General features: G+C 50.2%; 7 protein-coding genes and 1 pseudogene across 17 annotated transcripts; 3 read left to right on the forward strand and 5 right to left on the reverse strand.

Moving 5' to 3' along the window:
- Positions 1-8,031: 8,031 nt before the first annotated feature.
- On the forward strand, positions 8,032-10,548 carry HIGD1B (HIG1 hypoxia inducible domain family member 1B). Of its 2 annotated transcripts, none has more exons than XM_069543637.1 (4): positions 8,032-8,130; positions 8,888-9,038; positions 9,658-9,792; positions 10,412-10,548. In XM_069543637.1, exons 2-4 carry the CDS (start codon positions 8,939-8,941, stop codon positions 10,474-10,476), a joined length of 300 nt encoding a protein of 99 aa, XP_069399738.1. In that variant the 5' UTR covers positions 8,032-8,130; positions 8,888-8,938; the 3' UTR covers positions 10,477-10,548. The 2 variants fall into 2 exon arrangements, with proteins under 2 accessions (XP_069399738.1, XP_069399739.1); XM_069543638.1 differs by lacking the exon at positions 8,032-8,130 and adding an exon at positions 8,633-8,798.
- A 375-nt stretch (positions 10,549-10,923) lies between these two features.
- Positions 10,924-51,814, reverse strand: EFTUD2 (elongation factor Tu GTP binding domain containing 2). Its single transcript, XM_069543629.1, has 28 exons — positions 51,522-51,814; positions 48,475-48,583; positions 40,052-40,217; positions 39,308-39,386; positions 37,851-37,926; positions 37,299-37,364; positions 36,477-36,512; positions 33,690-33,780; positions 32,574-32,656; positions 30,402-30,568; positions 28,545-28,669; positions 24,353-24,416; positions 23,880-23,970; positions 20,950-21,085; positions 19,663-19,790; positions 18,711-18,904; positions 17,474-17,585; positions 16,515-16,655; positions 15,913-16,014; positions 14,876-14,958; positions 14,145-14,231; positions 13,797-13,923; positions 13,504-13,591; positions 12,765-12,883; positions 12,575-12,669; positions 11,976-12,129; positions 11,719-11,826; positions 10,924-11,389 (listed from the first exon to the last, which is right to left on the reverse strand). The coding sequence occupies exons 2-28, from the start codon at positions 48,577-48,579 to the stop codon at positions 11,294-11,296; spliced, it is 2,919 nt and encodes a 972-aa protein (XP_069399730.1). The 5' UTR covers positions 48,580-48,583; positions 51,522-51,814; the 3' UTR covers positions 10,924-11,293.
- On the reverse strand, positions 22,073-23,828 carry LOC138415263 (GPN-loop GTPase 3 pseudogene; annotated as a pseudogene).
- Positions 51,694-56,417, forward strand: DNAAF19 (dynein axonemal assembly factor 19). 6 transcript variants are annotated; one of them, XM_069543632.1, is made up of 4 exons: positions 51,694-51,970; positions 53,914-54,042; positions 54,456-54,588; positions 55,255-56,417. In XM_069543632.1, exons 2-4 carry the CDS (start codon positions 53,933-53,935, stop codon positions 55,684-55,686), a joined length of 675 nt encoding a protein of 224 aa, XP_069399733.1. In that variant the 5' UTR covers positions 51,694-51,970; positions 53,914-53,932; the 3' UTR covers positions 55,687-56,417. The 6 variants fall into 6 exon arrangements, with proteins under 6 accessions (XP_069399733.1, XP_069399732.1, XP_069399731.1 ...); XM_069543631.1 differs by having other exon boundaries at positions 51,849-51,970; positions 53,914-54,065; XM_069543630.1 differs by having other exon boundaries at positions 51,869-52,941; positions 53,914-54,065.
- Positions 56,418-56,980: 563 nt separating this feature from the next.
- FAM187A (family with sequence similarity 187 member A) lies at positions 56,981-58,246 on the forward strand. The gene has a single exon (XM_069544102.2). The coding sequence runs from the start codon at positions 56,981-56,983 to the stop codon at positions 58,244-58,246; it is 1,266 nt and encodes a 421-aa protein (XP_069400203.2).
- Positions 58,247-58,974: 728 nt separating this feature from the next.
- GFAP (glial fibrillary acidic protein) lies at positions 58,975-68,454 on the reverse strand. 2 transcript variants are annotated; one of them, XM_069543639.1, is made up of 9 exons: positions 67,919-68,454; positions 66,898-66,958; positions 66,604-66,699; positions 65,651-65,812; positions 64,172-64,297; positions 63,791-64,011; positions 62,967-63,010; positions 61,169-61,254; positions 58,975-60,557 (listed from the first exon to the last, which is right to left on the reverse strand). In XM_069543639.1, the coding sequence occupies exons 1-9, from the start codon at positions 68,365-68,367 to the stop codon at positions 60,516-60,518; spliced, it is 1,287 nt and encodes a 428-aa protein (XP_069399740.1). In that variant the 5' UTR covers positions 68,368-68,454; the 3' UTR covers positions 58,975-60,515. The 2 variants fall into 2 exon arrangements, with proteins under 2 accessions (XP_069399740.1, XP_069399741.1); XM_069543640.1 differs by lacking the exons at positions 58,975-60,557; positions 61,169-61,254 and adding an exon at positions 62,397-62,611 and having other exon boundaries at positions 67,919-68,419.
- A 7,042-nt stretch (positions 68,455-75,496) lies between these two features.
- Positions 75,497-97,623, reverse strand: KIF18B (kinesin family member 18B). Of its 3 annotated transcripts, none has more exons than XM_069543641.1 (16): positions 97,441-97,620; positions 87,570-87,896; positions 86,874-87,031; positions 86,430-86,534; positions 86,110-86,220; positions 85,832-86,029; positions 85,221-85,397; positions 84,534-84,608; positions 84,296-84,396; positions 83,480-83,666; positions 82,995-83,110; positions 79,563-79,768; positions 78,803-79,328; positions 77,800-77,889; positions 77,167-77,270; positions 75,497-75,902 (listed from the first exon to the last, which is right to left on the reverse strand). In XM_069543641.1, exons 2-16 carry the CDS (start codon positions 87,886-87,888, stop codon positions 75,793-75,795), a joined length of 2,583 nt encoding a protein of 860 aa, XP_069399742.1. In that variant the 5' UTR covers positions 87,889-87,896; positions 97,441-97,620; the 3' UTR covers positions 75,497-75,792. The 3 variants fall into 3 exon arrangements, 2 of the variants coding, with proteins under 2 accessions (XP_069399742.1, XP_069399743.1); XR_011247167.1 differs by lacking the exon at positions 75,497-75,902 and adding an exon at positions 76,117-76,931 and having other exon boundaries at positions 77,800-78,075; XM_069543642.1 differs by lacking the exon at positions 75,497-75,902 and adding an exon at positions 76,117-76,931 and having other exon boundaries at positions 97,441-97,623.
- Positions 97,624-101,369: 3,746 nt separating this feature from the next.
- C1QL1 (complement C1q like 1) lies at positions 101,370-112,261 on the reverse strand. Of its 2 annotated transcripts, XM_069543644.1 has the most exons (4): positions 111,339-112,236; positions 105,349-105,488; positions 102,546-102,700; positions 101,370-101,823 (listed from the first exon to the last, which is right to left on the reverse strand). In XM_069543644.1, the coding sequence occupies exons 1-3, from the start codon at positions 111,933-111,935 to the stop codon at positions 102,589-102,591; spliced, it is 849 nt and encodes a 282-aa protein (XP_069399745.1). In that variant the 5' UTR covers positions 111,936-112,236; the 3' UTR covers positions 101,370-101,823; positions 102,546-102,588. The 2 variants fall into 2 exon arrangements, with proteins under 2 accessions (XP_069399745.1, XP_069399746.1); XM_069543645.1 differs by lacking the exons at positions 101,370-101,823; positions 102,546-102,700 and having other exon boundaries at positions 104,853-105,488; positions 111,339-112,261.
- Positions 112,262-138,313: the final 26,052 nt, after the last annotated feature.

A 138,313-nucleotide genomic window follows, 5' to 3' on the forward strand; every position in this document is an offset into this window, starting at 1 on the left:
TGCAACTAAGACCCGGTACAACTAACTAAATAAATAAAAATATTTAAAAATTAAAATGACAAGTGTGAAGACCCTGTAAATATGTGAAAATAGGAATAAAGTACAGATAACACAGGAGACAACATCGTTGTAAAACTGACTACAATATTAAAACTCCCAACAATTGCTAGTACAAGTATAAATTGGTGCAAATCACTTTGGAAAACTATTTGGCAATGAATGTCTACTAAAGCTGAACCTAGGAATGCACTATGAATCTGTAGTTCTACTGAAATTCCACAGAAATATGTACAAAATACTTGTTCTAGAATATTCATGGCAGCATTGTTTGTAACAGCCAAGAAACTGGAAACTACCCAAAATGTCCATCAACCACAGCAAGGATAGACAAAATGTTACATTCACACACTACACAACAATGAGAATGAACAATCTTTACAGGCAGCTTTAAGATAGATTAATTTCCTCAGACTTTCCATTTATACGAAGTTCAAAAACAGGCAAAACTAATTTGTACTGTTAGAAGTAAGGATAGTGGTTATCCTAGGGAAAGGATAGTTACCAGAAGGGAGGGGGCTGATCTTGTTCTCTTCTTGGTCTGAATGCCAAATACAAGATACACAGGTGTGTTTAGTTGCCACATTTGAGCTGTTCTCTTTCAATAGGGGTCGTTTACTTTTCTATGATATGTTAAGACCAATTAATAACCTTTTAAAACATATGGTTATGTAAGTATATATATATATAAACAAATATGTATTATATATTATACATGTAAATTTTATATATATATATATATATATACTCAAATGTTTATTAGGTATTATTTTCCTATAAATTCATGGATGGATATGCCCGGGAAGCCTCTCCATCTTTTAGCATTACCCATTCTTCATGGAGATTGAGAACCAAACACTTCCTATATTTGTTATCTTACTCTCAAGCATGCAGCTTGTCTTTATCTAGGTAGAGCAACCAGTTTTTTGGTTGGTTGGTTTTGGTTTTTTCCACGCTGCTTTTAAGATCTCAGTTCCCCCACTAGGGATTGAACCTGCATCCTCTGCAGTGAAAGCTCAGAATTCTAACCACTGGACCGCCAGGGAATTCCCTAGAACAACCTTTTAAAGATGGAAATGAAACCCAAGGAAGCTGTTTTAACTGCAGACTGTTTAAAAAATAGAAATGTAGTCAGACTGTCTCCTGGTCAGAACTCCTTCCTCTCCTCTTTTCACCTTGCCAGCTAGAGACATCCTTTAATCCAGTTATAGCTGAGCTGAGGCCAGAAACCTAAGCTAGTGGTCCAGGTATTGACCAGGGTCTGAGCAAATCAGGGCAACTGCTAGCATATGAGCTCTCTGGAGGCAGGGAAGTTATATCACAGCTCCTAGAGCCCAGCCCAACACATAGTAGGTGCTTGGCAATTGTATACAGAGTGAATGCGTAAAGGAAGGCTCGCCACTGTGGGCTAATATAAAAAGGCTACCAGAGGGAAGGAAACATAAAAAGGATACCAGCAGGAAGAGGGGGGAAAAAAACCCTCACGTTTCAAACGGAGAAATGATGGGGAAATGGGTCTGGTTTCCAGCCTCTGGCAGGGAGCAAGGAGCTGGGTGCTGTGAGAACCACATCACTTTTTATTCACAGGGGGCTCAGGCAGGAAAGGATCAAAACCCAGTTTGAGAACTTGAGAGTCACCCTGGGGCTCTGTGGTTTGGAAACTGTAGGGTCAACTTGAAGGCTGCAGTGTGTCATTATTTCCATTACACATTTTCCAGGGTCTCCACTTGGCTGGTAGGTTCAGAGCCCATTCTTCTGTCCTAGGGGATGGGACCAGAGGCCTAGAGAGGTAGGATTTGGGAAAGCTCCCTGTTGGCAATAGGAAGCCCTGCCTGCCACAGATGGGCTGAATAAGAAGCTGTTGATTCCTTCTGCTATTGGGAGGGGGCATGTTACTATCACAACCCCCTCCCTGCTATAATCCCCAGCAGTCTCAGTTAACCTGTAGTTGTTCTGTTGCTAAATCCTGTCCAAGAGATACATTATACTACTCCTTCCTGCCACAGGGGTTTTGTTTAAACCAAAATTTTTTTTGTCAAAGAATTTTTTGAATGGGTAATACAAGTAGTATAAAAGAAACAGTAAGATGACTCCTTAGCAGTGCTTCCCAGAACCCAGCTAGCAGTTTTTTGAGTATTAATGCTGGATTTCAAGTTAAGGTCAATTTACTTGCAAATGAAGGATGCATGAAATATGCTCAGGAGTTGGGGGTGGGGAGAAGGATATGGGAGATGAAGAGACCTTCTCTGGTACCACCCAGACAGGGATGTTTGGACACGCCCAGAACCCAGTGTGCTGGGTCATGAGCTACCCTGCCTTGGTGAGAGTCCTTGAATGTCTGGAGGCCCTGGGTTCAGAGGTCTGTCCTGCCCAGCTGTTTACATTCATTTATGTGTATCCCCTTTCTTTCTTTCTTTCTTTTTTTTTTTTTTTGGTCACTTGGTATGTGGGATCTTAATTCCCAGACCTGGTATCCAACCTGAGTGCCTTGCATTGGAAGCAGAGTCTTAACCACTAGACTACCAGGAAAGCCCCTCATTTACACATATTTCTAAGATGGCATGAGTGCTTAGCGCTCATGTGCTCAGCTGTGTCCAACTCTTTGCTACCCTGTGGACTGTAGCCCCTGAGGCTCCTCTGGTCATGGGAATTTCCAGACAAGAGTACTGGAGTGGTCAGCCATTTTCCTACGCCAGAGTATCTTCCAAACCCAGGGATTGAACCTGCATCTCCTGTGTTTCCTGTATTAGCTCGCAGATTCTTTACCACTGTGCCTCCTGATTTTTGCCTAAGATGGTGTGAGAATGTGATGAAATGTAAGGGAAACCATTGTCATATGTTAAATTTTCATTGTAAGGTGGTCTATAGTGATTATCATTGTTGGTTGGATAGCGGAGCCATTTACCTGTGGTATGATATGGTTGTTACTTAACCTCTCTCAGCCTTGATTTCCTCATCTGTAAAGTGGGGATAATGATATCTACCAGTTGGGGCTGTTGTGAAGATTAAATATGTGAAGTACCTAAATCTTGTAGGCTCTCAAGACTTTAGTCCCCTCTCACAGTGTGCTTTGGGGAATTTGGGTATTCAAAAGGACCCAACACAGAACTTTAGCAAAACATTTCAAGTCCTCTGGTGCATCCCTTTGTTAGTACTGGGGTCTGTACTGGTGTCTTCCACAGCTCAAAATTCTTTCTTCATGAGACATGATTCTATTCTATCACTACACTCTCATTCAGCCTTCCAATCACCATTATCCACACCCTCTTAGAATCTTTAAAATTATGTGAGCAGTCTCTCCAGAATGATTATTGTTGTTCAGAGTCATGTCCAACTCTTTGTGACCCCATAACTGCAGCACACCAGGTTTCCCTGTCCTTCACTATCTCCCAGAGTTTGCTCAAACTCATGTCCATTGAGTCAGTGATGCCATCCAACCATCTCATCCTCTGTTGCCCCCTTCTCCTCTTGCCCTCAATCTTCCCCAGCATCAGGGTCTTTTCCAGTAAATCAGCTCTTCATATCAGGTGGCCAAAGTATTCGGGCTACAGCTTTGGCATGAGTCCTTCCAATAAATATTCAGGGTTGATTTCCTTTAGGATAGACTGGTTTGATCTCCTTGCAGTCCAAGGGACTCTCAAGTCTTCTCCAGCACAATTTGAAAGCATCAGTTCTTCAGCGCTCAGCTGTCCTTATGGGCCAGCTCTCACATCCACATCCGTACACGACTACTGGAAAAACCGTTAACTTTGACTATATGGACCTTTGTTAGCAAGGTGATGTCTCTGCTTTTTAATATGCTGTTGAATTTTGTCATAGCTTTTCTTCCAAGGAGATTCTTCTTCCAGAATGATTCAGTTCAGTTCAGTTCAGTTCAGTCGCTCAGTCATGTCTGACTCTTTGTGACCCCATGAATCACAGCACGCCAGGCCTCCCTATCCATCACCAACTCCCAGAGTTCACTCAGACTCACGTCCATCGAGTCCGTGATGCCATCCAGCCATCTCATCTTCTGTCGTCCCCTTGTCCTCCTGCCCCCAATCCCTCCCAGCATCAAAGTCTTTTCCAATGAGTCAACTCTTCCCATGAGGTGGCCAAAGTACTGGAGTTTCAGCTTTAGCATCATTCCTTCCAAAGAAATCCCAGGGTTGATCTCCTTTAGGATGGACTGGTTGGATCTCCTTGCAGTCCAAGGGACTCTCAAGAGTCTTCTCCAACACCACAGTTCAAACGCATCAATTCTTCGGCGCTCAGCCTTCTTCACAGTCCCAACTCTCACATCCATACATAACAACAGGAAAAACCATAGCCTTGACTAGACGGACCTAGTAAAGTAATGTCTCTGCTTTTGAATATGCTATCTAGGTTGGTCATAATGATTAGTGGGTACAAAAGGCACTTTCTTGGCCCAAGCCTGTAGCTCTTGGGGCTGTCCTTGAACAAATGCTACAAGGTCCTTGGAACCAGTGCCTGTTTTTAGAAAGAGAGGGGATGTCCCCACCCTCCCTACCCCAGGTACCTTCTAGAGGCTGCCTCAGCCTAGCCATCTCATCTAGAAATTTCTACTGCCCTGGCCTGTTCCTGCTACCTTCTCTTTACTCCTCAAGCCCACCGAAACTACTCTGTGGCCCAGTGTTTTCTCCCCTGTAACTACCCTAGCCCTCCAGCCTGGGTCTTTCTCATTCTTACCCCAACTCAGGGCATTCTCTGTTCCTCGTCCAGTTCAGTCATCATCACCCCCTCACTCACAGCACTCCTTAGCTCAAGGCAAAAGCTGCACGTCCCTCTCTGCCCCGCTCTTGTCACTGAGCTCCCTTGGGCTATATATAGCACAGCTGTGTCTTTAGATTGTGTACAGCCTCAAGTCCAAGTCCCCCTCCCCCACCCGTTCCCTTCCCCCAACACAATCAGGAGAACAAACCTGAAGCTTTCAGTTAGGGCAGGGAAGCCCCTCCAACAGGGACAGGGTTTGCAGAGGGATGCAAGTATGCTGAATTCAGGACCACCCAGAACATGGCAAGCTTTCCATCTGTTGTCAGTGACTTTCCGTTTCTCCCCCAGCCTGTTACCCATCCCCCCACCTTGCTCATTCTGGAAAAAAAGGAGTAGGCAGCACGGACGGGAATTCTAATCATATTATTTAACCCTTGCGTGCGTGCTCAGTCATTCAGTGGTGTCCGATCTCTGTCCATGTGATAGGATCTTCTGGACCCAGGGGTTGAACCCAGTGGCAGGCAAGTTCTTTACCACTGAGCAAACTGGAAAACCCTATTTAACCCTTACATCGATCCTATGGGTAGATGTTACCTCCATTTTGCAGATGATGACATAGACTCAAAAGAGGTTGAGTGGTATAAGACCAGATATTTAGAGAGCAGTCGGTTAAGGAGGTGACCCCACGTCTGACTCTGGCCTGCACTCTTGGCTCATTAAGTCTGTCTGGGTCATTCAATTAGACCCCTCTAAATTAGAATCTATATTAGTGTGACCTGATCTGGAAGAAAGAGGTTTATTAAGCGAATTACTAATGTAGAAGGGTTAAATCAAAGTAATTATTAAAGACTTGGCATATTAACAAAAATGGTATCATAATTTTATCTTATCTGTTTACTAAAACAGGACTCTACAGAAATCTGTTCTTTGAAGTTTTGGTTACTGTGTGTTCTCAGAGGTTTTTGAAATAAAAACCAATTTTATTTCTTCTATTTCAAAACTTCCCATCCAACTTTTAGGTGTTCTCCAGCTTTGATTTTAGAAATGGTTAGAAGTCTAGCGCTTTTTTCTGTCACTTACTGTGACCTTGAGCAAGATGTTTAACTCAAGCCTTAATTTTTCATCTTTTTTTAATTAATTATTAATTTATATATTGACCTCGAGGTTTGTGGGATCTTAGTTGAGAGTCCTTTGGACAGCAAGGAGATCATCTCAACAGGGAGAAGCTGAAATTCGCTCTCCTTAGCTTGGCCCCTGTTCTCTTAAAGTACTCGGAGTTGATCCCGATTCTTGCCCTGTCTCAGCCAGACATTTCCACTCTCCCGCTTCTGGCCTAGACCATTGATCTCTGGAGAATTCAAGCCACCGTTGGGACCAGGAGAGGCAGCACAGGAGTGTGTGTGAATGCCTGGGAGGAGAGTTCCCAGGGACGCTGGGGATATGCGGAGGCCCCAGGGGAGCAACTGTGACCCTGGGTCTCTCCCTGGAGCAGTGAAGGCTGGGGCGAGAAGAGAGACATCAGCTGCTGGACACACATCCAGGGCTGAAAAGTCGTTTTAGGACAGAGTAATCTGGGGGAGAAACAGGGCCTGGGATGGCGTGGGAGTCTCTACAGTGCACCCGGTCCTTCTCCATTTCTCAGCAAGAAGGTTCTTTGGAGAGAGCCAGACCCAGGTTCAAATCATGACATTCACTAGCTGTGTGTGTGCATGCTCAGTCGCTGTCATACCCAACTGTGATCCCATGTAGCCCGCCAGGTTCCTCTGTCCATGGGATTATCCTGGCAAGAATACTGGAGTGGGTAGCCATTTCCTCCTCCGAGGGACCTTCCCGACCCAGGATACAACCCTCATCTCCTGTGGCTTCTGCATGGGCGGGTGGACCCTTCACACCTGAGGTACTTGGGAAGCCCTCACTACGTGTGTACCCTTGGATAACTCATTTAACCTTTCAGAAGCTCAGTTCCTGGTCCAGGGACAAGCTGCTACTTACTGCGTAGAATGGTGGAAAGTTCTGAAATATGAATACTTGAAACAAAAGAGGTGCTAATGATGGCCATGGGCCTCTCCATAACCTAAGCATCAGCCTGCAGGCAGCAGTAGAAAGGGTTCTGGAGATGTGAGGGAAGTCACATTTGTTTCAAATTCCTGAACAAATCTCCTTAGTCCAGAAAACATTCTTGGAGGGGTCAAGACCAACACCAGACAGGCTGTCTCCCACAATTATGGCATTTACATCCCACATTGTTCTTAAGGGTATTTTAAAAAACATTAATTTTTGGCTGTGCTGGGTCTTCACGGCTGCATGGGCTTTTCTCTGGTTGTGGCTCGTGGGCTGCTCATCGCAGTGTCTTTCTTGTTGCAGAGTACAGGCCCTGCAGTACTCAGACTTCAGCAGTTGCAGCACATGCACTCAGCAGTTGCAGCACATGCGCTCAGCAGTTGCAGCACATGTGCTCAGCAGTTATGGTTCCCAGGTTCTAGAGCACAGGCTCAGTAGTTGCGGCATGTGGGATCTTACGTGACCAGGGATTGAACCCTGTCTCCTGCATTAGCAGGTGGATTCTATACCACTGAGCCACCAGGGAAGCCCCAAGATAACTAGCTCTGCCGGCTTAGTTGGGCCATGCAGGACCCTCAATCTTTGTTGTAGCATTCGGAATTTAGTTACCTGACCAGTGGTTGAACCCTGGCCCCCCGCATTGGGAGTGTGGAGTTTTAGCCACCGGACCACTAGGGAAGTCTCCCTCTTAAGAGTATTTGAGGCCATATAATTTGGGGGAAAACTCAGGATCTCTGCCCATTTTTGCCTGTATAGTCCTGTCCCAGTTCTCCAAATCAAGTCCACCTCTGATCCAGCCATGAACCTCCACAGGATTAAGACTGAATTGAGATAGGGGATCCCCGCCATCTGATCTTTTATTACTTTACAGCGCTTGGAGTTTCACAAGGTGGCGCTAATGGTAAAGAATGCAGGAAATCTAAGAGTCGAGGGTTTGATCCCTGGGGTTGGGAAGATCTCCTGGAGGAGGAAACAGCACCCCACTCCAGTATTCATGCCTGGAAAATTCATGGACAGAGGAGCCTGGCAGGCTACAGTCGCAAAAAGTCAGACACAACTGAGCATCTGAGCACAGCGCTTGGAGCTCCAGCCTGGAACTCAGCAGATGGGGGGTTAAGACTGATGTCCTGACCTATCTCCTCCCCTCTCCATTCCTGACTTCAAAGTCTCCTTAAAACCGGACACTGTGTCCCTGACCCCATAGTGGCAGCTCCATCATCAGCTCTTGGCCAATTCAAAACAGCAGACGCTGAGCCTTAGCCAGACTGCTTGCACTCCACTTTCTAGCCATCTCCTAGGGTAAGCACCAGCATGCTGAGGACCTGTGGGGCCGGTAGTCCTTGCTTCTCCAGGAGGAGAGGCAACTAGGGATAAGAAGTTGCCTCAAGCAGGGACTTTTGTCTTGGGGTTAGACTTAGAAGGAGCCCAGCAGGCAGAATCCCCAGTCTGGGGCTCCATCTAGTTTGTGATAAGAGCAGACATTTATAGGGGTTTACAAGTAGAGCAGTAAGGGTCCCCAGGACAGGGAGGCAGGGGGTTGGCAACTGAAAAGAACCTGGCAAAAGATGGACCTGGAGACAAGTCCACGTCTAATTATTTCAATCTCTGGCTCTGGTGGTTTGGTCACCATTGCTGTAACACTGGGATGGCTCTGGCTGCCCAGGGCCAGGTCTTCCTCTGCACCTCCCTTGGGAATAACCATCACAGACTCGAGGCCCATGGGGGACCCAAGGTTAAAGGCCTGTTCCTCCCACCCTCATCTGAGGATTTTTCCAGCTGCCTTTTTTGGCCCAAGGATCACACCCATAGGGACGCAGATGGTAGAGGGGGAGGCAGAGAAAACAGTGAAATTGGAATGAGCTGGGGAAAGAGGCAGATGTTGAGAGGAAGAGATGGGAGAAATGGCACTAGTAGTCCAGCCATCTGAGGCAGGACAGCCGGAACAAGTAGCGGCTATGTTGGGCATGGTAAGAGAGGTCTCAGCAGGCAACTTCCTCCTTCCCAGCCCAGACTGAGGAGAACTGGAGTTCTTACTGTTGCGGGTGCCTCCTTCTAGGACTGGGCTGAAGCCTAGGAGCCCCAGCTGCTAACATCTGGGTGCAGAATCATGTCTGCTAACAGAGGCTGGTGGGCACCACCCGAGGGTGAGGACAGCGTGTCTGAGAAGCTCCTGAGGAAGACGAGGGAGTCTCCACTGGTGCCTATAGGTGAGTGGGAAAGGAAGGAATGCGGGGCGAGGAGGGGGCCTTCTCTTGGAACACACTTGTCTGCTAGTCCTTTCAAAGAATGAAGCCCTGAACTCGAGTGGTCCTGCCCACTGACTAATCAACAGCTAGAAGGGAATGAACCAAGAGCAAAGGCGGCACATCTGACAATAGGCAAGGCAGTCTGGGCGGGTGGGGGTGGCAGCCAGCCAAGCGCGTGGGATGCCGACACGTGCCAGGACCGGCAGGGGCAGTCTGGGGCCCCCTTGCCCCGAGGCCCTGGGAGGGGAAGAGAACAGCTATGGGGGCTGGCAGTGGTTGATGAAGAGCTCAGGGAGGTGGGAGAGTCATGCTGATGGGCTGCTTGTACAGGGAGGTGGGGGGGCAGTTATTGCAAGGAGGCGGTCACTTTGAAAAACTCACTGAGAACAGTTCAATGTTCTAATGACAGCCCCTACTCCACCAACCACTCCCCAGTTCCCTCAGGTGCCCCCCGCCCCAAAGCAGCAGCAGGAAGGCAGCTGGTTATCCAGACACCCAGTCGGCCTAGTGAGTGTCTCTCTTCAGGAGAGCGGTGTGCTTGGTGACTGCGGCCCAAGCGTCACATTCTCTGCCTCTGCAGGCTTAGGAGGCTGCCTGCTGGTGGCAGCATACCGGATCTACCGGCTGAAGGCTCGGGGTCCCACCAAGATGTCCATACACCTGATTCACACCCGAGTGGCAGCACAGGCCTGTGCTGTGGGCGCAATCATGCTGGGTGAGTAGCTGGTGGGGTTGGGGGAGAATGCGGGCAAAACTGACGGGGCAAAATCTGGCTGTGAGCCCTGACAGTTATAGGACATGAGTTCAGCCCCTGTTCCTACACCAGGCTCCACAGCAAGGCCTTGGTGAAACCCGCGTAAGGAGACATTTTCTGGGGTCCCTGATTATTCTCCCGTGTTCAGGGGAAGGTACATAGTCTGTTTCATGAGTCTGTCCTGAGGTGAGAGAACACGCAGCAGTTTCTCTTCCTCTCTGGATCAGAAGGCAGACTGCTACTTCCTCGCCGTGTGACAGTGGCAAGTCCCTTTCTCTCAGACTCTGTTTCCCCATGTGCAACATGGCAAGAACCACCGGGGTCCGCCTCCCTCCCTCCCTGCTGAGAGGTTTCTCAGACAACATACGTGCAAGGGTTCTGTCAACTGTCACATGGCTTGTCTCTCCAGGCTGTGCAGCCAAGTGTCTGTAGCAGCTGTTGAGACCTGGGGTGGACAGATGAGCAAGGAGGTGGACTCTCGAGGGAACGGCTAGTGTCAGTGCCCCCAGACACCCGGGAGAGCCAGGCGATGGGTGGAGGGGGCGATGTCACGGGGCGCTTTCCCTTCTCCCTCACACAGGCGCTGTGTACACGATGTACCGAGACTACATCAAGAAAACCGCGCAGGATACCAGGGAGAAGTAGGAGTCCTACCGGCCCAGGGCGGTCGGACCTCGTCAATCCTGGGTGTGCACCTAATAAAGGAGTTCGAGGCAACTCACCAGTCTCTCCTTCACACAGTGGACAGCAGGGCGAGGGAAGGCTCTGGGGACCAGAGGACCTCCAGGGCAAGGAGAATCTTCGGGGGCAGAGGAGACCTCTGATCCCAGAGACCCAACCACTCCCCAGCCCTCTCAGGTGCCGCCCACAGGAGTGGGAGCAGGGGCAGTAAAGAGGCCTCAGTGCTCATGGGAACACTGAGTGGAGAGGCAAGCGCTCCTCTCTGGGGACCAGGCAGGAAGAAGGCTGCAGTTGGGAGCAGACAGGGAGGCCTCGTGGGAGATGACAGAGACCTAGGACCCAAGTGCCAGGACGAGCCTGAAGGGAAGAGGGTGGAGCAGTGGGGATGAAAGGAATGGACCAAGGCAGAGGTCAGAATGTTCTGTTCACTTATATAACATGTCTAAGGTCAAATTTCGACTAAGAAAAAAAAAAAAATTTCACGTAAATCCTGAAGACAGGGCCCCTTGGGCTTCAACACTTCCAGACGCTTCTCCTTCCCGGACCCTGAGCTCTTCTCTCTTCTCTGGGAATGGAGCCAGGCTGAGGCCATAGGAGGAACCAGGAGGCCCAATGCTCCTCCCTCTGGGCTGGAGGCTTGGGGGCTCCGGGCTTGTTGAGGATGGCCGCAGCAGCCCCAGACATGCTCTGACCACGTGGAGTCTGAGGCCCACCAGGGCCCAGCTTCAAGTCCAGGGTGTGGCCCAGCGCAGGGAGTGGGAGCTGCCATGAGGCCTGGCGCTCACATCGGGTAGTTGAGCACCACATCCTGCTTGGCGAGCTCCAGCAACATAGGATCATCGAAGAACTTGCTGATGCTCACGTCCTCGCTCAGGCCCTGCAGAGTGTGAGGGCAGATGCAAAAATGAGTCTTGCATGACTGCGCTGTACTTGAGTGAAGGGGCGGGGGGCATGTGCCGGCTGAGCTATTTCGGGAGTCCTGCCATTAGGGTATCGTAACAGAGCAGGAGAAGGCTCTCCCTTCCCAGGCATGTGGCCCCAGGCCTGGATGCCTGAAGCCTGGGAAGACCACGTCTCCCCACGCTGTGCAGTAAAATGCTCTTAGTCTTTGGGAGGAGGGTCCAAAGGCAAGAAACAAAGAGCAATCCAGCTCCTGACAAGACCACCTGGGAGTGGAGGGACAGCCGTGGGCCTGAGGACATGTACCTTCCTACGACGGGTTTTGATCATGAACTCTCGGGCCAGGTGGGGAGCTGGCTGTGGCTCCAAGGGGCGGATGACAATGCTCTTGTCCAGAGGGTCACCAGGTACAATCTGAAAGGCAAAGCGGTTTCAGAGCTGCTAGGCCGAGAAGCAAGATGCTTCTCTAGGATGCTGGCGATCCCCCTGGAGGTGGGCAGGTCAGAGGGGACGGCCTTGCAGAGGTGGGAGACCGCAGTGGCCAGCCTGCACCATCTTCTTACCTGCCAGTGGTGGAAGACAGACAAGGAAAAGGCCTGGCCCTGTGTGTGAGTTCGCAGATCAGTCTCAAAGCCAAAAGAGTCGATGGCTGGGATGAAAGCTTTGATGGTGTAGAGAGGAGAGCCTGGGATGGGTGCGTCCTGAGTCACGTGTCCCCTGAGACAGAAAAATAAAGGCTGAATTCCTACCCCTGCGGAGGCCAAAAGCAGAGAAGCAATGTACCCCCAACTGCTGACCAGCAGAGAAAAGAATAACCGCAAGTGCCCCACAGAGGGCGGAAACGGCTGGGGCTCTTCCCACTGCTCCCCATGGAAGTCAAAGGGGCAGCGACCTGTGGGCAAGAGTGGAAGATTGATAGGACAAGGCCCTGCAGACCCCCCCACCACTGACTGACATCCCCCAGGAGCTCTCTGAGGAGGGGTCCGAGGAGAAACCTCAAACTATGACATGTAGTGAGGCTGGGGATGCCTCATCCCTTTCCTGCTTCCTTCTGTAAACCTAGGCCTCAGGAGTGGAGGTTGTCGGGAGGCCAGCCCCTCTGAATTCCTTCTCACTGGAACTCAGGCTTGCCGCCCCCTTCCTCAGGTGCCTGGTGGCTTACCTGCGCCTGGCCAGGACCGTGTAGACAGCAGAGACACAATCCGCAGGGGCCTGGACCTCGACGAAGTAGTAGGGCTCCATCAGACGAGGGGTGGCCTGCAGCAAAGCGGGATGACAGGGCTCCTCAGCTTGGGCAGAGCTGGGGGACAGCAGTCTTGAGGGGCCCCGTCAGAATAGCCCCCCTCGCTCACCATGAGGAAGGCTGAGTAGACGACTCTCCGGGCTGTGGGGATGATCTGGCCCCCGCCCCGGTGCAGGGGCTCCTGGGCAACCACTGCATCTAGGATCTTAAACTTGACATTCCGAATCACTGAAAAGGAAAAGGGGGAGCGGCCTTGGGAGTGGGTCTGGTGCTAGTCAAGGGTGCAGGGATCGAGCAGCAAGGAGCCTCTTGCAGCACTGAAGCTGTCTTGTATCCACGAGGGATGTGGTACAGAATCAGCCTACAAGTGTGTATTCTAACAGCGTATATGGAGGTCAGAGGGTAGGCAGATGTTTGCAGTGTTGGTCTCAGGACACACTCAGACCACATAAAGTAGCTCGAGAAGTTTGTGTTTCTTTTCCAGATATTTGATTATTTTTGGATGTAGAGTAAATTTTAGGAATTGCACATTTGTCCCCACTGAATTCAGTCCTGCTCTATAAACCACTTCAGTCCCATCCTCCTGATGATATCCGTCCTCAAACACATTCCAGGAATGAAAGGCAAATGTCCACCTAGACATGACTTCTATTTCTAGGATGTACCAAGCCGTACCACCAGGACAGGGAAGGAGACGAGAGGAAGCTGGCTCAGAACACCGGACAGCCGTGTGGGCCCCAAGTTGTGTCTCCTGCCAGGTCCCAAAGATGAGCCCACCCGGACTACACACCCAGACGCAAGGACCCCAGAGGACAGGGCAGAGAAGGCAGAGGTGCTGGTCGACTTACACTCATCACAGAGAGGCCCTTCCCTGGTTCCCCACTGGAAACCTTGAACGATGCTGTCCTTCACTGAGCCGAGAAGAGCCTTGTCCACCTGCACAGAATGGGAGGGCCCCTTAGCAGTGACCCTGGCCACAGCCAGAGTTTAGAGGGAGGAGAAGTTCGGCACACTAGTAAAAGGATCCTCTTCTTCACCGGAAGACACACAGTACTTCCGGGAAAAGAAGAACACTTTGGAGTTTCTTCCACTCAAGAGCTAATAAGCAAGGGCCGCATGGTCCCCACCAGTCTTGTAGTACCTCCGAGGGCAGGGTATCATCCACCAGGATGTTGGGGCCAGTGGCATCCGGGCCGAAAGCCCAGATGGAACGGGCAGCCAGCAGATCCCAGTCGTACTTGGTCTGAAAGAACTCTCCCAGCTTCTTCCTGGGGAGGGGGAGGGAAATGATGGTGTCAGACAGTCTGGGACTGCCAGTTCCCCGGCCACGGATCCTGCCTTTCTGGCCAACAATGCCCTCAGCTACCCATACTCTGACCGGGACAACTGCGAAAGGGAGAGGCAAAAGCACTTCCCAGAGAGGGGGCGTGTCATGTCAGAGGCTCATCAGGTGAGCTGTCTGGCTCGGGAATCGGAACCACGCTCTCACCTGTTCCATGTGATCTGGACCACCTCGTTCTCTATGTCCTCTGCGAGGCCCTTCTCCAGAGGCTCGGCGATCATCGTGATCTTGTTCCTGGTCAGCAAGGAAACAGGTAATGAGGCGGGTCAGCAGGACTAGCAGGAGGGTGGTTCCCAAGAAGAGGATGACAGAAGGAGGAGCGAAGGCAGTGACATTAAGGAAAGCCACGGGGGCAGAGGAGAGCAGAAACGGCTTGTCTTCTTTCATCTGAATCCATCACTTAAAAAAGAGTAAGGCTTGGGGAGAAATGCTCTTTTTTAAAACTTTAAGCAGTATTAGTATATCAACCAGTCAAACAGCAGAGTTGCTGCTAGGGGAGATTTTAAGATAGTTACATTACACAGAGAGGAGAGGTGGCCATTAAGACACTCACCCTGGGAGTAACTAAGGCAAAGAATTCCACAGCATTGTGAACAAAGGCAAAGGGGATGTGAGGGCTGGGATAAAACTCGGGTACTCGAAGTAACCTCATCTCGAGACTCAGGGTCTCTATATTCACAGTGCTTGCGGCTAGGGTGGGCTTGGGGGGAGTCCCAGGATCACTCGGACCCCCAGGGTTCTTCTACTTTTATTTTTGGCCGTGCTGCGTGGCATCTAGGATCCTAGTTCCCCGACTAGGGATCGAACCTGCACGCCCTGCCATGGAAGTGCGTAGTCCTAACCACAAGACCGCCAGGGAAGTACCCCCCACAACTTACTTCTTATTGGGAGTTTCAGCAAAACACTTGAGGGACGACGTTTCCACCACCGTCTCACAGAACGTGACAACAGGGTCCGCCACCTGAGGCATAACATACACTGTCAGGCGAGGTGTCACTTTCTTGGAAGGACAACCGTCTGCCAAAGGGGACTGCAAGGTTCCCCTGATACTATCTCCGTGAGAACCCGTCCTGATCAGAATTAGTGACAAGCACCGTAGCAGGCTCAGGCTAAAAGTCTGTACCTTTGAGGAGAAGCCTGGAAAATTGAGTGTAGTGCACAATTTATGTTCCTGAGCCAAGAGCGAGTGGAGGATCAAATAAGGGCCTTAGTTAAGAGTTCCTCAAAGTATCTTTCAACAGCCGTATAGCTGTCCCACCACCATTCACTGACACCTGTGGGTCTGTCAGCACTGGCTTGAGAGACTGACTGGTGAGCGCCTATTCCATCTTCAGCGACCCTTGGCAGCATGGCTCCTCCTGGAAGCTCCCACACGGCCCCCTATCAGGACACCTGGTGTCTTTCAGAGCGCCAGTCTTGGCTAAGAGGGGGCACTTGAGGGCACTCACTCCCACCCCCCACAGCCTTGTAGACAATGTGTCCACTGGGAGACCAAAGCTGTGAGACAGGCAGTTTAATTCAGAGGCTATATTAAGGTTTCACAGGGAATCCAGAAGAGCCAGTCCCTGCTCCCTCCTTGAAACCATACATGCTGAGCCCTGATCAGCATAGATGGGTTAGTCGTGCAACTATTTTCTTAATGAAAGACCAAGAATAGCTCAGGCTTGGGAGCCTTGGCTTTGAACGCAGACATTGAGAATAACATCCCCCGAAGAGGGCAAACCAGATCTCAAATCCTTTCCATGCCGGGAGCAAGAGTTCTTGCTTTTCCCATGCAGATCACCTCCTGTACTGCACCCTTCTCCCCTTGGACCTTCCCAGGCAATCAAGGGTTTGGTTGCTTGAACAATCAACCTGGAGCTGTGAGCCAAGCTCCTGGCCAAGCAGGCGCTCAAGACAGCAGCAGCTGCTTCACCTTGATGTCGATCTCCGAGTACATCTTCCGCAAATCGTGCATGACGCAGTCCAGGTAGAGCTCCCCAGTGCCCAGGATCACATGCTCGCCAGACTCTTCCACCTGAAAACATGACAGCCCTGGGGGTCACAGGCTGGACTCTCCTATGCCAGCCACAGCAGACAGAGACAGCATCGAGGCTAGAAGCTGGGAGGAGGTGCCGAGCCCACTATCGGAAAAGCCACTACTGTGTTGGTTCCATTCCCTTTGGGAAGGGTTAGTGGGGAGCAGTGACCTACGAGTCAGTCCTCAAGACACCCGGACCACCGAGCACAGCGCTACTGGGTGTGATGTCATGGACTGAATTCTCATCGTAGCCATTTAGGAGAAAAACATCATGTCCATGGATATAAGCTAACCCTTTAGCCCTGGCCAACTCCTCTGAAAGGTATGTTGGCAGGCTCAGAATGACTCACTCTTCCCTGTACATCTTCTGGAAAATCAATTCAAAGTGTGCTTTCTAGGTATCAGAGTTGCCTGATGAATGCAAAGCAGCGGTGGCACCAGCAGACCCTTCTGCCGGGGCTCATGGGGCGCGGCAGCGGCTGTGGCCTTGGGCCTACCTTGGTGGTGAGGGACGGGTAGCTCTTGTTGACCTTGCGCAGGCCGTCCAGCATCTTGGGCAGCTCAGAGGGATTGACTGGCTCCACGGCAATCTTGATAACAGACGTGGTGTTGAACTTCAAGGGCCGGAAGATCTGAGCCTGAGACCCAAAATACAGCAGAGCTGTGAGGACACCTAGCCTGAGCAGGTGCAAACTGTGCAGAGATCAGGGAGAAGCTGAGGGACTGCTCGGGGGAGGACTATCCCCGCACTGGGAGCCAGGGTGCTGCTTGGAGGCAACCTGCAGGGCCACGTCTTCCCATGTATGCTGGCAGAACAAAAAGAAGACTTAGAATAAAAAGAGCCCCCCAGCACTTCCCTGGTGGTCCAGCGGTTAATGCAGGGGACATGAGATCGACCCCTGGTCAGGGAACTAAGATCACACATGTCACAGGGCAACTAAGTCCATGCGCCACAACAAAGGATCCTGCATGACACAAGAATCCTGCATGCTGCAACTACGATCTGATGCAGCCAAATAAATAAATATTTTAAAAAAGAGAAGTGAAGTGAAGTCGTTCAGTCGTGTCCGACTCTTTGCGACCCCATGGACAGTAGCCTTACCAGGCTCCGCCGTCCATGGGATTTTCCAGGCAAGAATACTGGAGCCGGCTGCCATTTCCTTCTCCAGGGGATCTTCCCAACCCAGGGATCAAACCCAGGTCCCCTGCATTGTAGACAGCCGCTTTACCATCTGAGCCACCAGGGAAGCCCCTCCTAATTCCTAGGAGCTCAGTCCAAGGAGAATCCAGGGGCATTGGATCTAGAAGGTGGAGCCCATGCTGAGGCCCAGCAGCAGGAGCAGCAGTGACTCCACTTCACGCTCCCCTGAGTTCTGCTGCTTGTCACTCACACGTGCTGGGGCTCCCTGTGATCCTGCAGCTTAAGCCAACCCAGCTGCCTTTTCAGAAACTCTACCTCCTCGTTGCCTCGGGGTTCGGTTATGGTTGCCGTCTTCACAATTGGTTGATCGACACCTTCAATCAGGACCCAGTTGCCAGCAGGAACACGGTTCACTTCGATGTGGTACCTGGAACAGCGTCCAGTAAGCAGCAATGAAACTTGGGAGCAGGGTGTTCATTCCAGAAAACCTAACTGAGCACCAGCTCTTGCCAGAAACTGAGCCAGGAGCAGGGTCAGCCAAAAAAAAAAAAAAAAAAGCTAGATACATTCTACCAGGGGAGGGATGCAATTAAACAATCATATGGCCACACGTGTGTGTGGTTACAAACTGAAGGTGCCATGAAAAAACAAACAAAAGGTACTTCATGAGCATAACACAGGCAAATCTAATTCAAGCTGGATGTGTGCAGCAAGCAAACCACTGCCTCAGGGGTGGACTGTGAGGAGATGCACAAAGCACCACAGAGCATACTGCAGCTCTCCTGTTGTTCAGTTGTGAAGTCGTGTCTGACTCTCTGAGACTCCACGAACTGCAGCACTGCAGTCCTTCACACCTCCTGGAGTTTGCTCAAACTCACGTCCATTGAGTCAGTGATGCCACCCAACCATCTCATCCTCTGTCACTCCCTAACTCTTTTCTAATTCTTCTAACTCTTTAATCTTCTAGAGGATGGGGTCCATCTGGAGGGGGTGGGGGAAGGGGCTGTTGGCAAGACGCAGCAGCTAGGAACAGGCGAGGCTCAGTTCCGCTTTCTAGCTAAAATGCCAAGCTGATGAACTGACGAGCAGCCCCCAGGTCCAAGCGAAGTTTAATTCTGCAGACTGGGATGCTCCAAGGGATTCAGCAAAGTTGTCTCTCTTGGTCAAAGAATAGCCAGTAGAGGCTGGGAAATAATGTCTTTTGGGGAAGAGACATGCAGGTTATGATTTAAGGAACACAGAAGAGGAAGAGAGGCTTGAGATGAGTAAACACAGAAATCCTGCTACAGGAGTTCATTCAAAGCATCCCAAAGGCAAAGGCAGGTTTCCTGGCATCAACCCCAACAGTAGCTGCCCTGTGACCCCAGCAACCTCGGACAGTAAGCGCTAGAAGTCAACACATCTGCTGAGGGAGGGTCATCTTACCCCTATCACAGGCAGCCAGCAGCTTCTGTGTGTCCAAGGAGGACCACCCCTCCACCCCTTCCAGCTTGCCAGGGCAGTCCCAGTGCAGAGGCCCAGGCATACGTCTAGGGGCTCTGGATGGCAGTACCTGGCCACAGAGATCCAAAGGCGGCCCACGGTGCATATCTGGGAGTCTTCCTCATCCTCCAGGGTGTAGTTCTCCCCTAGTACCTTCACAGGCTGCCCAGCATGGATGGTGCCACTTAGCACTCGGCCAAAGGCATGAAACTGAACTCCATCATCTGTGCTGTACATCTTGGTCGTGTGGCACATCAGGGGACCCTGGAGGTGGGGACAGAGTGTCCCTCAACTACACGCACTCTGGATAAGTTCCACCGTCTCCCCCTCCCTTGTCAGCAATGACCTGAGCTCCATGAGGAAGCAGCCCAAACTGAGAAGATAACGTGGTGATCTGAAAAAATTACAACCAAGGCCTACCCCCGGCTGAGTTAAGACATGTCACAGGCATAGCAAAAAAAAATCTCTTCCTTTTTCCTGCGGGGGATGAGGGCACTGGGGAAGAGAAGCAGGTTTAGGATGGCAAACTAACACTGTCAACTTGCAAGACTACAACATTAACTGGTCCCGAATTTCTTCAAAGAAGAAACTCATAATTCTCAACTGGCTGTAATGTTTACGCCAAGAAACTAGAGAATGTCTGAGGAATGACTGGGAAAGATTGTTTTAAAAGCCAGGACCAGTGAGATTAGTTACCATTTGTTGAATCTTTCTTATCTGTCATGCACCAAGCTAAACACAATCACAACCCTTTCTTAAATCTTACTTACTTCTCATAACTTCCACATACAACTTATTATCACTTTATACACCAAAACTCTCAGACTCAGAAAACCTGAACAACGTTCCCAAGATCTCATCACCAGGAGTGGTAACACTGGGCTCTGAATTCAGGTCAGTCTGACTATGCCCAGGGGGAGGGCCATGCAGGGATGGAGAAGGGATTACTCCTGCAACTGAAAACACAGAGTTCCCACAAAGCAGGGATGGGAATCAGAGAACAGGGGGGCCATGTTCCTTACGTCGGGGTCACAGTCACTCATGGCCTCGCCGAGGTCAGAGTCCACACCGCCGGTATAGGTGTGCTCGATTTTAGGCTTGGCGCCCACCTTTGGAGAAGGGATATGCTGCACACACATGTCCACAAAGCCTGCGGAGGGAGAAGAGATGGCCATTAGTATGAACTCTCACAAGGAAAGGGAGTGGGGAGTTCTCATCCACTCACGATGGTCAGAAAACTAACAGTGAGAGACTGATTTTCAGCTCTAAAAGACACGGTTCTACGATTCTGGGCAGACATGATACCCTGTTTCTTGGGTGCATGCTGCTAAAGGATCTGGAGTCACATGGATGCCAGGGAAGAGCAAGAAGCAGGTCTAAGTGGCTCCTTGGAACTGAACTGACAAAAACTTGGAAATATCTGTATCAGTCCATGACCTTCAGTGAATAGGCACTTACTGAGCTCTTCCACGAATAAGTACCTCATCTCTTCTTTATAGATCTACTTAGAACAATCTCCGAACTGACTCTTCCCTCCGGGAAACACTGCATATGTTTCTGTTCAAATAGCTATTTTCTTTTTCTAACAGCCAATAAGCCATACAAGACAGAACCTCCATTAGCACCTTGGGGTGCTGGCATGTCTGCTTTTAGTTGGGATCTCCTTTGTCGGATGGATGGCCAGCCCAGAATGAACCATTAAAATTATGCACTTCGGGGGATTCAGATACCTAATTCCCAACAGACATAGAACCAAGTGATTGCTAAGAGAGCCCTGTGCCATCACCGTTTTTGCCTCCATGATTTTACAGATGAGAAATCAGTCCCAGAAGGACTGAGTGGCTGACCCGGGATGACCCCCTGGGACTGAGCCAGAGGAAGATCGAGACTCAGGTCATCTCCCAGCCAGTCTAGGCCTTGTTCTACCACAGCACCTGCCTCCTGCATAACTAAAATACCAGAAAGAGGAGCTCAGGGGAAAGAGAGATCTGAGTCTATAACTCGTCTCCCAAGTCCTAGTTGGGGGCTTTCCCTACCATTTCATGACACCTACGAGTCTACTTTCCCAACTGCCCTCTGGCAAAAATACCACAACTTCAGAATCTGCTTCTCCATTCCCTTTTACTTGCATGCTCCTCCTGGAAGGGAAATTTAATTGCTTTTGTTTTCCCAAGATAGAACTCCTGGTACCATCCACTAAGTAAAGCAGCTCAGAAAAAAAACCCAGGTGACTGGTACCCTGATTGAGGGTTAAAGAAGCGTTTCCATGATACACATGGAGGAGATGGTGATGATGACGAGCTTCTTACCTGTGAACTCGCCAAAGAATTTTTTGCAAACCAGCCTGAGCAGGGGGCGGATGTTCAGCTTCAGCTCCTCCTTGGTCAGGTGGATGCCAAGCTCATCCAGGGTCCTCGGGAGGCTGGTGTCCACATCACCCACCACCTGTGATGGCAGCAAGACACCACATCAGCTTGGGTGATCCAGAGGACAAGGGAGGACGAAAGGGCAATAGGAAGGGTCACTGAACTGCGTTCTCTTCCACATGGAGAGCTCTGGGCAAGGATACCAATTTGGTTTCAGGGAAATGCCCACACCTGCTCTCTCAGACAGACCGGTGTCAGTGCTGCCCTCTGGTGTCTGAAAAGCAGCATCTTATCTCACTCAGGGAATCCATACCCTTCCTTCCCTATTTAGAGACTTAGATTTAGAGGATCACTGCAATGGAAGGAACCAAAAAAGGTCACCTAGCAGTCTATCGGCTGTCAGGATGGGGCCAAGCTAAATCATCCCCAGCTGACTCGAGGTCTCTGTGTAGAGAGGCGCTATAATTTTCTTTTATTAATCCATTCTGGTCTGACACAAGATACAAAGTATTTTCCAGCACTAATAAATTTAATCGTGTTATTCTGTCTTGTTGCTATGTTTTCACTATTTTGTCAGTTGGAATGGCCCCACACATTTTGTTTATGTGTGTGTGTTCATCGTGCACAGTGCTTACTAAACACCTGCATAAACACATAACACAGATATAAAGTGTAATTGTCTTGGGAGAAAAGGTTTGCATGGAAAATTTCTCTCCAACATTATTGCCCTTTTAGTTCTGCCTTTCAGAGAGCACAAATTCATACAAATGCAACATTATACCCTTTTCTTTGGAGCATTGCATGCATTTAGCTGCATCCTTACCACCACCTCATGCCTGCTTTTCAATCTGACAAACATCACATACATACATGCCCAAAATCATCATTAAAATCAAGCTCATAAAATCATTCATCTAATGGCTATAAAATACTTCATTTATGGGATGTACCATAATTCTTTCATCAGATTCTGACCGATGAAAACTTATTGCCAGCTTTTTTGCCCCTTTTCCTGATGTTATAATGCTATAACATATATATACATCTTAATACATATATATTTTTTTAAGTGCTATTTTTCTTTTATTTATATATATCTTAAGACATAGTTACTTTTTTCATTTTTTAATTACACAAATAATACATTTTCAGTGTAGGAAAACTAGAAGCTACTAATAAACAATGGTCTTATCTCTATCCTTCCAGATTTTATTTCTCTGGACACATAATATATATTTTGTTACAATAATTCCTGTCCCTCAAAAAAAACTTCAAAAATAACAAAGATCAACAGTGAAATTAAAAGTAGACTGGTCTTAACTGTACCCCAGGTCCTAATTTATATTATATATACAAATCTATGTACATTCAACTTCAACTTTTAAAATCTAAATTGATGCTGTTAAAATAATACCAAACGATGCCACTTTAACCAGAAGCACTTTCAGAATACCTAAGAACTTGATTCAGGCATGTTGATGATTGTTGATAAAGAGTCAAGTATTATTTTTTTCATTAAATAAGTAGCTTTCTCTAGCATTCCATCTTCCTAAAAGAAGGTTCTGGCAGTTCAGCCACAAGCTCCTCACACATATAGTTACTTTTTAAATAAACTCTTCATTCATTCTGGTGTTCTTGAAAATATTCGTCAAACATAGAAGAAGACTCATCTTCATGTTCCTTTGGTTCTTTAAATTCCAAGTCTTTTCCATACTGGATGGCAAAATCAATATGCTGTAATACAATGTTCACGCTTTCTTCATCTGACTGATCATAAGGCAAAAATCGAACCATGCTGTAGTCATCAATCAGTCCACATATAGCATTAGTCAATTTTTTGAATTTTTTGCTCCTTAAGTCACCTGTAGAGTCATCTAATAAAGAATACATGTCTGGATCTAGAAACTTCTCAATTTCCTTTTTGGCTTTCTTACTCAGCAGATCCATTTTCGTCATGATGTTAACTTGAGGAATTTCTAGAGAAATCATAGCACTCAGGGCTGCCAAAATGCCAGAAATAAACTTGAATGACTCCACCATGAACTGAGAATCAACAAGAAAAACTCCACAGACTCGAAACTCCCACTGTTCCAGCTGCTGGACCAGCTGTTTCATCACAGGCAGGTGAGTGTACAACTCAACCTGACCTGGACAATCAAAAAGGATGTAGTCATCTTCTACATGGCCAAGACAGTTCTCTAGACAGTCAAAATTATTGGCAAAGTACTCCATGCAAAATACCAATCCTCCATTGGGACCAAACTGCAGAGTATTGTCCTCCATCACGTCATCCACCTCAATCAGTTCTCGGATGTCAGCCATCACGGAATAGCTGAAATGCTCTGCTGCAGGATCTAGGTTCACAACTTGGACAGACCGATTGAGGGCTTCGCAGTGCTGCACCATGGTGGCACAGTAAGTGCTCTTCCCGCTGCCGGCGGGGCCCATAACCAGTTGAGCGTACCGAGGCATGGTAGCTCCCCCGGTTCCTGACGCCTCCAGTCCCCTTAATACATATATATTTTTATGTATGTATAAAAATAAGAACTGGAGGAGTTTGAGAAACAATTATATCTGTAAGGCAAAGCCCTGTAACTGAAACTATTATTTCTCAAGTGTCACATTCTTTGGAATAGTCAAAATTTTTGTACATTTCTCTAGGCTGTGCCTTTTCTATCTTCCTCCTTTACTCTGATTTCAACAGCACTTAAAAGGACTGGAGTGTTCAAGATCCAGAAGATTGACTAACCATCCTCACACTGAGTAATACAAAACTAAGCAGGCTCAGGGCCAGGGAGAAGTCCAAGTTCACCAGCTTTTTCCACCTTGTGCTTAGAAGGGCAGATCTGAGCCAGGGGACCTGACATACTCACCTGGGCAAGGATCTTATAGAGGGGCTCCAAGATAAACTCCACAAAACTCCTCTGGGAGCTGCTGGTTGGGGCCTTTTTGGTGAACTTCCGCCTAAAGAGATCAAGAGTTACAGGAGATCCAGGAGGGAGAAGGCAGTGTCACCAACCCCAAGGGTGCACTTCCTAAGTTCTGCACCTGAGCAAAGCCAAGCTGAAAGGAAAGAATGTGTGAGGTCATCAAACTTCCAAATAGGGACACCTGAGAGGGCATGGGTCACGACCCTCTTGCACATCTGGTCTGAGCTGTGGGGACCTCAAGGGAAATGCCTCAAACCCTGTTGGAGCACACGAAGCCGGCTCACTTAGAGGAGGCAAGATGGTAGCTCAGGTTTAATCAAGAAGCAGGTTCTCACGGCCAGAACTCGTTCTCTGTTTTCACTTACTGGGAGGATGGATCATGCCTCCAGAGAGTCCACTTCCCACGCTCTACTTACGTCTTAGGGTTGAAGTAGATGTCACCCCAGAGTCTTTTAGCAAACTCCTGGTAGTTAATGTCACCTGTAAGAAAAGCCATACGATGATGATCTACCTAGCAAAGTACTGTTTGAATTCTGTTGAATGTGCCACCAGTGGTTTCCAGCTGAGGAATTCTAGCACCTTCCTCTCCAAGGTCCAGACATTCACTTCTGTCCAGGCAGGGAGGTAAAGATACTGAAGCACAAGGGACACGACTGGCCCGCAGCTGCCAAGGTGATGCTGGAGCCAAATGAGCACCCAGGTAGCTCCATCTCCAGGCAGCTTATGACTGAGCTACGGACAAAGGTACAGTTTATATTCTTTCCTTTAATGGAACAGGCTCAACTGCCTAAATTCTATCCTCTGTTTGCACCTAAACCTGTCCCTTCTGCAGTGATGCTTAAAATTCCTTCATTCCTTCCTGATCCATGGAAGGTCCATTCCATGGGAGTGTGGGCGGAGCAGCAGCACCACGCCAAAGCTCCAACTAGCCCTCTACACTCTAGAACCTGGCACTCTGGAGAGAAGACACCAAGGCCCACCCTTGTGTCATTTTTTCAGTTTGACTTAATTTTTAGTTTGACTGCAACTGCTAATCCTCACCAGACTGAAGCAAGCCATTGTGGCTTTTATGTTTTTTTTAAAGGAAATTTTATTGGACTTGTTTATCCCACAAGACCTCAAAAAATTAACAGGAAATATACGGTTTATCCCTCTATATCCCTACCTAACTGAATCTTTAGGTGTGTTTAGTTGCTCAGTCATGACCGACTCTGCAACCCCATGCACTATAGCCCTGCCAGGCTCCTCATGGGAATTCTCCAAGCAAGAATACCGGAGTGGGTTGATGACCGACTCTGCAACCCCATGCACTATAGCCCTGCCAGGCTCCTCATGGGAATTCTCCAGGCAAGAATACCGGAGTGGGTTGCCATGCCCTCCTCCAGGGGATCTTCCCAACCCGGGGATGGACGCAGGTCTCCTGCATTGCAGGCAGATTCTTTACCGTCTGAGCCAGCAGGGACGCCCAGGAAAAGAAGCAAGAGCAAGAATAAGAATGCTATTATGGCTTTTAAAATTCAAGATCTTCTAAGTCCAGAGCTCGTGCACCGTATTTTCCTTTCTTTCCCATGTTATTAGTTACTGAAACTCTCTCTCTCCCATGAACCACTGTGTCTTTTACACGCCTCCTACTCCTGCACTTAACACACACTACACTATAATCACTAGACTGAGCTGTGTAGGCAAAGAACCAGGCCCAGTGTGTGACAGAAGTTAAATAAACACTGACACAAAGAATGTGCAAATATCTCTCTAATCGACCCCCACTCCCCACCCTCAATCTCATAGTCAACATCAAGCCAATATTCCCAACCCTCTATCTGATACTGGTGAAAATGTGTAAAGAAATGTCCCTTTCCTCTCTGGCCAAAGATAGGCCAGCCCTGCACACACCAATCCACCCCAATCTTTGAAGAAGTGAAGTGAAGTGAGCTCGTTCAGTTGTGTCCGACTCTTTGCGACCCCATGGACTGTAGCCCACCAGGCTCTTCCATCCATGGGATTCTCCAGGCAAGGATACTAAAGTGGGTTGCCATTTCCTTCTCCAGGGGAACTTCCCAACCCAGGGATCGAACCCAGGTCTCCGGCATTGCAGGCAGGCGCTTTACCCTCTGAGCCACTGAGGAAGCCCCACCCCAATCTTTACTAGCTCCTAATTCCCTACAGGATAAAGTCTAAACTCCTTAACCCCGCATTCCAAACTCCCTCCATGTGCTCCCAACCCAAGCTGCCAGGCCTGCTTGAATGCCTCTCCTTGATGAATCCACTGTTCCCGAACAGCTGCTCCTGCATCCTCGCCTCCTCTTCCAGCCCAGGGAGTCCGGAAGCCCTGGCTCCTTAACTCTCTACCGTCCAATCCCCCTCTCCTTTAGCCTTCTCAGACCCCTGGGCCTTTGGAGCTGAATTCCCCCAGCCCCATCCGCCCACAGCAGCCACCAGCATTCTGCCCACACCACCTTCCTGTCGTTCATCACTGTGGAGCTCTGTCTACCCACTGGAGGAAGTTCCCCGAGGTCAGAGATGGTTCACCACGCCTTGTAATCCTGGCGGGAGGACGTGGTCTCAATTCTGGCAGGATGGTGTGATAGAAAAAGCACAAGGTGGATTCTAGCTCCGAGCCCACCAGTAAGTTCTGTGTCCCTGGGCATAGCTTTCCCACGTGGGAAATGATGGGGCAGGGCTCGATGACCTGGCTCCTTCCAGGGCTGACATTCCACAAGTCCATACATGGCGTCTCAGAATGATCTTGGGGCCCAGAGCTGGTGTCTGCATAAACACTGGGTTCAAAGGATGAGTAATAAATCTCGCCTGAGGCTCAGGGCCATTTTCAGTCAGAAACTGAAACATCAATGTAATATAATTACATAAACAGTCTTGGATTTTGCTTCATATGCTGATTCAAATAACATTCAGAAACATAAACTGGAACCCCGTTCAGATGATCTTCATTTATTGTCCATCTAACCATTTTTTTAGGAAGAACCATCTGGAGACAACCAAAATATATGCCTAATGATGAGAAAGTATACATCCATACAGTGGACCAATGGGCAGTTATAGAAAATCTTTTTTCTGGACGTGCCGTGCAGCATGTGGGATCTTGGTTCCCCAACCAGAGATCAAACCCCCATCCCCTGCACTGGGAGCGTGGAGTATTAACCACTAGACTTCCGAGAAGTCCCAAAATAGTATTTACAGATAAGCTTTAACAGACAAATTCTTATGATCTAATATTATGTAAATATTTATCTTATGTAATTATATATGAAATAAGATCTCACTGCTGTAAAACACTGAACAGAGAAAGAAGGAACTGTATCTAAATACTGGCAGTAGTTATGGTAATGAGGTTATGGGTGAATTTTGTTTCCTTGACTAGGTTTTACTTTATTCTTCACTTTTCCAAATAAGGATGCAGTAAATATATACATGTTTAAAAAAAAGACCAAGTTTCAATTGGCCCATTACTTTCACCAGAGCAAACAATTCTATACTGAAAGTGAGGCAGGACCACTGACTGCTGCAAACAAACACTGGCGCCCCAGGAGGAGGCACAGAGGTGGAGCATGTGGGACTGTCTTGAGACTTGGGAAGTTGGTCCCAGGGCTCAGGTGCTACGGCTCCAGGGACCTACATATAAAATCATTCTGCTGCGTGTCCCAGTGGGCTGCGAATCCAACCTGAGTTCTCAAGTAGGCCTATGAAACATCTACGTGCCTGGTGGTGCTGGTGGCTCAGTCGCTAAGTCACGTCTGACTCCTGCAACCCCAAAGACTGCAGCCCACCTGGCTTCTTTGTCCATGGGATTTCCCAGGCAAGAATACCGGAGTGGGTTGCCATTTCCATCTCCAGGGGAATCTTCCCGACCTAGGGACTGAACTCGAGTCTCCTGCATTGCTGGCATATTCTTTACTCAGTCACCAAGGAAGCCCCTTATGTGTCTGGATACCATTGGAAAGACAGCTTGAAGCACCACTGGTGAGAGAGATTCCATCTTTGAGGAAAAGGCCTGCAAGGCTTTGGGAGCATGGATAATTCCTTCTTGACAAAACCTGTCTCACTTGAGATTCTTGTTCCTGGTATGAGCCCCCTCTTCACCCATTTCTTCCCAGGCACCTTCATCCTTCTACTGTTTGGAGACCACTGAGCCTGATTAGGGAGAAGGCAATGGCAACCCACTCCAGTACTCCTGCCGGGAAAATCCCATGGACAGAGAAGCCTAAAAGGCTGCAGTCCACGGGGTCACTGAGGGTCGGACACGACTGACTGACTTCACTTTCACTTTTCACTTTCATGCATTGGAGAAGGAAATGACACCCTACTTCATTGTTCTTGCCTGGAGAATCCCAGGGACGGGGGAGCCTGGTGGGCTGCCATCTATGGGGTCACACAGAGTCGGACACGACTGAAGTGATTTAGCAGCAGCAGCAGAGCCTGATTAGAAGAGTCTCGGGGCCAAAAAGAGCCCCAAATGTGACTTGGTAACAGTTGATACAGTGCCCTCTCTGGCAGAGACTCTGGCGTGCAGCCCATTTCTGAACTGTTCAGCAGGAAACGCACACAGGACTCTGGGGAAGCTGGTGAGACAGACTGACAGCCAGAGCTTACCGAAGGTGTCAGCATAGATCTTGGCAAAGGAGCCCAGCGTGAAGCAGATGCTGTACTGGGAGCTGGAGAAGCAGACGTTGCCCAGGAGCGGGGAAAGGATCAGATTCTCGTCCGTGGAGTACATGCTGGAAGAGAGATGACCCTGAGTGTGTGGCTGGGTTGGGCTGCATGTGGGCCCGAGGCGAAGGGTGAAGGGCAGCACTCGGTATCATAGCCTTTCTCCAGCGGCTGCACGCAGAAAGGGTTTGCATAACACACACAGCTTCGCCAACAGCCAGCTCCAAGAAAGTGACATGATGGAGCTGTTCCCTAACTCCCAGTAACAAGATGATTTTCCAGAGCTGGAAACACACTGCATGATCCTGGAGAAGTTAACTGCACCAGACAAAGAGAAACTTGGAGGACAAACACCTCAGAACACAGGAAATGAAACTACTTTGATAAAACAGGAGTACATTCGAGAAATCTCAATTTCACAAACAGAAATACCAGTATAAGTAAATGAATGAATGAATGAAAAAAAAGCAACTTTGCTCCCCATTCTCATATGGTCTTGTCTGGCTTTGCTTTACAAACTCACGTTAAAACATTTAGTCTTAAAAGTCATACAGAAGCCACAGTACCCCCAAGTTCACTAGCATTTATAAGAAAACCAGAGCACATAGGAATCAACCCAAGCCTTCCTGACACACTGCTTTATGGAATTTCTTAATCTAGAAATACAAGTACAGGCTTCTAAAGAGCACTCCCCTACCACACTCCCAAGTTATGCTCCCCAGAGGCAAGTGTTTTCAACTTCTTTAAAAGCTGCTTCTAGAGCATTTACCTCCATATTTCTAAACAATATATTTATGGTGATATTTCTTGTCTGGCGCTTGAGATGTGACTTCTTGACTTCCTAACTTCCTATTCTAGTAGATCACGATTCAGCCCTACACGACCCCTGCCCTGTCTTCAGAGAAGTAGATCATTTCATCTTTTGGATTCTGGCTGTAACACTGGGCTCCGGTCATTCTTAGCCTCTCCAGTGTCAGGGAGAAGATACCCCTGTTGAGAACCAGCACTGCAAACTGGGGGTGTTCCTAAAGGTGAACTTGTCCCGGGCCACGAGGGGTCTGTCCTGGATCCTCGGGCGGAGAGGAGTTTTCTCAGCTGGACAGGCTCCTCCCAAGCCCTGCAGGCGGCCTCAAGAAGTTATCCGTACATCTTTCCACTATAGGTTAAACTGTCCTTAAGAAATATTTAACCTATTCTTCAAAGCCACCATGATTCCAAGGTCTCCCAACCATCATTCATACTTATTAACCTAAACCCCAAATCCATCTTGTTGAAAAGCAGCTCCGTAAGAAACAAAAGCCAAGAGTTCCTTCTCTTACTGAGTCTGTGCTAATAAGATAACAGCAGCTGACATTATTCACCCATAAGCTATTATCACTGAGCACTGTGCTAAGTATGTTATATCGGCTATCTACTTAATTTCTTGTAACATCTCATTAGGCAAATACTATTATTCTTTTTTTATGGAAGCAGAAACTGAGGCTCTAAGAGGTTAAGGAACCTTTCCAACTTTACATGGTTGGCTGGTGAAGATGAGACTGACTCTAGAGCTCAGGGAAGTGACTGCAGTAATAAACTGAGGATCTGCAGCCAGTTGCCTATCTGGTTAAGGAGCAGAGTTAATGAGGCCAAGGCTAGGGAGTCAGTCCCTGTAGAGTCACAGAATGTTCCTCCAGCTGTGTCCAACAAGCTCATCAATGCATGCCAAGAGCTCAGAGTTGCCCCCAGAGGTGTTCAAGGTTAAGATTTATAAAAACCAGAGTGCCGGGGACAGGAGGTTTACTTCGGGGGCTCCTCTACCTTATTAACCCGTTGACCTCATCGACAATGTGACGCAGCTTATAGTAAGCATCCGTGGGTGGCAGCTTCAGCTCCAGGATCAGCCGGTCAATCTTGTTGATGCACACGGTGACTGCCAGCCTCTCCTGCACCGCGTGCTTGATCAGCCGCTCTGTGTTCAGCATCACCTGAGACACAGAAGCTGGGGATGAGTGCAAAGAGGGCAGAACAGGCCCGCACAGAGTCAAAGAAAGTTCTAGTTTAAAATATGAAAAAAATAAAAATAAAAATAAAATATGAAGGATGTGGAAGAGAGGAAACAGATTATGAGGGGGAAGCAGAGGGTATCTTATTCAACAGCAGAGTCGGAAATTTTAAGAGGTGACCTGGTAGGGTTGAGAAATGAATAAATCCACTGATGATTTTGGGGAGCCAAGTTTCTCAGTGCCAGAGAAGGAACCGAGAAAGGCTTAGGAAGCTGTGGTGCGGAAACAGAATTGTGGGTATCAGGGAAATTCCCTGACGGTTCAGTGGTTGGGACTCGGTGCTTTCACTTAGTGGGCCCAGGTTCAATCACTGGTCCGGGAATTAAGAACTAAGATCCTACAAGCCTCGAGGTTCAAACAAAACAAACAAAAAAGAATTGTGGGTATTAAGATACATTGATTTTTTCTTTTACTACATTAATGTTTTTTATTTATTTATTTTTTTTTTTGGTTTATAAAAATAACTTTATTTCAGGGTGTCAAGTTTAAATAACTGTGTATTATGATGGTCAGCTACATATAAGATACATATTCTTTCAAGTTTAAAGTACCTCTCCTAAAAATTAGGCCAATGGTTGATTCCTTATTTTAGTTCAACTGGAATAAAACCTAACAGGAGTATTTTCCGGTAAAATACAAAAACTATTAGTCGCTCAGTCATGTCCAACTCTTTGTGACCCCATGAACTGCAGACCTCCAGGCTCCTCTCTGTTCATGGGATTCTCTAGGCAAGAATACTGGAGTGGGTTGCCATTCCCTTCTCCAGGGTAATGTTTTTTAATATGTATGTATAGAAACAGTTATGTATGGGTGTATATTATCTGTGTTCAGTGAGAAATTTTAGAAGTAATGTACCCCAGTAGCCATGAACATACTCTGGAAGACAACTGACAAAATCAACGGCCTATATTCTCCAAAAATGCCAATGTCATAAAAGACCAAGAAAGCTAAAAGAACCATTCCTATTGGGATTTCCCTGGTGGTCCAGTGGCTAAGACTCTGAGCTCCCAGTGCAGGGACCCGGGTTCAATTCCTGGTCAGGGAACTAGATCCCACATGCCACAGTGAAGATTGAAGATCCTGTGTGCCATAACCCAGAAGAAGCCAAATAAATAAATAAATAATAAAATAAAATTTAAAAAAAAAAAAAAAAAAGAACCGTTCCTATTAAAGACACATGAAAATTAAATGTTATGCATCATCCTGGATTAGGAAAAAAAATTCTATAAAGGACATTTATTGGGACTGACTAAGGTCTACAGGAAAATTTCTGTACAACAATTGTATCAATGTTAAGTTCCCTGATTTTGTTAAGCCTATTATGGTTACATAAGTGATGTCCTTGTTCTTAGGAAATATATTCTGAAATATTTCCTTTTCATATGGTACGAAGGGGAAACACATACACATGTGAGTGCGTACGTACATGTACAGAGAGAGAATTACAAATGAGGGCGAGTTGCTCTGTGTCACTGCAACTTTTCAGCAAGTTTGAAATTATTCCAAAACAAAGTCAATTTTAAAAAAGGGCAACTCTAGCTCCCTCTGCTGGCTATCTCACTGATGACAACGTGAATGAGGTTAAGTCAAATGACCACATCTTTCTATTTAGAAATATAAAAGACACCCTAGATCTTTTAACTTCAAACTCTTTAGCTTAGACAAACTCTTAACATTTCAAACTCTCCTCCCTCTCTTATTTACCTTTGCATTTCTGTGACCATTTTGTGCCTCACTGGGTAGGGAGTGAGGGTCTCATGAGAACTAATTTTGACTTTCATTTGCTGCCTTCATTTTTACAGCAAACGTGAACCTTAATCCCACAGACTCTCACGTTCTCTAGCTCCCAGCTCACTCAGAGCTCTGGGCATCATGCGGGGCAAACGTAACAGGGAGGAGGGGTCTAAGAGAACAGAGGCGGACTCACGCCCTCAGCAGCATCAATGAAAAGGACCACTCCATCTGAGATGCGCAAGCCCGCTGTGACCTCATCAGAAAAATTCACGTGTCCTGGAAAACAAATACCAAGTATGTCACAATTTGTGTGGTGGCAGGATGAGGCACAAATAACTTGTACATGGTTGGCGGCGGGGTGGGGTTTCAAAGCACACAAACCCACGAATATTCTCTTTCCCTTCTCCCCACAGCTCCCTGCAGGGTATAAAATTCCACATGAGAGTCACTAAAAGCTTGGATTAAGTTTTTATCCAGGAGACCCTCAAACACAAAAGAAGCGTTTCACCAAGGAGGGCATAAGGCATTCATACTCAGACTATACCAGTCTCAGCAGTGAGTAGAGTTCTGTGAGACAGAAGACAACTTGGAGGCAGGAAAAAGGGCAAAGGAGGGCCTGCAGCACAGCAGCGGGCTGCTGGGTGCAGGCTGGGAGTCAGAGGCTGAGGGGTATGAGGGCAACGGGCATCTGATGGGGCAAAGAAGGCCAATCTGTCAAAACCCAAATTTTCCTATTTAAAAAAGGAAAAGCCTTGGACTTCCCTGGTGGTCCAGTGGTTAAGACTCTACCTTCTAATGCAGGGAGTGTGGGTTCAATCCCTGGTAGGGGAACTAAGGTCCTACATGCTGTGGACAAAAATTAAAAAACAAAAACCAAACAGGAAAACCCTGAGCTGGGCCTTTCCAAAGAGAAAGTCAACCACAGGGCAACGTATGGTAACCTGCAAGTCGCCCAGCCATTGGTGTGTGCTCCCCCAGTCTCTTTCAAAAGATTGAAAGACTGAGACGGCCTGAGCCCAGGACCATGTGTGACTCAGCTTTGCTGCCCCAATGAATACAGGACTATAAGATTCCCCCAAATTTAAATCTTGTAAAGCAGAGTCAACAGAGGAACAAAACAGAAGGTCTAGAGCAGAGTGCTTGCTAATTAACTCATTAGATGCAAAAGAGACAGTTAAAAAAAGAAGATTATCTCAACAAAGGCGAGGAAATGTGAAAACAAAGATGCAACGCTCTGTTCTGGAAAGTGTGGGACCATGAGAAACAAGCTGGGCAAGGTTCTGAAGGTAAAAGGTCAGGGATATCCTACCTGGAGTGTCCATGATGTTGAAGAGGTAGGATTTCCCCTTGGTATCTGGCAAGACCACTGTCACAGGAGTGCTTTTGATGCCAACACCCCTCTGAAAGGCACAGAGAAAGAGGGCAAGAGTGATCAAGGCCTCTTCCTATGCCAGAGGGCTTCATGATGCTCCTGGGTCTTTCCAGTTGCTAGTAAATTATCCTGATGTCTTTCCTTGCAATGGGTGTGATGACCTTAAAGATGAACTATCTGGGTGTTACACAGCTTTGGGGGAGGGGCAGCGGGCGGGGAGGAGTTGGTTCAAATACAAAAAGCTAAAAATAAATGAACAAGCTAGCAAAGCAGTAAATAAGTGTTAGTCTGCCGGGAGCCAGCCTGAGGAATCCCACCCGTGACAAGGTCATGTGGCAGAGACCTCATGTGCAAGGTCGAGTCAGATCTCAGGTTTTCCCCCTGGTATTTCCTGAGCATGTACCCCCAAAAATAAGAATATGCCTGCCTTATTGTACTATACTTTTCCACTCTCCTGACACACCCTGGGAAAAGTCACCTCAAGGCTTTTAGTCTTCTGCATTTGAAAGGGTGTTTCAATTCAAAAACCCCTCTGATGGCTTTTTAGCCTGCCTGCAGGACTCGTACATCTGCACATGAGATTGTTTGAGGCCTCCTAACTGCGGGAGGCACAGGAAGCTTAAAACATCCTAGGAATATAGGGGCTTCCGAGGAGTCAAAATCATTAGGACTGATGAAAGGTTTCATTTATTGAGCCAATACTTGCTGCCAAATTTTTATATCTTTTATTTTTAGATATAGTTGGTATATAGAAAAACAGGTAGTAGACCTGGTATTAGCAACATTAGGTCTTTGAGTTAAGTACTTTCTTTGTTATAACCCACTGCACCTTTGTTCTACAGGAACATAACTTTATTTAGTACTTTGAGGGTGATGCAAAGTAAAGAAAAAACACTTCTAGGGAAAAGGAGTTTTCTGGTTGATAGACAATTATCCAGGAAGAGAGCCATAAAAATGTTAACAAGCCTCTTGGCCAGAAGATAATGTAAACCACCTGAGACCTTTTGTATAGGGGGGGGGTGTATGCAAAAAGAAAGCCTTGTCTCAATGAGGGTCAGGACTGCTGCCCCTGCATAACTCTGTATATTCCATTATGTACAACTTGGGGTATATAAGCTGATTTTGAAAAATAGTTTTTGGAGTCTTGCACTGATGCTGGGCATGTCATTCTTTTCTCCCTTTTTCGGCTGAATTTCCATCTGGGGCGTGGAGGCTCACCATGTTTACTTACTTGTCCCGGCTTCTAAGATCCATGAGAGAGAGAGCCCAAGGCGGGGCACTCTCTGATATCCAAACAGACGCCGGTGGCCTAACATAGACAGTGCAAGTTCCTTGTCTGGAACTTGATTGGCTTTCCAAGTAAACCAAGTTATTCAGCCTCTTTTCTCCACCTAAATTCCCTACTATACTATTTCTTCCTAATCTAACCTTATATCTCTAAATAAATAAGTTTTTCTCGCCTATCCGTCTCCCCTTCGAATTTCCCTGGATCCACCGGGGCTGGACCCCGGCATTAGTCGCTCAGTTGTTTCTGACTGCCACTCCATAGACTATAGCCCGCCAGGCTCCTCTGTCCATGGGATTCTCCAGGCCAAGAATACTGGAGTGAGCAGCCATTCCCTTCTCCAGGGGATCTTCTGACCCAGGGTCTTCTGCATTGTAGGCAGATTCTTTATTGTCTGAGCCACCAGGGAAGTCCAGCAAAACAGTATTAAACTTTAGGAGAGAATCTAGAGGCCTAAAATCTTACCCTCCTCATACAGTGTAAACAAAAATAATTAAGCACCATATAAGTGAAAAGAAACAATCTGGGGTATTTTAGGTTTTTAAATATATACATATATGAGAAAAGGAAATAGTAACCCACTCCAGTATTCTTGCCTGGAAAATCCCATGGACAGAAGGGGCTGGTGGGCTACAGTCCGTAGGGTCGCAAAGAGTTGGACACAACTGAGTGACTAAACCAAACCATCTATGTATATAATATATATATAATAAAAGCTGTAACAGAAAGTACTAAAACAACTTCAGTCACACAAATATATAAATATATTCATATACATAAAAACAACAGCTAATATCTGTTGAGTGTTTAACATATGCCAGGACTGTTTAAAGCTCCTTTGGCTAATCATACTTATACTCACTGTGCTTTCCATGTGGTCATTTAACAGAGATAGAAATAAGAGACAGGGAAACAAAAGGGGTTGGAGTGGATGGACAAAGACCCAGGTGCAAAGAAAGCCCAACCAGGTGGAATGGCAAAGACCAAGATGTATATTCACTCCTTTAATCAGAAAAAAAAGCACAAAGACAGACGAACTCATTCACCAAGAGAAGCTACTCCCAGAGATCAACATATGGACGGAGTCATCTTACAGCAGATTTTTAAGGATGATGTCATTTGAAACATCCTGTTTAGCTTCTGTAAAACTTATAGCATAAATGTTCTCAACACCTCCTGGCACTTGCCCTATTAAGCTAAATTATATTCAGCCAAGCATACGAAGCTCCCCCTTGTACCAGACAGTTTGCCTACCCAGCTCTCTTTCAAGTTACTGACCTTGGGATGACTAGAAGAAGCAGGGAGATAAAGAGGTGAGGGTTGGGAGTGAGAGAGGGGGCAGTGGTATGGACCAAACTGTTATCATAAAGGCTCCTCTACACTCGCTACAGAACTACTACTGCTGTGAACAACAATCAGATTTCCAAAGGCACACTTACCTCTTGTTCTGTGAAGAGGATGTCAGTGTAGCACAGCTAAAAATAAAAATAATAAAGAACTGTGGTTACCATCTGAATTCAGACTCCTCTCCCACACAAACCATCAATCACTTTCCCTCACCACCTCCCTGGCTCCAGAGTCTCTCCCTCAGGAGAAGAGATGGAAGACAACAGGGTGTCCCTACAGACATTTTAGACAATGAGACTGGCGCCCTGCCAGATAGAAAATGCTCCTTCCTGGATGTGTGTTTTCTTGGGGAGTGGGGAAAGTCACTAAAGACCAGGTATGGCTGGAGAGCTAAATTATATCAAATGCACTGAATTCTTCGCAGTGGTACATGGAGACATAGCTGGCCTTCGTGGACCCTGCACGTCAAAACAGTCAATCTGGTGGAGACTGAACATTTATTGCACTGAGACTTGCAGCCACACTTGGCCTTATTCACAGGCATTTGAATTTATCATGAAAGCAACAAGGTCCAATTGTATTATATTTATAGAGTAGGCTATTAATACTATGACAGGAAAGAATAGGCCACAAAAGTCAGGATATATCAGAACAGAGGAGCGATCCCAAGTGAAGAACAGATCACCCCAAAATACTGCAGGTTAACATTCTCTCTGTTCCTGAGAAAGCTGAAATCATTTTAAAGGCTATTCATAGAAATTACAATTATAAAGCAGCACATTATAAGGCACACAATCCTAAGGCATCATTATTTATAATGAGTGGCAAGGTGGAAGGAAGGGGAAGGAGAGAGACACCCACCCCTGTATATTCTGAATGGTTCATCCTAAACCCTGAACAGGATTTCTACTTACATCTTGGTCATAGCGCTTTCTGATTTCCGGGTGAGTCTGCTCTATTAAACAATCTACAAAACATGTCTGAAAGAGAAGAGAAAGTTATGCTCTACCACCCACCAGGGAAAATCTATTCTACCCTTCCCCCAGTACACCGTATAGTTTAGGAATAAAGAGAGGAAGAGGAGAGCAGGGAGGATTATGGCACAGCAAAGGATCAACAATAAAGCCACAGGATTATTTTCAAATGAAAGATGAAATCTTTCTTAGACAAGCTTCCCCCAGGAAATAAAAACTTATAAAATCAAAATCAAAGTAAGGCTCAACTTCCCCTCTTCTGTCCAGATGTAGACACGAGGCTCAGGCATGCCAGTGGCTTAGCTTTCCATCTGCTGCTCAGAAAAAGCTGGAATTTCACAGCTCAGTTTCACAATAGGCATGGAGGCCCCCAGAGTCAGGAAGGAGGTCCAGCCTTCAGGCCTCAGACCCCAACATGTGACTCCGAGGGCTAAAAAAAAATGAGCAGAAATGAACAGCAACCCTGTTCCAAGTAGTCAAAAGCTCACTTGCCTTGCCATGGTGCAGATGGCCACAGAGAGTCACATTTCTGATGAGCTCCGAGTTATCCATCAGATCTGCCAAGAAACTGTAAGGACAAAGGGAAAGAGAAAAGGGAGCTTTGGCAAGTTCTCAAATGGGCGAGTGGCACAGAGGTATGTTAGGTATTTTTGGCCAGGGATAACTGTCAGACCAACTGGAGAAAAAACTGAAAGCTGTCAGTCTAGGTCTGCTAGCAGGTAGCTCACACGCAGCAACAAAGACCCAGCACAGCCAGAAATAAAATAAATGGAAACAAAAGAAGTATGAACAATGGCAGGTGAACTGACTGTTTCAGAAGGGACCTCACTCCTTCGGACAAGATGTCAACATGTTTTGTTTTTTTGAAAAAAAGAAAAAAAAGCTTCATTATCTAATAATGGTTCACAAGTGTCTCAATACGAGGACCTTATAAGTGCCATTTTATCAATGAAAATCTTCTCAAACAGTTTGCAGTATGAATAGTCTAAATTACTCTACACACATATACCTGCTTGTGCCTCCTTTTCAAAATAAAGAGTTGTTATGTTTCCAAAACACTTAGCAACCTTACCAAGTCAAAATAGGCTCTGGTGGCCCTAACAATGATAATTACAATACCCAGTCTGTCTCAGAGGTAGGCTTCCAATACCAATCTAAAGGTTTGGAAGAAGAGAAAACAGCTGAGATCTGTAGGAGAGCCACGAAGAAAGTTAAGATGGAGCCTAAATATCTCAGCAACCATATAAGATGACGGAAAATTTTGGCACTGTAGGAAGCGATTTTTGCTTTCACAATAATTCACTGGTGCAGCATCATGGACGGACCTGGAGATTATTATTAGTAAGCCAGACAGAGAAAGACAGAGAAAGACAAATATCATATGATATCACTTGTATGTAGAATTAAAAAAAAAAAAAAGAACTTATCTACAAAACAGAAATAGGCTCACAGACATAGAACACAAACTTATGGTTACCAAACAGGAAGAGGGTGATAAATTAGAGGAGCCTGGGATTAACATACAAACACTAGTATATACAAGGACTTACTGTACAGCGCAGGGAACTATACTCAGTATTTTGTAATAACATATACAAGGGAAAAGGATCTGAATCACTGAGCTGTACACTGAAGCTAACACAACACTGTACCTCAATTTTTAAACAATAAACTAATTAATAAATAAGAAACAGTTCATGGATATGCCCTTTTACCTACCAAATAGAGCTGGAAGCTGTCAGATTGGATCTGGCAGCAGATAGCCAGCCACAGAGCTAAACCTGGTCACAGAGGGAAGTCAGTAAAGTGACTCAGGCACAAATGGGTGCCACTGCTCTCACCACCGCTTGCCCCCAACTCACTGGCTACTTCAACTAAACTACCTCCAACCTCCGTGAGGAATCGAACCCACAACATTCGCGCACAGGCCGCAGGACCTTGTAACTTACTCCATTTCGTACACCGTGACAGGTAACGTCTGCTCCATCAGAGTGAATTTCTTGGTTTTCACTGGCTTAATAATGGGTTCTAGGAGGAAGAAAAAAAAAAGGTGTGATGTACAGGTAGGCATAAAGCATAAAAATAAAAGGCCCTATTCCATGAGACTCAGCTTTTGGAATGGATGATACAGGACACCGATTTGTATTATTCTTGAGGACCACTCACGTTGTGAAAGTTCTGAGAATGCTGTTTAGCACGAACAGTGAAGGATCCTGAACTGTGGACTGAGGTGTTTGGACTTTATTTTGCAGGAGGAGGGGAGAGGGGCTGGATACAGGACAAGATGAGGTGAATGCAGCTCAGAACTCCCCCTTAATTTATAAAATACAACCAGTTTCCAGAAGATCAGTGGAAATTATTAAGGAAGTAGAATATAATCATTAAGAGGACTGGTTAAAGGAACTGGCATTATTTGGATGGGAAAAGAAAAACAGAACAGACTGGAGGGGGAACTCAAAGACAGTCTTCAGGAAGCTAAACAGATATTAGGTAAAGAAGCAACTCATATTTGTTTAGTAACAAGCTGTTTTATTGAATATCAAAGCAGGGTTAACTCAATCTCAATCCAGGAATAGCACCTGAAAGAAAAATGAGTCCGTTCATTCACTGAACTTTTTCAGGCTGCTTCTGGCTATCAAATGAGGTTTTCCAATTCTGACTTCACCTCTCACGACGCGGTGCCTCTCACTGACCTGTGAGAGGCTGGGTGTCCTCCTCCTGAACGATGGTCTCCACCTCGGGGCCGTACACCTCCTCGGCGGTGGGGTAGTACTTCTTGTCCTCGTGCAGCACCACCTCCATCCCAGGGTGGTCTTCGTCGTGATCGCCCACATCGTCGTCGTCCTCGTCCTCGTCGACCTGAACGCAAAAGCGGAAAGGAGTTTGGAAGAGGAATGCCCTCTTCCTACTCAGGGACTGACTACAATACCTGAGTTAAAAGCAATAAAGTCACACGCCTGGCAGCTTCCTGAGTTCCGCACTGAGGAGTCAGCAAGGCAGGGTCGACTCGTGTGTGATCTCCACAACGAGAAGACTGTAAGCCATGGGCATAGACCACTCTCCTGATTCAAATGAACCCTTTCTCGGGACATGTGCGGAGGGGCCAGCTGTGGACTCTGGGCAGATGCAGCCGCAGGACTTGAAAGTAAAGCATTCTTAACCCTCCTGAAGACAGGAGATTAGTGGCAGATAGTCTGTGCGGAGAGTTATTAGATGCCTTGATCGGAGTGAAAAACTTTCCTCCACTGGGACCTCAGAGGTTTGACAGCCACTGTGCCACCAAGTAATGAAAACAAAACCCCAGGGCAATAAATTCCACAGGCACCAAAGGGACACAAAAAGGTGGCTCAGTGCCTAGGAAGTCACACAAAGAAAAACAATCTGGACCCCACCAAGGACACTACCTTGAGTGCTCATGTCTTCTTAGGCTTCTCTCACTTTCCTTGTTTTTGATGGCCTCCAGTTTTGGGTAAGGCATTTTATAGAAAGTTTCTCAATGAATTTGACTGAGTCTCTCTCATAAGTAGGATTTGGGATCTTAAAACCTTAAGGGATTTTGAAAGGATGACCACAGAGGACAGCGCCACTTTCACCCCACATCAAGGATATATATATTCTCAGCATGACTTACTACTGTTGATGTTAACCTTGATCACTGAGCCAAGGTCTTATTTGCAGGTTTTTGCACTGTAAAGTTACTCTCTTTCCCCACTATTATACTCTTTGGAATGAAGTCACTGTGTACAGCCTACACTTAAGAAGAGTAGAATTATGTTTTTGTTTTTTAAATTTTTGTTGGTGTACAGTTGCATGCAGGTTTGTGCTGGTTTCTGCTGTGCAGCAAGGTCAATCAGTTATACCCAGGCACAAATCCACACTTTCTTAGATTCTATCCCCATCTGAGTCACTGCAGAGTATTGGGTGAAGTTCCTTGGGCTATACATTGGGTTCTTATTGGTTGTCTATTTTATATAGAGTAGTGTAGAGTTGTGGTATTCTTAGGGGTAGAATGTTTACATCAGTTAATTGAAATCCTATGGAAAGAAATTGGTCTCTTCATTTATTAATTTCTACCATTTGAGCTCATGAATATTCGTTTTATGCTTTGGGAAAGAATCCAGTAATACCTAAATTTTGCTCAAACTGTAGCATCTTCGGTCACTGTGAGCTCTTAATTGGCTCCTGTGTCCTTCAATATGCCTCCATTGTTGTGTGGTTGCTGTTTTTAAACATGTCTCACTTTACAGCACCAGAGGATGCTCCAGGTTCATCTCATATTTCTCCTGTCCAGAGTTAGCCATTTATGTAAGGAGTCACAGTCCCTTCACTGGAGAATGGTATTACAGAACCAAGACCTGGGCACTAGACATGCGCTAGATTGTTCTTGTTTAGTTCCTAAGCCTGACTCTTTGTGATGCCATGGATTGAAGCCCGCCAGGCCCCTCCTTCCATGGGATTCTCCAGGCAAGAATACTGGAGAGGGTTGCCATTTCCTTCTCCAGGGGATCTTCCCGACCCAGGGATCGAACTCGAGTCTCCTGCATTGGCAGGCAGATTCTTTACTACTGAGCCACCAGGGAATTGCTTAGAGGCCCTGTCAGCTGATCAAACAAAGAAATAAATCTATGTATCCTAACCAAGAAAAAAGAAAAACGAACCCTTTCTTAAGGGCCACTGGTTACAAGTGGATGCAGATGGAAGGCACTTTTCTGGACCCTGCCCTACGTCTCACACATCAAGAATCCCACAGGACAGGAGCTCTGTGGGAACTAGTCAACTCTGTGTGCTCAGCTCACAGCTTGGCATACAGCCAACTCTATCAAATGAAGGAAGGCTTCCTACATATTCCTGCCCCTGCTGAATACTTCCAATAATAATAGCACTTACTCACAAGACAGCCCAGTTTCCTGTCGGAAGACAGGATGGTGAGAGTTCAGTAAATAAGGAGAGAACAGTATGAGCTGAGATCACACAGCAGGTGATCATGTCGGATCCTCCGGATCATTCTAAGTGATCTGACTTTATGGCAGTGCTTCTCAACAAAGGCAATTTTGCCTTCCGGGAAACATTTGGCAACATCTGAAGGCATTTCTAGTTGTCATGACTGGGTGTGTTGGGGGGGGACCTAGTGGGCATGAGCCAGGGATACTGATCAATATCCTATAAAATATAGGACAGCTCTTGCAATGAAGAATTACCTGGCCCCAGATGTCAATGGTAGCAAGGCTGAGAAGTCCGGATCTAGAAGTTCTGAGCAGAGGAGTGATACAGTCAGGCTTTTGTTTTAGAAGAATCACTCTGGTTTTCATACCGAGAATATACGGGAAGGAGGGAGATTCAATAGAAGGCTACTGCAGTGAAGTAGGAGAGAGGTGGCACTTATGGTGACTTACAACAGAGGAGCAGCTGGAAAAGCGGTCAGAAGAGGCTGGATTCTGCATATATTTTTAAAGATAGAGTCAAAAATATTTTCTAGTGAATTCAAAGTGGAGTGAAAAAAAGGAGGCAAGGTTTTTGATCCGGGGAATGTACTGTCTTCAATGAGATGAGGAAGACAGTGAGAGTAACTGGAGACAGGGGGTGGGGAAGTTTTGTGTTTAGGTCTCAGATATGCTAAGTTTGAGATGCTATATTAGATACCAAATAGAGATGCCAAAGAGGAAGCTGGACATACCACCTGAGCTTCAAGAGCAAAGTCTAGGTTGGAGATAACATTTGAGAGTCCTCAGTTAATAGAAGGTATCTGACACACTGGATAAGATGAGCAGGGGAGTGAGAGCAGAGAACAGGTGTCCGTAATGGAGCTCTGGGACCTGTTGACAGTTAGGAGGTCAGGGAGATGAGGAGGACCAGCCAGAAGAGAGAAGGAAAGTCCAGAGGTTCCCTGGAAGTCCAGGAAAGAGTGTTTTAAAGAGGGAGTAATCGCTGGGTCAGGTGTTGCGGGCAGGGTAGGTAGGGTGAGGATGGGGTCTGACACAGAGGTCACTGATGACCTTGATGATAGCCCTCTGTGGAATGGGAGAGGCAAAGAACAGAAGTAGGTTTGAGAAAAAAAGGGAAAAAAGGATTTAGAGACAGCAAGTAACAACTCTTTGGAGATGAGCCAAACTGGGAAACAGGGAAATGGGAGGTAATGGAAGGGAGCTCTGGGGTCAAGAAAGGATTACAATGAAATAACAAACCTTTTGGTTCCTGCAAACTCCACTCCTTTCTAGAACAGCCTTCCTTCTTCCCTGTCTCCATTATTAAAATCCTATGCATCTCTTCACTGTTGTGCTGTGGTTAGTCGCTTAGTTGTGTCCAACTCTTTGTGACCCCATGGACTGTAGCCCACCAGGCTCCTCTGTTCATGGGGATTCTCCAGGCAAGAATATTGGATTGGGTTGTCATGCCCTCCTCCAGGGGATCTTCCCAACCCAGGGATTGAACCCAGGTCTCCCACACTGCACGCGATTCTTTACCATCTGAACCACCAGGGAAGCTCAATACTGGAGTGCGTAGCCTATCCCTTCTTCAGGGGATCTTCCCAGCCCAGGAATTGAACTGGGGTCTCCTGCATTGCAGGTGGATTCTTTACCAGCTGAGCTACCAGGGAAGCTCTTCACTGTTACACACCTCCATAAAAAGTGTTTTTTAAAAAAATCTATGCACCTATGTGGACTAGGAGGCTATAGGATTCTCACCCTGCTAGAAAGAGTATGGACGAGTACAGCCACGCTAAAGAGTAACCTGACACTATAAACACATTAAGTATATATACAATCCTATCATCAGCAACTCTGCTTCAGGGAATATAACCCCCAGAAATGTTCACATGGAGCATAACTGGATATACCTGAGAATATTCACTGCAGTATTATCTGTGATGAGGAAAGGCTTCTGGCAGGTATCCTGGGTGATATACACAAGGGAGAATGGAGCAGCAATCAGATGCCACAAACTAGACAGACACACAGCAACAGGGATGGATCCTAAAAATACATCACCCACCACAAGATTGAGTGGCAAAAGCAAGAAACAGAATGATGTAGACAACACGATACCATTTACCTTCATTAAAAATACATGTGCAGAGGGACTTCCCTGGTGGTCCAGTGGCAAAGACTCTGTACTCATAGTACAAGAGGCCTGGGTTCGAGCCCTGGTCAGGGAACTAGATTCCAGATGCCACAAGGTCAAAGATCTCTTGTGCTACAACTAAGAGCGTAGCCAAAGAAACAAAGATTGAAACAAAAGTTCAGGCGCACCATGCCACTATACACACTTTGTAACTTCTACAGATTAAAAAAAAGCATGTGTACACTAGAATTTCTGTGGTGACAGGTATAAGAATGAAATAGAAAGGAATTCGTGAGTTCATTAAACAAGGAGAGAGCCTTGCCCAAGCCATAATACTGAGGAGCTTCAACTAGAGTATGATTCCCTCAACCCTCTGGACTGAGGTGAAAACATTCAAACATTGCTTAATCATCCCCCCCACCCCCTGCTTTTATTTTTAGTTTATGTTGTTGTTAACGGCTTTAGTGAGATATAAGTCACATGCCACACAATTTGCCTACAGTTCAATGGTTTTCAGTATACTCACAGCTGGGTAACCAACAGCACAATCAAATTTAGATTATTTGTATCACCTCCCACCTAAAACCCTTGTACCCTTTAGTCATTACCCACCTAGTTCCTGCCCCCAGCCTGGGCAATCACTAATCATTTTACTCTCTCACTCCCCACAGATGCCCTCATTCTTCAGGCCCACTTTGAATGTGACTTCCTCAGGTATTTTTCGTGGTCAATCTAGCCAGGAATGACCCTTCCTTATATATTATTACTAAAAATGTGAGTTTTTTAAAAAATTATTTTTATGTGGCTGTACCACGTCTTAGTTGCAGCATGCAGGAGGGATCTTTGATTTTCTTTGCAGCGTGAGGGATCTTGGACATCAAGGAGATCGAACCAGTCAATCCAAAAGGAAATCAACCCTGAATATTCACGGGAAGGACTGATGCTAAAGCTCTAATACTTTGGCCACCCGATGGGAAGAGACACCTCACTGGAAAAGACTTTGGTGCTGGGAGAGATTGAAGGCAGGAGGAGAAGAAGGGGATGACAAAGGAGATGGTTGGATGGCATCACCAACTCGATGGACATGAGTTTGAGCAAGCTCTGGGAGATGGTGAAGGACAGGGAAGTCTGGCATGCTGCAGTCCACAGCAAAGAGTCTCAAAGAGTCGGACACCACCCAGCAACTGAACAACCACATGCAAAATCTTTAGTTGGGGCATGTGAAATCTTAGTTGTGACATATGGGATGTAGTTTCCTGACCAGGAATTGAACCAGGGTCCCCTGAACTGGAAGCACAGAGTCTTGGCCACTGGACCTCCAGAGATGTCCCTACAGATAAAAGCTGCTGCTGCTGCTGCTGCTAAGTCGGCTTCAATCGTGTCCGACTCTGTGTGACCCCATAGACGGCAGCCCACCAGGCTCCCCCGTCCCTGGGATTCTCCAGGCAAGAACACTGGAGTGGGCTGCCATTTCCTTCTCCAATGCGTGAAAGTGAAAAGTGAACGTGAAGTCGCTCAGTCATGTCCGACTCTTAGCGACCCCATGGACTGCAGCCAAGCTACTAGGACTGAAACGGTGCTTGTCCCTCCCTGTATCCTATTATAAACCTTGCTTGTACTTCATCTCTCCTGGCTAGGAGCTTGTGCCTGGAGGGCATGGATAGTGCCTTGGCTCCCTTTTGCATCAGGATTTCCTGCAAACAGTAAGTGCTCAACAAATACTGAATGACTTCATGGACTTCATTTAGTTCAGTATTCAAAGATTCAAGTTCAAGAATCTTTGACCTTAGATTCTGTTACCCAGTATATTGTCTGGAATGTATACCAGAATACACACCCACCCACACACACACCCACCCACCCACCCACCTGGATATATATATATATATATACTAGGTGGCTCAGTGGTAAAGAATCCGCTGTGTTAGGGACGATCCCCTGGAGACATAAGAGATACAGGTTCGGTCCCTGTGTTAGGGAAGATCCCCTGGAGGGCAACCCACTCCAGTATTCTTACCTGGAGAATCCCATGGACAGAGGAGCCTGGCCGGCTGTAGTCCACAGGGTCATACAGAGTTGGACATGACTTAGCAACTAAGCATGCATCCAGTATACTGGCTTATGTCATGTGCAAATCTTATACACCTCTCTTCTCTATCTTCACCTAAGTCATTGATAAAAAGATTAAAAAGGACAGGACCAAGCATGGATGCCCAGGTTATGTCACAGGAGCTCTGGTGGTGATCCAGTAACTAACACTCTCTGGGTCCCACTGGCTGGAACCTCTCCAAATTGTATTATAACTCAGCCCATTGTCTTTCCATAAGGACATCATGAATTACAGTGGGGAAAGGGAGTAAAATGAAGTGAGGACCAAGGAAGCCTTCCTATTTGGTTTGAACTGGATTCGTGAGTTACTTGTATAATGAAAAATAATCTCTTTAAAATATTTTTTAAAAGAAAATCGGTTTATTAAAAAAAAAAAATGCCTTGCCCAAACCAGGATACACATAATATCCACAATATACCTATGACTTATAGCTAGTAATGGGATCAAGAGAAGTTTATTATTATAAAAACTCATCCTGGCTTCCTAAGTGTTCGACAGTCATCTGTTCTGAAATTCCTTCCATAATTTTTACCATGGGTGCACAGCACTCACTGGTCCGCAGTTTCTGAAGGCAGTACCTTACCTTCCTCTTTGAAAAGGAGGAGTTGCCTGATTCACTTTTTAGCACCATGGCAATGCCTCATTTTCTTACGCTTACTAGCCTAACTGTGCAGTGTCTCCCCCACCATCCCACCCAGGATACAAGTCATCTGGGGCCTGGAGACTCGAACTCATCTAAAGGTGCAAGCTACTCCCTTTTCATCTACATGGTTTCAATTTTCTTTTTCCAGTGTTTATTCTATTTTTTCTGGTTTGAAGGACAGTTTCTCTGATGAAGAAGACAAATGGCAGTCAAGACTTTTCTCCTGCTCTTCTGCCGTCCCATTAATAGCAAGCCTCCACTGAGCAGCAGTGGGCTCATCAGTGTGCTTCTTACTCACTTTGTTCTAAACAGTGTTACAACATAAAGGCCGCCTTTGGTGTCTTCTGCAAGCATCAAACCATTCTGAACCTCACCCTCTGTAACTCTCCTGAAGAGGAGGCACAGGAATCTGCGTCTTCCCCTTCTACTGCTTTTATGTATTTAAATTTTTTTTTTAATGTGAATTTCTTTTTTTTTAAATTGAAGCATAGTTGATTTACAATGCTGTGTTAGTTTCAGGTGTATAGCAAAGTGATTCAGTTTTATATATATAAGTGAAAGTGAAAGTGAAGTCGCTCAGTCGTGTCCAACTCTTTGCGACCCGTGGACTGTAGCCCACCAAGCTCCTCCATCCATGGGATTCTCCAGGCAAGAATACTGGAGCAGTATGTATTTTTAATTTTATTTATGCTTCGTTGCTGCTAGCGGACTTTCTCTAGTTGTGGCAACTGGGGGCTACTTTTCATTGTGGTGCACAGACTTCTATTTCAGGCAGGCTTCACTAGTTGCAGCTCAAGGGCCCTTGAGCTGTGGCTCAGTAGTTGTGGCGCATGGATTTAGTTGCTCCACAGCATGTGGAATCTTCCTGGATCACCGATCAAACACATGTCCCCTGCATTGGCAGGTGATTCTTAACTATTGGACCACCAGGGAAGTCCCTATGCATTTTTAAAACCTGAGTTTATGAGGGAGCTCCCAGGACAGCAGCCCTCGAAAGAGCTGACTTTTTCTAAGTTAGAACTATTCATGATAGCCAAAAGGCACTTCAAGCAGACGGAAGAAGAGCTACTACCTGAAGAACTAGAACTCAGAATCTAAAACCACCCTACCAACGAAATTACCTTATATGCTTCTTTGGAACTTCAAGCTTTCTTAGAGGCAGTGTAAGAACCAAATTAAATCACAATAATTATAAAAAGGACAATGTTAGAGATAAATACACGTTACTACGGGAGCACAGGAGATTCACTATCTCGTTGCTTTTTAAAAAACAGAGATGAGAAAAAGTAATATATCTGTTTTACCTCATCAAGATCTTTGGTCTCTCTGCCCAGTTCATCATCATCTTCATCAGAATCAAGCTCTGGTCCGATATAATTCCCAAACTCATCATACAAGTCAGTATCCATGGTGCTAAAATTCAACAAGAGAAAAGTTAGATGCTGGTGAGGAAACCGAGGCCTCCACCCTAGCCTATGGTTGACCATATCCCTTCACACACTCTCCTCTCCAGTTACATCAACCCACCAACTGCTCCTCTAAAGCCCTGTACTTTTCCCTCCTCTCTGTCCTAATCCTGTGTCTGTTTACATACACTGCGCCCACTTCCTCCCCTCCCCTCCACCAGGGCTTGAACCCATGCCCCCTGCAGTAGAAGCATGGAGTCCTACCACTGGACTGCCAGGGAAATCCCAGCCCACTTGTTTTTTTTTTTTTTTTAATACTAAAAGAATTTTAATTTTAAAATAATTAAATACAGGAAGTTGCAAAAACAGTGCACATCACTTTTTCCTAAGTTATTTGAGAATAAGTTGCTGACACAATGTCTCATCACCTCCTCAGACTTTAGTGCAGAAGTTGGTAAACTATAGCCTGTGGCCATGTTCTCATAACGGCCTGGAAGGTATGATTTTTAAAATATTTTTAAACAGTTGGAAAAAAAAGTCAAAGGAAGAGTGTTTCATGATACATGACAATTAGTTCTATGAAATTCAAATTTCAGTGTCTATGAAAACAGCTTTACTAGAACACAGCCATGCCCCTTTCTTTATACCGTCTGTGACTGCTTTCAGCCTGTAACAGCTGAGTAGCTGCCTCTGAGACTATATGGCCACAGAGCCTAAAATACTTACTATCTGGCCCTTAATAGACAAAGTTTGCCAACCCCTGTTCTTAGCGCACATGATTCCTACAAACAAGGACATTCTTCTGCATAACCACAACACAACCATCAAAATCAGAAAATACTGACACATCACTACACCTAATCCACAGGCCCCCATACAAGTTTCAGAAATTGTTCCACTAATGTCCTGCACAGCAGAGGATTCCATGTTTGCACCTGGCTATCATGTCTTCAGTCTCTTTCAATCTGGAACAATCCTTGGCCTTTCCTTGATTTCTGTGACTTGACACTTTTGAAGATTACAGGCTAGTGAGTTTGTAGAATGTTCCTGAATTTAAGTTTGTCTGATGTTTCCTCATGATTAGAGTCAAGTTATGCTTTTTTTTTTTGGTAAGACTATCACAGTAGTGAGGCTGTGCTCTTTTCGGTGCAACTCCTAACAAGTGGCATATGATTTTAATTTCTCCCATCAGTGGTGATGTTAACGTAACCACTTGATTGTGGTGGTGTCTACCAGGCTTTTCCACTGTATAAAGTTACTTGTTTTCTCTCCACAGTTCATAAATATTTCGTGGGCTGTCTCCACTTCAAGTATTGAAATTCTGTTCAAAATAACTGTTCAAAGACCATTTCCTTCAAGTCTTCCTTGAGCCTCAATTTCTCACTCACCTATGATGCCACAGCCTTTTGTGTCTTTATCAGCATTTACTTCTGTCATCAACGGTAGTTAACTGCATTAACTACCCTCAACAACAACTCTACAGCTTACAAGTAATAGACAACAGACCAGAGCATGGGTTACTGGTCAGGGCTCTGGAACTGGCAGACCTAGATTTGAATCCAAACTTTGTCACTTAATAACTATGTCACTTTCAGTAAGCCCTTCACCTCTCCAAGCCTGTTTCTTCAATTGGAAAATAAAGTGATTAATTTTCACCACATAAAGCATTATGAGAATTTAAAAAAATAGGCTGTGTAAAGAATTCATCACGATTCCAGGATCAATCAATGTTAACTGGCATTATTTTTTAGCCATTCTTTTGTCTGTTTTATTTGTATTTTTTAGTTAAAAAACTTTTTTGGCCATTCTTGAATACAGGAACCCTGTGCTCCTTGTGCCCATGTGCCAATGCCCAAGACACCACTTCACATGAGTAGGCACTAGATAAATGTTAACTGACCAGAAGGTTCAATTTTGAGATACTGGTATTTCTTCCACAACGGTAATCCCTCCACCTCCTTCAGTGCCCCTTGTGGAGTGCTGATTGTGGATAAAATAGAGAATTAAGAGCTCCACTACTAATAAGTAAATGTGAATTATCACAGAAACTTTCATATGCATACTTTTTATTTCCAAAGAGCTATCATCTCTGTGCACATTTCATTCTCCCAAGACACCCATGAAATGACTGCAGAAATTTCTATACAAGGCTGTTCATGAAATAATCCAAGTCATTTCTGCTTCAGGGCCACTGCACTTACTCTTCTCTTCCAAAATGCTCTTCCCTTGGGCATATATACCTTGTTCCTTCATCTCACTCAGGTCTCTACTAAAACAGCACCTTCTTTGAGAAACCTTCCCTTGTCACTCTAAAAAACTCCCCCCATACACACACACATTCTCCAACCCCTATTTTCAATGGTTTATTATTTTTATTAACATTTATCATTAGCTGACAAGTATCTTCGTGTATTTACCGTCACCTCTCCAACTACAGTTTAAGCAAGGACTGTTTTTGTTTTCACTTAAAAGGGTGCCTGCCACAAAACAGAACCACTTACTGAATGACGAAATGTATGGCCCCAACAAGGCACAGAGAAGACAGCTGACCTGCCCACAGTTGCACAAAACTAGTGAATTTCGGTACCAAACTTCACTGCAGCTTCCCGCTACAATGCAGGCTCTCAAAGGAACATAGAGTAACGACGGAGGGAGCTTGATAGAGAAGTGAAGGCAGCACAGTTGGAAGAGAGAGTAAGATAGGGGAATAGACACTGCAAGAACGACCCCTGCCCAGGGAAAGGGTTTTATAGACGGACGACACGCAGGGAACCCAGGAATCGGTTGGGGGGTGGGGGGGCTTTCATTCTCTATCCTACTCCACGCCTCAATTTACCCATCTGTAAAGTGAAAGTGGCATATAACATATAGCATCTCTTCCAGATCTGACTAATTTCCCATTCCACCAGAGCAAGCCTCCCCTGACGCTGACCAGCGCCACTCACCTCCCGCTGCTCAGCCAAAAACTCCCAGTCGGCCGCTGGAGATCGTGCTTCCGCCCCACGCCGCCTCACCGCCTGCGCCCGCCGTTCGGAAGGACCCCACAGGCGCCGCGGTTGCGTTTCTTCCCGGGAGGGCAGCCCTCTGCCTGTGGACCAGCTCGGAGGAATCCCGGCTGCGGACACCGGAACCTGAGAAGAGGAACTGTGGGTCCCCAAACCACGGCGTGGGCTGCTCCAGAGAAAGCGAGGCCTGAGGAGGCGTGAATCTGATCAGGCGCCTCGGGGCCACCCTGACTGGGGGCCTTCGGGGCGATCACGTGGGAGGCTGGTGTAGCAGTTGCTGGGCAACCACAGCTGCTGGGCGTGGTCTACGCTGAGCTGACTTCGTCCGGCAGTGTCTGGGCATCCCCAAAGAAAGAAAGGAAACCGAGGCCCCGGCTGCTGGGGTGAAGGTCAGGGGGCAGGAGGATTAGGTGTTCTAGATTTTCAGTGACTGGGAAAGGCTTAGAACTAGGCAGGAGTCAGGACACCTGAGTTCAGTTCCTGGCCAGCCCACCCTACTTCTTGGTCTTTCGCTTACCCATGTTAGGGTGGAGGGTTGGTTTTAGGCCTCCTGCTTCCGTGTTGGGGCTTGCCTGGTGGCTCAGGCGGTAAAGAATCTGCCTGCAGTGCTGGAGACCTGGGCCAGGAAGATGCCCTGGAGGAGGAAATGGCAACCCACTCCAGTATTTTTGCCTGGGAGATCCCAGGGACTGAGGAGCTTGGTGGGGATGACTTCGCCACGTGATCTTTAGCTAATAGCTCGGAGCAGTAGTAGTAAGGTTCAGAAAGGTCTCACAGCAGTAAATGCGGATCCAAGATTAAAACTCGTATCGGTGATCTCTATAGAACGAATCAGTCAGCCTCAGACACGCGGAAGTTGCAGAAGTACAGAGACAGAACTAAAGAGGTTGCCCAAGTACCTAGAGATTTATGCTCCAGTCTTGGGCTGGACAGAGGGGTTTGAGAACGGGGATCATTAAGCCCCTTCCTCTGTCGCGTCTACTTGATTTCCTGCTCAGTCATTGCATCTGGTTTCGGGTGGAAAGTATCTTTTCTCCTTATAAGACATTTAAGTATGGGTGCTTCCCTGGTGGCTCAGATCGTAAAGAATCTGCCTGCAGTGTGGGAGACCCGGGTTGGATCCCTGGATCGGGAATATAAACACTGGAGAAGGGAATGGCAACCCACTCCAGTATTCTTGCCTGGAGAATTTCATGGACAGAGCCGCCTTCAGTTCAGTTCAGTGCAGTCGCTCAGTCGTGTCCGACTCTTCGCGACCCCACGAACCGCAGCACGTCAGGCCTCCCTGTCCATCACCAACTCCCGGAGTCCACCCAAACCCATGTCCATCGAGTCGATGATGCCATCCAAGAGCCGCCTGGTGGGCTACAATCCATGAGGTCGCAGCTGTGACAGGACAGAACGACTAATGCTTAATTTAGCAATGGGTGAATTTGTATCCCTGGGCTCAAGAATAGCTTACAGTAGTTCTGATTTTGTGTGAGGGCCTCTATCGCAACTTGTATATAGTGAGTCCTGTGGAAATGTGAAGGAACTAAATTCTGAAATCGAAATGCTTCCTCAGCCAAAGCACCAATCTAAAATATTTTTAGAGACAGAATAAAAAAGAATGAAAAATTGCTATTTGAAACAACATGGATGGACCTAGAGGGTATTATAGAGTATTACCAGGTATTTAAGACAGAGAAAATTAAATACTGCATGATTTCACTTATATGCGAAATCTAAAAAACAAAACAAGGAAAACAAAGATTCACAGATACTGAGAACACACTGGTGGTTGCTACAGGGGAAGGTGTGAAAGGGGAAGTGGATGAAATAGATTAAGAGGCACAAACTTCCAGCCATAAAATATATTGTTATGAGACTGTAACATACAGAATAGGGAATAAGTCAATAATATTGCAATAACTCTTAAATTATGACAGATGGTAACTAAACATTGTGTTGATCATCTGGTAATGTATATAAATGTTGAATTACTGTGTTGTACACCTGAAACTAATATAACATTTAATGTCGATTAAATTCCAATTAAAAAATATTTTCAGAGGCAGAGAACAAAATTAAGATAAGGCACTAAATTGAAAGTCAAGACTGTTTTCGGCGACAACAGATCTTAAGCAAGACCTCACTGTGTGACTCAGCTCCCCTCTGTAAAACAGAGAACTAGATTTCTGTAATACCCCCCAAGATAAGTGACTAGATGTCCAGAGTGCTTTGGGGTCATTTTGTCGGCTGGCAAAGAATCCAGATGCAAACGCCCACTACCTCTCCTCCCCATCCCTGATGTTCGTCTTCTGTTTGACATTCATTCCCTTTGCCTTCCTAGGCAGCGGCCATGAAAAGGAATGATGTCATCAACTTCAAGGCTTTGGAGAATGAGCTGCAGGCTGCACTCATTGCTGATGAGAAGTACAAACGGGAGAATGCTGCCAAGTTACGGGCAGTGGAACAGAAGGTAGCTTCCTATGAGGAATTCAGGTCAGCTTAATGCCGTTTTCTCAGGCTCTCCTGTTCTGGTTTACTATAGTGGATAAGAGCATGCACCTGGCCTCAGACCATTCTGGGCTCAGTCTTAGCCCTACCTTCTGCTACCTGTGTGATCTTATGCAAATCATTTTCCCTATCTGAGCCACTATTCCTCATCTGTAACAGAGAGTAACTATTGTCATGATTAAACATTATTGCACATAAGATTCTGAGCACGATACCTAACACATGGAAAGTGCTCAAAAATTATCAGTTACTTTTGCTGTTATTTTTCTCATATGGGCTTGCCAACAGGTCCAGCCTATTTCATGCAGAGTCCAGCCACCTCATACTTACAGGCAGCATAAGGTCCATCCCCTAATCTCTGGCCTTTGCCCATAGGGGTATCGTCCTTGCATCACATCTGAAGCCGCTGGAACAGAAGGACAAGATGGGAGGAAAGAGGCCTGTGCTCTGGAATTGTCACACTAGTCAGGGAAGGCCCTCCCAGGATGAAACCACTGAACTCTCCCCGGTAGGTAAGGCCCAGCAGGAATTTCTGCCCTCAGCCTCCCGTCTTATCTTCTTACAACACATACATTTTCCTTGTGTCTCATGTAAAGCCAACAGAAGCAACCTTCTGCCTCCAATTCCAGCAAGAAAAGCAACCTGTGGGTGATGAGGCCCAAACCTGCCAGATCAAGTCAGAAAGGTGTACTTGGCAGGCCCCTGTCCATCAGCCCTTGGCTTGCATTCCCAGATCAGATTTGGGGTGCCCTGCCTTGGGTTATATGGTAGAGAGTCTGATCCTCAGGCAGGGTTGGGAAGGAGATACAGCCTGTCAGATCCTGGACACTTGAGTTCTTTTTTCTCCTCCTGAAGTTTCCAAATACCTCCCACCCCCACCCTGCTCAGAGTGTAGTCTGACTTACACTTGTAAAACAGGGCTATGTCCATACTCATCAGTAGGAAAGTCTTGGTACAGCTAAGAATCTCACATCGTGGCCTGCATTTTTTCCTCTTGGGACCCTCCCTCCCCATCCCATCCCCTGTTCCTTCATCTGAAAATGAGGCCCACAGGGACTGCGACCTTGCCAATGCTCAGAGACCAATACCAGAGCTGAAAACCCATGGGTTCCCCTTGCTGTCACAGCGCAGCTGGAAGAGCTCTGGACTCTCTTTCCTTTCCTTTGTGGTCCAGGAGAAAACGCTCTTCCAGCCTGAGACCTCAGCCGAGTTCTACCGTGACTGGCGGCGACACTTGCGCAGCGGGCCAGAGCGCTACGAGGCACTGCTGCAGCTCGGGGGCCCGAAGCTGAGCCGCCTCTTCCAGATGGACGTGGGGTTTGGACTTCTAGGAGAGATGCTGGTGGCACTGGCCGATCATGTGAGGCCTGCTGACCGCTGGGCAGTGCTGGGGATCCTGCACAGCCTGGCCAGCACTGGGCGCTTCACCCTGAACCTGAGCCTGATGAGCCATGCAGAGAGAGAGAGCTGCAGAGCCTTGTTTCAGAAGTTGCAGGCCATGGGCACCCCCAGTCCGGAGGGGCAGGGTCTGGGGGAGCAGCTGGGTGGGCTTCAGGAGGAGGAAGGTCTGCTGCAAGAGCTGCTGATGCTATACCACCTGGACTGATGGGACCATTTACCTTCAGAGGCCCCCAGTGGTCATCAGAGGCATTTTTTGATTTTTGGGGGGACTCTGCAGGACTCTAATCAGAAACCCACACCTGATTCCCATTTGGATTTAGAATTTTCACAACCAAAGCAGGAACTGAATTTTCACTTTTCCCCCAGCCCCTTGGGGGCTTCATATTCTGAACTTTGTAGATCTACAGGATGGTCAAGGACCAAGCTGAAAGACTTTTGCTTCCCACCCTTAGAGTCTGCCAGTCTGCTAGCCCATGGCCCTGAGATATGGGTGAGCACCCAACGAAACACTGGTACCACCCATTGCAGCCTCTGCTCAAAACAAGGAAAAAACAAAATTGTTAATCCTCCATGGTTAACAAATACTGATCTCCATAGGTCTTTTTTTAAAGTTGATTTTTATTGGAGTATAGTTGCCTTAAATGTTGTTAGTTTCTTCAGTATAGTAAAGTGAATCATTTATACGTATATCTATCTATTTATCTATCTATCTATATATCTTCTTTTTTGATGTCCTTCCCATTTAGGTGACCACAGAGCATTGAGTAGAGTTCCCTGTGGTACACAGTAGGTTTGCATTAGTTATCTATTTTATACATAGAAGTGTACATACGGTCAATCCCAATCTCCTAGTTCATCCTCCATAGCCCTTAAACAAGAGTATTCATCACCAGAAACCAATGAATGGACATTTAGTCAATAAATGATCAAATGCTACCTCATTTGAAGTGGACTATTTTTCTCCAGGGGCTGAGTTCCCATGAAGGTTGGGCCTGAGAAAGCCCCAAGCCTTCAGCTCAGGCCTGGCCAGCCTCCCAGGTATCTTCAGATGGCCAGATGTGCAGGTGGGAGGGTTTCCTTCAACCCTCAGATTATCCAAAGGAAAGATGTTTGCACCAGGCCCGCAGGCAGGGCAGAGCCTGAAGCAGAAGGGCAGAGATTTTCCCGAACTTGTACCTGGGCCCTTGTTTCTCCTCCTGGCTTCCCCTGACCCACTGTTCTAGAATGCTAGAGTTCTAGAAAGGGGAGAGGGAGCCAGATTCTAGAATGGTTTTCTCCTCAAGAGCACATCTGGAACATGAGAAGGGCATCTTGTATGTTAACTAGGAATCAATTGCCTTGCCTATGGCAGCTTCCTCTGCAGACTGTTGCTTCTTTTCCTGGCTGCTTAAACCTTTCCTCATGTAGATGCCTCCTCCTAGCAGTGATTTCTAGAAGCCCCATAGGCCTTTAGTGCCTCGGGTTTGCCCTGCCCCCTCTGACCCTTCCCTTGCACAGGCATGAACCTGGCCCACACCACTGTGCTCCTGTGGGCGTGGGGGAGCCTCCAGGCCTTTGAAATAGTGGAGAAAGAGAACATCTTTCAGAGGACCCCCTGCCCAGCTTTCCTGATGTTTGACAACGCGGCCTACCTGGCCGACATGAGCTTCGAGCTCCCCTGCCCCTGCAAGCCGGAGGAGGTGTCCGCTGTCGTCTGGTACTATCAGAAGCACCTGGGCAGCAGCCACACCAAAGTGCTGACGGACTTCGATGGGCGGGTGCTGACGGAGGCAGCCCAGGTGCGCGTGGGCAGCGACATGCTGGTCCGCTTCAGCATCCGCATGTTCAGCCTCTTGGTCTTCCGGGCGCAGCCGGAGGATTCCGGCTTGTATTTCTGCGGCACCCGCAAGGGGGACTACTTTTACGCCTACGACGTGGACATCCAGAGCAGTGAGGGGATGGTGGCTACCTTCAAGGACCAGGGCCAGGAGCCCTTGGAAGACGAGTACCACGGGAGCCTCCGCGTCTTCACCACCTTCTGGGAGTGGACCCCCTGCGACCGCTGCGGGGTGCGCGGGGAGCAGTGGCGTATCGGTCTGTGCTACCTGCAGAGCCCGGACCTCTCTCCCCGCTACCACAAGATACTGCCCAACGTGGTGTCTTGTGGTTCGAGGGCTGTGCCCAGGCAGCTCCGGGCCAAGGCCAGCGACCACAACCCCGAGCTGCTGGTTCGGAGCTGCCTGATGCCCTGCGAGAAGAAGAAGAAGGTCCAGGAGGGCGTGATGGCCATCTTCAACTATGTGTCCAAAGTGGGCAGTCGGCCCTGGTTGCCCCAGGTGCCCATTCAGTTCCACCAGCAGAGACTGGGCCATGGACTCATCATCTCCTGCCCCGGAGCCCGGCCAGAGCACGCCGTGGCCTGGGACAAGGACCACCAGTACCTCTACCGCACGCAGTACCTGAAGGGCGTCAACGGATCCATGAGGGTGTTCATCGACCACGGCAACCATCTCCACATCCGCTTCACCCAGCTGGAAGACCGGGGCATCTACTATTGCTGGAGGCAGGGCGAGCGCATTGCTGGGTTCCGACTGGGCGTGACATCTCCAGGTCGCTACCCGGTCTCCTTCTCCGACCCCGAGACTCGGGCCGCCCTGGGGCTCATTCTGATAGGCTACATGCTTATCACGGTCATCTTCATCAGCATTCACCTTTGTCGTTGCTGCTGTTACTTATTCCGTTTTTGTCCCAACTTCTCCCCTAGGCTCTCTCTCCCCCAGCTCTGAAGACCAACTGTGCTCAAATGTGTTTGTTAAATGGTACCAGATGCCTCCGGTTGGGGGTGGGGCATGCGAACCTGCCCCCTCATTTTCGTGAGCAAGTCTAGAACCTCATCTGGGAAGCAGGGAAGCCTGAGCAGGTGGGAGATGGGGAACTGAGTCCAGGATGGAAGTAGTCGGAGTACACGTCTTCTGACTTAATGCTCAGAGAAGGAAGAAGTGAACCTAATATTTATCATCTATCTGGTGTTGACTGTGTTTGATGTGCTTTATTTTCTTGCCTTCATGGATTGCCAAGTGGGTGCTGTTTGAACTGAAGGTAGCAGAGAGAGGAAGAAAAGAGTTGGGGTACCTAGTATGTATATCCTCTTTGCCTTCTTTCCCAGCCTCATCCCGGAACCAGCAGGTAGAAATGGTGAGTTTGAGAATAAAGGTAGAGACCAGGACAGGAGAAATGGGTGAGGAAAGTGGAGACTGAATTCAGGGCTTTCCTGAGAGATGGCACCCAGCCTGGGGCCGGAGGTGAGGAGCCAGAAGCAAAGGCAGTGGGTGTGTGGGGCACCAGGGCTGGAGAGCAGAGCAGGGTTGGAGGCAGGATTTGTCATGTGGCCACTTCTGGGGATGCTGGGGGCCCCAAGACGATCAGTGATAAGAAGCAAGTTGTGTCTTGCCTGAGGCTACTTACTGTCCTCTGCCCCAGCCTCAGCCTCCGCTGAACAGATCAGAGTCCACTCTGGGGAAGGCCACAGCAGTCGTCTTTATTTGTTGCATTTATGTCAGTGACTAAAGCTCGTGGCAATGCCCTGAAGGTTAGCAGCAGTGGGTGGCACGAGGGAGTAGGGGAAGGGTATGCAGTCAAGTCCCTCTGACTTGGAGGGAGATGGGGACCCTGGGGTGGGCTTCGGAGCCCCACTTGTGGGCACTGATCATCTCATGCCCATCAGTCTCCCTGTGAACAGCAGAACAGGTGCTCAGGGTGAAAGTGTCTGCCCCAAGCTTTCCTGCCTCCAGGCTGCAGGAACACAAACCAGTGTCTTCACTCTGCATGGGCCTCGGGTTCCAAATCATAAAATAAACTGCTACCTAAAACATGGGGGGGGGGTATGTTTTGTATTTGACTAAGAGGGGACTATAGGGGCCTTGGTTTAGGGAAGAGCAGTGATCACTGTGGGGAGAGGAGGTTGGGTGGCAACAGAGCCTTCGCCTAGCAGTGTTTCCTGGGGTCAGGTGGCAGTTGCAGGGGCTCACAGGCCTGGGTGGACAAGGTTTACACAGCAAGGAAATGTCCTTGAGAGCTGGGACAAAGCAGGCCCCACTCCCATGAACAGCAGCCTCTTCCTTTCCTGTGTCAGCATCTTCAAGAGGATGAGTCACTTTCCTGATTCCCACAACCCAAAGGCCAAGTGTAACTGCTTACCCACGACCCCCACTCTGATGTCTAGCATCATCCCAAGCACTGCCCCCACCATCTCTACCTGCCCACTCCAGCCTGTATCAGAGTCCTCCTGGGCTTGACCTCTCTGTACCCACAGCAATGGGCAACGCCCCCTTCTACTCCCTCCCAGCACCCCTTTCCTCTGCACTTACACTATACTTCCCCCAAGCATGGAGAATCAAGCTCCCACGGGCCCACGGCATGCCCACGTGGCAGCTCAGTGGGGCTGAGACACTCGACACATTGCTCAGGAGGCCCCTCTGCAATCTGAGCAGGCCAGGAATTCTGTCTGCTGACTCTCCCAGTTGGCAGGATAGCCCCACCCACCCTCAGACTGGTCAGAGTCAGTCTAGAAGAATAAGCCTCTGGCCAAGGCCACCTTGCCTTGGGGGCTTCCTCTGCTTGTCTCAGACTCTCAGTTTTCCTCCAGCAGCCCAAAGGCCCCATTCCCAGATACCCCCAGACACCTCCGGCTCTGGCAACAGTTGCCATGACAACAGAGGTTCGCGATACAGAGGGCAGGGTGATTTATGAGGTCTCCCCGCTTTCTCTCCTCCCTCCCAATTCTAACCCAAGCTGCTGGCCGTGCCCCTCCAGGCTGCCCTTTGGGGTGAGTGCCCTGTTAGTGTTGCTGGGTGTGGGGTGGGTGCTGTCTGACAGGCTTAATGCTGATGGAGCCTAGGGTGGCAAGCTGGCTTAGAGATGGAGCAGGAAGAGGAGCAACTGGATTGGGTGGGAACTCAATTCTGGGGAAATTAACTAGCAGAGAAGAGACAGCTACCCCGACTCCTGCTGCAGACGCCTCAAACGGTGGGGCAGTGACCGCCAGATGGGTCCTGCTCACATCACATCCTTGTGCTCCTGCTTGGACTCCTTAATGACCTGAAGGGGACAGAGAAGGTGCCATAGTTAGGAGCTCACACAGACTCCAGGTCCACCATGGCTAGGCAATGTGACCTGGGACAAGTTCCCAGCCTTTCAACTTTTCTATGATAGTAACCGGAATGCCGCCACACAGCAGAGGGGGAAACAAGCTAATCCTGTCAAACATCTGGCAAACATCTGCCTGGCACATGCTGAGCTGCTGTTGTAAGATTAGCTAATTCTGCTGGTACAGTGGGGAGGGGATATGCCCAATCTCCTCTTCCCATTCTTCTGCCAGGTCCCTTTCACCAAGCTGAAAGTTGAACGTTGGGAGTGAAAGTTACTAAATTTAATTTTCATTCTGTCTCCCCCAGGCCTGCTGTGGGGGCACCTGAGTCTGAGGGTGAGAAAGGGAGAAAGAAAGCCAGAGTCAGGACCCTGACCTGTGGCCTAAGCATCTAGGCTCCCCTTAGTGTAGGGACTGGGGAATGGAATTATATCTGGGCTCCTTCCCCTCTTCCAGAGCCTCCCAGAGGAACTCTTGGGAGTTATGGAGAACCTTCTATATGCCAGTCCAGGCTTTCTCCCAGAGCCTGCTGGGGCCAGAATCTTGGGCCTGCCCTCCTCACCTCTCCATCCCGCATCTCCACGGTCTTCACCACAATGTTCCTCTTGAGGTGGCCTTCTGACACGGACTTGGTGTCCAGGCTGGTTTCTGCAGACATGAGGAGAAGAGGCCTCCATAGGCTCTCAGGGCCCTAGACATCCTCTCCCACCCTTGGTTTCCCCCTGAGACCCCTAATCGTGAGTACAAAAGCCTATCCAACCAGAGAAGTCCTAGGCTCTCCCAGAGGGGCTGGCAACCTCCTAAGTCCCCACAGTGCCAAGCAAGCCCTCACTTCCCTGCTTGCTGTCCTGGCCTGGCTGCATTTCAGCCCCTCTGCAGTTCCTCACTTGGCCCCTGGCTCCCTGACAACCCAGTATCACACCAAGGAAAGAGCATGTGGTTACTGAAGTCAGGCAGGCCAGAGCTCGAGTCCCAGCTCAGCCACATGACTGTGGGTAAGTTAATTTACCTCTTCCAACCTCAGTGTCCTCATCTGCAAAATGGGGATACTGCTGCCTACTTCTCTAGGTCGAAGTAGTGAGTTAACTGAAACAACGTGTGTAAAACAATGGGCACGTATTCATGTTCCGTACACATGGGTCCCTCTCCCGTCCCTCTTCCCTTTTCCTGCCTCTCTCTGCCACTTCTCTAGGACCCTTTTCTGTCTGGCATGTGGCAGTATTGCCTCTACCTGTTCTGCTGGTTAACTCTTCTGATACTGAACTAAGCCCTCGGACATGCATAGCTAGTGTTCCTAAATTTCTAGTCCAGAAGAATTATTTTTTCCCTCAGCTGAGAATTATTTGAGGGCCACATACAAGAAGTAATTTATTCCCCCCTGCAGAGAGAAAAATGTAACATGTCACACTCACTAATGTTTAATATTAAGAGCAGGGGACATAAAACTTTATTCACTCCAAGAGCAGCAGTCTAGAGGGAAATAATCCTCTGGGCTGAATCAGCCCTGAGCTGAACAACCGAGCCTCGGGGACAGAGGAATCAGGCCAAGAGCCTGGCTGCCAGGCACCGTGAGACTCTAGGGGCCCTCCTGGTGATGGGGAAGAGGTGAGGCAGAAGCTGGTGTTTGCTCAGAGGCCCAGAGCATCTGAGCTGAGTACCCGAGGACTTAGCACCTTGAACACTGGCCAACTCTACTACTTTAATGTACATTTACCCTGTGCCAGGTCCTGGACTGGGCACTGAGATTGCTGGGGAAATGACACAGGGTTGGCCCTTTAGGGAAACCTGGGAGGAGGGAGCTCAAGAAGATGGGGAAAGTGGGCTTGGTGAGCTTGCTCCCTATTAAGGTGAGAAAAGCACCATGTCTAAAAGGCAGGCAGCTAACCGAGAGCCGGCGGGGCTCCATCTACAACCTGGTGAGCCTGAATTGGTATAACTTGTATTGTGAGGCTTTTGAGATGTCTTGTGACCTTGTGACTTTCCCCTTCTTTGGTGCTTTTGCCCCCTGTAGTGACAAGCAGTTAAAAAAAACACACACAAACATCAAACACTCAGCTGGACAGGGATCTGCAGACAGGTGAGAGGTTAAGACCCTCACTCAGTTCTGCAGTGGAATGGGGAGTAGGCATGGGAGGAGGGACAAAGGGCAGAGCAGGACAGGAGTGGCTGCAAGCCCCACCTGGAATGCTCTGGAATGGTGTGTTCTGGCTGGAAGTTCTGCCGTGAATATTGAAGGTCCCCACAGAGAGCACTGGGCCCCTCTGCCCTGGTCCTCGGCCTCAGACCAGAAGAGCAACCCACAGGCCTGGGGAAGGGGGCGGGAATCCAACACTCTGCCCACAAAACCCTGTTCTACTGACCTCGGATCTGCAGGTTGGAGAAGGTCTGAACAGGAATGGTGATGCTGAAAGACAGCAGAAGGAGAGGGGTGACCAGCCTGCCAGAGGACACTCCCAGGCCAGATCCTGGTCCAAGGTCACCATAATAGCTTCGAGGCCCTCTTCCTTGCCAGGAAAGGCAGACCTCCATCTCTTAGCTTCTCCAGCAGCCAACACACTCCCCGCGCTGTAAGAGCTCTGGGGGAACACCTCCACTCAAAAGAGAGTGAGTGCTCTGAGGATGACAGAGGGGAGGGGAGAGCAGTGAAGAGAGTTCCCAGGAGGCAGAGGAGATTGGTCAGCAGAAAAGAAGTCCAGTCTTTGTTGGGAGGGTGGGGAGTGAGCCTTTTAGTTTGGAAGATAACCCAAGTCCTTACCCTAGGATCTGATCAACATGGGCTGAATTGAATCCATCCATTCATTCATCAGGCATTTATGAATACCAACTGTGTGTTAGGTGAGCACTGTGCTGGGCGCTGGGATAGGAGGGGGCTGGTCACGAGGCTGAATAAGACAGTCCCTGATGGGGCTTCCCAGATGGCGCAGTGGTAAAGAACACACCTGCCAAAGCAGGAGACACAAAGAGACGTGGGTTCTATCCCTGGGTCGGGAAGACCCGCTGGAGAAGGAAATGGCAACTCACTCCAGTATTCTTGCCTGGGAAATCCCATGGACATAGGAGCCTGACGGGCTACCATCTATGGGAGTCGCAAAGAGTTGGACATGTCCGAGCACACATGTATTCGTGAAGGGAGCAAGGCGACTCTGGGGCGGGGCAGTAGGGCAGGCGGCCGGTCTGGGCTCACCGGTTCTCCTCGCCCTCCAGCAGCTTCCTGTAGGTGGCGATCTCGATGTCCAGGGCCAGTTTGACGTTGAGCAGATCCTGGTATTCCTGCAGGTGGCGCGCCATCTCGTCCTTGAGGCTCTGCCCCTCTTCCTCCAGCCGGGCCAGCGCCTCCTGGTAACTCGCCGCCTCCCGCGCGTGGCGCTCCTCTTGCTCGCGCATCTGCCGCTCCAGGGACTCGTTCTGTGGATGGAGCCGGACCGTTCCCCGAGGCCCCGCCCCAAGAAACTTTTCAGAGCTCCGCCCCGAGCCGGTCCTTCAGCGTCTGCTAGGGCTGTAGGTCCCAGATTCCCGGCTCGCTCACCCGTACCCCTCCTCCGCCTGCGGCCCCGCCCGTGCTCACCGTGCCGCGCAAGGACTCCAGGTCGCAGGTCAAGGCCTGCAGCTGCCGTCGGTAGTCGTTGGCCTCATGCTTGGCCTGGCGGAGCAGCTCCGCGTTACGGGCGGCGGCGTCGTTCAGGTCCGCGAACTAGATGAGGAGAGGGCTTTATGCTGGAAGGCGGTCTGGGGCCGCATATCGCGGGAGCTTAGTGGGCTCGGGGGGTTGGTACGCGGTCTGGAGGATCAGGGAGATGGGCCGGACGGTACGGCTGTTTTCCAGCCCACCCCACGCCATTGGCACTGGGTGGGATTATTCACAGTCACCCGTGGCCCATGGACACAGACACAGACGACACTGCTACTTCTCTAGCATCTAGCTCAGTGCCTGATGAGGGAACGCGTGAATGAGCAGAGGGTGTCACAGAGCCCAGACTCTCCAGTAGCTCCATCCTCGGGACTGAATCCTGTCCTCCTCGGTCACACACAGGGAGCTCTGGTGAGCAGAGACCAGGTTCTAATAACCCTCTCTCCTTCAGCCTGCTCTGAATCCCTCATGGTTCCATCACGCCTTAACCTGCTCAGAACCATCCCTGACTTCTGCCACTTACACTCCTCAGCTCCATGCCCTGGGCCAGGATCTCCGGGGCCCCACTTTTCTGTGCTTTATGGCCTCTGCTCAGGCTGTGTCCTGCATGCCCTTCCTGAATGCCCTTTCTCTCTTCTCTGTACGTTCGTAGGCTGCCAGTCCCGCCTGGCCCCACTGCCCTTCCATGAAATCTGTCCTGCTTCCGCGTTGCGTGTAAACCCTGCCCTGCTGTGTTCTTCACAGACATCAGGCTGAGTGACATCACATCTCCCTGGTCAGACGTGTCTCTGTATGCGGGGCAGAGCCTGGCATGCAGCAGATACTCAATAACCCAGGATGCAGATAGCAGAAGCATCAAGAATGTGGGCTTGGGACTTCCCTGGCAGTCCAGTGGTGAAGGCTCCACCCTTCCAATGCGCGAGGCGTGGGTTTGATCCCTGGTCAAGGAACTAACATCCCACATGCTTAGAGGCATGACCAAGAAAGCCCCCCAGATAAACAGTTAAAAAAAAAAGATAAGAATACAGGCTCTTAAGTGAGACAGCTAGGGTTAGAAATCCAGCTCTATTGCTTAGGAGCTGTGTGAGTTTGGCCAAATTGGTTAACCTCTCTGGACTTCAGTTCTGTCATCTATCAAAGGACAGTACCTACTTCATGGTAAGATAATCCTTGCAAAGCCCAGGGCCTAAAACACAAGAGTGTTGGCTAGTAGTCAATCGCAACAGATACTAATAAGTACTTATTGGAAGTAATAGTGCCTGTATGACCCTGGGCAAGTCACCTCACTTCTTTGGTGAAGGTCAGTCACTCAGAGAGGATCCTCTCTCAGCTTCCTCCACCCTCCTTCCCTGATTCTTTTGTATGGAGCCAGGAGGGCTGCCTGGAGAAGGCAGGCTGCCCCAAAGTCAGGGCTACCTTGGACCGGTACCACTCCTCCGCCTCTTGCATGTTGCTGGACGCCACTGCCTCATACTGTGTGCGGATCTCTCTCAGAGCCGCTGTGAGATCAGGCTTGGCCACATCCATCTCCACGTGGACCTGCTGCTGGGCCAGCTGCTCCTGTAGCTCCCGCACCTCCTGGCCAGGGTGAGAGAAGGGTTGCCAGGCCTCAGGGACCAGCTGCAACTGGGGCTTCCCCCTAGCATCATGCCCTCTTCCTTGGACACGGATGTTGGCTAGGGGAGATGGGATGCTCCTAGTTGGAGGAAATGGCGTTGTCCAGGATAAGGGAAGAAGCAGGTTAGTTTGGGGGCCCCGGGATGTCCTCCTCCCAGGCCTGGAAGTCAGGAGCACTGGAAGCATGTCTGTGTTCTCATGAAAGAACGTCTGAGTCCTGGGGTGTGGGTGTCCCTATGGGTTCCTGGGTTCCCTGAGTCCATGGATTCTGAATCTATTATCTGAAGTCAGAGCTCAGCGGGGTCTTTTTTTTTTTTTTTTTTTTAAATGTATGGCTGTCATTTCAATGGAAACAGATGGCAGAGGGAGTGAAGTCATAGAGACCAACTATGTGACCTTAGCACATTCTTTAGCCTTTCTGGGCTTCAGGGTTCTCCTCTGTGAAAAGGAGATAACACTGGAACCATCCCTATCTCACAGGGCTATAGTGAAAAAGAATGAGGCAACAGGGCCCACTTTAAGTGGAGGGTGTGTCTGGGTGCATTCTACTAGGGGCTGGAGGTGCTCTCTTATCTGTCTCCAGCTCTGCCTCCCTCAGTCTTTCTCTGCCTCTCTTTCTCTGTCTCTCTCTCATTTTCTTTCTCTGTCAGTGTGTCCCTTTCTCTCTCTGAATATCTGTCTCTGTCTCCCCATCTCTTTCCCTCAGTTCCAGTCTCTGTGTTGGCCTTTTTTCCCCTCCTTCCCGATCTTACCTCCTCATGGATCTTCCTCAAGAACCGGATTTCCTCCTCCAGAGACTCAATCTTCCTCTCCAGATCCAGACGGGCCAGGGTGGCTTCATCTGCTTCCTGGAGCAGGGCGGGGCAAAGGGCCACTCTGACCCCAGACTCATCCTCTCTGCTCCCTAGTCTAATCTGATCTCTCCTTTTGCGGCTGGTGGGGGGCAGGGAGAGCACGTTGCTCTGGAGGGTTGGGCTTAGGGACTGTGTTTGGGTGGGCTGCCATCAACATTTTCCCCCTCCCTGATCCTTCCCCACCACCCTGACCTGTCGATAGGCAGCCAGGTTGTTCTCAGCCTCCAGCCTCTGGTTGGTTTCATCCTGGAGCCTGAGGTAGGGAGATACACTCCTGGGTCTGGGCTCTTCTGACGATTATGGGGACCCCTCCCCTGATCCCTCTGCCAGAGAGATACTCCCCCACCCTCAGGAGCAGTGGAGCAGAAGGAGGAGTGAGGGGCAGGATTCTAGACAGAGCTTTGGCCAGAAGGGTGAGCAGACAAGAGCCTGCGCTTTAAGTCATTACCAAGGTGCCTTATCAGGGTTGCTGCACCTGCTCCTGCTCACACAGGCGCTTCCACCAACCTATACTCACTCCTGCCATACACACACACACACACACACACACACACACACCCCACACACGTCTTCTCGCACTTGAAGTCACACACGCATACTCTGCCAGTTGGCAAGGACCATGCTCCTGGCATTTCCTCTGACCTTCGGAAATGGGTTTATTAAGATCTCCACTTTACAGCTGTGCTAGCTGAAGCACCTTGACTAGGGTCGTAAGCTGGGGACAGGCAGAGTCACCTGTGTTCTGAAGCCAGGCTTACCTGCTGTCTCCCTGTGGCCTGTACCCCAGCCCAGTCCTCCTGGTGCACCCCCATATTCCCATCCAGTACCTCCACTAGACAGAGCTAAGAATAAGTGTATTCTCTGTGCACGGTCGCAAGGCCCCGCAGTGAATAAAACAGAGAGCCTGCCCGCTAGGGTCCCCAACTGTCCGCTTTCCTCAGCAGGAAGGTGCTGACGGTACAGCAGTTCCCTGGAAGAAGGATTTGGGGAATCAGATCCCCGGAAATCAGATTCTGGGCCTCGTCCCAGGCCCTCCATCATCTGGAAACAAGTATCGCCAGGCCCTCCATCATCTGGAAACAAGGATCGCCCTCCCTCCTAAAGGCGGGAAATGGGAACAGGAAGGCAGAGCCCCGCCTGAGACCTGCAGGCGCCCCTTCCCGGGACTCAGTCCTCCCGGTTCAGGAGGCCCCTCTGCGGCTCCCCTCCTCACTTCTGCCTCAGGGTGCCCAGGTCCTGTGCCAGGTTGTCCCTCTCCACCTCGAGCCGGGCGCTGTTGGCGGTGAGTTGATCGAGCCGTAGGCGCAGCTCGCGCAGCTCTGCCTGGTAGACGTCGGCCAGCTTGGTGGGCTCCTTGGCCCGCAGCTGGTTGAGCTCGGCAGCCAGCGCCTTGTTCTGCTGCTCCAGGAAGCGCACCTTCTCAATGTAGCTGGCGAAGCGGTCGTTGAGCTCCATCATCTCTGCCCTCTCGCTGGCCCGGGTCTCCTTGAAGCCGGAGTTGAGTGCCCCGGCCAGGGAGAAGTCCACCCGGACCGGGAGTGGAGGCGGCATTCGAGCCAGGGACAGGCGGGTGCCGGGACCCAGGCGGCGGCCCCCCACCACCATCTCCGAGGAGGAGACATAGGAGCGGCGAGCCGCTGAGGTGACCCGTCTCCTCTCCATCCTGGCCTCGCTCTGCCCGCTCCTGAGATGTGCAGGCTTTAAGGAGGAGGGGACCAGCCTGGCACGGCCCAGGCTGCCCCTGGCAACGCCCCCTGGCATAGCCTGAGGGGGTGGTGCTGGGCCACAGCCCAGCCACGGGGAGAGCGCCTCTCACCCCACCGAGGCCACTGTGCCCCGAGGCAGGGCCACCAGAGCATGCCAGCCTCTGTCTGGCTCCAGACAGAGCTGCTAGTGGGCAGTTCCTGGGGCCGATGCTGTGTCTGAAACTCTGACCACTGAGCAAGCAGACTCTCTGGGATGGTGGGTCAGGGAAGGGCTGGACCAGATGACCCCTGACCCGTCTTCTAACTCTTAGATCCCATGACCCAGGCCCTCCAGCATTCTCCTTCCAGTGCCTGATAGATGTTGGGAACTTGAATAAACCTGTTCCCTACTCTCAAGAAACAGCCTGTGTTAGATTTCCTGACAGCCTCAGTCCCAGCATATTCCTGCCATCCTCCCCTCTGAGTGCAGGCGTCTGCATTCCTGCTGTCTCCCCATCCTCTGGAGTTTTGGGGCTGTGGGCTGGAATTAGAACCAACCCTTTGTCTGGAGGGTCAATCGAGGCCTCTATCTAGCAGTGGGGGGATAATGGAAGGAATGTGGGGCTCCTGATAGGGCCAGAGGGGGCAGGTGCTGCACTCCCAGGCGCCCGCCCCCCCACTCCTGGGGCCACCCTGAAGCTCCAGGCTCAGCCTCACTGGGTTCACCCCAGCTTCCCTGCAACCCCTCCCAGAGCCCAGGCCTTGACAGCACCACAAAGCACTTATGAATGAGCTGGCTGTCCCAACTCCATCTTTGTCCCTGTAACATCCCATTTCCCTGGCCCCCTCTCACCTCACTCTCACAGTGGAGATTTATCTCCTTCAAGTTCCCACACAAGTTCCCAGGCCGAAAGGCTGGGAAAGGTTTCTGGGGATAAGTGGGTTTGGGTACTGAGGAGCCAGTGGTTCTGAACTGGGAACCCGGGTCCAGTGCCCTGTGGGCCCTTGAGATTTCAGATCCATCCACCCCGTCTATCTGGCTGCCTGGTGGTCCACCCAGGCCCTCAGCCATCTGTGTCCCTGGACTTCTGGGAAGCAGACAGCCTTCCTCTCCTGCACCACCCCCTCTTGCTGCCCACTGCCCATGCCTGGGCCTCCGATCCCTTTTCCCGGGCACTTGCTGAATGAAGCCTTGTTCTCCACCACTGGTGAGGGCGTCGCTCAGCGAGGGCAGCCCCTCAGGGGGGCTGTGCTGTTTTCATCCCAAGATGCCAGCCCGTTGGGCGGGGCACAGCCCAAGCCCCTTGCTCAAAGAGCTTCTCGGAAAGCATTTGAGGGGAGCTGGGGTGCTGCGGGGAGCGGGCTCTGTGCCCACCCTGACCATTGTGTCTGTGCCAAGGTGAGTCATTCAGTGGGCACCAGGAAAGGCCCTGGGGGGTGGCCCAGCAGTGCCAGGGCTCCAGCACTGCAGACAAGGCCTGACTGCTAGTCCCCTCCCCTGCTCTCAGAGCCAGCTCAGCCCCTGAGCCCCTGTCCCAGCAATACCCCTTCCTCCACACCAGGGGAGGTGCTCTTCATTTGGGCATGTTTTACAGGCTGCTTGACGAGATTTCCCTGTTAGTCTCAGGCAAAGAGAGGAGATGAGCACCACTCCCAATTTTTTTTGGAGGGGTGCTATGCCTCGTAGCATCTGCCATCTCAGTTCCCCAACCAGGGATCGAACCAGCATTCCCTGCCTTGGAAGCGCAGTCTTAACCACTGGACCACCAGGGACTTCCTAATTGTTTAGCAGAGTCTGCTGCTGGGCCTGAGCAGTATCACGGGGAGGGGAATCATGAGAAGGGGGCACCCAGTGACTTGAGCCTATTGTGGTTTGGGGAGCTGAGGAAGGATGGGGGTGGGGAGTGACCTTAGAGGAAGAACAAGGCTGGGGACAAGCCCTTGTCCCAACTCCTCTCTGTGGCTTGGAGTGGCTGCTCTTCCAGCTTGCCAGGCAAGTCACAGTGTATCCTTCTCTCTTTGTCCAAGTGAAATCTAGTTGAAATGAGTACAGAGCAGTCCTGGAGGGACAAGCTGTAATAGAGCAGAAAGGGCTTGTCAGGAACGCTCAGTAAACTGTTTTTGTGAAACACAGGCTTGTTTCAGCAGCAGCAGGTGAGGTCCCCTCTTCACCCGCTTCAGCCACCTCACTGGGCCCCTGTCACCCGCCTGCATCCTCTCCCTCTATCTTCAACCCCTATCTCTCCTTCAAACACATCCCTACACTCAGCCCTTATCTATGTGATGTTCACACACAGAAGCAAAGAGGTGGTGGACAGATTTGGCCATGGTCGTTTGTCAAAACTTCATTACTTTTTATATACATGCATTGTAGAAAAATCAGAAAATACAGATAAGCAGAATAAAAAAATTAGCTATCATTTTGCCACCTGGAGATATAAACAGATTTTTTTTCTACATGTATAAATTCATTTTTAAAACGTAGGCTCATGCTGTACAAATTATTTTGTAATTTGCTTTTTTTTCCCTCGACAATATGTTGTGAACATCTTTTCATATCCATAAATATTTATCTCCATCATCATTTTAACAGTTGCATGGTTTTCCACCATGTGCATGAATGTGTGTGACTGCTAAGTCGCTTCAGCCGTGTCCGACTCTTTGTGACCCTATAGACTATATAGCCCGCCAGGCTCCTCAGTCCATGGGATTCTCCAGGCAAGTATACTGGAGTGGGTAGCCATTCCCTTCTCCAGGGGATCTCCCCAAGCCAGGGATCAAACCCAGGTCTGTCTCCTGAATTGCAGGCAGATTCTTTACTATCTGAGCCACCAGGGAAGCCCGTGCATGGTTGTAACCAGGCCCTATTGTTGCACAGTTCTGTCCTCTCTCTCTCTTTGTTCTAGATTACACTGTGATGCACATTTGCTCCAGGTAGACATAGCTCCCAGCCTCTACCTCTACTCGCCTCCTCCCTGTCTGGCTGAAGCCCCATTCTCCATGGCACCTCCTCTCCTGCTTCCCTAATCTTTGGAAGACTCGTTATCCAAAGCCTCAGGCCAGTCCCTGGATGGCCTTCTGGACTGGACAGCAGAACGCTGCTGGCTCTGGGAAGAGGATGCCTGGACACCCATCCCCACAGCTTTCAGCCAAATCAGGTCTTATTTCAAGCTGAGCTGGGGACAATTCAAGCTGCGTTGGGAACAAGATGACCTTTCACTTGCTATGCCCATCCTCTACATCAGAATCTTCCAGGATGACCTCCTGTCTATAGCCCAAGTACCTTCCGGGACAGATCGACCCTCCACCCACACAAAAGGTGCCCAGCATGTTCCAAATTTGCCAGCCTCCAATTCAAGGGGCCCTTTTGTCCCTCGACTCTGCCCACTGACTCCCTGCTGCTCTCCCAGTGCCTGACACAGCATGGGGGTTGGCAAGCATGAGTGGGATGAAGGGAACGTGGGGTCTCTGGCCAACCCCTTGCCAGAGTCCATGCACTCCGGGACACATCCTTGAGGAAGGGAACTGAGTGACCACTAGATGGCAGTGATGAGCTGCCCAGATCTGAGCGGCCTGGTGGCCATAGCCCTTTGGAGGCAGGAAGAAAGCTGGTCTCAGGCTTTCTAAAACCCCAAAGTGCATCAGGCTTTCTAAAACCTCTAAAAGAGGGGTCACTAGAATTGCCTCTGACTGCTGTGGCAGTGCCCTCTAGGGGAGAGAGCAAGGCCATTCAATAGCTGTATGATTGTGGATGACTCAGGAACCTTCTTTGAGTCTCCATTTCCACATCTGTATGATGAGGTCTAGACAAACTTATTCCAAGGTAGTTGTAAGAATAGCTATCAGTGAAAGCCAGACACAGCAGGTGCTTGACAAATCCTAGCTTCTGTTTAATAACACCTACCAGGGGCTTCCTGGGTGGCGCTAGCGCTAGTGGTAAAGAACTCACCTGCCAATGCAGGAGGTGCCCGAGACACGAGTTCAATCCCTGGGTTGGGAAGATCCCTTGGAGGAGGAAATGGCAACCCATTCTATAGTCTTGCCTGGAAAATTCCATGGACAGAGGAGCCCAGAAGGCTACAGTCCATAGGGTTGCAAAGAGTCAGACACGACTGAGTGACTTGGCACACGAGCACCAAGTGCTTTACCTGTTTCCGTGTTAGCACATCTCATGGGGTGGGCCTGGACGGCTGGGAGCTGGGTCTTCCAGGGGAGCTGCCATGTCCTGTCGACCCCATTGGGGTTGGGGCAGGGACAGCATGTGGGCAGGGGCACCCCACAAAGGGCATTGTGGAAGGAGGTGGCAGCCAGTGAAGAGAAGGTGGGAGTCAGCACTCTTCACTCCAGACCACTAGTTGTTTATAGCTTTGGGTCTCCCAGGGAACATGTGAGAGTTAGGTCCCACTGTCCTAGTGGAGACTGAATAGAGGCTGTTTCCCACCCTGCTTTCTCATCTCCCTGACTCCCACAATGGGCTCTATCCTTCCTTCTTTGCCCTTTCCCAGACCTTGTGGACTTGAGAACCACAGTTCCATTGGCTTGAGAACCTCTTGGTGTGTCAACATCTCCCATGGGGATGGATCTCTTCTATACTTGAACCTGAGGCTTCCCAAGGACAAGGCCCCCAGTAGATGGGGTCTTCCCAGTGCTATGTCTATGTCGTCATCAGACTGGGATGCATCTAAGGGTAGAGTCGGTCTCCCACTTCAGACTCAGGCAACCACAGACAGAAGCCGCCTCTTTCCTTGGGTGGGAGCCATCTGATCAGAGGATCCATGGTTCACTGTCAGCTGGGAGCTTCTGAGGACAGGCGACATCCTTCTGTTGGAGGACAGCTGCCTTGGGCCAGGGATGGTTCCTTCTCCCATCCTGAGCCTGTGCCCAGCCTCACCCTGCAGGTTAGAAGCATCCAACTCCTGTGGCTGCAGAAGGGTTCTCAGCCGAACACCTAGTCTCCTTCCCCTTCTCTTCTCCGGTCCCTCAGCCTTTCGGAGGCATCAGCTCATTCACCTTCACAGACCCAGGGGGCAGGCTGCTGCTTTGGGGTCAATAAGTTTGGGCCCTTCTCTGCCCCCATCTCCCCACCCAGCCAGGGCCTGCTCCAGCCTGCCCCCCGCCTCCCAGGCTCTAACTCTGAGACCAGCTCTTTAATTGCTTTCTTTGATCTGCTCTGCGCCATGCTCCCTTCCATCTTCCTGGCTGACTGCGTCCCTTTGAGAGAGTAAGAGGCGGAGACCAGATGTGTCCCTGGAGGGAGGAGAGGGCTGGCGGGCAGCGTGTTATTTCCAATCCAGTGGTCTTCCAAATGGACAGGATGAGCTAGGAGGGCAGCACTGCAGGCAAGCTGGGGAGAGCCCCGGGATGAGCTGGAAGACACAGCCAAGGTCTCCAGGTTCCTGGGCATGACTGGTTCCTTCCTCCCCCCTCCCCACAACAAACTCCATCCCAAGGCCTCCTGGTTCCTAGTCACCAAAAAAATATGGAGAAGGGGAAGACAGCCAGGACCTAGATTCTATCTGGGAACCAGGATCCCCCAAACTTAGCCTAAGAGCCAAAGGAACAGTCTGGAGGAGTCTGAAGACTGATGAGGAGGGGTCTGGGAGGCAGGATGCCTGAGTTTAGCAGCTGCCAAGGAGGATCCCCATGCAGTGATGAAGTTCCCTGTGGGTGCCAAGCCAATGGCTGGGTGTGGGAAGGACCCAGTGGAAAAAGCCCAGTCCCTTCCTCCCGACAGGTCCCGACACTGATGGAGGTTTGAGTTGACGCACAGGTGACAAGGACTCCATCCTGACTCATGTCGTTCTGTCTGCAGCTCCTGGCACTGAGCCTGGGTCTCTGAACTGGGGCCGGAATTGGTGCCCCTGGGTGGGACCCAGACCTGAGCTGCGGGGCCTGGGGTGGGTGTGAAGATCAGGGGAAGAGAGAACTTCTGAACTCCCTGAAGTAGAGCGAGCCACCCCTCCCTGCCAAGGCTGGCAGGCTGAAGCGGGAGGGGGCCTTAGGGCAGCGGATGGGGGAGCCATCGATTGCCGCCTCTCATGGATGACCCTACGCGAGAACAATCCGATCTCGGTGTCATCGCTGCCCACGGAGGTCAGCTGGGAGCTGGCTGTCAGCTTGCTGTCCCCCCACCCCCTAGCCTCTGCCAGCTCCCTGAACCAGCCAGGCTGCCTCCTTGTGAGCTGGACACCTCAGCCTGACCCCCTGATTGAGACCAGGAGCCCACATGCTTAACTCCATCGGCAGAGTCTTTGTACATTTAATGGGTCACCCTAGAGCACATTTTGCACCATGGAGCCATGGGTGTTTGCCTAGCAAATGGTTGGCTGCAGAACAACCTTGTCAAGAGTGACCTCTTCCCCTTGTGAGCGGCCCCCAGCCCAAGTGACTTCAGCCTCCTACAACGGAGCCTGTTGTGCGAAGCTTGCCCTCCTGGCCCTGGTTACCAGCTGCTTTGCTCTGTGCCTGCCCGCCTCTGCACTTGCAGGGGTGATGGTGATGATCAAATGAGATAATGTATGTGAGGGCCCCAGGAAATGTGGAAGTTATTCAATGTCGATCCAACCAGCAGGAAGCGAGGCCTCCTGAGGTCAAGGCGTCACACCAGGCCGCTGGGGGCTCCAGATGTGAGGCGGTGACTGCTTCTGTGGGACATGGCACACAGAGGGAAAAAACTCATTAAGACTAATTGGAGAGGAGGAACTCCCAGCTCGCGGAAAGAAATGATGTCTGCTCACTTCTAAAGGGAAGCAGCTCGGTGTCATGCATAGATCCAACTAGACTCTGGTATGAGTCCTGAAGCTGCCACTTGCCATCTAACTCCGGGCACGTTTTGTTAACCTTTCTGTCCATTTCCTCATTATACTGCGTAAGGTCATGAAGTTGTGAGCTGCCTACAGCCAGAAGGAATGCAAGGTACCCCTTTGCATGCTCCGCTCCTCCAAAAAGGCATGGAAACAGCGAGGAGGGGTGCCCCAGGTAAAAGGGGAGCAGGCACCCCCAGAGCAGTTTGAAATTAGCAGCATTATTTACACACTACTCACAAAGTGCTAAATGCCTTTAACATGTTTGTTTTCAGAAGCAATTTAAACACAAGATTCCTGTAATTTTGTTTACGCTGTTCATTCATAGTCAGGCACGTCTTCTTGGGGAGACAGAGGTAAACTTGGGTTGAACTGTCACAATCCGAGTGAGTGGAGAGGAGAGCCGCGAATGACATGGGGAGTGGACTTTAGGAGCTAGAGGGAGGACTGTGGTGGGTTCAAGCAGGTGGGGGCTCAGCCTGGAGCCTTACTAAGACCTGGGGACCACTGAAATGCTCTCCCTGATGGTGGAACTCCACGCAACCCACACCCAGGCTTAGGAGGATAGACTGAGCCTTCAAGTACGATCACACCTTCACTCACTCAGAGAGACCTTTAGTAGCAGGTGGTGCTGAAGAATAAGGGGCAGGTCCCACCCAGAAGGGTGCAAAAGGAGGCACAGCGGGGATGTTTTTATACCCAGATGTGTCTAAAAAAAAAAAAAAAGATTGTTTCAGGACTTCTCTGGCAGTTCAGTGGTTAAGACTCTGCATTGCCACTGTAGTGGGGCAAGGGTTCGATCCCTGATTGGGGAACTAACATCCCACATCTCCCTAGGACGCAAAGGCAAAAAAATAAAGTTTCTTGAGGCCTTAGAGTCAGAAGAGGTTGCTGTTCTATGTAGGTATACAGAGAAAAACACACACCAAAGATGGAGATGGTTTATTGATCATTATAATAAAAAAATATATATCCACCTATATATATGTGGGTGTATATATGCAGAAATAAAGGATCAGAGGATATAAACCCAAGTATTAATAGCTCTTACATCAAAGTGGTAGCATTAAGGTTTACACTTCTTCTTACACTGAGTGTGTATCCTGTTTACAATAGGGTAAAAATGATTAACTCTTTTCATTTGGAAATCAAGGCACCATTATCAGCATGATCGTTAGGACTGCTGCAGGGGGCTGGGCTCTTGCTTCAGGCTGGGGGGATGGGGCTGAAGAGGCCTTTCTCTAAAAGCCAGGAAGAAGAGCCAAGCTGGGACTCTACCCCATCTGCTCCTCTTCCCATGCTCACCCCTCCTCCACTGCACAGAGCCCTGTGTTAGATGGGGGGTGGGGGGTGGGGGAAGGAGGGTAGGAAACAAAGCCCCCCATAGCTAGCTTCCGAATGATGGCAGCACCCTTTCAAATAGCAACACGTTAACACTCACAAATGAATATGTACACACTGAGAAGCTGAGTGTAACAAGAAGATTAATAAAGAGGGTGAGTAGCAGAATGAACAGCTGGGGGAGGACTGTTAATAAAGGAAGACGGTGTTGGCCTTAATTGCTCTGAGTCAGGAAGGCAGGTCAGGGCTCCTGATGCAGGCGGCTCCAGGGACCAAGAGGGGCCAGGCGGTCAGGACACCTTGATGGAGCAGCTCCCAGCTGACACTGCCCCCTTAACCCCCATCAGTTCCTCCTGGCTTTTCTGGTTTCCAGGGTAGTGGGGACTGGAGGGGGTCTCTGCAGGCCAGTTGGATGAGGGGAGGTCGGGAGGAAGGAGAAAATGAGGTTACCTCCCACCATTCCCTTCCCCCACCCCAAAACCCATGTCTCCCCTCCTACTAGGGTCACTGAGGTGCTTGGAAGGAGCCTAGGCCCTCCTCTCACCCAGGTCTCAGCCCACCCTGTCCCCTCCTACTTCTTGTCTCCATCTGCCACTGTGGCCCAGATCATCCTGCTCCCAAATGCCAGTCACCTGGGATTGCCAGGGGCCCAGCTGGCTTCTTCAGGGTGGTGCTGGGAAGGCGGGCGATGCGGCTGCGGCCCCGGGCAACTCCCAGTGAGCGGAAGACGGAGGAACTGCAGTAGGGGGAAGGAAGGAAGCAAGGAAGGAGGGTGGGAAGGTCACAGCCAAGTCTGTGGACTATGGGGGTGGGGTGGGGGTGGGGGTGGGGGATGGGTGGTGGTGGTGAGAGCTAGACACCGAGCCTTGGGAGCAGGGGAAGACTGAGCATCAAAAGGAAGGGGAGCTGAGTGGGGTTTGGAAGGGAAGTAGCAGTGAGGGGTGGGGTAGTCCACTGCCTGGGTTATCCAACGAACATGTCTCCCTCGTGAAGAGGGGGCCCGCAGCCTTTACCAAAGGGGGGAGACACCCACCTCTAGTATAATCCCGTAATAGCAGGAACTTGGGACCCTCAGTCAGACAATCAGATGCTGGCCCTGCTCACAAGACTCCCACACTACTGGCTCCAAGGGGTCCACTCACACACACACGCACACGCACACGCGCGTGCACGCGTGCACGCAGGGCCTGTAGTTTGCCTGGGCATCCGCTGCCCTGGTAAAAGCTCTTTCTCTGCCCCCACCCCACACATCCCCCCAACCTCACCTCACAGCACGCCTCTTCTTGCGGGCTGAGGTCCCAGGGAAGGAAGATGCTGGCTTGGGGCCCTTCATGGTGAACAAGGGCATGGGGCCGCTGGGGAGGGAGGGAGACGAAGGGATCAGAAGGGAATCAGAAACGGGTGCCAGCCACTCCCCTCTCCGGCGCCTGGGCTGGCGGGGCTGGGAGGGTGGACAGGATGACCTCTGAGGTTTCCTTCTCCTAGGAGGCGGATTCCTCTCCCTGCCTCACTCGGCCTCGGCTGACAGCTGAGTGACAGCCCTGTTCCGGGAGAACATCCAGGTGTCAGTTTGTGGCGTGCCCAGGGAACTGGAGTTCAGACAGTTTCACCCTTCCACCTGCCTGGCTCTGAGCTTGTTACCGAGAGGAGGGTTCAGGCTGTAGGAGGGATGGGGGGTAGTGGGCAGCCTGCCACCCTTGGCCTCCTGAGTCCAGGTTAGTCTGCAGCCTGTTTGTGGTCCTGAGCTGGCCGCTGCTCCCCTGCCCTGCCATGCAGGCAGAGGGCAAGGAGGGAGAGCAGCTTTCCACCGGAAAACGCCAAATAAAGTTTTCTCAGGATTCCCCTCCCTTCCCAGTTCCAGACGCTGGGCTGGATCTGGGGTGGACGTGGTGGAAACAGGTATTTCTCAGAGGAACACACAACTCAGGCCAGGCCTGAGTGATGCAGAAAAACAGAGTGGGGTGGGCACCCAGGGTTAGTTCCTACTCCCTGCTGGCAGGGGGCTTCTGTGAGCTACTGTGGGCATGTCACAAACCAGCACAGAGCTGGTGGCTCTGAAGTATAGACAGACAAGGCAGGACCCCCAAGAGAAGCCACGCCTCGACAGATACTCATCCTCTGCTCCCCTGGGCCAGGATGCTGGTCAGACCGAAGGGAGAGAGTCGTAGAGTCAACTCAAAGAGCGGACTGCCTCCTCTTCCCTTTGACAGCACCTCTGGCCCTCGCTGACCCCTAATCCCCTGTTGGGAGGCTGGAAGGGAAACTCACCTGGGGATGAAGGGCTGATCCAGCCTGTTCAGCTCCTGGGACACACTGTCCCAGCCAACGCATTCGTGGAGGCCCAGCTTTGCAAGAGGCTCCTCGGAGAGGTCAAAGGTGGCGTTGAGGTCCCGAGAGGGCAGGGGCAGAGGAGTGGAGCAGTTCTGCAGAGCGGAAGGGCCCAGGGGCACCCGGCTTTTGATGACGGTAGCTGGGCAGAAGCGAGGGGATGGGCAGGGAGAGGGGGCCCTCTTCCCCGTGGGGGTGCTGGGCCCACATGGAAGCCGAGCCTCAGGCAGGGTCCCCCTCCTCAGGCAGGGTAGGAGGGACTGGCGCTGGCGCTTGGTCCCCAGTTTTGGGGCTGGGGGGCTGTCTGGCTCTGAGGGGCTCGGTCTCCTCCTCTTCTTCTCTGTGGCCTCCCGAGATGCCTGGGGTGGAGTGCAGTCTGGCCCACGGGGGACCCCCAGAGTGTGTGCGAGGGCACTCAGTTGCCTTGCCATGGTCCGAGTCACAGGGCCCGAGTATCCTGCAGACTCTGGGCAGAGAGGAGGAGGGTGCGGAGAGGGATCAGGGGTTGAAGGGAGAAGAGTTTCTAGAATCTGGGGAGACACGAGACAGGCAGGAGCGCCTGACTCCTCAGGTCTGCGTGACTCCTGGGCCTCTCTGTGCAGATGCCCATGGTCCCAGGGGTCTAGCCTCCCACCAAATCATGCATCTGAGACTGTGGCCACCCCTTGGCAGAAGGAAGCAGAGCAGGGCTGAGACTCACTTGACTCTGAACGCAGCTCTTGAGCCAGAGGTGCCTTCCTGGCTGGGCCAGGCTCCCCAGAAGCCTCCCCTCCAGGCTCAGCGTTTTCCTCTTGCAACAGCTGCTGTAGCGTCTCAAATTCTGCGATCATGTCAGGGGTCAGGAGGTTGGCTGCTTGGAGCAGGGAATACTGGCGCTGGGCCAGGCGCAGCACCCTCAGGGCCAACCTGGAAGAGAGGCAAAGGGGTCCCCACCCCGCCTCAGCTCTCTCGGCTGTGAGCAGCACACACGCACTGGACCCCTTCTGCCTTGACGGGACCGCCTGGCCAGCCTCATCACCCTCCCAGTTGTGCTGAAGACCAAGGCTGGCGGAGATGACTGTGGGTAAGGGTGGGAGGCTTCACCCACTAAAAATGTCCCCTGACAAAGACGGTACTCGGGAAGTGGGGAAAGGGGAGTGAATGGCCTCGGAACTTCTGAGTTTCCTCTCAGCTCTGCCACCTACGGGTGCTGTAAGTCCATTTCCCAGAGGCCGTGAGAGGTTGCAGGGAAGAGGCCAGCTCAAGCCAGACCAACAGCTCAAATTCCAGCTCCAACACTTCCTAGCTGTGTGACCCTGGATCACCTCGCACCCTCAGTGTCCACATCCCTAAAATGAGGATATCACAGGCAGCTACCTCATAGGATTGCTGGGAAGATGAAATGGGTTATTTTTAAAATTTCTGGCCATGCCTGGCGCCTTGCAGGATCCTAATTCCCTGATCAGGGATTGAACCCCGGACCCTCAGCAGTGAAAATTTAGAGTCCTAACCACCAGACTCCAGCAAAGTCTCCAGATGGGTTATTTTAGATAGAAACTGTTTAATGAGTACTTGGTACATAGTCAGCACTGTAAGGTTAGCTAATTATTGTATTCTATAATAACAATAATCATGCGGTCTACCTCATTAGGGTAAGAGGAGATTAAATAAGACAGGCCATGTTGATCTTGGTTCTGAGGAGACCCTCAAAAATGCATTCAGCCTGCACTTTCTATTTAACAATTGGGATCCTGAAAGAGTGTGTGTATTAACATGTACTTCGCATGCACTGAGGGGCTATTTAAAGGAAATTACGAGGATAATGTGATTATTGATGTTATAAATTTAGATTCTAATAAAGCAAATTTTCTTTCTGTGAGGCACACCTATGATAAAAGAATAAACACAATTATCTCGGTGGGGATGATTCATGGCCAATCATGTATCCTTGGGTAGCACTTCCTGCCTGGGCATCTCTGAGCCCCCTCCTCTGCCCTCAGTGTGTGCACAGGGAGCCCAAACTCATTTTATAAAGCAGCCTCCAGGCCCCTGTGAAAGAAGGCAGGATATAAATTAAAAAGGACACTGCAGAAACTCATTCCATATCTGCCTGAGCCACAAATTATATGAAAATAAGACAACTGGGAAAAGTGGGGATCTAGGGACAAACGGTCTGACTTGGCTGTCAGATGACCCAGGTCTGACTCCGTCCCTCTTGTCCTGTAGCCCTGGCAAACGGGGAGCTGGTCTATACCACGAGTTTTCAATTTAGGTTTCAAGAAACCCATCAGAGGACATTTTTAATGGAACAGCTCTGCTTTATCTGTTCTACATATGAGACCTCAGGATAAGATTTCATTTGAAGACAGGGCTTTGCTGCTAAAAAAAAATTCTGAAAAACCACTGAACTGGAAAATCTAAAATCTACTCAGTGTCCCGGTGGTCTAAGATTCTAAATTCTAAAGTCAAAGTGAAATTACTTTCGATTATCTGGTTGTTAGGGTGTTCCCAAGAATCAGGGGCTGCGGATCTAGAATGTTCCACAACCCCTGATACTTTGGGTCTTCCATCACTTTTATTAGTATCTGTTATTAGCTCTGCTTCCCAAGTGGCTCAGTGGCAAAGAACCTGCCTCCCAATGTAGGAGACGCAGGTTTGATCCTTGGGTCGGGAAGATCTCCTGGAGAAGGAAATGGTAATCCATGCCAGTATTCCTGCCTGGGAAATCCCATGGACAGAAGAGCCTGGTGGGCTATAGTCCATGGGGAAGCAAAAGAGTCAGACAGGACTTAGCAACTAAACAACAACAACATTTTTAGCTCTGGACCGTGATGCCCAAATCGTAGCCAAGGTTGAAGCCACTTGTCAGAAACCACAAAATCAGAGGCAAAGCAGAAATGAGAACCCTGGTGTCCCCTGTCTTCACAACAGAGGACTCCAGGCCAAGAGACCCTGAGTCATCAGTGGCAGCCCGTGGTTGTTCCCTGCGGGCCCAGGGGACATCCCGCCAGTACATTCCTGCCACTCCTGGGCCCTGGGGAGTCGGCAGCAGGAGACAGATAATAAGCCACTGATTATTCAGGCTGCAGCATTTTTGCTGAGTCGGGAACAGATACTCCTCAACAAGAAATAAAATTAAACAGGCCCTTCTGTCCAGAAGCTTTAAATACACTGCCTAGCGTGAGGCGTGCTGTGGAGGGAGGTGTCGGGTTGGCAGCAGCAAAGCTAAGTGGCAAAGGATTTATGTTCTGGGGGCCAAGGAAGAAAATACTAGCAGCACCTCTCTATTAAGCACGGAAAGAATGGTCCAAAAGCCATTTCTCTCTGGGTTTGTATTTACTTCTGAGGAGAAATAGCCTCAGTCAATCTGTCAATGAGACAGACGACGAACACCTGACTCAGGAAGGCTGTCCCATCCTCAGCAGCTGCCCAACTTCTCTTGGCTGAGCACGGGCAGCTTGGCCCTTAAACTGGAAAGCATAGCTCCAGCCCCAGGCAGCCCTGCCCTACCTTGGCATTCGCCAGCTGTCTGGATGGAATTTGGTGTTTTGCTTCCCTCTTGTCAAACTGCCAGCTACACAGAGTAATAAAGAGAGGCTGCTACGTAAACAGAGTAGGCGATAATATCAAATTGTTGACAGCAGGTATGGGACAATTGGATGACAAAAGACTCGCCTCTTGGACTTCCCTGGTGTGGTGGTTAAGAATCTGTCTGCCAATACAGGGGACACGGGGTTTGATCCCTGATCTGGGAAGATCCCACATGCCTTGGAGAAACTAAGCCCATGTACCACAAGTACTGAGCCCGCTCTCTAGAGCCTACGAGCTGCAACAAGAGAAGCCTCTGCAATGAAGAATATTCACTGCTCGCCTCAACTGGAGAAAGCCCACGTGCAGCAATGAAGACCCAGCGCAGCCAAAAAAATAAAGACCTGCCTCTTTAACTAAAACACAAGCAGAGCTTCTGTGATATGCTTGGCACCACTTCTCCTTCCAGGGAGAATTCCATGGTCAGAGGAGCCTGGCAGGCTACAGTCTGTGGGGTTGCAAAGAGTCAGAAACGACTGAGCGACTTTCACTTTTCTCCTTGCAGGGGGCCTAGAACCCATCACCGCCCGCTTTGGAGTCTGGAGAGGAGCAAGAAGATACCTACTGTTTAGAACGGTCCCTGTCCAGGTTTGGTGGTGGGAGGGGGTCCACGACTGGCTTGGGCTGCATGGTCAGGTCAGGGGACCTGGGCGAAGGGTGTCTGAGGTTCTGTTCCGGCACCTGGGTTGGAATTTGGAGAGGAAGAGTGTCACAGGTAGAGAGCCCAGGGTGGCCTCCCTTGCTTTACCTGCACAGCTCCTGAAACCCACCCATCCTCCAAGAGCGGGAATGACAGCTCCAGGAATGACTTGGTCCTAGTAGGGTCCTTCTCTCTCCCAGTTCAGGTCCTCCCTCCCTCCTCCCCTTCTGGTAATACACAGGCTCCCTGCTTTCAGACATACCGGATCTGACTAGTTCTTCCTGCAAAGAATCTGAAAGTCTTCCAATGACTGAGATATAAGCCATCCAAGCAGAGAAGCCAGGACTGAAGGGACCCATGAGTTGGGGGAGGGGATTTTCTTCCAATATTCCACCAGCTCCAAGCCCTACCTCCTTGGCCGGGCCTTCATCCTTGTCTTCTGGGGGCTGCTCCCTATTTGAGGAGTTCCCGTCCATGACTTTCTCCCCTGGGGCCTCTGACCCCAGGCTCTCCTCTTGAAGGACTGCTGACCCTGGCTGGAGCTCTGGGGTGCGGGGCTGGCTGGGGAGGTGGGATGGTGAGGGGCAGCTGGGGAGGCTAAGGAGGAAAGGAGAGGTTTGCAAGGTGTGAAGCAGGGGCAAGTGGGAAAAGCAGGGCGGGGCAGGACCTCTGTGGCTTCAGGTGGTACAGAGTCTGTAAGGGGTTGGATGCTCAGGTAACAGGTGGGTAGTAGCTGAGGGTGAAGAAGGAGTCAAGGATTTTCTGGTTTAACGTGCGGGCACATTAAATCACTTCAGGCGTGTCCAACTCTTTGTGACCCCATGGACTGTAGCCCGCCAGGTTCCTCTGTCCATGGGATTCTCCAGGCAGGAATACTGGAGTGGGTTGCCATGCCCTCCTCCAGGAGATCTTCCCAACCCAGGGATCGAACCCGCTTCTCTTACATGTCCTGCATTGGCAGGCAGGTTCTTTACCAGTAGTGCCACCTGGGAAGCCCGGAAAACAATGACACCCACCCCTTGAACGCACATTCTTGTGAACAGCAGATGCTGCTTATATGGACTGGGGTGTGATTTACTCCTCCAGCACAGAACATTCTAGGTGACAATCAGAGTGCTGAGCACTGAATGGGAATCCCTGACCCCAGGTGCCAGAACAGAATTGAGGAGTCCTAGCCCTCCACAGGCTGGGGAAAGGACAGGGCAGGATAGGGTGACAGAACTCACGGCTGGTGCGGAGCGCCTGGCTCGGGGGACCGTGGAGGGCCGTGCGGTGGGGCCTGGGCTCCTGCCTCGTACACCCGGAGCTTCTCCCTCAGGGCGGCCACCTGGAACAACGGCCCATCCCCTCAGAGCACTGGCTGAGCGCAGGGTGGTGGCAGAGCACCCTGGCGGCACCCCGGTGCTCCTGGCCTGCCCTCCGAGTGCCCTGCCCCCCGGTCAAGCTCCCCAGGCAGCTCCTCACCTCAGCCTGGAGCTGCTGGCAGACGGTGGCATACTGGCTGATGTGACAGTCCAGGCTGATCACGTTGCTCTTCAGCTGAGGTGGGGACACAGGGGAGAGCTCTGTTTGTTTATTCAAAGCAGCTTTTGGCAACTACTTCCAACAGCCAGACACTGCTAGGCACCTCACTCACACCCCGGCTGCTCACCCTCAGGACTGAGGAAACGGGGAGGCCAGGGGCTCACCTAACACAGCAGGAGGAGAGCTTGCATTTGACCCCGAGACCCAGGGCTCCCTGACCCATATGCTCTCCCCAGCCCAGGGGCTTTGCAGCAGTGGATCCGGGAGCCCCGGGGCTCCCTGCGGGAGGCAGGGGAAACCAGGCAACTCCGCTTCTATCTGCATCATATGTTGTTTTACCAAAAATAAGGGCCTGCTGCTAAAAACAAATCTGACAAAGATCACTGGCTGACACTCGGCCATTCCGTTCTGTTGCCTTCCTCTTGAGATAATTCAGCCTCAACCATCCCAGTGCTGTGGTATTTGAAGGACGAAGATCGGGTCAGCTCTCCTCTGGGCCTTGCGGGAATGCTCGCTCCAGGTACTGGAGGAAGCCGGTGGGTCCTGTCCCCTCCTCCTCCCAGTCTGGGGGCTCCCCCGACACCCCTACACCCCCACCCCAGGCTGGCCGTCCCGGCTGCCACGCACCGAGAGTTTGATCTCCTTGGCCCGGTCGGCATACTTCAGGGTGTTGTAGGTGTCCTCGTAGGTCAGGCTGGAGGGGCTGATGGCAGCAATCATCACCGTTCGGCAGTTGCCCCCGATGGAGTCCTTGAGGAGGCGGGTCAGCTTGCTGTCCCGGTATGGCACGTGAGACTTTCGGCCCTGGGGATGGGAGGCGGGCGTGGAGTGAGTGTCTAGACTAGACAGACCCAGGCCGAGACTCGACAGCTTTGGGGTTTTGGGGGGTATTTTAATTTATTTATTTGGCTACCCTGGGTCTTGGTTGTGGCACGTGGGATTTAGTTTCATGACCAGGGATGGAACCCAGGTCCCCTGCACTGGGAGCATGGAGTCTTAGCCACTAAACTTCCAGAGAAGTCCCTGTTTTCACTTTTGTTTTGTTTTCTGACTAAGCTACTGGGCTTGCAAGATCTTAGTTCTCCAACTAGGGATTGAACCCGGGCCACTACAGTGAAAGCACTGAGTTCTAACCACTGGACCACCAGGGAATCTTGGCCCAGGGCTGGAGGTAGGGACCCTCGTCCTTGGCATTGGGTTGTTGCCCTGGGGAGGAGCCTGGCTCCGTGCAGCTTTACCTTTGCGTCCGCCAGGGCATTGAGGACATTGATGAGGGCCAGCAGCGAGCGGTTGATGTTGGCTCCCTCCCGTAGCCGCTCCCCCTTGGCGTGGGTGCTGGATGCCCGCTCCGAGCCCGCCAGGTCGATGAGGCTCATCTTGGCCACGCGAAGGGCCTGGGTCAGACCTGGGATCCGGTCCTGCTGCTTCACGAATATCTGGGGGCAGAAGGCCAGGGTGAGGGGATGCTGGCCACCAGGAGTCCAAACTCAGATCCTGGCCGGTGGTCCCTGCTCACCTGGAAGATGGCATGGGAGCGGGAGGATGTAGCGTTGGCATCAGTGGGGTGCTGTGTGCGGTTACGGTTCCCCCGGGTCAGCATGCCCAACAGCTGCTCAGCCGAGGTTGGCTGCAGAGGAGACACGAAGGGCGGGGGCTGTGGTCTCTCCAACCAGGACTTTTCCCCAGCAGAAGGGCAGCTCTTCAGAACCAATGTCACCCCACTATCACCTATCACCACTGCCCTCCCAACAGGATCCAGGACATCCCCAAACTTCCTGGTGAGGGGATCCCAGAGGACCAGTGGGGCTGCCTGTCCCACCTAAGCCCAAGTCTTACCTGGTGGAAGGAAAGTCCTTGTACCACCACCCCTTTGTCGGGGTCCTCACGGATGGCAAGGGGCCCCTTGGGCTCCAGGAGGTCGTGGATCTGCTCATTGTATACCTGAGGAGAAAGGAAGCCAGGGAGGGGCCTGGTAGAGAGGCTGGTCAGGAAGTCTCTCCCCTAGGGGGGTGGGGGAGGGCAGAGTTCCTGGGCCAGAGAAAATGACAAGACAGGCTTGGTGAATGACCCTGGCGAGATGACGTAATGTGTGACGTAATGTGACGACTAGGGTCAGTTCACACGCAGTCTCTCTTCGAGCTGTGTCCGCCCTCTGGGCCCCCCGTCCTCCCACTTCCTACTACCCTCTGCCCCTCCTGCCTGCTCCACCCCACTCCCTCTTCAGGGGGTTGTGAGAATGAGGGATGAGGCTGCCCCGTCCTGGGGCGCCAACAGCCGTACCTCCAGGTAGCTGATGAGCACCTCGAATCTCTTCTCCTCCCGGCAGGCCTCAAGTCTTCTGTACAGCTCCATGGTGGTCAGGTACATGATGCCAGGGTCCCCCTCTCTTCCCAGCATGGTGTGTGTCTTCCCGGCCCCGGTGGCCCCATAGGCAAACACTAGAGAGGACAGAGTAGGGAGGAGGGTGGTGAGAGGGCTCCCCCAGTGCATTTTCATCCGGTCAGCCCCTCTTCTCCTCCAAACCCCTTTGCTTCCTTCCACGTGCATGGTTGCACTCCCCCACCCACCCGCAGCCCCCACGTTCCCAGCTGTTGAGTTCTCCATGTCCATTCCTGGTCCCCCGTAGGCCTGTGGATGTGAGGGCAGAGGGGTCTCCACCACGGGTGGAAGCTTATCCCTTCCTCAGGGCACCTTCTGCAGCCTGGGTAGCTTCCTCTATGGAAGGCCCACAATTCTTTCCCTCACTTCATGTAGCTCAATTGGTAAGCACACCCTTGCAGGTGTGATTTTGTGACGTGTCTTCTCCCTGCCCTAGACTGTAAGCATCCAGAGGGCAGGAACCCTGTCTGTCTGACCTATTGTATCCCAGGGCCCAGCAGAGTGGCCCCCACATCAGAGAAGACTGAGGGGCCCACAGAGAAGGCAGGGCCAGAGCCTTCCTCATCTGGTGCCCAGCGGAGGGGCAGGCCGGCTCACCTGAGCAGTTGTAGCCCTGGAGGAAGCTGTCCAGGATGCTGTGGGTGGTGTGCTGGAACACATCTTGTTGGGTGGCTGTCTCACCGAAGACCCGGTCAAAGACAAACGTCAGGTCTTTGCCCTTCTTCCTGGGGCCATCTTGGGCACTGCCCCATTTCAGGCCAAGAAAGCCCCCATCGGGCTCTTCAGGGTCGAACACCAGCACACGCTCGTCTACCACCTGAACCACAGGCCGCCGCTGACTCTCCAGCTCCTTCGGAGTCGGGGGCCGCAGACGCACCACGACCCGCAACATGCTGTCCTCCACCGCCATCACCATGGCAACACCTGGGCACAGAGGCAATGGCAATGAGGCCCAATCTGACTCAGGCCTGACCGGGTATCCCTCAGTCTAGTATTCAGGGACCTTCTCCCACCTCCTCTATAGCTCATCTCCGTTTTATACCTCGAGAGAATAAAAATATTGATGCCAGCACCAATCACTAACAAATAACTTTCTTCTTCCCTGGTAGCTCAGCTGCTACAGAATCTGCCTGCAATGCAGAAGACCCCAGTTCGATTTCTGGGTAGGGAAGATCCCCTGGAGAAGGGATAGGCTACCCACTCCAGTATTCCTGGGCTTCCTTGGTGGCTCAGATGGTAAAGAATCTGTTTGCAAAGTGGGAGACGTGGGTTCAATCCCTGGGTTGGGAAGATCCCCTGGAGGAGGGTATAGTAACTCCAGTATTCTTGCCTGGAGAATCTCCATGGACAGAGGAGTCTGGCAGGCTGCAGTCTATGGGGTCACAAAGAGTCAGACACAACTGAGCTACTAAGAACAGCATAGCACAAATCTTTTTCTCTTGAAATAACACCTTTGCCATATCCAAGTGACTGTATAGGTGGGCTTTCTATTATGTTCCACTAATCTGTCTATTCCTATGCCAACACAATAGTTCTTTTTAAAAGGAACACCATTCCTTAAAAAAATTTTTTTAATTCATTTATTTGACCACAGTGGGTCTTGGTTGTGACATGCAGGATACGGTTTCCCTGACTGGGGGTCGAACCCAACCACCCACAATAGGAACATGGAGTCCCAACCACTGACCACCAGGGAAGTCCCCACAGTTGCTTCTTATCCAGCAAGGCCAGACCTAACCCTACCCCCAGATTACTGTTTCATGATTTTCTTGGCTATTTTCAATCATTTTTTTTTTCTATTTGACTTTAAGAATATCTTTATCAATTCCATCTCCATCTCAGAACCAGTTCCCCCTCAAAAAACCTAGCTGGGATTACAATTGGAATCAATATTAAATTTACATATTTATTTTATATTAGATGTTTTCATATGAGAACAAGGCTATTACCTGTTGATTTGTTCAGGTATTTTTTGTAGATTCAGATATTTTCTTTTTCTTTTTTTAATATCATTGTTCTTTTAATATAATTCCCAAGTACTTTATGAACTTAATTGCTATTATGAATGGAATACCTTCCCCAATCTCTATCTCCAAGCGGTAAACACTAGTAGGGAAAAACATGATTGATTTTTACATATTTGCCTTTTACCTACAATCCTCAAACTCTCTTATTAATTCCAACTGTTTTTTTATTAGAGCTGACTGAGTTTTCTGAGTACACAATTATATATCAGAAAATAAATTTTTTACCCTTTCTTCTCCACGATTATACTAAATATTTCATTTATCGTCTATTGCATTCCCTTGAGTTAAATGCTAATGGTGAAAATAGGCACCCCTGTCTTGTTTTTGATCTTAAAGGATCTTGATCTTTACTGCTTCACTATAGAGATATTAGTTTTTGACTTTTAGACAGATAGGTCATTATCATATTAGTAATTTCATCTGTTCTTATTTTTACTCAGAGTTGTTACCAGGAATATCTAGAACTTTATCTGATGCTCTTTCAGCATCTCCTGATATGATTATATGCTTTTTTTCCTCCTTTATTTTGTTGGCGTGGTAAATTACTTGATATTATTCTTGGCATCAAATCAATCATGTATTCTTTTTTTTTAATATCTATTTTTATTTAGTTATTTGGCTGCTCCTGGTCTTAGTTGCAGCATGCAGGATCTTCCATCTTCATTTTGGCAATGTGGGATTTTAGTTGCGGCATGCAAACCATTTAGTGGCACGCGGGATCTGGTTCCCTGACCAGCGACTGAACCTGAGCCACCTGCATTGGGAACACAGAGTCTTAGCCCCTGAACCACCAGGGAGGTACCCCAACTATGCATTCTTGAAGAAATATCCTACTCCGGCCATACTTGAAATTTCCAATTTTCAAATGGTCAAATATGTCAACCTCTTCGTTATTTTTATGTCATATTTAAGAAGACAGTCCTTCCCCAAAGTAATAAACACTTTAAAAAAATATTCCTAGTACTTTTCCTTTCTTACATTTAGGTCTTTATCCAGATGGAATTTATTTTTGTGTGTGTGAATGGTATGAGAATATTTCTAAATATCTTTTCTTTCCAAATGGCAAGCAATTATCTCAAGATCATTTATTAAACAGTGCATTCACTCTCCACTAATTTAAATGCCACATTTAACATAACTAAATTCTCATGTAAACATTAATTTGTTTCTGGATTCCCCATTCTGTTCTCCTTTTCCAGTAACTCACTGTTGTAATTATTGTGGTTCTATACCACCTTACTGTTCTTTTCCTTGGTCATTCTTGGGCAGCTTATCTTTATATGATTTTAGAGTCAGCTTATGACGTTCTACGAAAAACCCTGCTCAGATTTTAATTGGAATTATTTTGAATTTATAGATTAATATGAGAATTAGCATCTTTACAATATGAAGTCTTCCCATATAGGAATATTGTATCTCTTTTCATCATTCACAACTTTATAATCTTTAGTAAAATTTTATTATTTTCCTCACATAAATTTTGTAAATTTATCGATAGATTTACAAATAGTTACTGTACAGTCTTTGCTATATTGGAAATAGGCTCTTTTAAAAATTACATTTTCTAATTCGCTTTGCCAGAACGTAGGAAAGCTACTGATTTCTGTATGCGGATCTCGTATATGCGGATCTTGTATCTGGCCACCTTGTTGAACTCCCTTATGAGTTCTATTAGATTGTCATTGATTCTCTTAGGTTTTCAATTAAATGATGATAAGTTTGCAAATAATGACAGCTACTTTCTATTTTTAGCTCTTCTATATTTAGTTCCCCCCTCCCCTCCACTACCCATTAGGAATGGGTGCTAAATTTTATCCAATGCTTTTTTGGCACTTGCTAAGATGATCACACGGTGTTTCTCCTTTAGTCTGTTCCTGTAGAGGGTGACATGGATAGATTTCCTAATGTTGTCCCGGTAGTCATTTCAAAAGCTTATTTATGTATTCCCTCTTGAATTCCCCTCAGACCTTTCTGTGTGCTTTTTTCATTTCTCCTTCAAGCCAGCCTACCAAGGGTAGAGACGGAATTTCTGGAATGCAGGAATCACAGATATTCCTGGAAAAGTTCAGCTCAAGTCCAGGAATATATTAACAGGGATAAGAAAAGGCGGTGGGGGTGGGGGGGAGCTGTTCAAGGTTGGGGGGATAGGGATAGATGAATGCTTTCCTAGGAAAGACTAGGTTCTGCCAATGGGTCACCATTACCAAGGTCATGCAGGAAAGAAACGTGGGATTTCTACCTAATACTCTAGCAAACAACTTATGTTTCCCTTGGGGGATGAGGCACAACTAAGTTGATTTCAAACTCTTGTCCTTCACCCCTAAACGTCCCAACTTCTTCCCACACAGAACAGAGATGTCAACCAATGATTATCTTTTTGAGTAATTAATTCTATTCCTGTCTCAGCCATCAGGCCATCACAATAATAAACATAATAGGTAAGTGTCCACTCAGGAACCGTTCTGGACACCTTACACTTTTCATCTCCTTTCGACTCTGTTGCAACCCCATAAGATAGATAATATTATTATTATTTATCTATTTTTTACTTTTGGGCCACACCTGGCAGCATGAGGCATCTTTGTTTCCAGACCAGGGGATTGAAACCTCACAGTGCAAGCAGGGAGTCTTAACTGCTGAACTGCCAGGTAAGTGCTAATAGATACTATTCTCAGTCATTTTTCAAGGACAAAATTGAGGCAGAAAGGGTTAAACAACTTGCCCAAGATCCCAGTGGTAGGGAGTGATGAATCCTAGTTCCAACCCAGGCAGTCTGGCCATAGAGCCTGCTACAATGCCTCATAATGACATTATATACTACGCTCTCATGCTCACACTGTTGTAATGGTCCCTTATGTTTGTATAATAATTATAATCCCTTTCATGTAACTAGCATTACGCCTTCTGCAAACACTTTCAGATAAATGGACTGGACCTAATTTTCGACACTCAGAATGCCTGTTTCCTATCCTCGCATTCCCACCTCCAGGGAACTTCACTTTTTTTCTGGTTTCACCACACAGCTTGCAGGATCTTAGTACCCTGACCAGGGATCGAACCTGGGCCCTTGGCAGTGAAAGCACGGAGTCCTAACCAGTGGACTGCCAGGCAATTCCTAGGAACTCCACTCCTGTGACCAGGCAAGTGAAGGCAGAGGGTGCCTGGTCCCACCGTCTGAGTCTATACTGGCTGCCTTAAGGCCAGTCCCAGCTCCCCGTTGAGAGGGTATTAGCTGAGGAGGAACCACAGAGCGGCGTCACATTCAAAGCAGGAAATTAAAAAGGGCACTGGCAGCAGAGTGCGCCTAACCTTTGCAGTTCTCTCCTCTCCGCCTCCTGAGGGCCAGCGAGGCAGACTGTTTGCCTAATGAGATGTTTTCCTTCTTACCGAGAAAGTGCTGGGGGCGTGGGGTAGGAGGTGGGGAGGGGGGAGGGTGACACTGGCATGGCCCCAGTCAGGACACCTGGGTCCTGGTCTCTGCTTTGGCCTCTGACTGCTGGGGAGGTCTTTCCACCAGCCACACCTCGTGGATGTCACATCAGCTTCTCCCTTTGAGAGCTGGAGAGAACAGCTACTGATCTGCGCCTGCCCCAGGGGGATGGGAGATTAATGAGAGAACGTTTGTCAAGTTTGCTTTGATCCTCAGTTGGAAAGAGCATTTCAGCCCAAAGTACAAGGGAGATGATTCTTTAATAAGATCTTCAGGGTTCTGAGCGAGCCACAGTCACGTCCTGTTTCTAACCCAGGGCAGCTCATTAAAACCCGGAGGCTAGTTCGCTGCCAAGCTGGGGCCGGGAAGCCAAGATTCGGTTGTTTTCAGGGTAGCTTCCTCTGCCCACCATCACAGGGACAGATAGAACAAACAAACCCATGCTCCTCAGAAGCCCCTGAAGAAGAATGTTTGAGGACTCGAGGGGGTCTGCCTGCAGACACTGGGAGCTCAGAAGGCAGGTCCCTATCCTTGGGTGTTGTACTTTTTACAGCAATTGTTGTGGCCCCCTTCATTGCTTCTTCACAACTCTAACATAGTGTTTCTTGTCATTAAGCTCCAAGAGATTGGGACCCTCTGCTGATATAGTCTGTGCATCCCAGATAACTCGGAGCCAAATCCAGAACACAGTAGATATTGTGTAATATTTGTCCTATGAATGAATAAAGGCCAGAAAAACCAGGCTGAAGCCAGAAGCCTAAAAATAATTACGATTATATAATGCTATGCATGCATGCTAAGTCGCTTCAGTCATGTCCAACTCTGCGACCCTATAGACAGCAGCCCACCAGGGTCCTCTGTCCACAGGATTCTCCAGGCAAGGATACTGGAGTGGGTTGCTATTTCCTTCTCCAGATTCCTAATAACCAGTGCATAAAAGGAAATAGATGGATACCATAAGTATCCATCTTATATATATATATAATATATATTATATATATAATATACAGTATATAATAGCTAACATTTATTGAGCACTTACTATATGTCAGGTACTATGCTAAGTGCTTTACAAGTGTTTCATTTAACTTTCACAACAATCTCATTCTGTAATGACTGATACAATTGTTACCTCCCTACTCTACAAAGCAAACTGAGGCTCAGGAAGGACATTGTCACCTCGGTGGTAAGTAGCAAGGCCAGAACTTGAGTTTGTCTTGTCATCAGAGGCACTACTCTTCAACCAAGGCTGTTCTGCCCTCTACCTGAGCTTTTGCAAGTCCTACTTCCCCTCACCTTAGTGAAAAACGTCCAAAGATGACTGTTTCTTTCTATGGGTGGTAGTGCAGAGATAGCACTGTGTTCTTTTGTTTTTTGAAGAAGACAAAACTATAACTAAGGACAGTTTTGTTTATTCCTTTTTAATCATTTTTTATTCTTCTTGTCTTGCAGGCTAGAATATTTATTTTTCTTGTCTAGCTAGGACCTTGGGTACAATTTTGAAAGCAGCAATAGGGGCTTCCCTGGTGGCTCAGTGGTAAAGAATCCACCTGGCAAAGCTGGAGACACGAGTTTGATCCCTGGTCTGGGAAGATCCCACATGCTGCAGAGCAACTAAGCCCTCGTGCCACAACTATTGAGTCTGTGCTCTAGGACCTGGGAGCCGCAACTATAGAATGCATGTGCTGCAACTACTGAAGCCCTTGAGCCCTAGAGACTGTGCTTTGCAACATAACAAGCCATCGTACTGCAACCAGAGAGTAGCCCCAGCTTGCCACAACTAGAGAAAAGCCTGCACAGCACCCAGCACAGCCAAAAATAAATAAATAAATAAAATTATATAGACTGAAAAAAAAAAAAAAGAAAGCAAACAGTGAGCAGTCTTGTCTCTTTCCCGATTTTACAGGGAATGTTCCTATTATTTCACTTTTTTGTTGGTTTAAGGAGATTTGCCTCTATTTCTGAAGTGAAGTGAAGTGAAGATCTCTCAGTTGTGTTTGATTCTGTGACCTCCATGGACTATACAGTCCATGGAATTCTCTAGGCCAGAATGTTGGAGTGGGTAGTCATTCCCTTCTCCAGGGGATCTTCCCAACACGGGGATCGAACCCAGGTCTCCTGCATTGCAGGCAGATTCTTTACCAGCTGAGCTACAAGGGAAACCCAAGGAAACTGGAGTAGGTAGCCTATCCCTTTTCTAGAGGATCTTCCCAACCCAGGAATTGAACCGGGGTCTCCTGCATTGCAGGTGGATTCTTTACCAACTGAGCTATCAGGGAAGCCCGCCTCTATTTCCAGCTTACCATTAAAAAAAAGCATAAATGGCTATTGACTTATACTTTTGTTCCTAATGGAATATGTTTTTTTCCCTTTAATCTGTAAATGTGTAAATTGTATGAGATCTTCCAGCATTGAACTATTCTCCCATTCCTGTGATAAATCCAATATGATCATAATGTAGTTTTTTAAATACATTGTTGGCTTCTGGTAACTAATATTTTATTTCAGATTTTTACAACTACATTTATAAAAGAGAATGACTTGAAATTTTCTTTGCCTCATTTTTGGTAAAACAAAATAGACTGGAAATGTTTTCTTTTCTCTATTTTTAGGGAGAGTTTCTGCATGTTTGCTGCTGCGGCTAAGTCGCTCCAGTCGTGTCCGACTCTGTGCAACCCTATAGACAGCAGCCCACCAGGCTCCCCCGTCCCTGGGATTCTCCAGGCAAGAACACTGGAGTGGGTTGCCATTTCCTTCTCCAATGCATGAAAGTGAAAAATGAAAGTGAAGTTGCTCAGTCGTGTCCCACCCTTAGCGACCCCATGGACCGCAGCCCACCAGGCTCCTCCGCCCATGGGAGTTTCCAGGCAAGAGTACTGGAGTGGGGTGCCATTGTCTTCTCGGTGTTTAGATGGCCTGTATATTTCTGGTGGAATTTGGTGGGGTTTTAATGTGTTTGAAGGTAGGTGGCGCTAGTGGTAAAGAACCCGCCTGCCAGTGCAGGTTAGACGTAAACAGCCCGTTGGATCCCTGGGTGGGGAAGATCTGGAAAAGGGAATGGCAATCCACTCCAGTATTCTTGCCTGGAGAATCTCATGGACAGATGAGCCTGGCGAGCTACAGTTTATAGGGTTGCCCGACTGAAGTGACTTAGCACCACAGGGCATGGCAGAGAAGGTAGTTTTTAAACTAATTAAATTTCTTCAATAGTCCTAGGTTTGCTGAAAATTTTCATATCTTCTAAATCAGTTTTGGTGAGTTGTTTTTCTTAGAAATTTGCCCAAAAGCATTATCAAAAAGGGTTCCCATTGAAGTCTTTCTCTTTTAATCTTTGAGTTGCCAAAGTTATGTCCCTATTTTAATTCCTAAGGTCATTTTTTCATGTTTCTTTAGTCTTAATATTACCAGAGGTCTGGCTTTTTTATTAGTCTTTTCAAAGATACAGTTCTTGGCTAAGTTAATCATCTCTATCATATAGTAAAATTCTATTTCATTAATTTTTGCCCTTAACTCATTTTATTTTCTACACTTTTATTCTGTTGTTCTGTTCTATCTTATTAAAATTGGATATTTGCCTCACTTTGAGCTTGAAAATGTTCTAATGTAAGCATTTAAGACTCTAAATTTACCTCTAAGTGTTCTTTAACTGCATCACCCAAAGTTTTATAAAGGGCATTATCACTGTTTAATGCTAATTATTTTTAATTACAATAATGATATCCTATTTGACTACGTCATTAAAAAAATTTTTTTTAATCCAAGTGTGAGTTTATTCCTTTTTCTTTTGTATCTTAAGCTTAACTGCTTGTGGAAATAGAATATGGTTTGTACAGTACTCTGAAAACTCTTTAGATTCATTTTGTGGCCAGATAGAGAATTTTTATAAAGACCTCTAAATATATGCTACTTGCATACTTTTTTCTCAAAAAAAGGTAAAAAAAAAATGGAGCTAGGCTGGATAATAAATATAAAGAGCAACAAATTGAGACACTTTAGTCTTTCTGAGGGTGGAAAAACTCAGTCATGAAATAGTCAGAGAAGGACTGGATATGTTGGTAGTTGTTTGAAGCATGGAATTTGGTGACCAGAAAGGATAGTGATGAGACTGGAGAAAGCAAGGTAACATCCAGGAGAAGCTTATACAGAAAAATGTTGTGGATGTTCTCCTCAGAGCTAAGCTTAATTTCTCTGCGTCCTAACCTGTAAAATGTAAATCTAAGTATCTATGCCATTGGGTTGTTGTGAGGATTAAATGAGTTAACTCAAACCTGGTAAGTCAATAAATGTTAGCCAACATAATCAGAATTTATATGACCTACTGGCATTTCCCCCTGATACCAGAAGATCCACAGTCTGAAGTTAAAACAAACAAAAAAACCTATTTCCCATGACAGAGCAACCTTATGTTTTCCGTGTCACTTCAGTACATTAAAGAGTCAGAGCTAAGAGAAAGGGCATCCTAGAAGCAACAGCAGAAGGCCTGGTGTTCTGTCATGCAAACGTTTTTTCATTCCTTCTTTTATTCAATCAAATATTTACTAGGTGCCCCAGTAACTAAGTTACGGCCCCTGGCACAGCTCTGCAAACAGTTCTGCATAGATGTACAGCGAGGGTCTTAGCTACTCCATACAGATGTGCAGTCCCAGGTCTCCACTCCTAGCGCGCGGAAGGACCCAATTCTTCCCTACGTGTGAGTAAACAGACCTTTCCCAGAGCGGATGTACAGAGGGCTGGGCCGAGGTGCAGATGTGCGGGCCCCAGTCAAGGTCGCGTAAATAAGCAGAGGGTTCGGATCTCCCGCGCAGGCACCTAAGGAAGCGACTTTTCCCCGCACCGCCCCACGCAATGTTCGGAGAGGACCACCCAGGACCTGATTGGTCTTCAGGCTGCACCTCTGTGTACAGCACAGAGGCCCTGCTCCGGCTTCCGCCGCCGCCAGCAGCTCGGTCCGCGAGTCCAGACAAGAGCGCAGGAGCCCGCGGAACCGGCTCAGCCGTGGGCCAGTGCTTACCCTTCGTCGGTTCTCCGTCGCTGGTGTCGCCGCTCGCTGCAGGGTCCCGCCGCAGCAGATCGGAAACCCGGACCACGAGAGATCGCCCTCTCCCCAAGTACCCTACCCGGGCCAACCTCCGGCCCGCGCCGCGTGTTCAAATTAGCCGGCTCGGCTCTTCTGCGCTTCCCATTGGTCTCTGCCCGGATCGCTGATTGGCTGTTTCCTAAGAAACAAAGTACAGCTCGGCGGTGGCGGGCGTTGTCCATAGTGCGCTTGCGCACTTCGTCTTCCTGCTTGCTGGAGGTTTGAGGCAGTGTGCCTGAGACTGCACCGGTCGGAAAGAGCAGCAGAAACCAGTATTGGGTAGAGGTACCCAGGGGGCCAGTTATGGCCTGTCTCACTTACCCCTGGGACTGAGTTCGTCATCAAATGCAGTAGCCAGACGTCAAACACGTTTTCAAACCTGCATTTTCTGTGGTCTCAGTCGGCTTCCACTTATCCAAAAGGATTTTCAGTTGCTGGCCAGGGTTTCTTCTCTTCCACGACCATCCAAAGAATGAACTTCAAGCCAGCGGAGGCAGAGAATGGCCCAGGTGGCTTTATCAGTGTCAGGATTATCATGGACAGGCTGTTGAGTATGAGTAGCACACTTTAGGGCACCTCTGGGCAGCACTGTCTCCATCCTCCACAGCGGCCAGCTGCTTGGATTCTGGTGGGCCACACTCATGCTGATCCCCAACCCCGGGGTTTGTGGAGGTCGAATTGAGAGCCTTGCGCTGGAGTCAGGAAGTCTGATTCCAATCACTAGTGACAGAATCATCAATTAGTGCTGAGACTGTGGAAGTCACTTCCGTTTCTCTGGCTGCTTCTTTCTCATCTATAAAATGGGACAAATATCCTGCCCTTCCGACTTATCAGAAGAGCATGGATGGAAAACCGTCTTAAGCCTCATCATATGTAAGGGGATAGCTATCTAGTCTGATTAGGATGAAGCAGTGGTGGCTGTCAGGAGCCAGTTGCTCCACCCTTTCATTGGTCTGATCTGCCCCGAGACAGGACCATAAGTAGGTTGAGGCATACAAGAAAGCAACAGTCATAGTTCGCTAGCAGGTCTACTATGAAGATGGTTCAGTTCAGTTCAGTTCAGTTGCTCAGTCGTGTTGGACTCTTTGCAACCCCATGGACTGCAGCACACCAGGCCTCCCTGTCCATCACCAACTCCTGGAGTTTACCAAACATGTCCATTGAGTCCGTGATGCGATCCAACCATCTCATCCTCTGTCATCCCCTTCTCCTCCTGCCTTCAATCTTTCCCAGCATCAGGGTCTTTTCCAATGAGTCAGCTCTTTGCATCAGGTGATCAAAGTATTGAAGTTTCAGCTTCAACATCAGTCCTTCCAATGAACACTTAGGACTGATCTCCTTTAGGATGGACTGGTTGGATCCCCTTGCAGTCCAAGGGACTCTCAAGAGTCTTCTCCAACACCACAGTTCAAAATCATCAATTCTTTGGTGCTCAGTTTTCTTTATAGTCCAACTGTCACATCCATACATGACCACAGGAAAAACCATAGCCTTGACTAGACAGACCTTTGTTGGCAAAGTAATGTCTCTGCTTTTTAATATGCTGTCTAGGTTGGTCATAACTTTTCTTCCAAGGAGTAAGCGTCTTTTAATTTCATGGCTGCAGTTACCACCTGCAGTGATTTTGGAGCCCCCAAAAATAAAGTCTGCCACTGTTTCCACTGTTTCTCCATCTATTTGCCATGAAGTGATGGGACCGAATGCCATGATCTTCGTTTTCTGAATGTTGAGCTTTAAGCCAACTTTTTCACTCTCCTCTTTCACTTTCATCAAGAGGCTCTTTAGTTCTTCACTTTCTGCCATAAGAGTGGTGTCATCTGCATATTTGAGGTTATTGATATTTCTCCCTGCAATCTTGATTCCAGCTTGTACTTCCTCCAGCCCAGCATTTCTCATGATGTACTCTGCATATAAGTTAAATAAGCAGGGTGACAATATACAGCCTTGATGTACTCCTTTTCCTATTTGGAACCAGTCTGTTGTTCCATGTCCAGTTCTAACTGTTGCTTCCTGACCTGCATACAGATTTCTCAGAAGGCAGGTCAGGTGGTCTGGTATTCTCATCTCTCAGAATTTTCCACAGTTTATTGTGATCCACATAATCAAAGGTTTTGGCATAGTCAATAAAGCAGAAATAGATGTTTTTCTGGAACTCTCTTGCTGTCTTGATGACCCAGCAGATGTTGGCAATTTGATCTCTGGTTCCTCTGCCTTTTCTAAAACCAGCTTGAACATCTGGAAGTTCACAGTTCACGTATTGTTGAAGCCTGGCTTGGAAATTTTGAGCATTACTTTACCAGCGTGTGAGATGAGTGCAATTGTGTGGTAGTTTGAGCATTCTTTGGCATTGCCTTTCTTTGCCTTTCTTTTGGGATCAAGATGGTAGAGTCACTATATAATAACTGGTTGATCTGAACCAAACTCCATTCACCTACCTGAACTTCTCTATTGCTCTTTGTCCAGCCGGTTAACACTGTTGGTTTGGTGAGAATAAAATAAGACAACAGTGCAAAGATTATAAAACTACAAGAAAACCAGGGTATTCTTGCCATCTTTGCTACCCAAGAGAAATAAAACTGTCAAAGAATGACTTTCAGGGAATTCCCTGGCAGTCCAGTGGATAAGACTAGGGCTTTCACTGCCATGGATCTGGGTTCCATCCCTGGATGGGGAACTAAATGCCACAAGCCACACGGTGCAGCCAAAAAGAAAGAAGGTATGACTTCCAGCTTAAAGATACCCTCCCTCCTCACAGGGATATGCATTTTAACAGAGGTTTGGAGTATGGTTGAAGGCTTGGGGTCCCCAGGAACCACTAGGGGAATACGAGCCTTTTGTGCCCTGTAGCCAAGTCTTTCCTGGTCCTATTCTGCCCCTGACAATTAGCTGGAGACGATGAGGTGAGTCATAGTGAGGCAAGGAGCCAAGGCTGGTCCTCCTATGGGCAGTGGAAAGGGGACACTTACTTGCGTGATCTTTTGGGGCAAGTCAGTTAGCCTCTCAGAGCCTCAGTTTCTGCAGTTGTTTTTTTTAAAAGGAATATAATATTTAGCTTGTTACAGGGATTAGAAATAATATAGGTAAAGCAACTTGCAGACATTCAATGAAGTGGTAATGGGGGGTTCTTATAATCATTCATTCAACAAGCATTTACTAATATGAGACAAGTGGGCTAAGAAGATAGGGAAGTTGATAAACACCCACCTCCTACACTCATAGAGCACGTAGTCTATGGAGAAATCACCCTATTAAACAAGGACTAACAATGATGTGAGAGATGGGCTATAATGGAAACATCTGAGGCTGTCAGAGGAAAGTGACCTGTAGCTGAGGTCTGAAGGGGGAGTGAGTTTGTTTGACAAATGAATCATAGAGGTCAAGAGAAAAGAATTCTCCTTTATAACATACAAATTGTTTCTCATGGGACTTCCCCGGTCATCCAGTGGTTGAAACTCTGTCCTTCTAATGCAAAGGGTGATATTTTTATTAGGCCCATTTTTCAGATGGAGAAACTGAGGCTCAGAAAAGTGAGTGTCTTTTCCTGAAACACAAACATAGCCAGGACTTGAGCCCAGTTTTTCTAATTCCAGTTGCTGCATGTCTGTTGAGTCCTGGTGTCTTAGGTTCTAGCTCTGCCCTTAACCAGCCTGAGCAACCTGGAGTTTCTCTTTGGGTCTCAGTTTTTCCAGCTGTATAATGGGAGTTACCCATTCTGTGGTTTTGATTCTCAGTTTTGGCAGATGGGGCAAATAGGGAGCATGTGAAAAGCACAGGGGTGGTGAGCCCTCTGGTCCCTTTCCCCTCAGCTCCCCAGCTGCCACCTCTCAGTAACCCTTCCACACCCTTCCAGCCCCAAACACGTGTAGACTTTTCACTTCCACTTTATTATCACTTCATTTGTAGGATTTTAAGGTTTGTTACCTGGAAGGGAGTGAGGAGCTCACACCTCCAGTTCCGCTTTTCAAATATACCTTCATCGCTTGTGAAAACAACCTTATTAACAGCATCTAACCTGCTACCACTTATGGGGGCACCTGGATAAGTACATACATAAAGGACCACAGCAGAGGAAACAACAGTTAGCTGAAGTGGCAGAGCCTCTGGATCCCTGGGGTTTTCTCCCAGCTCATGGATGTCCTGGAGCTGTTGTCAGGGTCAGCAGAATGTGGGTGAGCCCCAGAGTAGCCTTGAGCAATTGGTCCTTGCGTTCTGCCTCCTCTTCTGGTGCTGAGATCCTCCGGGAAACAGCTCCCATGCCTCTGAGGCTCCCCTGTCTCCTGGACGGTTGTCCACGATTGATTCTCTGGGCAGCTTCCCCTCCGAGCAGTAAATGAAATATCGGTTACCAGGAGTGAGGCGGGAGGCAATTAACCCCTAGACCTCACCCTGGCAGATGTGTTTGTAGCAAGCTGAAGCGGAGAGCTGAGCGCACCTGCCTGGCCTTCCTGCAAAGTCATCCAATTAGGGTAGCCCCCAGCGGTGGGCTCCTGCTGCCTCCTCTGCTCCCCATGACCCCAGAAACAGGGGTGGCATGGACTCCGGGGGCTGACAGCCGTCTGGGCACAGGATAGCCTGCCATTTCTCATGTGAGTGAGCTCCGGGGGCAGTGCCACCCTCACTCTCCCTTGGCAGGGAGATTATTCATTAATTAATCACACATCTTTTTAAAGGGGAGGCGTCTTCCTTCCTTCCTCTAGAGTGGAACCGCCATTCTGCCTGTCCAGCCTCCTTCCCACCTGCCAGCCCTGCCCCATGGAATGTTTCTGTGCCAGAAATGCCCCTGACTGAGGAAGAGGGGAGACACGCCTGCTTCAGGGAACCCCCCAGTCCCAGGGGCTGGTCTCAGAAAGCCCCAGTTAAATAGAAAAAGCATAGCATCTGCCCTTGGAGCCACTGACAGGGCAGCCATACTCTTTGCAACTGGGAAACTGCACCCTCATTCCCAGTATCTTGGGATACACACCTCGCCCTTAATTCACCCAAAACACTATCTTTGAGGACCCCCCACCCCCGGTCTAATGGAGGAGGCACAGTCTCACCTTCAAGTTTCCCATTCTGAGAGTAGAGATGAAGTCATTGTCCTCAGGTTGGCCAAGTCTGAGGGGTACAAAAATAGACTTTGCCCTTGGGGAGCCCCTGTCTGATGGGGGAGATGCTCCCCAACCAGCTGGCACTGCCAGACACTTCTGGTGCCCTGCACAGGAAAAAAAAAAAAGTCCTTGGCTTTAGTCCTGTCCCAGTTGTATGACAAACTTGCAGTGTGACCATAGACAAGTCACAGATTTTCTTCAGACCATGCTTTCCTCATCTGCAATGTAGAGAGCTTAGTCCCATCTCTCAAAGTGACGTGAGGATCGGCCAGTCACCAGAAAGAAAAGCCAGCCAGCCAGCCAGCCACTCCCTTCAGAAATGATTAATATGCTTTTCGCTATAGCAGAGTCCTAGGCCAGTACCTGTGGTCTCTGGGAGAGGGCTGGGGAGCCTCCCAGGTGCAGTGACTGGATAATTTTGGGCCAGCGCGGCCATTAAAGAATCATAAGAGGCTGTGCTGTGGGTGGCACTGGGGGGGCGGAAGGTGGGGGGGGGGGTGCTGGCTAATCTAATCAGTCTTCCCAAGGAAACTCTCGTTCCAGACAGACCTGCCAGGGGTTTTATTGGGTTTGTGGGGACCCGCAGATTTCAATCTCCAGACCCCACAGGGAAGGAACAAGTATTAAGCTAATTTTATTAAATGGCCACAGCTGGCAGTAGGGGGAAGTAGGGGAGAGGAGAGAGGATAAAGAAAGTCATTCAAGTCTGCCAGCCACGACAAGGCTCCATACATGGGGCCTGACTGGGAGGGAGGCCACCCCTCCTTCCTGTCTCTCCAGCTGAGCCAGTGGGTGGTGGGAGGGGGAGGCCAGATGGGAACTCTTCCTCAGTGTAGAGCCTTGGGATTCTCCAAGAGGCTCACCCATGGCTGCCTCCCAGGGCAGGTGCTTGTAAATCCCATCAAGCCTCCACAGGACAGCACTGGAGTGGAAGCACTGGGATGCCTCCAAGCCCCACTTCCTTGGTTCTGCTTTCGAAACCCCAAATCTTTATGATATACGGTGTGCTGGGTGAGAGGATGGTCTTTGGTTCAAATACTGATGTTTGCTCCTTCCTAGCTCTGTGACTATGACGAAGTATTTATCCTCTGAGCCTCAGTTTCCTCATCTGAAATGGATAAAACAGCATCCATGTTAAAGGGCATGGGAGTATTCCTTGCCAATCCACTTCCAACCCATACACATTTCCATGAGATAATATTTATAAAGTTCTTATATGGTGTCAGACACAAAGTGGATATACTCTAAGTATTAGCTATTATAATTGAGGAATGCTCTAACTGTGTGCAACCATCATGGCCCCAGTTATAGATGAGGGAGGCAGTGACAAGGCAAAGAGATTTGGTGTGTTGTCTCCAGCCAGCAAGGTCTTCTTGAACTCAAGTGCAATCAAGATTGATTGTGTCTTATTTAAAAAGCTATTTAACCTCTTTCGAAGAAGAATAAAATCTACTCATCCAACCTCCCAGGGCTCTTGGAAGACTTGAATGAGAAGAAAGTGCCACTCACTTTCACTTCAGGTATGTGAAAGTGTGTGTTAGATGGACTGTGTTGGACTTTTTGCCACCCCATGGGCTGTAGCCTGCCAGTCCATGGAGTTCTCCAGGGGATCTTCCCGACCCAGGGATTGAACCCAAGTCTCCCGCACTGCAGGCAGATTCTTTACCATCTGAGCCACGAGGAAGCCTTTGGCAAATTTTAAAGTGATATATAAATAATAAAAGCTGTGTTTATTGAGCACATACATGATCCTCTTTAACCCTCAGTCAAGTGAGATAGGTCTCATTATAATGAGAAAACTGAGGCCCAGGGGTGAAGTGCTTGGGTCAAGGTCAACCAGCATTTAAGACAAAGCTAGTTCCTTTCATTGCTATCGCTAACCCAGAACTGAGTCAGAAGAGAGTGACTTAGCCAGCATCCTACAGGGTGGCACTGGAGCCAGAACCTAGGTCTCCCAATTTAAACCTGGCTGTGCCTTTGCAATGCTGACTTTCAAGGTCAAAGAGATGGAGCTTTTCCACCCTGGAAAATGATGGTGTAAGTAGGCTGTCTCCTATGCCTCTTATCCAGTTGCCCGGACCCTCTTGGGCCATGGTGGGCTTTGGGCCCCTTGGCCCACCTCTTCCTGGAGCACCTCTGACTCTGGCTTTTCCCAGATTCACGAGAAACTTCCAGTAGACTCATTCCCCGTATAGAGGAGTGCAGGGTTCACAGTCCCCTCCTGCAACTCCTCTCCAGGGCACAGTCAGAAAGCCAGCGGGGTGGAAGTGTTTTATTATAGCTTTGGTCAGACGGGCAGCAGCCTGCCAAGGGCTGTAGCTGGGAAGCCATCCAGCCCCCAACCAACCCCTCCCCCAGGTGGCGCTACCCCAGAGCAGGTGGGCAGCGCATCCGAGCACGGGGAGGGACCCGCTGAGGCCTCTCCCAGACACCTGCTGGGGCGGGCTGGTGGGTAGGGTGGGCAATAAACAATCCTACTGTACAAATATACAGTGTGGGCCGGGGCGGGGACGGTCAACGCCGCCTCCCGGGGAACCAGGACAGGGAGTGCTGCACCCGGCTCTGCGGTGAGCCGGCGGGAGGGCTAGCTGCGCCCGGAAGGTGGTGAGGACGGGCCAGGGGCGTCATAGCCGGGAGGGCTGCGAGGGGGTGGGCGAGTCATCCTTTATCCCACCGGAGGGGGAGCCCCGGGGGAATAGGGGATGGAGGAGCTCAATCAGAGTAGATGATGAAGCCGGAGAAGGTGCTGTACTTGTTGCTGTTGCCTCCGTGCGCTTTGCCCCCATCCAGTTTGATGAAGACCTCGTCCCCCGCATCCAGGTGCAAGATCACGCTGTTGCTGGCGTAGTCGTAGTTCTGGTCTGCGTCCTGGGCGATGGCGCTGGCCCGCACCTGTGGGGGTTGGGCCGTTAGGAGAGTAAGGGTATGTGCGAGAGGGCAGTGGAGGAGAAGGGAGAGAAGCAGGGTCCAGGAGGGAGGAGGATTGTCAGAGAGAAGGCAGGGAAAGAATCTGAAGGGTCCCAGATCCCCACCTGCAGCACCATCAGGGCTCTCAGCCTGCTTTCCTCCCATCATCCTAGCACTGCCCTTTTGCAATCCTGACTGTGTGTTTAGGGAAGGGGTTAGAGAGGAGCCTTGGATTTCTAGGGCAGGTATAATCTGGGTCTGAATTGGCAGTGTAATTCAGTGTAATCAGCTTCCTTAACTCCCCTAGGTCTCACTGTCTGGCCCACTGAAGTGTTAGCCACTCAGTCGTGTCTGCCTCTTTGTGACCCCACAGACTGTAGCCTGCCAGGCTCTTCTGTCCAGGGATTTCTCTAGGCAAGAATTCTGGAGTGGGTAGCCATTCCCTTCTCCAGGGCATCTTCCCAACCCAGGGATTGAACCCGGGTCTCTTGCATTTCAGGCAGATTCTTTACCATCTGAGCCACTAGGGAAGCCCCACTCACTGTCTGGCCCATTGAGGACCTCAGCAGTGTCTCCAGAACTCCCCAGCCTGGAACTCCTGCTTGCAGAGAGGAATTCTCTGGACCCCTAAGGGATGGAGGGCTGTCCCCTCTCATTCTTTTCTCTCTCCTTTCTAAAATTATATATATATATATATACTTTTTTTTTTGGTCGTGTGGCATGAAATCTTAGTACCCCAACCCGGGATTGAATCCATGCCCCTGCAATGGGAGTATGAATTCTTGACTACTAGACAGCCAAGCCAATCCCCCTGTCCTACCATCCCCCCACCCTCTACTTTATTGCAATAATGATGCTTACATTAGCCACATGCACCCATTCTCATGTCAGTGGCTGGACAGGAGGGTGCCCCTTGGCCTTACAGGTCTAGGCCTGGATCAATACCAGGCTGCTAGTAAGCAACAACCCTAAAACTGAGACCTTCTGTGTGGATTCCTTGTCTGAGGTCCATTCTGTGTCAACTCCCTGTCTGAAGTCCATTCTGGAGTCTTTCAAACAAGAGCAGTGAGATGGAAGGCCTGGGAATCATTTCCCTTCCCAAGGCTCAGGCTGGGCCTGCATCCCACCTCAAGGAGTTGTAGCTACACCTGTGACTATTACCCCATCCCAAGAGGACTTCTGGCTCCTCTGGCAGCATCACCCCCATGGAGGTAGAAGGTGGTAAAAGGAAGTGGATGGGAAGAAAGGAATCATCCCTTCTGAAACCTTACATCCCTCTGTGATCCTCAGTCTGCTCTGATATCCTTGTTTTGATGGAGGAGGGGAAGGACAGGCAGGAGCATCAGGAGGGGCAGGGGAGCGCCAGCCTTTGGATTTGAAGCCTGACACATCATTGGTGAGGGAGGGGAGCTATAATCATAAGATATTGAGGATGTGGGGTGATGGACACATTCTCTCCAGGTATTCCTTTCCAACCACTGAGGCCAACACAAGTCCTGAGCCCTCTGATCGGGGGGCTTCTCCTGGATAGTCTGAGTGGAGGATGGGCAGAGAGTCTGCACTGAATGGGGTCCTCTCAGCCAGGCTCCTCTACAGCCCCTCTCCATCCTGCCCCTTCCCTGAAGGCAGCACCCCCAAAGGCTGACAGTCAGGGCTGGACCAAGCCAGATCGGGAGAGGGACCCATCCCCCCTCCTGATCAGGAGGCAGCACGGTAGGTCGTCTGTGCCAAAGCTGCTGACTCAGCAACAATGTTGCACCGGAAGGACCCGACTGACATATTTGGGTGCAGTCTGCCATTGAAAGCCCAGATCCTTTCAGCCCCTTCTCACCCCTCAAGCTTTTCTCCTCCAACCTCGGAGGGAATTGTTTGGGGACACTTAGCTGGGAAAACTCCTGGTCCAGCTAAAGGTGAGGGGAAATCAAATGAAGGAGGGATGCCCTCTAAGGAGCTCGGTTTCTCTGTTTAGAAAATGGATGAGATCCTGCCTCACCCACTGCCACCATTGTAAAAGCCTTTTGATGGCAAAGGAAAAAAAAATTTTAATCTTGATGGGGCTTTGAGCTAACCAGGAAAGAGCTGAAAACAAGCAGCCAACTTCTGTATTGTTCCCTGGGCCCTAATCCTGGTGGTATTTATTATTACACATGCATTTCATTATCTTTGCTAATAAATTACTTCTAATAACAATTATTTTTATTACCCAGATTAATTTAGCCTTAACTCATTAAAACAGTGTGCTGCTTAATAGCCAGATCCATTAGAATACAGTCATCTGTCATCAGGAATCTCCTGGTGATGTGACAGGCATCAGTACTGTTATGCTTATGTTTATTATTTATTCATCACCATGATTGTTGCTGTGATTATCCTAATTATCCATGGAGGCAGGGAGAATTAATGCTCTTCCATCCGTAGACGGTGAGGGAGCCAGCAATGGAACCCAGGGGTCCTGATTCTCTGCCCAAGACTGGAAATAGTAGAGGCATCCAGTCCCTCCCGGGGGTCGAGGGGAAGTCTGGGGAGTTCATTTTGTTGTGGAAGTGGGAATGAAGTCTGGGACTTGTCATGTGGGGGTACGATAGAAGCACCTCCTCAAGGGCTGCCAATAAGTGAAACTGAGGCATTGGTCTGATTAGAAGTCTGGAGTGGGGGTGGGGTAGGGGTCAAGAACCCAGGAATTGCCCCCAGAGCAAAGCTGGGGTCTTGGGTATGTAAGTTGGCTCTCATGGGCAGCCAGCCTGGCCCCTGTGTGCTTTCACACAATGCCTGAGTTCCTACTGTGCCAGGCGCAGTGCTCTGTCCTGTGAAAGGCATTAGAGGCCAGAGAGGACAGCGGCAAGATGGGGGGGGGCGGTGCAGAGAGGCCATATCCCCTCATGAGAGAGGCTGATCCCCAGTCAGGTCTTCGCATACCACAGTCCCCAATTTACACACCCCACCACCTCCCCCATCACTCAGACTCTGGTGTCCAAGTCCCTGCCCATTTGTAATACTCCCCTTCCCACAGGCCCTGACCGTCCCCCCACAGCCCCCCTTCCCTAGCCCGGTGTATCAGTTTCACATTCTCTGGGACACATCTGAACTGTGGTCTTAGAAGGAACCGTAGGGAGCTCCTGTCACTCAGGGCACCGGCTCCAGCCTAGAGTCCCTTCCTCAGGCTCCTCAGGTCCCTGTGTCATAATGACCCGGCCTCACTGCCATCTGGCCGTGCAGCGGTGACTCAGAGCTACCCCTAGGGAAAGGGACCCGGCACCAGGCAGGAAGGTGCTGACTCCCCGCTTTCCCCATCTTGCCCAGGGAAGGACCAGGGCCCAGACGCGGCTCTGCTTTCTAGAGGAAATTCTGGAAGTCTCTCTGCAGGCAGGAAGCCAGGAAGGAAAAGCACAGAGCCCAGGGCTGCCCCTAGTCTTGAAGGCGTGGGAGGAGCCGGCTCCTCCCTTCTGTTCCCACCCATTGTCCAGCCCTGTCATTTTTGCTCTCTGCTGGCTTAAATGTCCTCTTCCACCTCTGAGCCGGCCTTTCCCTACACTTGACCTTTCATTTTCTCTCTAGCTGTGTCTTCTCCCCTGGATGACTGAGGTTCATCATCCTCTCCCCCGACCAGGTTGGTCTGAGCTAGGGCCCATTGAATCACTCCCTCCAGCCAACACATCTGAGAACAGGAGTATCAGTGGGCTCCTGGTCTCCTCTCCCTCACAATAATGGCTGGGGCGTGTTATTCTGTGGTTATTGCTGTCTCCCCTGCACAGACCATGTGGTCCTGGAGGGCAAGCAGACTGAACCCCTGGAACCCCAAACCTGGCTCCTACTCGGAGCTCAGAACTAGTGATACGGAATGACTAGTGAGAGGAAATGAGTCTCTTGGACAATCTGGAAGAAGTCACAAAGGATGTGGGGGAGGTCCAGGGCCTATCACCCCACTGTCTGTCTTGGATTTGTGTGTGTGGAATGGGGGCAGGAAATGGTCTGAGTAATTGTTAAAATACTAGGTCTCTGAAACCCCTGGTTAAAGTCACCTCCTCTCTTCTACCAGCCTGTGGTGCCACCTCCTTGTCAGGCTCTGCCAGGGCCCTGCCCCTACTAGAGGGGTAGGAAGAGCCTTTTGAGTCAGTTTCACCTCCCAGTGACTGAAGCAAGTACGCCTGCCCCAAGCATCCACCATCTTTGGGGCCTCCTCTTGTCTCACCTCTGGGGCCCAGCGGCACCCTCTTGAGTAGCACAGTAGGGCCCACTGGTGGCCTGGTGACCACCTCCCTATCCAGGCAAGCTGTAGTCCCAGCCCCCTGAAACCTCGACTTGGTGCCAGCCCAAACTTTCTTTAGGAAAGGAAGAAATTCCAGCGATGAAGGTGACATTGTTGGATCCCTTATTGGTGATTAATAAGGGGAATTGTGGGGCTGTCTGCAGAGAGAGTCCTTACTGGATACCGGGGCCTCCCATTTGGTCAAGAATGAAGGACAAAGAGGGGAGACACAGAAAGCCTGACGGACACAAGTGGGAGAGAGACACCCAAGGAATAAAGAGGGGGATTAAACACGGGGGTGGGGGACCAGAAACCAAGGGAGCAACAGATCAGACTGGTAGACACAGGAGAGAGGCAAGCACAAGAGATGGGGAGAGGGGAGAAAGAGGAAGAGGAAAGGGAGAGGCGGAAACAAGAGGGAGGGCAGGCAGGGGAGGGGGGAGAGGGGCAGACTTACAAGCACCTGGTAGGCTTTTAGCTGACTCTTAGGCCTGTCCTTTCCCCACCCCTAAATGGGGTCCACCTCAGGTAGGGCTGCAGTGGAAGGGTTCCAGCAGGACCTTGGGTCTCAGTCACAGGAGATTCCCTCCCAACTCCCACTAAAGCTTTAGTTCTGATCCACACAGGCACCTGCTTCCACAAGGATGCTCTGCTTGACTACTGCAGGGGCCCCAGGTCTCCTGTGGTCTGGGAGCACTGGGAAGGGAGGGGGGATCAAAGCAAAAGGAGCTGGGTAAAACTGTCACCCTGGAGCAGGATTAGGTCAAGATTGGTCCTGGGGCAGCAGTTCTAAGGAGAACACCAGACATCGATGGTCCCAGGTACCAAAGACCTCATGAGGTTGGTGCCTGCCGCTCTGGTCTCTCTGATGGGGACAGGGAAGGAAGAGGATCCCCCGACACCCCAGGAATCAGGAATTGCAGCTGGCAGGCAAAGAGGAGGGGGAGTTTCCACCTCTTTGTCCTGCCTCAGAAGGAAAAACTTTTCCCTTCTGGCCATCTTTTTTGGGCGCTTAGCTCTGACACAGTGGCAAGGGGCCGCGCAGTCCCGGGTTTTGCAGAGGGTGGCAGATCTGCCCAATGGTCCCTTCCTAAGGGCGGGGAATGTATTGTAGCTAAGGCTTTGTGCGCTTGGCTCCCTTTGCCTTTGTGCGCAAAACATCTCCTACAGCTCGCCTTCTCCGCTTGCGCGCCTAGCGGTGCGCCCAAGCGCCCGCGGGCGCAGACGCTGCCTTTCCCCAGAGCCCATCCTGATCCGGCCCCTCACCGCTAGCTGGTATCAACCAGAATCCTAGCTCTGAGATGCTCTTTCCCACGGGCCAAGCCCCCAAGGGCCAGTCCGCGCGGCCTGCGCTCTGATTATTAGTTGGATGTGTTTCCCGCATTTCCGTGCCGCAGGTGCCCAGCAGCACTTGCCTTGGAGCTGGCGCCCAGGAGCCGAGGAATCAGGGGTGCCCGCTAGCCTGGATCATCCCCGCCTGTAATGTCTAAGCCTCTCCGGGTCTCCATCTGCGCCCGTCCGTACCCGTGGGCCCCGGGCTCCCTGGGTGCCCTGCCCCCAGGCCAGCCCCATGCCCCCGGCGGGCCCACCTGGCCGTTCTTGCAGAGGTCCGCCCACATACTGGTGCCGTCACCGCCGCGCATGAGGACGTGGTAGGTGAAAAAGTAGGTGCCGGGAATATTGCACGTAAACTTGCCACTGGTCGCGTCGTAGTTGTTGCCGAGGTTGGTGACCACGTCGTCGAACTTGAGCACCTCGTAACCCTCGTGAGGATTCTTGAGGCCGGCGTAGAAGGCCACGCGCGGCACCGTGGTGTAGGTGGCCGTGCTGATGGCGCCGCTGCCCCCCGCGCCTGGCAGCCCGGGAGGGCCGGTCTTGCCCGGCTCACCCTTCTCCCCGGGTGGCCCTACAGGACCCGGAGGACCTGGGTCCCCGGGGGGCCCAGGGGGGCCCGGCTTGCCTGTGCGTCCCGGTTTCCCCTGGGGGCCCTGCACCAGCGTGGAGGGCGGGGGCGCGCCGCTCTGCTCGCTCAGGGCGTCGCCGCCGTCGGGCCGCGCGCCGGCGCCGGGGCCCCGCGCGGGGTAGGGGTCGCACACCATGCGGCAGGTGCCCAGCATCTCATAGTGGCCATCCGGGCCTCCCGAGCTCACCAGCACGGGGATGAGCACCACCAGCACCAGCAGCATCACCACGCCCGCGGCGGCCGCCAGCAGAGTCTTCCGGCCGGCGCGGAGCCTGGGGAGCGCCGGGCCGCCCGGCCGCGCCGTCGGGGCAATGGTGCCGGCGGGCGGGGGGCGCGGGCGAGGCGCCCGCGCTCAAGGGCGGTCCGGCTGGACTGCGGGCATGGGGCCGGGCCCGGGGCGCCGCGCGGCGCTGGATGCGCTGCCGAGCCCAGCCGCCGGCTCCTGCCTCGCGCCTCCCTCCCGCTGCGCGGCCGAACTGAGCGCAGCGCCCGCAGCCTGCTGCCGATTCCTCCCGCCTCCCTGTGCTGGAACCACCGCCCCCTCCGCGCGATCCAGCCCCGCCCGCTCTGCGCCGCGAGGGGTGGGGCTGAAGGCTGGGCCGGCGCCTAATTGGGTTGTGAGAGATGTGAATCCGCCCACTTAGAGGGGCGGGGCCCGGGGCGGGGCCGCCGGGTAGAGGGCTGGAGCCAAGGCGAGCAAGAGACTGAGCGTCGGAGACGGAGAGCGGGTAGAGTCCGGGACGCAGGAGAGGCTCCCCTAGAGAAAGTGAGAGTAGGAACTAGTGGAAGAGGGGGCCCTAGGGAGAACTAGAGAGCCCCGAGGGTGACTAGGAGAGGAGAGGCCTCGAGGGTCTGGTATGCAGAAAACCGAGAGAAGCAGAGAGAGGCGCGAGGGGCCACTGCCCGCAGGAGGTGGGGGCTGCAGTAGGGCGCCTCGGTCTTCAGGGGACAAAGAGCGATTGAGAGGAGGACGGAGAGAGGAGCAAGAAGGAAGGACAAGGAAGCGTGTTATGAACGGGGAGAAGAGGGGAAGGCAGGAGGGCGTCGATGGGCCGAGTCTGCACTCAGGTCTCGCAGATCCCCCTTTTGGGAGATGGGGGTGGGCCGGTACGCCTGTCAGGGTGTCCACAGAATTCCAAGTACTAACCGCAGCTGCTCCCTCCTCTTTTTTTTGGGGGGGGGGGCACCTGGATGTTCCCGGGACCGCCTTACCCCAGGAGGAGCAGGATCTTCTACCCACACCTCCTTAACCTCTACTTCTTCCTCCCTGCACTCCAGGCCAGGTCAGGCTGCTTTTTCCCGGGGATGGGGCCAGGGACTCCTCCATCTTACTCTGATCAATTCCTTTCTCCCTGCTTTTAGACAAGGCGGAAATTGGGGCACTGAGAAAGTGGGCACCCCAGGTAATTTCTCCATTCTGACGGGTACAGACATGTCCCTGGGTGGTGACGCCCCCTTTCCCAGCCTCCAAGAGGGGTTGATCTCACCCAGCCCCTCGCCCCGCACCCTCCTTCCCTGCCTCCAGCCTCCTGGGCTTCCAACTCTTTTCTCCATCAGATTGTATGAGGCAATCCTTTTCCTCAAGTGCAGTAAAGTGTTTAGGTTGCATAAACTAAAAGGCGTCTGCTTCCATCAAAATATTTGTCACATTATTTGAAGCCCAGTTCATGCTGCTGCACTGCTCCTCTCACCCTCCTGTATCCAGTCTACTCGGGAGGGCTCTGCCATTCAGAGGCCACTAGCTGCTGCTAAAGGATGACCCTCCAGCCCCTCTCCTTTCTTCCCTCCCAAATCTGGGATTGATTAACCCCACCTGAGCTGGGAGGAGGACAGGGACAAGAGGATGTCAACTCAGGGGTGGTGAGACAGGACCTTTCAAGCACAGCTGAGCCCTGGTTAGAGTGATCCCCTCACCATGGAAGGAGCTAAAAATGCAATCAATAGCATTTTATTCAGGGCTTACAGTGTGCCAGGCCCTGTGTTGAATGCTTCACATACACCATCACACCAGATCTCAACTGCAATTCAAAGAGGTAAAACCCATCATTATTTTCATTTCACAGAGGGAGCACTGGGGCTCTGGGAAGTTAAGAGATTTGCCCAAAGTCACGCAACTATTAAGGGACAGAGCCGGTATTCAAACTGGCAGCCTGACTCCAAGCTCCTCCAACCCTCCTGTTGGGTCTTTGAATAGCGTTTACTGCCCCAAAGGAGGTAGGCTTCGAGCGCAGGAGGAGGAAGTCAGTGAGACCTTCCCAGGCTCAGGAAGAGTAGTCCTGACTCTCAGCTGTCAGTCCGGCCTCCCGTCTCCCACGGAGGTTTCCCCAGTATGACTGCCCCCAAGAGTGACAGGCTGGTGACCCGAGGGACAAGTGCGCGGTCATCGGTGTGTGATATATACAAAACCCCGCCCCCCCGCCCCCTAGTTCGCGCACACGGGTCCCTCCTCCGCTATGCCGCTGGGGCTCGTCCGCCACCGGGAGTCCTTCCACAATCAGCCGGTGAAACTGCGGCTGGCTGCCCGAAGCCGCGGAGGGGCAGGAGCACGCACCCCCGGCCTCGCCCGGGTGTCCCAGGGCGAGCTCCGTGTGGCAGGGCGGTCCGCCTCCCCCCCACCCACAGAAAAAGCGCCCGCTCCCCAGGCGCGGTGTGGCGTCTCTGTCAGCCCAGCCGGATTCTCCCCGCTTCGCTGGAGTGGAAAATAACGGCTTCAAACTTTGCAGAGAGGAGCTGGTGCCAGCACTTTAATTAACAGCCATCTTGGCCTATGAGCCTGGGCTACCGCCCCGCGCCTCCCGGGGCTAGCGGGTCGCGCCCCGGCCCCGCCCAGGTCCCCTCAGGAGAGGGACCCCCGCTGCGGCGCTCCAAGCCCCTTTATCCCCGAATGCCAGGGCCTGGCTGATTGGGGGACGGGTGCTGCCTGGGGACCCCTTTCCCCAGGTTCATCCCTAAAGACCTCCAGCCCTTCCAGCCCACCCACCCCCAACTGTCTAAATCCTGACAGTTGATGATTCTGGGGTTCAAGACCTGCGTGCCAGTCTCAGCTGGTGATTTTAGGCTAACTAGCGGCGTCTCAAGGGAATTCTTCTGGAAAAGGGTTGTTGTAAGGATTAAATGAGTTATCATGAAGGTGGCAAAGCACTGGCCTCAGTATCTGACCCTTATTAGGCACCTATGGATGTGAGAGTTGGACTGTGAAGAAGGCTGAGCCCCGAAGAATTGATGCTTTTGAACTGTGGTGTTGGAGAAGACTCTTGAGAGTCCCTTGGACTGCAAGGAGATCCAACCAGTCCATTCTGAAGGAGATCAGCCCTGGGATTTCTTTGGAAGGAATGATGCTAAAGCTGAAACTCCAGTACTTTGGCCACCTCATGCAAAGAGTTGACTCATTGGAAAAGACTTTGATGCTGGGAGGGATTTGAGGCAGGAGGAGAAGGGGACAGCAGAGGATGAGATGGCTGGATGGCGTCACTGACTCGATGGACGTGAATCTGAGTGAACTCCAGGAGCTGGTGATAGACAGGGAGGCCTGGCGTGCTGCGATTCATTGGGTTGCGAAGAGTCGGACAGGACTGAGCGACTGAACTGAACTGAACTGAAAGGGTCCTATATAATTATTTCACATTAAGGCCTTTCCACCACTCCGGGCATGGGGTCCCCTCCTCCTGCCTTTTTTCCTACAAATTGCTGTGCTGGTGCTAGGAGAGGAGGACAGTGGCCTACTGTGCGCCTGGATTCAGAGACAGGACTAGATGAGTGAGGAAGGAACCCAGGAGTTCTGGCTCCCAGGCCTCTTTTTCAACCACGTGCCAAGCCCAGGGATCCAGGTTTTCAGCAGAGGAAAGAGGTGAGCCCCAAGGAAGGGAGGAAGGGAGTACCATCTGTAGATGGGATACTGCCCATGCTGGGAGCTAAAGGTCCAGCTTGGCTTTCCTTCCTCCTGCACCCCCCGTCATTCCAGAGGTGAGGCAGGAGTACTGGGCATTGGTGGGGGAGTATGGTGGATGCAGGAAAGTGGGTAAGGCTCTTCTTTGATGCACGGCTGACATCAGGAAGCTGGGTGGTAGTTCTGTGGTATTTTGGGGTTCTTTGAATGAATGTGAGTGGGTGTGAATGTGTAAGAGACTGTTTGCGTTAGTGTGTGTCTGGGTTTGTGAGTGATGAAAAGCAGTGCAGTGCCCTGACTCACTGGCTGGCAAATCTGCGTTCATTTATTCACTCAGTAAACATTTACTGAAAGCACCTAGCTGGGCCCTGGGAGGTGGTAGTGGTGGTGTGTCCCCAGATCCTAAGCAGTATTCCTGAGGCGCTCACACTTTGGCAGGGGAAAAAGGCAGAAAGAAATGACAAATACTATGATAATGATGAACTTTTTAAAAAGTACTTACTAAGTACAAGATATTTTATTTATTTTAATTGGAGGCTAATTACATTACAATATTGTGGCAGTTTTTGCCATACATTGACATAAACCATCCATGGGTAAAGTGCAAGATTAAAAAAAAAAATTATTTACTTATTTGACTGGGCCAGGTCTTAGTTGTGACTCTTAATTGCAGCATGTAGGATCTAGTTCCCTGGCCAGGGATCAAACCCAGGACCCCATGCATTGGGAGCAAAGAGTCTTAGCCACTGGACCACCAGGGACATCCCTAAGTATGAGATCTTGTTCTAAGCACTTTACGTGGATTATCTCATTTAAATTTAACAGCCTATTAATAATAAGTTAAGAACTATTACATAGCTTATATTAACTATTACATAGCTTGTATCAATAACCCCAAGTAGATACTATTGTTTCCCCCGTTGTACAGCTGAGGAAACTAAGGCTTGGGTAGAGGTTTGCACTAGGTATTCTGAGGTACCCATGGAAAACTCCCTGCCCAGAGGACTCTACAGGAGAGGTATTATTTTTTCCATTTGTTTATTCATCCATTTGTCCATCTCCATTTATTCTATAAGCCCATATTGGTTGATCTCATGTTATCACAAGATGTAGTGGTAAGCATGAAAAGTCTTCTGACCCTGTGTAGTTACAGCCTATGGTAGAAACTTGGATACTTAAACAAACAACTGCTATCTAACTGGACGTGCTGCCTGGGAATGTGTGGGATGCTATAGGAACATGCAGCAGTGATGGCTAAATTAATGTGGAGGTGGGGAATCATGGGAAGCTTCCTGGAGGAGGTGATATTTACGTAAAGCCTGATGAAAGGATAGCACTGGTGAAGGGGATGGCTGCCAGAGACGGAAGAGAGAGGGAGGGAGGGAGGGAGGAAAGATTATTCCAGGCAAAGGGAACAGCATGTTCTGAGGACAAGCTTGCAGGGCCTCATGGGCTGTGACAAGAGATGTATAATTTATCCAAAGGGCAATTAGAAACTATTGAAGAGTGTCGGGTGAGTGGTATCAGACTTTTTCAGATTAGAAGGATCACATTGGCTACTGTGGGGAGCAGGGATTAAAACAGAAGTGAGAGCTTACAGTGGCCTGATCTGGATGGGATGGGGGTGGAACAGGGAGCAGAAGACTTGCAGATTTCTGGAAAGATTAGGGAATGTTTCTGAAATTGATGAGGGGTGGATGAGTGTTTTTGCCATTACCTGGGTACCAATATGTACCAGACACTTTACGTACTCTTTCACTTAATACTCACTAGAAGTGTGAGGAATAATAAGCATTGTCATCTTTACATTGGAGATGAGGATACTGAGGCTCAGAGAGGTGAAGGTATTTCCCTGAGATCACACAGCTAGGAGGAGAGAAAGTCAGAATTAGAACTTGGGTCTGTTTGACCTTGAGTCGGGGCTCTTCACCACTCAGCCCAGCAGGTGCATACCTGGTGGATAAACCAAGGATAGATCCTTTAGGGATGAAGAACAGCTTGAGTTAAGGCTCAGTTGTATAAAAGGGCATATTTATGGCTTTGGATGATGCCACTGGTCTACAGTCCTGTCTTGGGCAGAATGGGAAACTGGGCACCAAGAGGCAGAGACTGGCTATCAATGCCCAGTTAGGCCACCAACTTGCCTTATGTGTTTGGAGAAGTCTATCACATTGCAGGGCTTCCATTTCTTTCTGTGGGCTGGAGAATTGTCCAGGGCAGCTCTGAGAGGCTGTGGTTCTCTTTAAAAGAAAACTCATTGTCATCTGTTAAAATATTTAAAATCCCTTCATGACATTTCAACTCAGACACTTGCAGATCCTCCAGAGGAAAAGCCTCCATAATCGCAGCCCCTCTTTAGAGAGAGGACATTTGGGAGAATGGAAGTTGTATTGTCATTTGGCGGGGAGGCAGGACACACCAGGCTGGGACTCAGGTTGGTGAGGAACCTCCTTCAGGAGCCCCTCTCCCAGCCCCATATCCTAGGAGGAGAGAGTAGGATGAAGTGGTCTGAGCCCAGGTACCCAGGTCACAGGCAGGTTTTCTGATGCTCCTTTGCCAAAGGACTCTGGCTTTCCTGCCTGAAGCTTCTAGGGACATGCCCAGCCCTGGGCCTCCTCCCTCGCCCTCCCTTTCTGATGGGCAGGCCATCCCAATCCAGCTCCAGGGAGGCAGCGCTGAAAAGGCCCCGGCTGTGGGAGGGGAGACCTAATCGGAGGGCCGTCTCCCCTCAGCCCAGCCTGCATCTCCCAGCTGCATGTATAAGTAATGAGGTTCTGCAGCCCCAACAGGAACCAATATAATGGCGGGTGCGCGGGGTCAGCCTGAGAGACAGATAGCGGGACGCAGGAGTGACAGGCAGTGCAATTATGCTGAGCCTCTTGCAAAGGCAGCGGAGGGAAGGCCCCGCCCGGCCAGCGCAGTGCACGGGCTTCCCACCTCCTCTGGCAGGCCTCAGCTCCCCCAGAGCCCCCACATCCCCCAGACTCAAGTCGGGGAAGACAGGGAGGAGGAGTCCTGGGGAGAGGGCGGAGGAGGAGGGACCTGGCTGATGGGGGCTTTCCTGCCTCCTGGGGAAGACACTCCCAGGCCTAAAGATGGGGGTGTAAGGGAGAAAGTCTCCTGCTCCCCAGGAAGACTGTGGAGGGCTTTCTCCTGGGAAGCCCTCCCTCTTCAAGAAAAAACCTTTCCTTGCATTCTCACCCAGGAAAACTAGAACTTAGGATCTAAAAAGGTCTTAGAGAAGTCTTCTTCTACAGACAGGGACACCAAGGCCCAAAGAGGGGAACTGGCTGGCCCAAGGTCATTGGCCAGTCTGAGACAGAGTCAAATGGGACCTGCGGGGGCTCTTCTTAGGACCCCACTGGTGGGGGTCAGGGAGCAAGGAGAAGAAGATTGATTGCTCACCCACATCCTGGGTAATCCCCAAAGGCCCTCTGAGGGCAGTAGTGGAGGGTGGAGCTCAGAGAAGGGGGTGAAACTCTGGCTGCAGTATTCTTGGAGAGTCCAAGTCAGCCAGGGGTGGGAGGTGGCCCAGCCTCCCTTCCGTGTTCAGAGAGGGGTCTTTGAGCACCTCATCTTCGTACATTTGAGAACAGGAGTAACTGAGAGGGGATCTCTGAGGTGGCAGAGCTACAAGGGCAGTGGAACAGAGCAGTGGGTGTTTAGGAAATGTTGGTTAAACGCACCCTGATGGTGCCAGCTTCGTGGACATGCAACTTGTTTACTGACAGAGGCCTGCACTCAGAAGGGACCTGCACTTGGTTTAATTCTCTGTTAGCACCACCTTGAAGTTCTTAACAATTTTTGATCATGCAGCTCCACATTTTCATTTCATTCTGGGGCCGGTAAATTTTGCAGCTGGTCCTGCCCTGAAACAAGGCAGCCTGCCTCCTCCTTGTTCCGACATTACCCCCAGAGGCCCCAGGCGGAGGGAAGCACAGAGCAAGGAGAAGCTGGTGTTTGATGAGCTACTGGGGGGTCCCCACCCCCTCAAAGCCTGACCCTTTCAATGACCCAGGTTGGGGGCGTGTTTGGAGGGGGATGTCTGGCCGCAAGACTCCTGGTCCCAGCAGGAGTTCCCTGTGTCTTGGGAAGATGTGGCCCCTCCGCTTAGTCCCATCCCTGCCGGCTAAAGTAGGAGGAACTGGTGGAGAGAGGGAGGCTTAATTAGCAACCCCAGCCAGGCAGCAGGCGGTGGGCACAGAGCAGGCTGACTTTTCCAGCTATAGATCTGCTCTCTGGGAGAGGCACTAGCCGGCTGGCTTAGGCTCTGGCTGGACTATTTTAGGAATATTCTTAACTCTTCCCATACCACTGCCAACACTGGACTTCTCTTCCAGAGGGCATGCCCGCTCTGGGCTGTCTTTCTCCTGTCCTCCGCCCCCACCCTGGCCCCTGCTCTTCCTTTCTGGCAGCTGGAAGGACAGTTTTCTGGGGTGGGGCCGGGTGCCTTTTGCCAAGGAAAGTGCCCATCTGTGGCCCCTGAACCCTGCACCCCTCCGTCTCCTCCTCATCACAGCTCTGGCCTAAGGAGATTGGCCATTTTCAGCATCATCCAGCCCTTTCTTCTCATCTTGTGAAATTGGGATAGTTAGGCTCCCCGACCTTAGTGAAAACAGCTGGTCTGGGCCCCCGAGAGGGAGATGGGAAGCCACAGGGCAGCAGCACCTGCCAGCCTGACTTCGATGCTGCATTAGCTGCATTAGCTGTTTCCAGCTGGGTGTTCCACACAGCAGCCAGAGCCCCCACAATATTGTGGGGGTCCCTGTCCTTCTTTTTCTCCCACTCCCGTGTCTTGACTTCCTGGACAGACCTATACCAGAACGTAGGTATCACCTGGGCAAGGCCAAGGGGAGTCCCACGGGCCAGGAAGGTCCAGTACGAACAAATCAGAAATTCTAGCCAAGATGGGGAAGCGAGCTCAGCTTGCAGGAGTTCCTGTCTGCCTGTGCTGGGATGCCCCGGACGCCTAGGACTGTAGGGCCACTCTTCAGGCACGTGCCCTGTAGGACTAGGAGCTGGAAGCTGGGAAAACTTGCTTTGGTCATCCAGACACATGATTGATGACTCCACACAATTGCCAGAGGACCTGTGGTGTGTCTGACCCTGTGCTGGGTGCCAGCTATGGAGGAAATAATCAATAATCAGTCTCTCAGTAATCAATAATCAATCTCTGCCTGACAAGGCCTACTTTCTTGAGCTGGTTCTCCAGGGTGTCTGACCACCAGCCTGGGCCATGGTGTTGAAAGGTCCCACCCAGCCCCTCTTTCTCCCTGTTCCCACGAGCAGCCCAGCTCTGAAAGTGACAAGGGGTGGCACCTGAGATCAGGTGAGTAGCTCCTCAGGGGCTACTGAGGGGGCTCTTGTGATGGGGAGGGGTGACTGAACAGCGAGTCCTCTAGCCTCCAGTTTAGAAAGATCCAGATGGATTTAACAAGGTTGTTGTCCTGGGGAAGATTTTGAGTGAAGAGAAAAAATACCTTCCAGGGACTCGGGGAAAATTCTCTGTGTTTTTTCAAAAGTAAGACCCCTTGGGACTTCCCTGGCGGTCCAGTGGTTAAGACTCTGTGCTTCCAAGGCAGGAAGTGCGGGTTCGATCCCTGGTTGGGGAACTAGGATCTTGCATAAGCACGCGGTGGCCAAAAAATGAAAAAAAAGTAAGACCGCCGTCCCGTTGGGCTTCCCTAATGGCTCAAACGGTGAGGAATCTGCCTGCAATGTGGCAGACCAAGGGTCAATCCCTGGGTTGGGAAGATCCCCTGGAGGAGGGCATGGCAACCCACTCCAGTATTCTGGCTTGGAGAATCCCCATGGACAAAGGGGCCTAGTGGGCTACAGTCCATGGGGTTTCAAAGAGTTGGACACAGCTGAGTGACTAAGCAGAGCACAGTACCCTCCCCTTACCTCGAATGAGAGACTTGAATAGGAGGCAGCAGATTGGCTGTGAAGGTTCCCCTCTCCATCTGGTGGGCGAGGTACAGGCTTCCTGAGGTTGAGGCCTCAGGGAGAGGATTTCTGGCTCCATAGTCCCTGAGGAAGACACTGGGGTGCCTAGGCTAACCTGTGACTTAACTAGGAGCTGAAATCGGGGGCCCTGGGGGTCCTGTCTCTCCAGGGCAGCCCCCTCTTCCTCCCCCACATTCCCTCCCCTTCAGCTTCCAGGCTGGGAGCCCCAGCTGGTGGAGAATGTCTTGTTCTTCAGCAGCTGGGATTTGTAAATATTTATAGGAACATGGAACCGATCAGTGGCTGACAGGCCCAAGGAGCGGGCAGGGGCCCTGTGTGGAGCTCAGTGACTTCACCCCGCCTTCCCCACCCCCTGACCTGATTTGAGGGAGCCCAGCTGGGATGGCAGAGATGGGGGTGATCACATTGGGTGGGGGCTGGCCGCCTCCACACTAAGACACCCCACCTCAGAGGATGTATCTATCTATCTGCCGCCCCCCCACCTCCCGGGCTCTGCTTCCACCCTCAGAGTCACTCCCTCATCGTCAAATCCTGCCACCCTCACCCCAGCCCACTGGTGCATCCACGCAGCCATTACCACGCTGACTGCCCTCACGCACAGCCTCGAAAGACTTGTCCATTCAGTGCCACGTGCAGGCATGCACACGCACACTTTCTAACTCCCACATCCATGTTGATGCTTGCTCTCACACACACCTGCTTTACACACACACCAGTTCACACTCACAAACCCAGTGGAGCCCCAGATCCCAGTTACTCCTCACAGGTCTTAATCAGAGGTCCTGGGAGAGAGCTTCCTGTTTTCTGTCTGAGGGGTGTGTGTGTTGCGGGGGGAGGGTGTGGGGGGGAGGGGTGTGTGTGTGTGTGTATCTGGGTGAGTGTGTGTGTGTGTGTGTGTATAGCAGGAGGGAATAGGCCCTGAGGTCAGGGGGTAAGGGAGAGGGAGAAGGTATGGACTAACAGCCCCTCAGAGCTGCTAAGAGCCCATAACTGAAGGAAGACAGAGGCAAAGGCAGGCCAAGGGAATGGAGATGGACAAGGGTCAAGGCAGACCGGGTGGGAACTGGGGACAGAGGGCCCCCTCCCTCCGTGAGAAGCTGTCACGTCGCTGCTCCAGTGGCCCGTGAGACCAGCACCAACCCCCAGCTGGAGCCTCTCCCCTCTGGATCTTGTCACTGTGGTTTTGCTTTGCTGCTTGGGCAGCCGGGAGTGGTGACAAGCAGGGAAGACAGTGCCCAGGGCAGCAAGCTGTGCCACTCCAGCCTGGCTGCCAACTCACCCATCAGTGCCCATCTCATCACCCACAGGGACCCAGATGAGACCAGTGACCTGCCTGGCTGTCCTTACCTCTCAGGGCCACAGAGGGGGAGGGAGGCAACCAGATCCCCCTCCTCCCAAAGCAGGCAGTGAAACCGAACCTTGCCCAGGCCCTCTGGCCTGGGCTTGGGAAGCAGGGCCTACTCTCTGCTCCCGGGATTCCCTGGATCCAGCAGACGTGGACAGGAACCCGCACCTGAGGCAGGGACTTGAGGGAAGGAAAGTCACTGGGAGGAACTAAACATATCTTTGGCATAAGCTTGTATGCTATTTGCTTTCCCGCTCGCACAATGATGTCCCCACACTTTGCCCCTGGGTGCTGAGTTAAATAATCATTTTGCTCGCTGTGGGTTCGTCTCAGGGTATTAGTTCTGGGGCATCAATCAGTCAATTTGTGCTCTGCCATCTGGGAGCAACCATTTCTATAAAATTAGAAAGGCAAACAAATAATAATAATGAAAAGCTTGGAAAACGGGGAAACTTAGGCCGACTGCTGTTTTCCTGTTTTTTTTAGTTGCCAGTGCAGCTTTCCACCCCTGTTTTGAGGTCCTGATTAATTCATGCTTTCATGGATTCATTCACGTATCTGCTCAACAGCCGTTACTCATGCAGGTGCCAGGCCGTGTGCTGCCTTCTGGGAGCCAGGGCAAATGCCAGGCAAGGTTCTAGCCTGCACGGTGTTTGCATGGGTATGTGCATGCTCAGTCATTCAGTCCTGTCCGACTCTTTGCGACCCCATGGACTGTGGCCCACCAGGCTCCTCTGTCCATGGGATTTTCCAAGCAAGAATACTGGAGTGGTTGTCATTTCCTCCTCCAGGGGATCTTCCTGACCCCGGGATAGAACTCGAGTCTCCTGCGCTGCAGCAGATTCGTTACCACTGAGGCACCTGGGAAACTCACACATGTGTTTAGAGTCAATCAAAGAAGATAAACACATGACAAAGCCTGGTGCCCCCAGGAGGCCAGGAAGCAATATCTAGGGACCCCACCTGGCTCTTGTCCCCGCTTAGCTGGTGGTCCAGTGGTTGAGAATCTGTGCTTCTAATGTATGGGGCATGGGTTTGAGCCCTGGTCAGGGAGCTAAGCTCTCACATGCACGCACCCAGCCCAGCCAAAAACACACGAAAAAAGAGACAACAAATCCTGATGTCCTGCTCTCGCAGCCGAATGTTGTGAAAATGACACAGAGTCCCTCTCTCATTCCAGGATCAAAGCCCTTCTCATCCTTCTCCATCTCGGCAGGTCTGCCTTCTTGGGCAGCCATGCCTTCTAAGCATGGCGGAAAGAGTGTAAATGTGAGACTGACTCTTGGCTTGGACACCCACTGCCCGTGTGACCTCAGGCAAACCGTTCATTGAGTCGCAGTTTCCTTCTCTTTTTAAAATGCAGGACCTCCCTGGTGGTCCAGTGCAAGGTCCTGCCTTGCAATGCAGAGGATACCAGTTGGATCCCTGGTTGGAGAACTAAGATCCCATGTGCCACAGAGCAACTAAGCCCCCATGCCACAACTACTGAGCCCACGTACCACAACCAGAGAGTCTGTGCACTGCAACAAAATATCCACGTGATGTCACGAAGACCTCTGTGCTGCAACTAAGACCCGACAGGGCTAAATAAATAAGTAAATACTGCTGCTGCTGCTGCTAAGTCACGTCAGTTGTGTCCGACTCTGTGTGACCCATTTATGTATTTATTTATATAAATACTAATAGATAAATAAATAAAACGCAGTGACTTAAACCCGTCACAGGGGTACCCTTAGCATCAAAGGAGATTAAGTATATAAAACACCAAAGATTAAGTGTATAAAGCACCAATACAGCTAATATTACTTATATTAAGCCTGGCACACTGTGGGGGCCTCAACTCATGCTAGCCTCTTCTACCCTTTGCTGGAAGTCTGCACTGCCTCTCTCCTCACTGGCAGGGGGAGGAAATTGAGGGGAGGTTTGGGGCTTGGGAAATCCTGACAGTCATGCACCAGGAATCTGCACTTCATGCAGTCCTCCCAGGAAGTCCAGTTCTACTCCGAGGGAAGCCTCTTATTTGCAGGTAAGAAGATTGGAGAGATCTGGCTTTGCCTCCTGGACCACCTGCACATCCCAGAAAACAGCCCCTTTCTTCATTCTGTGTCCATGCCCTCTGGCTCTCAAGTAGAAACAAGCATTCTTGTGTGTGTGGTGGTTGTGGGATGGTGGTGGTGATGATGATGGTGAAGTTGGTGATGGAGGTGACAGTTCTGGTGATAATGGTATTGGTGGGTGGTGGTGATGCTGGTGATGGTGGAGGTGACGAAGGTATCGGTAAGGGTGGTGATGGTGAAGGGGTGAGGCAGGTAATGGTGGAGGCTATGCTGTGTTGGTGGGGATGGTGATGTTGGTGAAGCTGGTGATGGAGATGATGGTGAAGGTGAAAATAGTATTGATGGGGATGGTGCAGTGATGGTGAAGGTGGTGATGGAGGGTGATGGTGCTGATGGTGGAGGTGACGGTGGAGGTAAAGACGGTATTGGTGGGAGTGGGGTGATGATGATGGAAGTAATGGTGGAGGTAATAATAGTTTGAGTGGTAGAGCTGGTGATAGCGGTGGTAGGAGCTCATTTCAGAATCCTGTGCTCAGATTTTTGACAGCTGGAAGAAGCCTAGTTCCCACTGATCTGTTGAGGGCCTACTACGTACCAGGCCCTGTGGGGCTCACTTCATTTCCACAGCAGTGCACAGATATCGCTGTCTCCTCTTACAGATAAGGACACTGAGTTCAGACAGAACAAGTGACCTGGCTACCAGCTCACAGCTAGTAAGACATGGAAAGGTACTTAAGCCCTGGGTCCTTTGACTCCTAGCCCCAGGTTCCTTCTTACGCCACGTGGACAGTAGGGAACTGGAGACCCAGAGAGGTTAATTGATTTACCCAAGGTCGTGCAGCAGTGAGAAGCAGAGCCTAGCTGTTTTCTCTGTTCCAGATCTCAGCAGGGGCAGAGGTCTCACTCAGGAGGATGGAAGGACCTCCAGTGTATCCCCCTGCAGCCCTGACAGAGGCCCAGAGCCCCGCCCTCATCAGGCCCCCAGGGCAGCTTCTGTATCTACCCCCTGTCCTCCTGTGACCCTCTACACTGTCAATTCCAGTCTGCTTCCCCAGCCTCAGAGTGAGAGTGACAGACGCCCAGCTGCCGCCTGACCCGTTACACTTGACACCCCTCCCCCGGATCTGACCGTGGGCTCCTCTGGCCTGCTCCCTGGGCTGCAGCCACTCGGACTGGCATTGAGCTGGAGGGATGGAAACTGACATCCTCCACCCTCACCCCTCTTTGAGCTCCGAGGTGGTGAGCATGGGGGTCTGGTCTTCATCCTTTTCTGGTTCTGGATCTTAGTCTCCTGCTCGGGAAAAAAAGAATGGGTAGCTCCACCTTGACCCCCAGGAATTAGTGAGAAAGGGAAGAGGAGACGAAGAATGGTGACCAGGTGGCACACTGTCCAAGGCTCCCTCCCCCAAGAAGCCTGCCAGGACTCATTCCACACACTTCCACTCTCTCTAACCCCTTCGATCATCCCTTCAGTCTCAAAGCTATGAGTCTGACTCTGTCTGAGTCACAGTGATGATGGTGGTGGAGATGATGGTGATGGTGATGATCAGAGTAAGGTAGGGCCTCCTGGAGGGAAGGGGGTTGACTGGTCACTGTCTTCCTCTTTATCTTCCCCCACTTCTTTAGTAATAGCTACTATAATTGAGTGTCATTCACAAAATAGGTGCATGCTCTGTACTTTATATGTAACAGTTCATTTAGCCTTCCCAACAACCCAATGAGGCAGGTACTAATATTTTAGAGATGAGACAGCTGAGGTAGAGTGAGGTTAAGTAACTTGCCCGAGATCAACAACTAGCAAATAGCAGAGCCTAGACTCAAACCCAGCCCCCACCAGAGTCTTCTTTTTAAACTTTTTATTTTGTATTGGGGTATAACTAATTAAAAGACGCTTGCTCCTTGGAAGAAAAGCTATGAAAAACCTAGACAGCATATGAAAAGCAGAGACATTATTTTGCCAACAAAGGTCCGTCTAGTCAAAGCTATGATTTTTCCAGTAGTCATGTATGAATGTGAGAGTTCAACTATAAAGAAAGCTGAGCACTGAAGAATTGATGCTTTTGAACTGTGGTGTTGGAGAAGACTCTTGAACATTCCTTGGACTGCAAGGAGGTCAAACCTAGTCAATCCTAAAGGAAATCAATCATGAATATTCATTGGAAGGACTGATGCTGAAGCTGAAACTCCAATACTTTGGCCACCTGATGGGAAGAACTGACTCATTGGAAAAGACCCTGATACTGGGAAAGATTGAAGGCAGGAGGAGAAGGGGACAACAGAGGATGAGATGGTTGGATGGCGCTACCAATGAGATGGACATGAGTTTGAGTAAGCTCTGGGAGTTGGTGATGAACAGGGAAGCCTGGTGTGCTGCAGTCCATGGGGTTGCAAAGAATCGGACACGACTGAGCGACTGAACTGAACTGAACTCATAACTAATGAACACAGTTGTGATAGTTTCAGGTAAACAGCAAAGGGACTCATACATACACATGTATCCATTCTCCCCCAAACTCCCCTCCCATACAGGCTGCCACACAACATTGAGCAGAGTTCCATGTGCTATACAGTAGGTCCTTGTTGGCTATCCACTTTATTTATTTATGGCTGCACTGGATCGTCATTGCTGTGCTTGGGCTTTCTCTAGGTTTGGTAAGCAGGGGCTACTCTCTAGTCGTGGTGTATGGGCTTCTCATTACAGTGGCTTCTTTGTTGTGACGCACACAAGCTCTAGTAGTTGCTTCCCATGGGCTCAGTAGTTGCAGCTCTTGAGTTCCAGAGAGGAGGCTCAGTAGTTGTGGTGCAGGGGCTTAGTTGCCCATGGTATGTGGGATCTTCCCGGACCAGGGATCAAATCTGTGTCCCCTGCATTGCAAGGTAGATTCTTAACCACTGGACCCCCAGGGAAGCCCTGGTTATCCATTTTAAATATAGCAGAGTGTATATGTCCACCCCAAACCTTCTATCCCTTGCCCCCATCCTTCCCCTCATGACCTACAACCAGTAAGTTCATTCTCCAAGTCTAGGTCTGTTTCTGTTTTACGAGTCAGTTCATTTGTATCATTTCTTTAAAGGATGTCACACAATATTTCTCCTTCTCTGTCTGACCTACTTCATTCGCTCAGCGTGACAATCTCTAGGTCCATGTATGCATGGTGCAAATGGCATTGTTTCATTCTTTTTTTTAATGGCCGAATAATATTCCATTGTATGTATGCACCACATCGTCTTTATCCATTCTTCTGTCAATGGACATTAGGCTGCTTCCGTGTCTTGGCTATCGTAAACAGTGCTGCAATGAACACCTGGGTACATGTATCCTTTTGGATCATGGTTTTCTTCAGATACATGCCCAGGAATGGGAATGCAGGGTCATATGGTAGTTCTATTTTTAGTTTTTAAGGAACTCCCCCCCCATACTGTTCTCCATAGGGGCTGTACCAATTTACATTCCCAACAATAGTACGGGAGGGTTCCCTTCTCTCCGTACCCTCTACAGCATTTAATCTTTGTGGATTTGTTGATGATGGCCATTTTGACTGGCCCTACCAGAGACTTGACTCCTGCCCTCTACTTCTGCTTTCGGAGGGCACAAGGGAGGAGAGCTGGTGGGTAAGTATGTGTGTATGTCTGGGACTTTGGGGGGCTCTGCTGTCTTGGGGTTTCCATGGCCAGCAGGGCCATTCTATTTTCTTGCCTTAACATTTCTCAGGAGCCCTGACAGGGCAGGTGAGGATCATGGGGTGGGAGAGGGGCTGTTTCACCAGAGAGCAGTCACATGCGGAGGGTGAAGGGCTCTGCCTAGTCCATGGCAGGCGGCTCACCCCAGCTCCTGGCTCCGGCTCCCGTCCTCCGGAGCTCCATCCTGCTGGCCTCTCTCCCTCCCAGGATCTCATTATATCCCTAAGAGAAACTGACAGCCTCAATATCTTACTTTGCAAATATAGTTTATTCCTTCAATAAAGCCGCCTGCGCAGGGGAATGTTTAAGCCCCACTCTCCCCCGAGAGCCTCATTTGAATTTCTAAAGTCTTTAGTCGGCTCCTCCAATGGGGTGGTTGGGCAATGAAAACGCAGCCGCTTGGGGGTGTGCATTTCCTGTCCGGTCCGGTCTCTGCCAGTACGCAAGAGCTGAACTGACCGGAAGAACCCTGGCTACCAGGATGCTGGGGGTAGGCGAAGGCAGGGAGGCCTTGGCATGGGCCTGAGCACCCAGGGACCCTCCACAGAGAGTCTATGTTCAGGGACCTCTAGAGAGCATCTCTTAGGTGAGGGTGGTCCCCCAGCGCGCAGCCCACCGATCCTGGGGTAGTGAGGCCGCCCCCCCCACCCCCGCCCCGGCCTGATCCTTCTCTCTAGGACAGCCCCTACCCCTGGCCCCCATGGGAGTCTCTAATTAAAGGACCGGCACGCCCCTCGGGGACTCATTAGGCCCGCTGTGCAGAGAACATTTAATCATTGCTCAAAGCATCGATTGGAAAATCAATTTCTTTGTCTCTCCGCACGCGGCGCTGGAGAAGTGGGGGGAGCACTGACCTCCTTCTGCTGCCATGTAAAGTGCTGCACATTTAATCAGAGAACAGAAATCAATTAGCCACTTACGAGGTTGGCTTTAGTTACCGAGTCGGCATGGCCTGCGCTGCTGCTTAGTAACTGAGGGAAGCGAATCTCCTTACTCCCCGCCTGACCAGCTGCTCCAGAGCGTCCCACCAGCTCTCCGGGGTCCCCTTCCCAAACTGGATACCCATGGTTGAGACAGACTCCCCCAAGAGCCCCAAAGAAGTCCTGGGAAGGCTCCTGGAACCTCAAGCTCACAGTCACAGCCCCCCAGGCTGACCCCCTTCCCTCTAACCTCGACTCCTGCGCTCAGCTCTTCAGTCCCGTGAAGCCAAGTGGAGACACAGCAGAGGCCAGTTCAAATCTCAGCTTTGCTTCCTGCTAGCTCCAGCAACTTCAGGGAAATTTCTTGACCCTGCTGAGCCTCAGTTACCCTGGGGAGCACCTTACTCATGAAATGAGAGTAGTTAATAGTACCTGCCTCACCAGAAGGGGTGAAAATTCTAAGAGACCGTCTGGAGCACCTGGCAGAGTTGAAGCTCAGAGAGAACCTTCCACTCACACCCACAGGGCAGGTGTGGTCGGGCAGTCAGGTGGATCAGAGAGGGGACAGTGAGAGGGTGGGGGGCTGGGGGGTCCCAGGGCTGCCCTCACCCTCCCATTTCTCATCACCTTCTGGGGGGTTGACTCTGAGTCACGCCCACTCCCCGCTCCCACCTGTGCAGCCTCACCTGAGATGAGTCCCCCTGGTCCCCACCCCCACCCCACACTGTTTCAGGGGTACAAGCTTTCCGGCGACGTCTCACGCACCCAGAGTTACACACAGCCAATTACACAGAGTTGTACACAGTCTGCACGCCCCATTACACACAGTTTCACAGTTTCTCCCACAGTTTCAGCCCTAGCTTCGTCTCCCGCAGTGACACACACCGCCTCCTGCATCCACACACTGCCCCCCGCCCCCACCCGATGCTCGCACACACGTGGTCACTCTCAGGCTCACCTGCTGGCCCCCTACCCCACAGATGTGCACACCGGAGGCACACGTGCTTACACACGCACACACACACACACACACACGCTCACTCCCGTTCCGTAATAATATTAGACATGCCATTTCTTTTGCATGACAGTTCCAGTGGAGATGCTCAGAGCTGTCACTTGGATGAAAAATAATGCATAATCCTCGTCTTCCTTCCTTCCCTTCCCTTCCCTTTCTTTCTTCCCTGTTTAATGAGCTCCTAAAAATATTCCTTGCTGTCTCGCCACTGCCACCAAGGCTGTGGGCTAAGTGTGAGTCAAGCCTCCCTACCCCCTGCCCCCCCAACCCCTCCCCTGATCCCCTGGTTGGGCTGCAGGGTGAAAGGTCAAGGGTGACCTCAGGGCCTGGCCAAGCCAAGGTCAGGCAGAAGAACTCTCTTCCACCCCAGAGGCCTCCCCAAATCTCTGACTCCCTACTGCTTCTCCCCCTCCTAGCTAGGCCACCGGACCTGGGCAGGGAGAGGCAGGGGAGACATGGGTGGGAAGACAGGCAGGAGCTGCCCTCCGGTACCTGACCGCCTCCCTAGCTCCAGACCAGTTTCAGAGGAAACCCCTTTATCACCTCTCCCACCTCTGAGGGAGAGGCCTGCGCTTAGCTGAGGTCCCTTCTCCACCTCCCTGCACTCCTGCCTCACTCTGCTTCCCAGGACTCCTTCCCAGAGGAGAAAGGAGGAAGGGACTCCTCTGAAGCCCCAGCTTCTACTTGCACCTGAGCCAACCCTGCTGAGCAAACTGCAATTGTCACAACATTCTCCAGATCATCCTTCAAGCCCCAGACCAAAGTCACCTCCTTCGTGAAGTCTCCTTGATTCACGTGGAAGAACATGCTGTACACACTTTAATAATATTAAACATACTGAGAAGAGACCGTTGCATGTCTTGCCCAATGGGAACTTTGTCTCTCTGTGGGACTCTCTCTACTATGTGTTTTGTTTCCTCATTTCCATGGATCACTCTCACCCTATTTAAGCCCCTTCAGGCTGCGAAGTGGGCCTTGCCCGCTTGGAAGGATGGACAGATGGGAGGTGATGTGAAGAGAGGAGCTCAGGGTCATGAGTCAGGGGCCTGAATGCTCACCTGGTTTCTCTGAATATTCACTGTGACTTTGGGAAATGCAGAAGCCCTCTCTGAGCCTCAGTTTCTCTATCTGTAAAATGGGAGCGTGGAACTGTGCGGTGTCTGAGGTCTCTGGCAGCTCCAGCAATCCTCATTCTACAGTTCTCCGTAGAGTCAGATGGAGTAACCCTGTCTGCAGCCTCTGGGACCGGGGGACTGTGGTGAGCCTGCAGGGGCCATCGCCGCAGCCCTCTGCGCTGGGCTTTGTCTCCTCGCCTTTCCTCTGCCTCCCTCCTCTTCTGTTTCTTGGTTCATCTCCTTAATTCCACGTCTACATCTTCCTTTCCTTCTCTGTAGCCCCCCGCCTTTTTTTTTTTTTTTACGTTTTCAGGACCTGCATCCTACCCTTTAGGAGCTCAGAGCTAGTGCCCCCGCCTTTGCCTCCCTTCCCTTCCCCGGTCCCACCTGCTTCAAAAGCCCCCTCCCATGAGCCTCCCCATCTCCTCCCAGCAGCTCCAGTCCCGAAAGGTTAAGCTAATAGCAACTCCTTTCCCATCAGCTGCTCTTGTTTGCTCTACATAATTGCAGGAGAAGGGGGCTGGGAGAGGGACCAGACCCTCTGAGTGGTAACGGGTATAGAGGGAGGGGGCTGTGCAGCCTTGTCCCCGGGAAGGGGGGCCTGTGGGCAGGTGGCACTTGTGAGGACGGAATGGTAGGCTGTGTGGGAGCTGATCACATGGGGCAAGGATTGGGCAGAAGGCCCAGCAGTGGCAGAGCTGCCTGGAGAAGGGGGAATGGATCCAGAGAAGAGTGTCAGAGACCTTGCTGCTCCTGGGCAGGAAATAATAGCAACAATAAGAGTCATGAGGACTTCCCTGGTGGTCCAGTGGCTAAGAGTCCAAGCTCCTAATGCAGGGTGCCCAGGGTTCGATCCCTGGTCTGGGAACTAGATCCCACTTGCTGCAACTAAGACCTGATGCAGTCAAATACATTCATAAATAAAAATAAGTATTAAAATAAACAGAGAAACAAAAAGCAGGAGTCATGAGTCATGTTTCCCAAGCACTTCCTGCGTGCCAGGCACTTTACTGGCTTTATCTCCCTGGTCTTCACAACAACCCCAGGAGGCAGTTTAGCTCTTGTGTCCTTTTATCTTCTTGTGCCCATTTTACAGAAAACTGAGGCTCAAGGAGGTAAAATTGTTGCCCAAGGTCACGTGTTGCTGCTTCGTGGCAAAGCCTCAAGATACTGCTCTGTATCATTCCATCTGCTCAGAGAGGGTCAGCGCTTACTGGGACCCAGGGGGCCTTTGGGTCCAATCCACCCGTCGTCCAGAGGGATAGAGGGAAAGGGACTTGCCCAGAGTCCCAGAACAAGTTGTCACTGCAGCTGGGTTAGGGATTTGAGTCTGATGCAGAGGGCATGTCTCCCCATTTAAGCCTGTCCCCCTGGAGATTTCCTGTGGCTGGGATGCTCAGGCGACGGGGGATGAGGGAGACCCACGGACCTCCCTGGGAAGAGGGCATGGACCCCAAGCAGGCGTAGCGTGCACACGTGTGCTCCGTAAAGGAGGCACACCCGGAGAATGCCACCTCTTGGCCAGGGAGCAGCGGCCCTGGCCTCCTGCTGGTTTGAGCATCTTCAATAATTCATCAGGGACAGAGCTGTGAGCAGAGGATGGGGTGAGGAGTGGCACAGCCAGCGGTGCTGAATTTGGGCCAGCACTGGAAAGGTGGAGACCGGAAGTCAGCATGCCTGGTCCTCAGACTGAGCCCTCTCAGCTGCAGACCTGGGGCCATGCTGGCCTCCACCTTCCTGCCTCCACTCTCAGGTTTGGGGCACTGCCTATCTGCTCCAATCAGGACAACTTGCCTCTTGTTTTCCGCCCCACGGATGGATACTCTGGGGGTAGGCCCTGTTTCCCCCTTTAGACTTGAGGGCTCCCCAAGGCAGAGACGATATCTCTTCCATCAAATCAGGCTCCCAGGGCAGGAACTGAGTCTTCCCCATTAGACCAACCTTCACCTAAGGCAGAGATCGTGTTTCCCCCATCAGATTCCTCCCCGCCCCCAGCCTCTGCCCCTGTGATCTGATGGTCGCAGCAGCTCTAGCTTTAGCTCCATCCTGAACCCCACCCCCAGCCCCACCTCCCAGCAGTGAGTTATCCCGTCCCTTCCTGGCTTCTGCCCAAGGGCCGACCAGTGTTTTCATTCCCAGTACCTGTTACCCATGGGAGCAGCTCTCCCAAGTTGTCACTCTACCTTGAGCCTGGCCCCTTAGCCAGGATGGTCAACAGAGCCACCACGCCTTGTTTTTCATGGGAACCATCCAATTGCCCCTGGCTGGTTACGGTCATTTCCCACCATTCGCATCACTCAGGGGACCCTGATGATCATATAGGGGCAGGGCTGGTGGGAGGAGGGTACCTCAGAGACCATCTTTTTTGGAGGGTCTTCCAAACTCTACTTGGACACCTCCAGGCCATGGCATTCAGTGCCTCTGGAAGTAGGGAAGCTTTCTCTTATGGAGACAGCCTGGTTTTCTGGAGAAATTGTCCCCACTGGAAGCCAAAATCCATCTCCTTGTGATTGCCCTATGCGAACCTGGTGTTCCCTTCATGTCTGCCTACAAATCTGTGGCTTTTCCAAAGCTGGGGTGCTCCATTCAAGAATGGCATCTCATGGCCTCCGGGGGGGGGTCCCCCAACACCCACATCTGCAGCTCATTATGTGCCCAGGAGCATGTCCTCCCCCTCCCCACTCAGCACTGTAAGGGGCAGCTGTGAAGGGCCAGGTGAGCAGATGGTCTCATTTGTATTCTGAGTGGCCAGGCTCCGCCTTCGCTTTCTCTATGAGAACCCCATCCTCTCCCCCGATTCCATCTTTTGAAACTTCTCCCAGCAGCATCAATAATGGGAATCGATTCATCAATGAGCATCCTGGCCTTGAGGCCCACAGCCCCTGTGGAGCTTTGCTGCATCCCTAAGCACTCCAGCTCCCAACCTGCTCCATCCCCCATGCCCCAGGCATTGCTTCTAGGTTGGCCACAATCCCTAGAGACTAAGCCCCCCACCTCCGCCCCAGGACAGCTTTGCTATGACTAAGCCAGAAGTGTAGCCTGGGGCTGGAGGAGGCCCTGGGGCAGGGAATCAGGAGCTGAGCTTCAGCTGCTTTATCAGTTACCATGCAAAGTCACACAGAGCGTGCCATGCCCTCAGACTGGAAACTGACCACTTTGTCCTGGTGGCTCAGACCGTAAAGCATCTGCCTACAATGCACAAGACCCGGGTTCAATCCCTGGGTCGGGAAGATCTCCTGGAGAAGAAAATGGCAACCCACTCCAGTATTCTGGCCTGGAAAATCCCATGGACGGAGGAACTTGGAAGGCTACAGTCCATGGGGTCGCAAAGAGTCGAACACTACTGAGTGACTTCATTTTCACTTTTCTTCACATACTGACTTTTCAACATCTACTCTTCATTTTTAAACTTAATTTATTTTAGTGTTAGCTGCGCTAGGTCTTCATTGCTGAGTTCGGGCTTTTTCTAGTTGTGGTGTGCAGGCTTCTCATCGCGGTGGCTTCTCATGTTGTGGTGCATGGGCTCAGAAGTTGTGACACCTAGGCTTAGTTGCTCTGAGGTATATGAGATCTTCCAGGACCAGGGATCGAACTTGTGTTTCCTGCACTGGCAGGCAGATTCTTAACCACTGGACCACCAAGGAGATCCCAACATCTACCTCTTAACACTGACTAATCAAGTGAGAGTACTGACCCAGAAGTACTGACCACCTGTCAACCCAGCTCAGGCTCCCAATACTGATGACCCAATGAACTGTCCAATATCTGCCACTCCTATTGGCCTGACATCAATGTGCTTTGCTGTTCAGTTGCTCAGTCATGTCCAACTTTTTGTGATCCCATGGACTGCAGTGCCCCAGACTTCCCTGTCCTTCACCATCTCCCAGAGCTTACTCAAACTCATGTCCGTTGAGTCCATGATGCCATCCAACCGTCTTATCCTCTGTCATCCCCTTCTCCTCCTACCTTCAATCTTTCCCTGCATCAGGGTCTTTTCCTCTTTGCATTAGGTGGCCAAAATATTGGAGCTTCAGCTTTAGGATCAGTATTTCCAATGAATATTCAGAGTTGATTCCCTTTAGTATTGATCGGTTTGATCTCCTTGCAGTCCAAGGGACTCTCAAGAGTCTTCTCCAGCACCACAGTTTGAAGGCATCAATTCTTCGGCGCTCAGCCATTTTTATTGTCCAGCTGTCATATCCGTACATGACTACTGGAAAAACCATAGCTTCGACTATTCAGACCTTAGTAGGCAAAGTAATGTCTCTTCATTTTAATAAGCTATCTAGGTTTGTCATAGCTTTTCTTCCAAGGAACAAGCGTTTTTTGATTTCATGGCTACAGTCACCATCTGCAGTGATTTTGGAGCCCAAGAAAATAAAGTTTATCACTGTTTCCATTTTTTCCCCATCTATTTGCCATGAAGTGATGGGACCGGATGCCGTGATCTTAGTTTTCTGAATGCTGAGTTTTAAGCCAGGCTTTTCACTCTCCTCTTTCACCTTCATCAGAAGGCTCTTTACTTCCTTTTTGCTTTCTGCCATAACGGTAGTGTTATCTGCATATCTGAGATTACTGATGTTTCTCCCAGCAATCTTGATTCCAGCTTGTGCTTCATCCAGCCCGGCATTTTGCATGATGTATTCTGCATATAAGTTAAATAAGCAGGCTAATACATTCTTTTAAAACTGGCCACACATCACCAACGTGTTTACCTCAACATCCAGGAATGACCCTCTGTACAGATCTCTCAAACTAAACATCTAGGTTGACCCCTCTTCACTGTTGTAAGATGCTACCTAATAAGGTCCCCACTCCCATCACTGACTACTTGCTGTTGCTTTCTGCTGGACTCTGTGCTTTTGCAGCTCTTCAGATGTCTGCTGGTCACAGTTAGACTGCCCTAACCCTGACCAGCACTAATCTGAACTTCCGCCAGCTCCTGGGACCCATCCGGTCAGCCTGCAGTGGCGCCTTTGGGTCTCTTGTCCTGTTCCTCTCCATCTGACCAGCCCAACAACTCATCCAAGCCAGCACTGCAGAGCGTGATTGGGAAGGGCTTTTCTCACTGTCCCTGAGCTGTCCTCAGAGAAGTCTGGCTACTGCTTGCTAGACACCTCCATCACCCTCCCAACTCCCAAGTTAGGATGTTAGTTGCTAGAAGTGACCATCTATGGAAGGTCATGGCTTGAGGCGGGGCTGAAAAGTCCCAAGATTGCTTTCCTGGGGACCTCCCTGGTGGTCCAGTGACTAAGACTCTGCCCTCCCAATGCAGGGTCCCAGGTTCAATCCCTAGTCGGGGAGCTAGATTCCACACACAACAACCAAAGATCATGACTGCCAGAATGAAAATCGGAGACCCCCTGTGCTGAAACAAACCCAACACAGCCAAGTAAAAAGTAAACAATAAATAAACAAATACTCAGAAAAAAAGATTGCCACTGTTGATGTGACCTGTAGGTGGAAGGGGGCACCTTCCATGCCCACTTCCTCCCAGACCCAGACTCCAAGGAGAACGAGTCGGGGGAGGCTCTGAGAAGGGGTGGAGGATAGACGCAGAGGGGGCCTGTAAGGGCAGGGGATGAGCGCTGAACTGGGCAAAGGGAGGAGGAAGCAAGGAGCTAAGAAACGGCGAGGACAGGAAAGAAGATGAGAGGGGGCAGCAGGCACAGCTGTCAGCACGTGGCCTGTGTGCTGCCCAGCCCCTGCTGTCTGTCCTGCTGCCCTTACTTAATAGAAGGCTCCGTGGAGACTCCAGCAGGACACTGCATGTGATCCCCCTTCATCAAATCCTCAGAATCAGGGCCATTAATTAATTGAGGGAGCAGCTGCTCTGGGGCCAAGTGACAGGAAATCACTCTGTCCCTGGAAGCTCTGGTCCAGCCCTGGCCTCAGGGTTGGGCAGTTGTCTGTCCATCCTCATCCTCTGCAGGGCCATCCAGGGACCTGCGTGAGCCAACTGCTGATGCTGCTGCTAAGTTGCTTCAGTAGTGTCCGACTCTGTGCAACCCCATAGACGGCCTCCTACCAGGCTCCTCTGTCCCTGGGATTCTCCAGGCAAGAACACTGGAGTGGGTTGCCATTTCCTTCTCCAATGCATGAGAGTGAAAAGTGAAAGTGAAGTCGCTCAGCCATGTCCTACTCTTCGAGACCCCATGGACTGCAGCCTACCAGGCTCCTCCATCCATGGGATTTTCCAGGCAAGAGTACTGGAGTGGAGTGAGCCAACTGCAATCCCTGCCTACTGCCATCCTTGGTACCAGGGCCCAGGAGAATCCATATCCCAGATGGGAAACCAGAACCTGGATTTGATTCTGATAGGCTATTGTATCCACGGTGAAGTCACATCCTTCAGTTTCTTTCTTTCTTTAAAAAATGTTTTATTTATTTATGGCCATTTTGGGTCTTCGTTGCTGCCCGCCGTCTTCCTAGTTGTGGCAAGCAGGGACTACTCTCTAGGTGTGATGCGCAGGCTACTCATTGCAGTGGCTTCTCTCGTTGCAGAGCACGGGACTGTAAAGCGAGTGCTCAGCAGTCGTGGTGCACGAGGTCAGTTGCTCCTCAGTATGTGGGATCTGCCCGGACCAGTGATCGAACCTGTGTCCCCTACATTGG

The sequence above is a fragment of the Ovis canadensis genome, chromosome 11, assembly GCF_042477335.2.
Source record: "Ovis canadensis isolate MfBH-ARS-UI-01 breed Bighorn chromosome 11, ARS-UI_OviCan_v2, whole genome shotgun sequence".
Taxonomy (NCBI): Eukaryota; Metazoa; Chordata; class Mammalia; order Artiodactyla; family Bovidae; genus Ovis; species Ovis canadensis.

What these genes read in the sequence shown, in the direction of transcription:
- HIGD1B (XM_069543637.1), top strand. Translation starts at nt 8,939, where the DNA reads ATGTCTGCTAACAGAGGCTGGTGGGCACCACCCGAGGGTGAGGACAGC. An exon ending in GTCTCCACTGGTGCCTATAG is followed by an intron (nt 9,039 to 9,657) that starts GTGAGTGGGAAA and finishes CTGCCTCTGCAG; the next exon opens with GCTTAGGAGGCTGCCTGCTG. An exon ending in TGTGGGCGCAATCATGCTGG is followed by an intron (nt 9,793 to 10,411) that starts GTGAGTAGCTGG and finishes TCCCTCACACAG; the next exon opens with GCGCTGTGTACACGATGTAC.
- EFTUD2 (XM_069543629.1), bottom strand. Translation starts at nt 48,579, where the DNA reads ATGGATACTGACTTGTATGATGAGTTTGGGAATTATATCGGACCAGAG. An exon ending in GGACACCCAGCCTCTCACAG is followed by an intron (nt 39,387 to 40,051) that starts GTCAGTGAGAGG and finishes TCTTCCTCCTAG; the next exon opens with AACCCATTATTAAGCCAGTG. An exon ending in GAGGTCAACGGGTTAATAAG is followed by an intron (nt 28,670 to 30,401) that starts GTAGAGGAGCCC and finishes TCTCTCTTCCAG; the next exon opens with CATGTACTCCACGGACGAGA.
- DNAAF19 (XM_069543630.1), top strand. Translation starts at nt 52,636, where the DNA reads ATGGGTGCTTCCCTGGTGGCTCAGATCGTAAAGAATCTGCCTGCAGTG. An exon ending in TGCCATCCAAGAGCCGCCTG is followed by an intron (nt 52,942 to 53,913) that starts GTGGGCTACAAT and finishes TTGCCTTCCTAG; the next exon opens with GCAGCGGCCATGAAAAGGAA. An exon ending in GCTTCCTATGAGGAATTCAG is followed by an intron (nt 54,066 to 54,455) that starts GTCAGCTTAATG and finishes CTTTGCCCATAG; the next exon opens with GGGTATCGTCCTTGCATCAC.
- FAM187A (XM_069544102.2), top strand. Translation starts at nt 56,981, where the DNA reads ATGAACCTGGCCCACACCACTGTGCTCCTGTGGGCGTGGGGGAGCCTC.
- GFAP (XM_069543639.1), bottom strand. Translation starts at nt 68,367, where the DNA reads ATGGAGAGGAGACGGGTCACCTCAGCGGCTCGCCGCTCCTATGTCTCC. An exon ending in ACCTGGCTGCCTATCGACAG is followed by an intron (nt 66,700 to 66,897) that starts GTCAGGGTGGTG and finishes GCCCTGCTCCAG; the next exon opens with GAAGCAGATGAAGCCACCCT. An exon ending in TGAGGAAGATCCATGAGGAG is followed by an intron (nt 65,813 to 66,603) that starts GTAAGATCGGGA and finishes CACCCTGGCCAG; the next exon opens with GAGGTGCGGGAGCTACAGGA.
- KIF18B (XM_069543641.1), bottom strand. Translation starts at nt 87,888, where the DNA reads ATGGTGATGGCGGTGGAGGACAGCATGTTGCGGGTCGTGGTGCGTCTG. An exon ending in CCAGGGCTACAACTGCTCAG is followed by an intron (nt 87,032 to 87,569) that starts GTGAGCCGGCCT and finishes TGTCCTCTCTAG; the next exon opens with TGTTTGCCTATGGGGCCACC. An exon ending in GCTCCCATGCCATCTTCCAG is followed by an intron (nt 86,030 to 86,109) that starts GTGAGCAGGGAC and finishes TTCTGCCCCCAG; the next exon opens with ATATTCGTGAAGCAGCAGGA.
- C1QL1 (XM_069543644.1), bottom strand. Translation starts at nt 111,935, where the DNA reads ATGCTGCTGGTGCTGGTGGTGCTCATCCCCGTGCTGGTGAGCTCGGGA. An exon ending in ACCTCTGCAAGAACGGCCAG is followed by an intron (nt 105,489 to 111,338) that starts GTGGGCCCGCCG and finishes CAACCCCCACAG; the next exon opens with GTGCGGGCCAGCGCCATCGC. An exon ending in CACGGAGGCAACAGCAACAA is followed by an intron (nt 102,701 to 105,348) that starts GTACAGCACCTT and finishes TTTCCTGTGCAG; the next exon opens with GGCACCAGAAGTGTCTGGCA.